Source organism: Ahaetulla prasina, chromosome 1, assembly GCF_028640845.1.
Source record: "Ahaetulla prasina isolate Xishuangbanna chromosome 1, ASM2864084v1, whole genome shotgun sequence".
NCBI lineage: Eukaryota > Metazoa > Chordata > Lepidosauria > Squamata > Colubridae > Ahaetulla > Ahaetulla prasina.
In genome coordinates this window covers 369,064,766-369,208,944 of record NC_080539.1, presented here as the reverse complement: position 1 = coordinate 369,208,944, position 144,179 = coordinate 369,064,766, and positions in this window count along the sequence as shown.

Here is a 144,179-nt window from a genome sequence, read left to right as displayed (position 1 = left end):
GCCCGGCCGCCCTGTTTGGTGACCGCTCCTCCTTCATCAGGAGGTGCGGGATGACCCGTTGCAGGGGCGTGCCGAGGAGTTTAGTGGTTATCTATACGATAAAATCGCTCAGCTCCGGGATGGTCTGGACCGAGTGGGATGATCAAGCGAGGAGAGGAGGCACGTCTTGTTGAGTCTGTTTGGGATGAATTTGACCCTGTGGCTCCGAGGGCGTGGACAGGTTGTTGGGAGGCTCCACGCCACTACATGTTTACTGGACCGTGTCCTTCCTGGCTGGTGCTGGCCACTCAGGAGGTGACACGAGGCTGGCTCAGAGGATTATCAATGCTTCTTTGTTGGAAGGGTTTTCCTGCCGCCTTGAAAGAGGCGGTGGTGAGACCCTCCTCAAGAAGCCCTCCTGGACCCAGCTATTTTGGGAAATTATCGTCCAGTCTCAACCTTCGCTTTGTTGCGAAGGTTGTAGAGAGTGCTGTGGCGCGACAGCTACCCCAATACCTGGATGAATCCGTCTATCTAGACCCGTTCCAGTCCGGCTTCCGACCCGGATACAGCACGGAGACAGCTTTGGTCGCATTGCTGGATGATCTCTGGAGGGGCAGGGACAGGGGTTATTCCTCTGCCCTGGTCCTAGTAGACCTCTCAGCGGCTTTTGATACCATCGACCATGGTATCTTGCTGCGCCGGCTGGGGATTGGGAGTGGGAGGCACCGTTCATCGGTGGTTCTCCTCCTATCTCTCCGACGATGCATGAGCGGTGTTGACAGGGGCAGAGGTCGACCGCGAGGGCCTCACTTGTGGGGTGCCGCGGGGTCGATTCTCTCGCCTTCTGTTCAACATCTACATGAAGCCGTTGGGTGAGATCATCAGTGGCTTGGGGTGAGTACCATCAGTGCGCTGATGACACTCAGCTGTACTTTTCCACCCAGGCCACCCCAATGAAGTTGTTGAAGTGCTGTCCCGGTGTTTGGAAGCCGTCGGGTCTGGATGGGGAGAAACAGGCTCAAGCTCAATCCCTCCAAGGCGGAGTGGCTGTGGATGCGGCATCCGATTCAGTCAGCTGCAGCTGCAGCTGACTGTTGGAGGCGAGTTATTGGCCCCAAAGGATAGGGTGCGCAACTTAGGTGTCCTCCTGGATGAGCGGCTGTCGTTTGAAGACCATTTGATGGCCGTCTCCAGGGGGGCCTTCCACCAGGTTCGCCTGGTTCGGCAGTTGCGCCCCTTCCTTGATCGGGATGCCTTGTGCACAGTCACTCACGCACTCGTTACCTCTCGCTTGGATTATTGTAATGCTCTCTACATGGGGCTCCCCTTGAGGTGCACTCGAGGGCTTCAGTTAGTCCAGAATGCAGCTGCGCGGGTGATAGAGGGAGCGTCACGTAGCTCCCATGTAACACCGCTCCTGCGCAGACTGCACTGGCTACCTGTGGCTTTTCGGGTGCACTTTAAGGTTTTGGTTATGACCTTTAAAGCGCTCCATGGCTTAGGGCCTGGGTACTTACGGGACCGCCTGCGGTTACCACATGCCTCCCACCGACCGTCGCTCTCACAGAGGGACTTCTCAGGGTGCCGTCCGCCAAGCAATGTCGGCTGGCGGCCCCAGGAAGATCCTTCTCTGTGGGGCTCCCACTCTGGAGCGAACTTCCCGGGTTTCGCCAAATACCTGACCTTGGACCTTTCGCATGAACTGAAGACACATCTTTTCATTCGCGCGGGGCTGGCTTAAAATTTTATGGATTTTATAATTTTTTATTATGAATTTTAAATGGGGTTTTAGTTTTTCTATACATTTTAAATTTTTAGGCTAATTATAATAAGTTTTTTAATTTTGTATTTTATACTGTATATTGTCTTGTTTGTTTTTATTCTGCCTGTACACCGCCCTGAGTCCTTCGGGAGAAGGGCGGTATAAAAATCAAATAAATAAATAAATAAATAAATAAACAGAATACAATTAAAATAAACAATTTAAAAAACTTATTATAAAATTGGCTGAAATTTAAAACATATTAAAATCTAAAACCCCATTAAAATACATCCAAAAAATTTAAAATTTAAGCCAACCCTGCGCCAGTAAATAAATACGTCTTCAGCTCGCGGCGAAAGGTCCGAAGGTCAGGCAATTGGCGCAAGCCAGGGGGAAGTTCGTTCCAGAGAGTAGGAGCCCCCACGGAGAAGGCTCTTCCCCTGGGGCCGCCAGCCGGCATTGTCTGGCGGACGGCACCCTGAGAAGTCCCTCTCTGTGGGAGCGTATGGGTCAGTGGGAGGCATGAGGTAACAGCAGGCGGTCCCGTAAGTACCCAGGCCCTAAGCCATGGAGCGCTTTAAAGGTAGTAACCAACACAATTCAACAGTGAAAAAAGTGAGGTTCTACATTTAGGCCAAAAAACCAAAATGCACAGGTACCGTATATGTGGTACCTTGCTCAATAGTAGTAACTGTGAGAGGGATCTTGGAGTCCTAGTGGACAACCATTTAGATGTGAGCCAGCAGTGTGCAGCAGCTTCCAAAAAAGCCAACACAGTTCTGGGCTGCATAAACAGAGGGATAGAATCAAGATCACATGATGTGTTAATATCACTTCATAATCCCTTGGTAAGGCCACACTTGGAATATTGCATTCAGTTTTGGTCTGTTCCTAAAGCACGCATGAAAAGAGCTGCCAGAAGGCAAGATCAGCTAAAGCAGAGGATGACTCGGGAGTAGGGCCAAGAGATGATTGGCCCCTCCCATAAGGCTTAAAAGACCAACAATCGTATTTGGGTTCTTTGCCGGAAAACAACGTTGCTAGCCTTGTCTTGCTGCATTTATTTCTTGTTGGCGTCTTCTGCTTTTGAACTTTTGCCAAGAAAAGCCTTTGGCAGTTTGCCTAATTAGACCAAGGTTGGTGATAAGCCTGAAGAATTGTATTATGAAGAATTTGCTTTGATTTAGTTTGAACTACGATGAGAATGAGTTAATTCTCAGCTGTTCTAACAAAGTCTGTTTGTTTTTGAACTGATTGAGTTTATCGCTATCTACTTGGGCCTGGGCCACAACATTACCGACCTTTATCAGGCTTGGAGAGTGGCCAGGCCGATATCTTTCAGACGCCACAATCAATACTTGGCAAGAATGCAGTAATGAACTAATTGTCTCCTGCAAACTCCCCTCCCCTTTCGCTCCTCTTTTATTCTCTCTGGAGGTGCCATTCATCGTCCATCTGTGGCTTTACTCCCAAGTCGACCCATGTTCTTTAGCTGTTCCCTTCGTCTGGCAAATCTGCCCATGCGCACAGTGGGAACAGGCTGCAGCTATTCGTCTGCCTCACAGATGTCTGACTCCGAAGGCAGCTGATAACTGGCATATGGCCCTGGCCCCCTCTCTGCCTCTGACGCAGAGCCCTCATCAGAGCCTTCCCCAGACTCCAGGACTGGTCCATGTTTCTCCCCAACCTCCTCACTGTCCGAATCTGCTGCCAGCTCCGCTGGCCACTGGCAAGCTACAACACTTTCTAAGGCTACCTGGCCACCTGTTTCTATCAGTTCTGAATTCCAGTGACTTCTCTTTACCTGAAGCCAGGCAACCTTGCTTTAACATGACGCAATGAATTGTCACCTTTGTAAAGGTGGGAGGTGACTGAAACCGGGCACAAGAAAATGGGGGGGGTGGGGGGAAGCAGAGGTGAAATTTACTTACCCTCCTTACTGGTCCAGAAGTGCACACGCCAAGCTCACTCACTTGCTTCGCTCATGTGTGCACGTGAAATGTGCACACAGACCTTCTGCGCATGTGCAGAAGGTAAAAAACATATTACTTCCAGGTTAAAAATAGGAAGTAATGACACCTGGGCAGGTGGCGGGATTGCTACCGAATCGCCGAACTACCGGCCACAATTGCTACCAGATCGCACGATCTAGTCCGATCCGGGAGCATTTCACACCTGGAAAAAGGGAAGGGGAGGAGTGAAATTGTCGTGTCCCACTCCTCTTCTGACGGCCGGGTCGGGGAAGTCCGTATCAAGCGTGCCTCTGCAGCTCTGCCAAAGTTCTATCAGAGTCCTTGGGGCAGGCAGGAATCCAAGGTGTGACTTCAGCAATTCAGATTAGACTTTGCCTGACTCAGAGAATGCCAGAAAGCAGATCCTTTATATAGGCCATGGGGTGTGGCTCCAGGACTCAGCACTTATCCAGGCCTGCCCCTCCCTTCCTTTTGCTGACGTTGCCTCTCCATTCTCCGGAAGCGTGGATCTATCTATTGCATCGTTTCGTCTCCAGCTGTTGGTAATCCCAGCTCGTGGCTGGCTTCAGGCACACATGCTATCGGAGGGAGGTTTGTTTGTTCGGTTTGTCCGGGCATGGTGCCAGGGCTGGGGGCTGGAGGCATGCCAGGACATTCTTCTGTACTATCAGCGTCCGGCAGGAGATAAGAGGGGCCCAGCTGCGGTGGGGGGAGCGAGCGAGGCACAACACTAATTGTGTTTACAACTGAATTTAGAATAACAGAGTTGGAAGGGACCTTGGAGGTTTTCTAGTCCAACCCCCTGCTCAAGCAAGGGACCTTATACCATTCTAGACAAGTGACAGTCCAGTCTCTTTTTGAAAATCTCCAGCGATGGAGCATCCAGAACTTCTGAGGTCAGGACAAGAAGCAATGGATGGAAACTAATCAAGGAGAGAAGCAACCTGGAATTAAGGAGGAATTTCCTAACAATTAGAACAATTAACCGGTGGAACAGCTTGCCTTTGAAAGTTGTGGCTTTTAAGAAGAGGCTGGACCCAGCCACTTGTCTGAAGTGGTGAAATTCAATGTTGTTTAATATCGGTTCTGTGGGCGTGGCTTGGTGGGCGTGGCTTGGTGAGCATGGCAGGGGAAGGACAATTACAATGTCCTTCCTGTCGAAGACTACTTCAGCTTCAACCGCAACAATACACAAGCACACAATAGATTTAAGCTTAATGTGAACCGCTCCAATCTTGATTGCAGAAAATATGACTTCAGTAACAGAATTGTTAATGCCTGGAATAAACTACCTGACTCTGTGGTCTCTTCCCAAAATCCCAAAAGCTTCAACCAAAAACTGTCTACTATTGACCTCACCCCTTTCCTAAGAGGTCTGTAAGGGGCGTGCATAAGAGCACAAGTGTGCCTACCGTTCCTGTCCTATTGTTACCTTTCATTATATCCAATTAATATAGTTAATTCATACTCATGCTTATATATATGCTTATATATTATATAGTTATTTCATGCTTATGTTTGTGTGAAAATAAATAAATAAATAAATAAATAAATAAATAAATAAATAAACAAACAAACAAACAAACTAACTAACTAACTAACTAACTTTGAGCTGGAGAAGACTCACTTTTTTTCCATGCAAATACATAAAATATATTTTTGCTTAAACTACGTTCAGTCTTCTGCGAAGCACAGTCAACGCACAGCCACCGTCCTCGTTCATTCTGGCGACTCCAAATGGCCTTTTCAGGTTTTTTTTGTGTCCAAACTCCCACAATTTCCTCCCAAACTCGTATTGTTTTCCAATTATCACCATTCACTGGAGAGTAACATGAAATTATCACCAACCTAGAGAGACCTAATTTCATATGCACCTGGCTTTGCAACCATCAGGATAATACCAATTACTTTCTGGCACACATTTTATCCCGTTAGACAATTTGTTCATAATTAAACCTACAACTTCATTTCCCTGGATATATTTAGTAGCTCCGTTCCTAAGGTCAGGCGTCTTGCAGCCTTCCCTTTTCTCTTAATTTCACAGGAATAACAACATGCCAGTTTATTTATTTTTATTTTATTTTATTTATTTGTCACAGCAGTATATATAAGCATAAGCATGAAAATAACTATATAATATATAAGCATATATATGAGCATAAGTATGTAATAACTATATTAATTGGATATAACGAAAGGAAACAATAGGACAGGAACGGTAGGCACGCTTGTGCTCTTATGCACGCCCCTTATAGGCCTCTTAGGAATGGGGTGAGGTCAATAGTAGACAGTTTTTGGTTGAAGCTTTGGGGATTTTGGGAAGAGACCACAGAGTCACGTAATGTATTCCAAGCATTAAAAACTCTGTTACTGAAGTTATATTTTCTACAATCAAGATTGAAGCGGTTAACATTAAGTTTGAATCTATTGTTTGCTCTTGTATGGTTGTGATTGAAGCTGAAGTAGTCTTCGACAGGAAGGACATTGTAATAGATGATTTTATGAGTTAAACACAGGTCTTGTCGAAGGCGGTGGAGTTCTAAGTTTTCTAAACCCAAGATTTCAAGTCTGGTGGCATAAGGTATTTTGTTGTATTCAGAGGAGTGGAGAACTCTTCTTGTAAAATATTTCTGGACACGTTCAATTGTATTGATGTCAGAAATGTGGTATGGGTTCCTGACAGGCGAGCTGTACTCAAGAATTGGTCTAGCAAATGTTTTATAAGCTCTGGTTAGTAGTGTAGTGTTTTTGGAAAAGAAGCTACGTAAGATTAGGTTTACAACTCTTAGAGCCTTTTTTGCTATGTTGTTGCAGTGGGCTTTGGCACTTCGATCATTTGATATGAAAACTCCAAGGTCTTTAACGGGATGGGGGTCATCTGTAAGGTAATGTCCATCGAGTTTGTATTTAGTGTTTAGATTCTTTTTTCCAATGTGTAAGACCATTTCTACGGTTTTGAGTGTGTTCAGTTCCAGATTGTTTTGGTTGCACCACAAGGCTAGTCGTTCGACTCTCTCTATATGGATTCGTCATTGTCTCAAATGAGACCAATCACTGTTGTGTCATCTGCGAACTTCAGTAGCTTAACAGATGGATCATTGGAGATGCAGTCATTGGTATACAGAGAAGTGGTGAGAACACACAGCCTTAGCCCCTGTAATTGTACAGGTATTTGATGTGATCTTGCTTAGCTTCACCTGCTGCTTCCTGTTTGTTAGGAAGCTTGTGATCCACTTACAAGTCTGTTCCGGTACCTGTAGCTGGTTTAGCTTAGTTAGAAGAATGTCTGGAATGATGGTATTGAATGCTGAACTAAAGTCTACAAAAAGGACCCTTGCATAGGTCTTTGGAGACTCAAGATGCTGTAGGATGTAGTGCAGAGCCATATTAACAGCATCATCTGTTGATCTGTTTGCTCGGTATGCAAATTGCAAGGGGTCTAACAGCGGATCCGTGATGGTTTTCAAGTAGGAAAGCACTAGCCTTTCAAAGGTTTTCATGACTACAGATGTTAGAGCAACTGGTCTGTAGTCATTCAGTTCCTTGATGGTGGGCTTCTTCAGCACTGGGATGATGGTAGAACAAGCCATTAGAACAAACGTAATCAAAGCCAGAATAGAAAAATCTACTGATGATCCCAAATGCAGACTCTGCAAAGAAGCGGATGAAAACATTGATCGCATACTGAGCTGTTGTAAGACAATAGCTCAGACCAACTACAAACAACGTCACAACACAGTCGCTCAGATGGTCCACTGGAACTTGTGTCACAACTACCATCTGCCTGTAGCAAAGAACTGGTGGGATCATAAGCCTGAAAAAGTGATTGAAAATGAGCATGCAAAACTACTGTGGGATTTCCGAATACAGACTGATAAAGTTTTGGAACACAATACCCGGATATCACGATTGTGGAAAAGAAAAAAGTGTGGATAGTTGACATTGCTATACCTGGTGACAGCAGAATCAATGACAAACAACTTGAAAAAGTCACCAGATATCAAGATTTGAGAACCGAATTGCAGAGACTCTGGCATAAATCAGTGCAGGTGGTTCCAGAGGTACTCGGCACACTGGGAGCTGTGCCTAAAGACCTAGGCAAGCACTTAAAAGCAATTGGTGCTGACAAGATCACCATCGGTCAGCTGCAGAAGGCCACCTTACTGGGATCTGCTCGCATAATTCGCCGATACATCACGCAGTCCTAAACGCTTGGGAAGTGTTTGATCAGTGATCTGTGATACGAAATCCAGCATAGTTATCTCATTTGCTGTGTATATTGTCATTTTGTGTAAATAAAACAACAACAACAACAACAACAACAACAACAGAGTTGGAAGGGAACTTGGAGGCCTTCTAGTCCAACCCCCTGCCCAGGCAGGAAACCATACACCATTTCAGACAGATGGTTATCCAACATCTTCTTAAAAACTTCCAGTGTTGGAGCATTCACAACTTCTGCAGGCAAGTCGTTCCACTTATTAATTGTTCTAACTGTCAGGAAATTTCTCCTTAGTTCTAAGTTGCTTCTTTCCTTGATCAGTTTCCACCCATTGCTTCTTGTTCTACCCTCAGGTGCTTTGGAGAATAGTTTGACTCCCTCTTCTTTGTGGCAACCCCTGAGATATTGGAACACAGCTATCATGTCTCCCCTAGTCCTTCTTTTTATTAAACTAGACATACCGAGTTCTAACCCAATCCTTTTTATTCTGGATGACATTCAGAAAGCACATTGCCCAATTTTTCCCAAACTCATCCCTGGTTCTTTTATAAGTAGTCCTCAACTTACGAACAGTTCACTTAGTGACCATTCGAAGTTACACCACCACTGAAAAAAGTGACTGACAACATGGCAGCATCCTCGTGGTCACGTGATCAAAATTCAGATGCTTGGCCACTGACTCATATTTATGATGGTTGCAGTTGTAGTCCATCAGCAGCCTACAGAGCTGGCAATGGAGTCGGAGAGTGATGAGGCTGAGGTGGGGCCAGGGCCATCGGGAAGTGAGGTGGGGACTCCAGAGCCTCCAGAGACTGATAACAGTGAGGCAGAGGAACAGGAAGAGCCTGTTCCTAATGCACGCATGAGAAGAGCCGCCAGAAGGCAAGAGCAGCTCAAGCAGAGAGGACAACTCAGGAGTAAGGCTAAGAGATGATTGGCTCCGCCCATAAGGCTTAAAACAGACCAGTACCGGTGTTTCAGCTTGCCAGAAAACAATGTTGCAGCTGCATCTTCTGCTTCGTCCTCTGCTTTGTGTACGTCTTTGTTTTTGTGGCTTCTGGACGTTTGCCAAGAAGGGCCTTTGGCAGTTTGCCTAATTGGACTAAGGTTTGTGAGATAACTGAGGAATTTGTGTTGGGAGGCATTTGTTTTACTTTGAGTTGAACGACGTTCGAATGAAGTTTGTTTTTCCACGGACTAAGTTTATTGCTACCTATTTGGGTCTGGGTCACAACAGCAGTATCCTGGGGTCACGTGATCCCATTTTGTGACCATCTGACAAGCCAACTCAATCGGGAAGCCAGATTATGCTACTAACTTCACAAGTGCAGCAATTCACTTAACAACTGTGCAAGAAAGATCATAAAATGAGGCAAAATTCGCTTGACAAATGCCTCACTTAGCAACAGAAATGCCGGGCCCAATTATGTGTCATAAGTCGAGGCCCTATATTTGTCACTAATCCCTGGAATGTATCAGGAAACTCTCATCAATCTATGGATTCTAACGTTCACCCATAACTATCTAAATCTCATCAATTAATGCTTTTTGGCATATATCTTAGCTTTTAAAAAAATTCATCATTTAATCTATACAGGTAGCTCTCGACTTATGACCATAATGGGGAGCGGAGGTTCGATCTCTAAGCAATGCAGTCATTAAGTGAGTTGCTTCTGATTTTACAATCTTTTTTGCAGCGGTCCTTAAGCAGCTCCGGCTTCTCCTTTGACCCTGCTTGTCCGAAGTCCTCTGGGAAAGCTTGCAAATGGCCATTGTGGGACCCTGGGATTTCGCAAAATACGTGCCAGTTGCTAAGGACCTCGATCACCTGACCGCCAGGATGCTATAACAACAGCCTTAAGTGCAAAGACACTTCAGGGAGGACTTGTTCTGTCTCCTCCCCCACTTCAGACCCACGAGCTGGCCTTCAGCCAGTGGATTCACGGCTCTTATCAGTCCTGGCAGAGAAATTGCAGCTGCCTGCCAAAGTTCAAACAAATGACTCACGTAGCAAGACTTTCAGCTCTTTTTGAAACGGTTCAGCTAATTTTTGCTTCCCGTGGAACTGAGAGCAGTCCCAAAGCTCCTTATATATCCTGTGGGGTGGGGCTCCTGCCCCACCCTTCCCTTTGATGATGCCACCTCTCTAATCTTCTGAAGTGCGGGTCAAGCCAAGCTCGATTATTATTATCAGCTGGGTCTGAAGGCGTAGCCTGGGGAAGGGAGGAATCAGGGGATGACGGCCTCATTACGTCCTCCGACTGGTCTGGTTCTGGCTCCTGGAGCCGAGCCAAAGGCATCGGTGCTCCCGAGGTAAGCCTTACCGGCCCTTCTCCCTCACTTTCGGAGTCACTTTCGGGCATGGGGCCAGGTTCGGAGGCTGGAGTCACAACAGGACTTTTACAACCCAAGTCCCTTTTTTCAGCACTATCATTACAGCAAATGGTTGTTAAATGAATGGTCGTAGTCGTAATCTGAGGACTACCCACAGTTGTATTTCCTTGTAGGTGTTCCTCCATTCAACAAGGTCAACCTGCTTTTTTTAGATCTGTTGTGTATCTCCTTTCTCTTTGTTTCACAGACTCACCCAACGTATCTCTTTCTCATTTGTTTCATTCATTCATTCATTCATTCATTCATTCATTCATTCATTCATTCATTCACACTTGTTCTTTGCCATTTACTGTTTTTCCCTCAAAGCCACAATCTACACCTGAGAGGGCTTAGAATCAACATTGCCTCACACTTAGAAGCACTTTGTGTGTTTGCTCTGCCGGGTTTCATTCTCATTCTCTCTCTCTCTCTCTCTCTCTTTCACACACACACACACACACACACACACACACACACTTTCTCTTTCTCTCTCTCTCTCTCTCTCTCTCTCTCCTCTCTTTCCCTTCCTCCCTGTTTTTCTTTCCTTCTTTCTCTCTCGTTCTCTCTCTCTCTTTCTCTCTTTCTCTTTCTCTCTCTCTTCTCTTCCTCCCTTCCTCCCTGTTTTCTTTCTTTCTCTCTCTCTTCTCTCTCTCTTTCTCTTTTCTCTCCTTCTCTCTCCCTCTGTTTTCTCTTTCTCTCTCTCTCTCTTTTTCTCGCTTTCTCTTTCTCTCCTTCTCTCTCTCCTCCCTGTTTTCTTTCTTTTCTCTTTCTTTCTCTCTCTCTCTCCTTCTCTCTCCTCTCTTTCCCTTCCTCCCTGTTTTTCTTTCCTTCTTTCTCTCTCTCTCTCTCTCTCTCTTTCTCTCTCTTTCTCTCTCTTTCTCTTTTTTCTCTCTCTCTCCTTCTCTTCCTCCCTTTCTCCCTGTTTTTCTTTCTTTCTTTCTTTCTCTCTCTCTTTCTTCTTTCTCTCCTTCTCTCTCTCCCTCTGTTTTTCTCTTTCTTTCTCTCTCTCTCCTTCTCTCCCTCCCTCCCTTCCTCCCTGTTTTTCTTTCTTTCTTCCTTTCTTTCTTTCTTTCTTTCTTTCTCTCTTTCTCTCTCTCTCTCTCTCTCCTTCTCTCCCTCCCTCTCCCTCTTGTTTCTCTGTTTCTTTCTCTTTCTTTTGCTCACTCCCTCTCTCTCTCTCTCTCTCTTTCTCTCTCCCGCCCCCCTTCTCTCTCTCACACACACACACACACACCAATGTTAGAAAGGAATTTGAGGTCATTTGGGGAAGAGTCAGTTAAGCCATTTAGCTGGACTCTTGTGAGCAGTTTGTTCCTTCCTTTATTTGATTTAGGAGCCATCTGACTCCCACAAGACTCCTGCTCCGTAGGATTCAAGCAATTAAAAAGACACGTCCCTGGAAGAGGCCAACAACCGCACATAGCCCCAGAACTAACAAGACATTAGCCAAGAGTCTGCATCCACCTTAACTCAGGGTCAGTTTGCAGATTTGCATCTCTGTAGCCCTCCAAGTGTAGCTCTGGGATTGGGAAGGCCTGATTCAACCGTAAACCATCCAAGCATTTTTAGAAGACTTTGGAGGCAATTTCTCTCGGGACAATGAGTGGCGGGGACCTCAGGGTGCCATCAAAATCATGGCAACAACAGCAAAAAGAAAGTTCTGCATTTTTAAAAAAGGAACAAAGCTTCATTCACCTTTCCATAGCCTTTTTGACGACACAATATGGACACCCCTGGTTACAAAGGAGCCTTCACCATCCTCAAATAAGGTCAAAAATCTGCAATTGGATCTAGAAAGACATGATCAGTGGTGGGATTCAGCCAGTTCGCACCTTTTCGGGAGAACCGGTTGTTAACTTTCTACGCAGTTTGGAGAACCGGTTGTTGGAAGAAATCTTATTTTGTTTTTTTCCTACTTTACAGGGCTAATCCTGTAAGGAAGGAAACATTCTGGTGGTGTTTCTAGCCTCATCTTTATTGCCCTGCTTACAGAAACTGCCTTTCTGCTTAACCCTTATTACATTGTAACAGCTAAGGCAAAGCACCCACCGACCTGAGTGATGTTGAGTTGGCCACACCCACACTGTCACATGACCACCGAGCCATGCTTACCCAGCTGGTCATTAGGGTAGATAATCGGTTGTTAAATTATTTGAATCCCACCACTAACCATGATAGTATTTAAGGGGCTGCCACAAAGAGGAGGGAGTCAAGCTATTCTCCAAAACACCTGAGGGTAGAACAAGAAGCAACAGGTAGAAACTAATCAAGGAGAGAAGCAACCTAGAACTAAGGAGAAATTTCCTGACAGTTAGAGCAATTAATCAGTGGAACAGCTTGCCTGCAGAAGTTGTGAATGTTCCAACACTGGAATTTTTTAAGAAAATGTTGGATAACCAATTGTCTGAACTGGTGTAGAGTTTCCTGCCTAAGCAGTGGGTTGGACTAGAAGACTTCCAAGGTCCCTTCCAACTCTGTTGTTGTTGTTGTTGTTGTTGTTGTTGTTGTTGTTGTTGTTGTTGTTGTTATTATTATTATTATTATTATTATTATTATTATTATTATTATTATTATTATTATTATATGACAGAATGAGCAGGGATGGCGAAATTAAAGTTTTTAATTACAGAAAGATAAAAAACTACATTAATCAGTGACTAGGAGTCCCTTATGACTTTTTGCTGAAAAAAAAGAGAGACAAATATGATTTATGGGTTTGAAGATTGGAAAGGGTAGATTATAAAAGGAAGGAAATTATGATATAACTTGAGAGAGAGAGAGAGAAGGCAAAATATAAATGTATTTATAACTGCCGTCAAGAAGATTGGAAGCCACTTATAATCTTTCTTTTATTTTCCTTTCCTTTCCTTTCCTTTCCTTTTTTCTTTTTCTTTTTCTTCTTCTATTTCCCTTTTTCGTCACATTACTTTCCTTTATTTTCTTTTTATGGTTTTTACTGTGTTAACCATTTCTTCAGTAACAATTATAAAAACAAACAATGGGTTTTGAGTTAATTAATATTACATCAGACAAACTAACCAAGGAAACAGACTCGTAGACATACAGGTACGACCACAGTTGGGATCAAATTTGATTTTGCACATTCTAACAGCGGCAAGGATTGCCTTTGCGCAATATTGGAAACTCAGTAACATACCACCAGAGAGTCTGATTATCCAAAAAATATATGATTGCTCAGAAATGGATAGACTTACCATGGAATAGATAGAATGGAATGGATAGACTTACCATGGAATTACAAGAAAAAGAAGATTCAGAATACTATGCGGTCTGGGAAAATTGGTACGCACAGACAACCAATAGAAATAGAAAACAATATATATATATATAAGGCTATTAATGATTAGAATAGAATAGAATAGAATAGAATAGAATAGAATTTTATTGGCCAAGTGTGATTGGACACACAAGGAATTTGTCTTGGTGCATATGCTCTCAGTGTACATAAAAGAAAAGATACCTTCATCAAGGTACAACACTTACAACACAATTGATGGTCAATATATCAATATAAATCATAAGGATTGCCAGCAACAAGTTATAGTCATACAGTCATAAATGGAAAGAGATTGGTGATGGGAACTATGAAACGATTAATAGTAGTGCAGATTCAGTAAATAGTCTGACAGTGTTGAGGGAATTATTTGTTTAGCAGAGTGATGGCATTTCGGGGAAAAAAACTGTTCTTGTGTCTAGTTGTTCTGGTGTGCAGTGCTCTATAGCGTCATTTTGAGGGTAGGAGTTGAAACAGTTTATGTCCAGGATGCGAGGGGTCTGCAAATATTTTCACGGCCCTCTTCTTGATTCGTGCAGTATACAGGTCCTCAATGGAAGGCAAGTTGGTAGCAATTATTTTTTCTGCAGATGTATATAATGTATATAGAAATTATATGGAAGGTAGATCCGAAATAGACAATAATGTCACGGTTCTGTTGAATATGTACACTTGTTATGAAAAAAGAAAATCGTAATAAAAATAAAATTAAAAAAACAAAAAACAAATTTCCATTGCTAAGCGAGGCAGCTGTTAAAAGAGTCGGGCCCTATGTTCTTGCCGTGGTTATGAAGTGAATTTTCTGCAGTTGTTAAGTGAATCATGCAGTCATTAAGCGAATCTAGCTTCCCCCCTCGCTGACTTTGCTTGTCAGAAACTGGCGGGGTAGGTTGAAACTGGCGATCCCATGGCCCCAGGAATATGCAACCATCCTGAATCCTGAGATGCCAAGTGCCTGAATTTTGATCATGTGACCTGGGGTTGCTGCAAGAGTCGTAAGTGTGAAAAATGGTCATAAGTCACTTTTTTCGGTGCCGTTCCAGCTTTGAACAATCACTAAATGAATGGTGGTAGGTCGATTAGGAAAGATAGATAGATAGATAGATAGATAGATAGATAGATAGATAGATAGATAGATAGATAGAGATAGATGGATGGATGATAAATAGCAATAGCACTTATATACTGCTTCACAGTGCTTTACAGCCCTCTCTTAACAGTTTACAGAGTCAGTCTATTGCCCCCAACAATCTGGGTCCTCATTTTACCCACCTTGGAAGGATGGAAGGCTGAGTCAACCTTGAGTCTGGTGAGATTCGAACTGCCAAAATTGCAGGCAGACAGCAGTCAGCAGAAGTAACCTGCAGTACTGCACCACTGTGGATGGATGGATGATAGATAGATGGCCGTGATAACTCAGGCTGTAAGAAGCCTGTTATTAGAACACAGTAGTCCCACCAGGCCCAAGGTTGACTCAGCCTTCCATCCTTTATAAGGTAGGTAAAATGAGGACCCAGATTGTTGGGGGGGCAATAAGTTGACTTTGTAAATATACGAATAGAATGAGACTATTGCCTTATACACTGTAAGCCGCCCTGAGTCTTCGGAGAAGGGCGGGATATAAATGTAAATTAAAAAAAAAAACTGAGGAAAATACCACCTATAAGTGTGAGAAGGGATCGGAAAAGCTCAGGAGGATCTTCAACCAACATAACGGACGTGCACACTTCAAACCCATAATAAGTTGACTTTGTAAAAAAATATACGAATAGAATGAGACTATTGCCTTATACACTGTAAGCCGCCCTGAGTCTTCGGAGAAGGGCGGGGTATAAATGTAAACAAAAACAACAACAACCCAAGAATACACTAAGGCAGAAGCTTGTCCACCCCAAGGATAAAACACCCAGGACAGAAACTGAGCAACATGGTATATGAAGTACAATGTAGTGAGCAGATCTGTAGATTGGGGAAACAAAACAACCACTTCATAAACACATGGCGCAACATAGGAGAACAATGACGATTTGCCAGGGGTCGCCTAAGACCATCGGAAATATGGGAAGTATACTTGCGAGTTGAAGAATCGCGCTGCAATGGTTGACTCCACAAGCCAGCTGCAGGCTCTTCAAATCGCTAGCCGAATTCGGCTTCAGGCGCGATGAATTAAAAAAGAGAGAAATCTTTGCTCTGATGTCTCCCTCTCAAGCCAGCTGCAATCACTCCCAATCGCTAGCCTAATCTGGCTTCAGGCGCGATAAACTTAATAGGGGAGGAGTCTCCGCTTTAATGCCTCCATCCTCAAGGCAATCGCAAGCAGTTCAGATCGCTAGCCAATATGGCTTCAGGCGCGATAAATTCAAAACGAAAATAATTTTATGGTTGGGGTCACCACATCGTGGGGAATTGTATTAAAGGGGTCGCAGCACTATAAAGGTTGAGAACCACTGCACTAGAAGGAGACTCTATGGTGGGGGAACCGGACTTCCAGTCGGCTCCAGAATTGAACTGGGGCCTTTCAGTTAGGACCTTTGTGGCTCTTTGAGTATTTAAGGTTGCCGACTCCTGCTCAAGGCTGCTGGCAACCAAGTACGTAGAAACGGTCATATAAAACATGTAACTATTAATAGACATTCAAATTAAAATGAACAAAGATGGCTAAGGAAGGGATCGAGGTACAAACAGAATGAAGGTAGAATTCAAGCAGTCCTTGACTTATGGCTGCAACGGAGCTCAACATTTTTGTTGCTAAGCGAGACAGTTGTTAAGTGATTTTTGCCCCATTTTCTGATCTTTCTTGCCACAGTAAAGTGAATCTCTATAGTTGTTAAGTTAGTAACACGTTAAATGAATCTGGCTTCCTCATTGACTTTGCTGGTCAGTAGGTTGCCAAAGTTGATCATGTGATCCCAGGACAATCTCTAACCGTCGTAAATATGAGTCAGTTGCCAAGCTGACTTTTCCTCCTCTTGCTTAAGTCTTCCGCCTTTCTTCCTCAAGCAGTTTTCCCATAGGTTCATGTCGTGTCCCACTCCTCCGCTGACGGTCGGGTCAGGGAAATCCGAATCAGGCGTGCCTCTGCAGCTCTGCCAAAGTCCTAGCTAAGTCCTCAGGGCAGGCAGGAGACCAGAAAGTGACTTCAGCAAGATATGTTTAGACTTTGCCTGACTCAGAGAATGCCAGAAAGCAGATCCTTTATATAGGCCATGGGGTGTGGCTCCATGACTCAGCACTTATCCAGGCCTGCCCCTCCCTTCCTTCTGTTGCCTCCGCCTATCAAGTCTTCTGACGCGAGGGTCACTCCAGTCTGCAGCTGTTGGCAATTGACCTCCCTCAGGCTCACATGCTGTGGAGGAAGGGGAGGGGTCTAGTTGCTCTGTTTGCCTAGGCATGGAGCCAGAGCTGGGGGCTGGAGATACTTCCTCCTCTTCAGCCTGTCTGGGCATGGAGCCAGGGCTGGGGCCGGGAGGCATACTAGGACATTCCTCCGTGTTCGGAAGCAGATAAGAAGGCCCGGCTGTGGTGAGATCGGACGAGACACAACAGTTCAGGATGCTAATGCTCCCCCTTTAGACAGTAGAGCCAAAGTTGTGGCTGATAGGCATGGTAGTCCATCCCACTGGAAAGAAAATTCCTATCACTTTTTCTGAAAGTAGCTTTATTTCCCTATCGTTAATCTACCAGTCTTGTGGAATTATTCCAGCCGAGGATTTTTGGTCCCCTCTCATACGTTTAATGAATCTGGTCTCATTTTTCTCCATCGTTGGAGCCACGATAGGTAGGGCTGTATTTGATGAACAAGTACAAGCAATCCAGAATATTTTCTGATGTACCTTCCTGCAACTAAATCAGAGGGCCACTAAAGGGGGTGGAGGGATGGGCAGCTGTCGTCTTTCAATAGACAACTGTGGCTGCGGTATACAGCTGGATCGCCTACCCATCGCAAAACAGCTTGAGCCATGTGTTGGGGAAAAAAAATGTCCGTCTGATTCAGTTCCATGTGGGGAGAAAGACACCAGAAAGATAGAGGCCGACTGGAAAGATGGTTTAATGGAGCAAGAACCATCAATCACATGGTCCCGGTGTAGCTGAACACATGGAGTTGAGAATGAGGGTTATTTATACCTTCTCTTGGGCCTTGCCCTTGAGCTTCCTGTTCCTGTGGCAATGGCATGTATTCTATTGGCTGTTGTAGGGGTCACAGCTAACTTTGTAGGTTGTCTGAGAAGTTTGGCTGAAGCCTGGAGGGTGATGCAATGTCCCCAGGTAATTGTGCCATGTGGCGAGCTCTGCTGCCAGATGGGTTAATCCTATTATGTCCTGGAGGGTCATGTCTTAATCCCATCACCATGGAGCAGAAGGTCTTTTGTCTTGTAGATAGATTGGTCCAGTCTTTCTTAATAGGCACCATGGGTGAAATGCTCCCGTTTCGGACCAGATTGGCCGATCCAGTAGCGATGGTGGTGGGTGGTTCGGAGAACCGGTAGCAAAAACCACTGCCCCCCCCCCAGCCCATGCCCACCCAATGCCCGGTCGCCCACTTGCCGCTTCTTTTTAAAAAATGCTTTTAAAAGATAAAAAAAGAGGGTCTGACGATCACAGCTGAGCCACACGATTGTTAGAGCCTTTTTTTAACTTTTAGAAGCATTTTTTAAGAATAGAATAGAATAGAATTTTTATTGGCCAAATCAGCCGAATAGGTTATAAAAAAATACTTTTAAAAGTAAAAAAAAAGAAGAAGATTGCGTGCCACAGCTGATAACTACTTACCCCATGCCTCCTTTTGCATGCGCAGCCAGCAAACCGGTAGTACACCGGTTCAGATTTCACCACTGATAGGCACCAAATATCTGCTGGGGGCAGGGAGCTGCTTTCTGTCTTTAAAATATGTTTTTTCTTTTATCATCCAGGGAAATATCATATTCTGACTTTTTAATATGTCTCAAACTATTTCATTCTTCTAGGAGAGGAGTGGGCGCTAACTTTCTACACAAGTTTGTCTCCAGCAGCATCAGAATTAAGCACTCCACATCCCATAAGCTGCTCAACTCCCCGGCCTGGTAACCTCATCTGAATTGGAAGCCGGCCGGCTGAAAAAAAAAAAAAAAGCCAGCCACACAAAACGGGCAGCGGAAAAAAGCAAAGGCGCGCGCGCGAGATGAGCAGCGGGCAGGTTAGAAAGAGCAACGCGGGGGACTTCCGGTTTGGCACCGTAGGTGATGGCGGTGATCTTTATGATCACCAACCTCTGGATTATGTGGAATCGCTAGGACAGCTTAAATCTGCTGTCCAGCGGTTCGGAAAACCCCCTCTTCGGGAGAAGGAGAAGGTGGTGAGCTGAGGGCAGAGGTTGAATTTCCCTAAAGCCCCTGAGAAAAAAGGGGTTTGAAGGGTTAAGTTCCCTCCAGTAACCCGAAGTGCTCCAGATCCGAGGATTCTTCTGCTTTGGCGGAACCAATCACCACGACCAAACGCCGAGATTTATTTTGGACAATAAAGGATTATACCGGACAGAACGAAAGTGGGAGAACTTTAAGCAAGTAGCCAAACCGATTCCCCGATACTTTGTAACAAGCTTGAAAACAGTAAAAAAATGGAGCCGAATTGTTAACAAGTTAACGAGTGGAAAGCGAAAGTGATACTTTCAGCGTCTGCAGTTGGTAATTTGCATGTTACTTGCTGCTCTTACTCTTTAACTCTTTGCTGCCTGCTGATAGAATCTAGGGGAGATTTTTAAATACTGCTTTAAAGACTGTGTTTCTCAGAGGTTAAGAAGATTTAAAGTGAATATTAAGTTGGAAATAAATAAATAAATAATTTTATAGAAGATGGCAGCCAAACAATTAAAGTCTACTGTAACAAAGAGCTCTGGAACTTTATCAGCTGGTGCCTCTCCAGCTCATACAGCAGAGACTAGAACATTGAATTTAGAGGCATTACAAGAGAACTTAAAAGGCTTTATAGAAGAAAAATTTAAAGTAATAACTGATGAGATGTCTGAAATGAAAGAGCAGATATCAGAAATTCAAGTGGGAAATAAAGAAGTTAAAGAAGGATTTGTAATGGCAGTACAAAGTTTGGCAACGAATGTGATTTTATTAGAAGAGGAGGTTGAAGAAATTAAGCAACATAATTTAAAATTAGAAAATAAAATGGATGAATTTCAAAGTAAAATGGAAAAACAGAGGATGAAATAGTTTTGATACAATATAGAAATATGGAATTTGCTCTTAGAATCCGAGGTTTGAAAGAAAATAAGAAGAGAATTTAAGGAAATTTTTCTGAAGTATTTGCTGAGATATTAGCAGCTCGTCCAGCAGATGTGGCTTATCAAATTGATAAAATATATTGTGTGAATTCTTGGATAGCAAGGCAAAAAAGTTGCCAAGGGATGTTGTTATTTATTTTACAAATAGAACAGTGAGAAATCAGATTTTGCAAGCTTCATATAAGGGGAGAAGATTCAGATTGCTGGTCAAGATATTTTGATATTAAAGGAAATTCCACCAAAATGTTAAGGGCTAGGAAGGAATTTGCCTTCCTGGTGAATGAACTTAAAAACGTCAGATTGAATATAGATGGGATATTCCAACTGGTATAATAGTATATTATGCAGGAAAGTACATCGTCTCAATACAGTTGGAAAAGCAAGAGAATTTTATGTTGAGGTATTAAAGTTGGAAGTCTTCCCCATTGGAAGCTAGAAGAAGGAGGCTGAAGTGAAGGAAGAGAAGTGAAGCAGGTACAAGAACAGATTGTGATGGAAGAAGATTTATTACAAGTATTGGAAATACCTACGACGGGTCTAGATTCAAAAGAACAAAGGCTGACAAGAGCTGCTGCTAACGCAAGGAACAAGAGATGAAGGCACAACAACAACTGGCAACTACTACAACGGAAACAGTGGGAGGAGCAAGGCCTAAAGTAAAATGTGATCTGCGGCTGGTGTTCCAAAAGTTTCCTTTGGCCGATAATGGCAATTAAACTATAATCTTGGAATGTTAATGGTTTGAATTCACATGAAGAGAAGGAAAGTATTTCATTATTTGAAACAATTTAAAATGACATTACCTGTTTACAAGAAACACATATTAGATCTTTAGACCAGAAATATTTGATAAACTCAAAACTGGGGTACATTTTGTTGCCTCCTCTTTGGAAAAAAAAAAATGGTTTAGTTATATATATAAAAAGGATATATCAGCAAAATTAATTGAGGTGGATAAGCAAGGAAGATACATTGCTATTGAACTTTTGTTGGAGGAAAGAAGGTATTATTAATAGGAGTTTATGCTCCGAATCAACAACAAGAAAATTTTTCAAGTTTTATATAAAAGAATAGTGTTTTGGGATTATAAATCATATATATTAATGGGTGATTGGAATGGTGTGTTGGATACTCAAAAGATAAAAAAGTTTAAGGAAGATGTCAAGTAGGCGAAATTACCAAAGGTTTTTGAAATGATGAAGGACTTGGAATTAAGAGATATTTGGAGAGAACATAATACAGAAGAGAGGGATTTTACCTTCTTTTCTGACAGGCATCAATCATTTTTGAGGATTGATTTTATTTTGATTTCTAATGATTTGTACTCCAGAGTGAAGAAGACGAAGATTTGTTCAAGAACTCTATCTGATCATAGTCCGGTTTGGATTGAATTTGATCGGGAAAAGGAGGCTAGGAGATCATGGAGGTTGAATGAGAATTTGTTTAAATATGAACAAAATGTAAATGAATGTAAAAAGCAAATGAAAGAATTTTTTATTATGAATATGGAAAAAGACATCTATAGAGAATATGGAAAAAGACATCTATAGAGATGATTTGGGACGCTAGTAAGACTTATATGAGAGGAAATCTTATACAAATGAATATTAAAAATAAAAATAAACTGCAGAAAAAGAAAAAGGAATTGGAAGAGGAAATTAAAAAGAAAGAACAGTTATTGATAAATAGCCCAGAAAATAGTAAAATAAAAGAATCAATAAATATATTAAGAGGTCAGTTTAACATGTTGATGGCAGATCAAGTAGCAATTAATTTACAATATGTAAAACATAATACGTTCAATAATGCTAACAAGCCAGGAAGATGGCTTGCCTATTTAATAAGGAAAAACAGAAAATCACGAATGATTGATAAAATAGAATATAGGGTAAGGAAGTTTATCAAAAGAACTTGATTAAAAAGCATTTTAGAGTATTATCGTAAGTTATATACTAGGGATATGATTGATGATACAGAGATAGAAAGATATTTACAACAACAAAATATTTGTGAGCTTACAGAAAATCAAAGAGAAGAACTGAATCAATTAATTACTTCAGAGGAAATTTTGTTAGCAATTAACAACTTAAAATCGGTAAAGCACCAGGTACAGATGGTTTAACAGCTGTTTATTATAAAATTTACAAAATGAGATGGTTGAACCACTTAAAGAGTTATTTAATAAAATTCAAATGGGAGGAGATGTTCCCCCTTCATGGAGGACAGCCTTTATTTCGCTAATACCGAAGGAAGATCGAGATGGTATTAAAGCAGAGAATTATAGGCCTATATCACTTTTAAATACTGATTACAAGATATTTGCCAAGATACTTGCTAATAGATTAATGCCAGTGATGAATCAAATAATTCATAATGATCAGTCAGGATTTATTAAGGGTAGGCAGATGAGATATAATGTGAGGCAAATTGTAAATTTACTTGAATATTTGGAAAGAAACAACCAAATCTCAGCGGCTTTTTTTTTTTTTTGGATGCTGAAAAAGCTTTTGATAGATTGGACTGGCAGTTTCTGTTTAAAGTAATAGAAAAAATGCAATTTGGGGATTATTTTATCCACGCAATTAAGGCAATATATCAGAAGCAAACAGCACAAATAATAGTAAATGGTGGGTTAACAGAAACTTTTAAAATTGGGAAAGGGACGAGACAGGGATGTCCCCTATCTCCATTACTTTTTATTTTAACTTTAGAAATTCTTTTGAATAAAATACGTAGCTCCGATCAAATAAAGGGAATTAGAGTTAAACATCAAGATTACAGATTAAGAGCTTTCGCAGATGACTTGGTTGTTACTGTATCTCAACCAATATACTCAGCTACTGGTTTAAAAGATATAATTGGTCAGTATGGTAAAGTATCTGGATTTAAGGTGAATCAGCAAAAGACAAAGATGATAACTAAAAATATGAATATACAACAAAAAGAAGAGTTAGAAAGAACTACAGGTTTTGAAATCGTTAAAAAGGTTAAATATTTAGGAATATATATTACAGCTTCAAACGTTAAATTATATAAAAATAATTATGAGGTATTGTGGCAGAAGGTATGGAAAGAAATGGAGAGTTGGAAGAAGTTACAACTATCCTTGTTGGGAAGAATAAGCGGCTATAAAATGAATGTTTTGCCCAGGTTTCTATTTTTATTTCAAATGATACCGGTGCTTAAGAATGATATCAAATTACAGGAATGGCAAAGGGGTTAATAACTTTGTATGGATGGGCAAAAACCAAGAATAAAATTAAAAATAATGCAGGATACAAGGAAAGGGGGTCTTAAAATGCCTAACTTGAAATTGTATTATGAAGCAGTTGTTTTATCATTAATTACTGATTGGATTAATTTGACTGAGGAAAGAGTTTTGAATATAGAAGGTTATGGTTTGTTATATGGGTGGCATGCCTATATATTATATGATAAGAAAGTAGATAAAATATTTAAAAATAATATAATTAGAAATGCATTATTGAGGGTTTGGAGGAAATATCAATATAAATTAGATGGAAAGATTCCAATATGGGCAATCCCGAGACACATGATAGAAAATATAAATATATATCAAAAGATGGAGGTAGTTACCTATAAAGAACTTCTTTGTATGGAAAAGGGGGAATTACAATTAAAATCCAGAGAAAAGATGGGGGAAGAAGGGAAAAATTATACATGGTTCCAATATGGACAATTACAAGCTAGATGGAAATTAGATCAAAAAATAGGTGTTAAGCAAACTGAGGATAATTTGTTAAAACAAATGAAAGATCAAGGTCAACAGCATATTAAGAGGTTGTATAATGTATTAGTAGAAATAGACTCAGAGTCCGAACTAGTTAAGGATTGTATGATTAAGTGGGCACAAAATTTTCAGCAACCAATAATGTTGGAAACTTGGGAAAGAATTTGGGTGAGGAATGTTAAATTTACACAAGCGCAAAATATGAGAGAAAATTTTTATAAGATGTTTTATAGATGGCATTTAGACCCCAAAAAGTTGTCATGTATGTATCCTAATGTACAGGCTAAATGTTGGAGATGCGATTGTGAAGATGCCACTTATTACCATATATGGTGGACTTGTAAAAAAGTTAAAGTATTTTGGATTAAAGTATGGTGGATCATGCAGAATATTTTGAAAAAGAAGATTAAGTTTACTCCGCAGTTCTTTCTATTAGGAATTATTATGGACTGTACAGCTATAGAGACTAAATTGATTTTGAACTTAATAACAGCCGCAAGACTTTTGATTGCTCAGTATTGGAAGAAAGAAGAATTACCTACAATTGAAGAATGGACACTCAAAGTATCAAATCTGGCAGAGATGGCAAAATCTCCGCTTACTTGAAAGACTATACACTAGAAAATATATTTTAGAATGGAAAATGTGGATTGATTATATTCAAAATAAGTATCAGATAAAAAATATCGAATAGCATATGAGTAAATTTAGGAAATATTTTGTATTAGATATATTTGTGAAGGAGAGGGGAATTGAGAGTGTGACTAAGTGTGGTGTGACTAGAGATTATAATTTAGGAATTGTTTTGGATTATGATTGTTAGTTTTGATACCCTGCATTTTGTTCTGGGAAGTCGGGGTGGGGGTGGGGGTAAGGGGAGGGAATTGGGGGTTTGGTAGAGATGGAGTGATGGTTAATGTACAGGATTATTGAAGATGTATAAATATAATTAATGCAGGGTCGGGTCTGCCCAGTTACCATTTTAGAACGGTGGGGAGGAGAAAAGAGAGAGTAGGAGGTAGGAAGAGGAGAAGAGGAAGGAAGAGGTAGAAGAGGAGAAGGAAGGTGTAGGGTGGAGGGAGGAGGATGTAGATAAGAGAAGGAGAGGAAGGTCTGGAAAGTAGAAGAAGGTAGAAGAGGGAAGAGTGTTAAAAAGGGGGGTGGTGACTGGGCAAGCCCGACTAATTGTATATAACTGTACATTGGATGAATTATTTGATATGATTGTAAAAATAAAACTTTAAAAAAAAAAAAAAAAAAAGAAAGAGCAACGCGGGCACAGCGCTTAGCAAAGCTGCGAGAAAACATGCCTTTGTCGGAGTCGCAATCTATTTTAAGACACGGAGCCGTGTTGTTGTGTGGCCGGAGGGAACCCAAAGCGACTGATGAGCGCAGGGCCAGAAGGCGGCTCAGGAAAAGGTGTGAAAATGATAATGGCCCTTCGTGCAATTGCGTTGTTTTGGCTCGGAGTTTGTCACCGAGCGGGCCAAGGATCAGGCACCTCAGGAGCTGACATATGATGGCATATCCTCGAATCCATCTAACACCATAATAAAGTTTGCAGACGACACAAGAGTGTTGGGGCTTATAACTGGAGGGAATGAATCCGCATACAGGGAAGAAGTTTAGAAGGTATCCATATGGTGTTCAAAAAACAACTTAGATCTAAATAGAATAGAATAGAATAGAATAGAATAGAATAGAATAGAATAGAATACAATACAATACAATACAATACAATACAATACAATATAGGGAATGGAATGGAATAGAATAGAACAGAACAGAACAGAACAGAATAGAATCGAACAGAACAGAATAGAATAGAATAGAATAGAATAGAAAATAGGGAATGGAATAGAATAGAATAGAATACATGGAATGGAATGGATAGAATAAAATAGAATAGAATAGAATAGAATAGAATAGAATAGAATAGAATATATGGAATGGAATGGAATGGAATGGAATGGAATAGAATAGAATAGAATAGAATAGAATAGAATAGAATAGAATAGAATTCTTTATTGGCCAAGTGTGATTGGACCCACAAGGACTTTGTCTTGGTGCATATGCTCTCAGCGTACATAACAGAAACGATACCTTCATCAAGAATCATAAGGTACAACACTTAATAATAGTCATAGGCTACAAATGAGCAATCAGGAAACAATCAATATCAATATAAATCATAAGGATACAAGCAATAAGGTTACAGTCATACGGTCATAAGTGGAAGGAGTGCAAGACCAAGGAGATGGCGCTAGATTTCCCAAAGCACAGAGGGGAACCTGCCCCACTGTATATCGAGGGGGGCTGTGTGGAGAGGGTCTCCTCTTTTAAATTCTTGGGAGTGCTCATTAGTCAATAAAACCCCTGGAAAAACAACACCTCCTTGGTGGTTAGTAAGGCTCAACAGAGACTTCATTTCCTTAGAGTCCTGCGGAAAAATCAGGTGGAACAACGGCCGATGACTTCTTTCTGTTGGTCCACGATAGAAAATGTCCTCATATACTGCATAACCGTACAGTATGCTGGTCTAACAGCTGCCGACAGGAAGGCACTACCGAGAGTGATCAATTCAGCACAAGAAATCATTGGTTGCCCTCTAACATCGCTAGATGACATCGCCAGGTCTTGCCAGCAGAGTAAGGAAGATACTTCTTCACTGCAAAAACATATGGACTACAAATCTTGATCAGGGCAAAGCAATAGATGCAATTTACATAGACTTCTGTAAAGCTTTTGACTCAGTGGTACATGACAAACTTCTAAAACTAAAATCCTACTGTATCTCCGGACCCCTCCATAATTGGATAACAGAATTCCTGTCAAACAGACAACATATGGTCAAAATAGGCAGTGCGCTATCAAATCCTGCTCCTGTCAATAGCGGTGTCCCCCAAGGCAGCATTCTAGGACCAACACTCTTCATATTATACATTAACGACCTCTGTGACCATATTATAAGTAATTGTGTTCTCTTCGCCGATGATGTTAAACTATTTAACACTACCAACAATGTGGCTACCCTTCAAAAAGACCTTGACTTTGTGTCGGAATGGTCAAAAATTTGGCAACTCCAAATCTCAACCAGCAAATGCTCTGTCTTACACATTGGAAAAAAGAATCAGAACACTAAATACAAGCTTGATGGACATTACCTTGTATACGACCCTCACCCCGTCAAAGACCTTGGAGTTTTCATATCAAACAATCTAAGTGCCAAAGCCCACTGCAACTACATCGCCAAAAAGGCTTTAAGAGTTGTAAACTATACTTAGGGATGATTCACACCCTGGCCAGTGTCGGCCAGGAATTTTGCCCTGGTTGTTCCGCAAATCACTGCAGCCTTTAAGTGACTCGCATGGTTGTTAAGCAAATCCACCTTCTCTTTGCTTGTCAGAAGGTGGCTGGGAAGGTCTCCATGAATGATTTATATACCCCAGGATCAGGGGTGGGTTCTACTTACCTTTACTACTGGTTTTGCAACTGGAGTACGTGCGTGTCGTGTCCCACTCCTCCGCTGACGGCCGGGTCAGGGAAATCCGAATCAGGCGTGCCTCTGCAGCTCTGCCAAAGTCCTAGCAAAGTCCTCAGGGCAGGCAGGAGACCAGAAAGTGACTTCAGCAAGATATGTTTAGACTTTGCCTGACTCAGAGAATGCCAGAAAGCAGGTCCTTTATATAGGCCATGGGGTGTGGCTCCATGACTCAGCACTTATCCAGGCCTGCCCCTCCCTTCCTTCTGTTGCCTCCGCCTATCAAGTCTTCTGACGCGAGGGTCACTCCAGTCTGCAGCTGTTGGCAATTGACCTCCCTCAGGCTCACATGCTGTGGAGGAGGGGGAGGGGTCTAGTTGCTCCGTTTGCCTGCGCATGGAGCCAGAGCTGGGGGCTGGAGGTATTTCCTCCTCTTCAGCCTGTCTGGGCATGGAGCCAGGGCTGGGGCCGGGAGGCATACTAGGACATTCCTCCGTGTTTGGTAGCAGATAAGAAGGTCCCGGCTGTGGTGAGATCGGACGAGACACAACAGCGCGCGCGCACAAGGACGTACTTCTGTGCATGCGCAGATTGTCAATTATGATGTCCGGGCGGGTGGGTGGAGCCTCCCCCCGCTTTTACTTCCGCTTCTAAAGAACCGGACAGAACCAGAAGCAACCCGCCACTGCCCCAGATGCTGCAGCCATTGTAAACACATGCTGGTTGCTAAGCGCCCAAATTTTGATCATGTGACCATGGACATGCTGCAACGGTGGTACATGCGAGGACCGGGGCGCATGTCGCTTTTTTCAGTGCTGTTGTTACTTTGAACAGTCACTAAACGAATGGTTGTGAGGAGTGCTTGTAATGATCAGCTAGAGCAGGGGTCTCCAACCTTGGCAACTTTCAGACTTGTGGACTTCAACTCCCAGAATGCCTCAGCCAGCTTTGCTGGCTGAGGAATTCTGGGAGTTGAAGTCCACAAGTCTGAAAGTTGCCAAGGTTGGAGACCCCTGAGGTAGAGTGCCATTCCTGTTCTGAGAGAAGACATGTCAAATAGGAATTAAGACTCTCAAATTTTCAAGAGGGAACTGGACTTTCTTGGTTTTTTTCTTTGAAGACGTTTCGCTACTCATCCAAGAAGCTTCTTCAGCTCTGACTGGATGGCTGGGAACGGAAGGATTTATGTTCCTTGCAGACAGCTGGTCATTTGCATCCTTTAGAGAGCCGTTGAGGCCACTTGGAGGTTCATCTGTGTCCTCAGGGTCACCTGAGTGGCTCAAATGGGTGTGGAGCCTTCTTGGACCTGCTGAAAGGACCGTGTTGTAGATAGACGGAAAGTTTCATGCTACTAGACCTCATTTTGCATCCTCAGGGAATTGTATCAATGCGGAGAATGGGATGATTCAGCAAGACATGTAGGTATTTGGTGAACATGCAATCAAGTAGTAGCCTCTAAGAGGTGCTCCAGAGGGGGCTGGTATTCTCAAGATGCCTCTGCGGACTTGAACTCATGGCCCTCCATGGGGTTTTCTTGGCAGCAATGCAGACTAGAGTTGGACTTATTTGGGTTTTTTTTCTGGCATATTTCATAGTGGCCTCCTATCCAATTAGAGTTGTAGTTGTAGTTGTAGTTGTAGTTGTAGTTGTAGTTGTAGTTGTAGCTGTAGCTGTAGTTGTACTTCTTCTTCCTCCTCCTCCTCCTCTTCTTCTTCCTCCTCCTTCTCCTCTTCCTCTTCCTCCTTCTATTCCTCCTCCTCCTCCTCCTCCTCCTCCTCCTCCTCCTCCTCCTCCTCCTCCTCCTCCTCCTCCTCCTCCTCTTCTTCTTCTTCTTCTTCTCAGCTCCTCCTCATTCTTCTTCCTCCCCTTCCTCTTCCTTCCTTCTCCTTCTCCTTTCCCTTCCATTCTTCTTCTTCCTCCTCCTCCTCTTCTTCTCCTCCTCCTTTTCCCTTCTCCTCCTCCTCCTCCTCCTCCTCTTCCTCCTCTTCTTCTTCTTCTTCTTCTTCTCCTCCTCCTCTTCTTCCTCCCTTCCTCTTCTTCCTTCTTCCTTCTTCCTCCTCCTTCCTCCTTCTTCTCCTCCTCTCCTCCTCCTCCTCCTCCTCCTCCTCCTCCTCTCCTCCTCCTCCTCCTCCTCCTCCTCTCCTCCTCCTCCTCCTCTTCTTCTTCTTCTTCTTCTTCTTCTTCTTCTTCTTCTTCTTCTTCTTCTTCTTCTTCTTCTTCTTCTTCTTCTTCTTCTTCTTCTTCTTCTCTCTCTCCTCCTCCTCATTCTTCTTCCTCCTCCTCCTCCTTCCTTCCTCTTCCTTCCTTCTCCTTCTCCTTTCCCATCCATTCTTCTTCTTCTCCTTCTTCTTCTTCCTCTTCTTCTTCTTCTTCTTCTTCTTCTTCTTCTCCTCTTCCTCCTCCTCCTCCTCCTCCTCCTCCTCCTCCTCCTCCTCCTCCTCCTCCTCCTCCTCCTCCTCCTCCTCCTCCTCCTCCTCCTCCTCCTCTTCTTCTTCTTCTTCTTCTTCTTCTTCTTCTTCCTCCTCCTCCTCCTCCTCCTCCTCCCTCCTCCTCCCTCTCCTCCTCCTCCCTCTCCTCCTCCTCCTCCTCCTTCCACCACCTCCTCCTCTCTCCTCCTCCTTTCTTCTCTCTCTCTCCTCGCTCTCCTTCCTCCTCCTCCTCCTCCTCCTCTAAGTTATTCCCTGGACTATAAAACTAAACTCTAAAGCGTCCATCAGCAGAGGCCTCCACCGAGGGCCAACCTGTGTTGAAGGGGCCCAATCCGAGGACGTTTGGGTGGGGTGGTGGGGGCGAACTTCTCAGTGGGTTCAGTTCCTTAGGAATTCCGGAGCTGAGGTTCAGCCACATCTGGCAGGCATCCAATTGAGAGAGAGAGAGAGAGAGATGGAGAGAGAGAGAGAGAGAGAGAGAGACTCCTCCCTGTTTTGTTCCTGTTCTTTTTTCTCTCTCACCTCTCCCTTCCCCAGTCAAATCAGTCCATCCTTTTCTCCTTGCAAAAAAGGGCAGAGCATTTAGCTGTGGGGATGGAATGATGGGGGAGGGCATTGTGGGGAAGGAAGAGCCCCATTTGCTCTTGGACGAAGGAAGATAGCCACGTCTTTCTTCAAGAACAAACAGCCGCCGGCTGAGAGAGAGGGAGAGAACTGCCTGCAGCTGCTTCCCCCAGAGGGGGAACATTATGTCAGAAGGAGGCACGATGGCAGAGAGATAAAAGTCATTTTCTCCCCCTTGTAGCGCTAAAGGACGGTTTCCTGGGGCGCCAGCCATCCGCCTGCGTGGTGGTGGTGGTGGAAACAGTTATCACCTGCTTGCAAAAGCTTTGACCGAGGTTGTTGCTTTGTTGTTGTTGTTTTGTTGTTGAGGTTGTTTTGCTTTGAACACGAGGGCCTTTTAGCCACCGTGTGTTTTCCCTTTTTTTCCGAGGAGGACCAACCAAACAGGCTGTGAAATCAGCCCAGAAATGACCGAGTTTCAGTGTTCTGAGGTATTGTTTTTAGAATATAACATACGAAGAGAATGCAAAAGCAAATATCAGGGAAATTAGGGAAGGAAAGGGGGAAATGAATAGTGGGGGGGAGGGGCGGAGGAAAGGGATTTAGGGTACATTTGGAACCCTGGACTGGTTTGTTTACCTTAAAACCAATCCAAAATTGGTTTTGAGCTCAAACTTTCCTCGTCGGGGTTTAGATGTTCCTATTTTTATTTTATTTCTTTCTTTGATTTTTATCCTGCCCTTTTTTAGAAATACCTCAAGGTACCGAACATACCTAATACTCTTTCTGCCTCCTATTTTCCCCACAACAACAACCCTCTGAGGTGAATTGGGTTGAAAGACCAGGATCGGTCCAAAGTCACCCAGCCGGATTTCATGTCTGAGGCAGGACTAGAACTCCCAGTCTCCTGGTGATTGGCCCAAAGTCACCCAGCCGGCTTTCATGCTTAAGGAGGGACTAGAACTCCCAGTCTCCTGGTGATTGGCCCAAAGTCACCCAGCCGGCTATCATGCTTAAGGTGGGACTAGAACTCCCAGTCTCCTGGTGATTGGCCCAAAGTCACCCAGCCGGCTTTCATGCTTAAGGAGGGACTAGAACTCCCAGTCTCCTGGTGATTGGCCCAAAGTCACCCAGCCGGCTTTCATGCTTAAGGAGGGACTAGAACTCCCAGTCTCCTGGTGATTGGTCCAAAGTCACCCAGCCGGCTATCATGCTTAAGGTGGGACTAGAACTCCCAGTCTCCTGGTGATTGGCCCAAAGTCACCCAGCCGGCTTTCATGCTTAAGGAGGGACTAGAACTCCCAGTCTCCTGGTGATTGGCCCAAAGTCACCCAGCCGGCTTTCATGCCTAAGAAGGGACTAGAACTCCCAGTCTCCTGGTGATTGGCCCAAAGTCACCCAGCCGGCTTTCATGCTTAAGGAGGGACTAGAACTCCCAGTCTCCTGGTGATTGGCCCAAAGTCACCCAGCCGGCTTTCATGCTTAAGGAGGGACTAGAACTCCCAGTCTCCTGGTGATTGGTCCAAAGTCACCCAGCCGGCTATCATGCTTAAGGAGGACTAGAACTCCCAGTCTCCTGGTGATTGGCCCAAAGTCACCCAGCCGGCTATCATGCTTAAGGAGGACTAGAACTCCCAGTCTCCTGGTGATTGGCCCAAAGTCACCCAGCCGACTATCATGCTTAAGGTGGGACTAGAACTCCCAGTCTCCTGGTGATTGGCCCAAAGTCACCCAGCCGGCTTTCATGCTTAAGGAGGGACTAGAACTCCCAGTCTCCTGGTGATTGGCCCAAAGTCACCCAGCCGGCTATCATGCTTAAGGTGGGACTAGAACTCCCAGTCTCCTGGTGATTGGCCCAAAGTCACCCAGCCGGCTTTCATGCTTAAGGAGGACTAGAACTCCCAGTCTCCTGGTGATTGGCCCAAAGTCACCCAGCCGGCTATCATGCTTAAGGTGGGACTAGAACTCCCAGTCTCCTGGTGATTGGCCCAAAGTCACCCAGCCGGCTTTCATGCTTAAGGAGGGACTAGAACTCCCAGTCTCCTGGTGATTGGCCCAAAATCACCCAGCCGGCTTTCATGCTTAAGGAGGGACTAGAACTCCCAGTCTCCTGGTGATTGGCCCAAAGTCACCCAGCCGGCTATCATGCTTAAGGTGGGACTAGAACTCCCAGTCTCCTGGTGATTGGCCCAAAGTCACCCAGCCGGCTTTCATGCTTAAGGAGGGACTAGAACTCCCAGTCTCCTGGTGATTGGTCCAAAGTCACCCAGCCGGCTATCATGCTTAAGGTGGGACTAGAACTCCCAGTCTCCTGGCGATTGGCCCAAAGTCACCCAGCTGGCTTTCATGCTTAAGGTGGGAGTAGAATTCACAACTGCTATTCACCACCTATTTCAGTGTTTCTCAGTCTTTAAGATGTATGGACTTCTGGCTGGGGAATTTTGGGAGTTGAAGTCTACACCTCTTAAATGTCCTGAGATTGAGAAACATCGACCTAGATGATCTGTCAATCTAAAGTGCTGCCTTTCTTTCACCTAATGGAAGGACCGGACCGGCTTGTGTTCGTGAAACTTCCTTTCTTAGGAATCACAACTTCGTGTGACGCATAAAAGAATATCTACCTTAACCCACATCTGAGATGGGAAAAAAGGAGCATTTAAAAAAAACAAAAAACATTTCCTTGAAATTGCTGGGCTAGAAAAATGCTGGTGTTTCGTAAGGTCGAGGATATAGAAGGAAATATTATGGTTAATTAATTGATTGATTAATTTGAATTGTCTTCAGTGAACTCTGGGCTGCGTACAAAACTAGAAAAAAAAAACCATAAAAAGCTGCAGCATTAAATCATTTAATTTAAACAGACACCAGTGAAAGGCATACCAAACTAGACAAACTATAAAAACAGCTAAAAACATTAAATCAGACAGACAACCAGACTAAAATGATTGAATAAGCCAGAAAGAAAGTAAGGCACTAAGGAATGTGGTGGCTCAGTGGCTAAGACACTGAGCTTGTTGATCGAAAGGTTGTGTTGTGTCTGCGCTCCCCTGAGCCGGGCCCCCTGCCAGAAAGTGACTCAGAAAGTGAGGGGGAAGGGCCGTCAGGACTTATCTCTGGAGCACCAGCTTCCCTGGCTCAGCTCCAGGAGCCAGAAGCAGGCCAGGTGGAGGAGATAACGAGGCCTCCGTCTCCTGACTCTTTCCTCCCCCAGGCTACGCCTCCAGACCCAGCTGATGGCAGTCAGGCCTGGCTGGACCCTAGATTTCGTAGGCAGGAGAGGCGGGAACAACAGAAGCAGGGGTGGGGCAGGCCTAGGAAGTGCTGAGTCACGGAGCCACACCCCACAGAGTATAAAGGCAGCGCTGGCTGCTCTTCTGCTCCGTGACAAGCAAAAATTGAGCTGAATTATTTGACTCAGGGAGAAGTGAGCTGAACTCTTTGACTCTTGGAGATTCGAGCTGAACATTTGGCCTGGACTGCTGACTTCCTGGTTGCCTGACAACCCCAAGATAAAAGGGAGACTTTGGCAGGCAGCTGCAGATTCCCTGCCAGGACTGATAGCAGCCGTGAACTCAATTACTGGCTCTTTTAGCCAGCTTGCGTGGCTGAGGCCGGGAGGGGACTGAACAGGTCGGCAGTTCAGCGGTTCAAATCCCTAGTGCTGCGTAACAGAGTGTGCTCCTGTTACTTCTCCCAGCTTCTGCCAACCTAGCAGTTTCGAAAGCACGTAAAAAATGCAAGTAGAAAAATAGGGACCAACTTTGGTGGGAAGGTAACAGTGTTCCATGTGCCTTTGGCATTGAGTCATGCCGGCCACAGGACCACGGAGGACCCCGCACGCACCCTGTTGTTCTGTCTCCTTTCCCACTTCAGACCCACGAACTGGCCTTCAGCCAGTGGATTCACGGCTCTTATCAGTCCTGGCAGAGAAATCGCAGCTGCCTGCCAAAGTTCAAACAAATGACTCATTTAGCAAGACTTTCAGCTCTTTTTGAAATGGTTCAGCTAAACTTTGCTTCCCGTGGAGTGAGAGCAGTCCCCAAAGCTCCTTATATATTCCTTTTGATGACGCCGCCTCCCTAATCTTCTGAAGCGCGGGTCAATCCAAGCTTGATTATTATTATCAACTGGGTCTGAAGGCGTAGCCTGGGGAAGGGAGGAATCAGGGGATGACGGCCTCATTACGTCCTCCGACTGGTCTGGTTCTGGCTCCTGGATTCGAGCCAAAGGAATCGGTGCTCCCGAGGTAAGCCTTACTGGCCCTTCCCCCTCACTCTCGGAGTCACTTTCAGGCATGGGGCCAGGTTTGGGGGCTGGAGTCACAACATCTGTGCATATGTGTGTGGCCTCCACACATGTGCCCTGCCCCCACGCATGCCCTTCCTATGCTCCCCACCCCCCGCACATGCGCAGCAGACCCGAAGACCAGCTGATAGGAGGGAGGCGTGCGCACATGCACAGTGGAGCTGAACGGGGGTGGCTGCTCGCATGCCCACAGAGAGGGCGCTATAGATTTGCCATCAGATATGCCATAGATTCGCCATTACGGCTGTAGACCTATCAACATTCGTTCTTGCAATTGCTCGATTTCAAACCCCTCTCTAACTTTGCGGGTGAAGCTCAGTCTTGCCCCCATTTCATATTTCTGCCAAATCAATTTTTTTTAAGCACTGAGACTGCCATTTGTCTGTGGAGATTCTCAGTTATCCAGGTCATGGTTGTCCCCAAAAGGTGCTTTTTCAAAAGACGAGTTTTTTCCTGGTTTTTCTTTGAAAAGGTTTCATTTCTCATCCAAGAAGCTTCTACAGCTCTGACTGGATGCTGGGGCAATGGAAGGATTTATATTCCTTGCAGACAGCTGGTCATTTTCATCCTTTGAGAGGGTCGTTGAGGCCACCTGGAGGTTTATCTGTGTCTTCAGGGTCACCTGAGTAGTGCAAATGGGTGTGGAGCCTCCTTGGTACTGTTGAAAGGACCATGTTGTAGACTGGAGGTAGAGAGAGCTGTTCAATTTTGATATAGATGGCCTATTTGACCCCTCCTTCTACAGAGGAATTGCTGAGTCTGTCATTTGCACCTCTATAACTGGTTTGGTTCTGCAACCCAACAAGACAGACACAGATTTCAGAGGATCATTAGAAGTGCAGAAAAAAACAGTGGCTACCAACCTGCCTTCCATTGAGGACCTGTATACAGCAGGAGTCAAAAAGAGGGCTGTGAAAATATTTACACACCCTTCACATCCAGGACATAAATATGTTTCAACTCCTACCCTCAAAACGACGCTATAGAGCACTGCACACCAGAACAACTAGACACAAGAACAGTTTTTTCTCAATGCCATCACTCTGCTAAACCAATAATTCCCTCAACACTGTCAAACTATTCACTAAGTCTGCACTACTATTAATCTTCCCATCGTTCCCATCATCTATCTCCTTCCACTTATAACTGTATGACTGTGACTTTGTTGCTGGTATCCTTATGATTTATATTGATATTGATTGGTTCCTGATTGCTTATTTGTACCCTATGACTATCATTAAGTGTTGTATCTTAGAATTCTTGATGAACGTATCTTTTCTTTTATGTACACTGAGAGCATGTGCACCAAAGACAAATTCCTTGTGGGTCCAATCACACTTGGCCAATAAAGAATTCTATTCTATTCTATTCTATTCTATTCTATTCTATTCTATTCTATTCTATTCTATTCTATTCTATTCTATTCTATTCTATTCTATTCCATTCCATTCCATTCCATTCCATTCCATTCCATTCCATTCCATTCCATTCCATTCCATATTCTATTCTATTCTATTCCATTCCCAATTCCATATTCTATTCTATTCTATTCTATTCTATTCTATTCTATTCTATTCTATTCTTTCAAACCAGAGGTCCTCTGTCCAAAGTACAGACTTCGTTGTCTTCAAACGAGTGGCCTTTATCTTTTAAATGCAGATGGATTGCTGAATCTAGTCCTGATGTGTTTGTTCTCCTATATTAACTCTGCCATTGTTAACTCCTGCTGGCGTTCAACTAGGAGTTTAGTTTGCAATGTAAGTCCTTATGGGATCAAACCTGCTGCCTTTTCTGCAGGTTTCTGTATCAGGATCAAGGTGTACCTTCCATTTAATGGTGTGTTTCTCAATCTTGGCAGCTCGAAGATGTGTGGACTTCCCAGAATTCCCCAGAAAGCGCATTCACTGGCTGGGGAATTCTGGGAGTTGGAAGTCCACGCAACTTCGAGCTGCCAAAGTTGAGCAACGCCGATTTCATAGAAAATGAAGGAAAGGAGTTGAAAGACCAAATGAGTCAGGGGAAAACTTTTCCCGGATCGAGCGAGGCAGCCTCCGCAAGGAGAGTTTATTTTTAAATCCCCACAATGTAAATTCCAGATTTCTATGACGCCCATTCTTCATTTTGATTTGACAATCGGGCAGTCCCTAGGCTGAATGGCACGTATATTTTCCCCCCTACGCAGGAAAAAAAAAAAAATACAACAACACCTCATTGCCTCCCTTTCAAAACGGGCAAAGTTGTTTCGCGCCAGACGTGCAGCCCTTTGCTGCATTGGGAAGGTGAGAAGCAATGTGGGAGGCGGTGTGAATGAAATTCTTGCATTCCTAAATGCTTTGGGTGGTGGATTTACATTTACACCGAAAGAGTTAAGGGACAAAATTTCACGCAGTGGTGGGATTCAGTCGGTTCAGCCGAACCGGTTGTTAAATTGCTGGCTGGTTTCGCCCCTTCCAGGAGTCCCCATGTGCCCCATTTTATAATAATAATAATAATAATAATAATAATAATAATAATAATAATAATAATAATAATAATAATAATAATAATAATAATATCAGAGTTGGAAGGGACCTTGGAGGTCTTCTAGTCCAACCCCCTGCCCAGGGAGGAAACCCTACTCCATTTCAGACAAATGGCTATCCAACGTTTTCTTAAAAATTTCCAGTGTTGGAGCATTCACAACTTCTGCAGGCAAGTTGTTCCACTGATTAATTGTTCTAACTGTCAGGAAATTTCTCCTTAGTTCTAAGTTGCTTCTCTCCTTGATTAGTTTCCACCCATTGCTTCTTGTTCTACCCTCAGGTGCATTGGAGAATAGTTTGACTCCCTCTTCTTTGTGGCAACCAGGCTTTGGCTCCCAGGTAAGTGCAGGGAGGCCTACTAGACCCAAAACGGGGCGCGGGGTGTGTGTGCCCCCCCTGCAGCCCATTTTCACTCCCAGGAGGCCTACTAGATCCAAAATAGGGCATGGGGGGGGCAGCTTCCCCCCATGGCCCATTTTCGCTCCCAGGAGGCTGCAGAGAGACCTACTAGGCCCAAAATCGGGAGCGGGGGGGGGGCAGTGCGTCCCCCTAGTGGTCCGGTTTTGGTCCCAGGGGGGTGCAGGGAGCCGAGTGCTGCCTGTCACACCCCCTGGCCGCGCCCACCACAGCCACACCCACCCAACCAGTCATTAGGGCAGAGAACCGGTTGTTAAATTATTTGAATCCCACCACTGATTCCACGTATTGCTGTCAAGTCCTGCGAAATGGACCACTCTAGTAAGAAGTTGAGAGTTATTCTTGATCAAAACAGCCACACAGTTATTTAATCAGAATAAGAGAGTCGGAAGGAACTTTGGAGGTCTTCTAGCCCAACCCCCTGCTCAGGCAAGATACCCTACACCACTTCAGACAAATGGTTTTCCAATCTCTCCTTAAAAGATTCCAGTGATGGAGCACCTACCACTTCTGGAGGCAAATCGTTACACCAACTAATTGTTCTCACTGTCAGGAAATTTCTCCTTAGTTCTCGGCTGCTTCTCTCCTTGACTAGTTTCCATCCATTACTTCTTGTCCTGCCTTGGAGAATAGGTCGACCCCCTGTTTTTTCTGGCAGCCCACGGAAGGTGCCACCATAGCAAGTGGTCAATTTCTTGGAAGGAACTTGTCCAAGAAAACAGGGATAGTGTCAGGCCCGGAAGCCATCTTTTGCATTGGGCCTTCAGGCCTGCCATATTTACTGCTGTGGGAAACTGGTAGGGGGGATGGTATGGAGCCAGAGTGATATGTAGTCATAATAACATTCCTTTCTCAGAGAGTCAAGGACATCTCGCCCTGCACCTGGACGGCTGGAACTGGGAGGCATCTCCAGTTGGGAGGGTGCTTTGATTGGACCATAGGATGGACATCTGGGTGCAGGGGAAGGGGCTTGGACTTTCCTTTGGGTGGGGAAAACCTGGAAGCTTTCAGATTTGGGATTTCCCAGATGTGGGAACCTTTACCTTTACCTTTTTAAGAGCGAAAAGTACAAGGTAGTTTTCAAACAAACATATGTTTTTTGCAAATATTAGTGTGATGGTTAAAGACAGAGCCTTTACCTTTATCTTTTTAAGAGCAAAAAGGACAAGGTAGTTTTCAAACAAACATATGATTTTTGCAAATATTAGTATGATGGTTAAAGACAGAGCCTTAGGAATACAGACAAATATCACTGGTGGTTTTCAAGAAGAAAAGCCAACACAGTTCAAGGCTGCAAAAACAGAGGGATAGAATCAAGACCGCGTGAAGTGTTAATACCACTCTATAATGCCTTGGTAAGGCCACACTTGGAATACTGCATCCATTTTGGTCGCCACGATGTAAAAAAGATGTGGAGACTCTAGAAAGAGTGCAGAGAAGAGCAACCAAGAGGATTAGGGGACTGGAAGTTAAAACATACAAAGAACAGTTGTAGGAATTGAGTAGGTCTAGTCCAGGGATGTCAAACTCAATTTCATTGAGGGCCACGTCAGGGCTGTGGTTGACCGGGTGGGTGTGGCCAACTGGGTGGGCGTTGACCATCTTGACGCCACTCCCCAAACTGCTGGCATATTTCCTCTTCACGTGTTTTTTTTTTTTGCATTTATATCCCGCCCTTCTCCGAAGACTCAGGGCGGCTTACACTATGTCAAGCAATAGTCTTCATCCATTTGTATATTATATACAAAGTCAACTTTTATTGCCCCCAACAATCTGGGTCCTCATTTTACCTACCTTATAAAGGATGGAAGGCTGAGTCAACCTTGGGCCTGGTGGGGCTTGAACCTGCAGTAATTGCAGGCAGCTGCTGTTAATAACAGACTGTCTTACCAGTCTGAGCCACCAGAGGCCCCTGTCTCTGTTGGGTAGACTGGGCCGAAGCCAGGCTGACCCAATCTTTCCTCTTGGCATTGGGTAGACCAGGATGGCTCCGCGAGCTGGATCTGTCCATATCACAGGCTGGAATTGAGTTTGACACCCCTGGTATAAGGTTTCCTGTTGGAACAGAGGATTGGAGTAGAAGAGCTCTGAAGTCCCTTACAGCCCTGTTAATTCTGTTATTTGTCCAGAAGGGTATATAGGGCAGAGCAGGCATGAAATAAGGGGTCTGCATAAGAGCACAAAAGTGCCTACCATTCCTGTCCTATTGTTCCCTTTCATTATATCAAATTAATATAGTTGTTGCATACTTTTGCTTATGTATATGTTTATATGACGTGTTGTTGTTTTAAGTTGATGTTTGTGTATATCGTTGAGACAAAATAAAATAAAAAAGATGTAAAATTTGTTACTACTGATTCTGTGGGCGTGGCTTTGTGGTGGTAGGATAATGTGACTGGGTGGGCGTGGCCAACTTTTTTTTTTTAACTTTTAAAAACATTTTTTCTACAACCTACAAAAGCATTTTTTTTTTGCCTTTAAAAGAAAAAAAAAAGCCTCTGATGATCAGGCAACTCAGCTGGGATCATCAGAGGAGCCTTTTAAAAGCATTTTTTTCTACAACCTCTTCGGCTGAAGAGGTTTTTTAAAAAATCCTTTTAAAAGCCTTTAATGATCCCAGCTGAGCCACACGATCATCAGAGGCTTTTTTGTTTTTTACTTTTAAAAGCATTTTCCGCTGAATAAGTTGCAAAAAAAAAAAAAAAGCCTTTAAAAGTAAAAAAAAAAAAAAAAGGCTCTGACGATCGTTCGGCTCAGCTGTGATCGTCAGAGCCTGTCAGCCTCCGCTTTATTTGAAGTGTATATTTACCTACTGGAGTGTTTTACTGTTTTATTACTTCGTTAAAGGTTTTCTTTACTGAATGTCTTACTTGATTTATGGGAAAGAGGGGGAGGTTTGTACTGTTGTCAGCGTTCGGCTGATCATTGCAGGTGGAGGAGGAGATAGTCTTTCAACCAGATGTTTGAACTGATTTGGTGTGTGAATGTAACAGGAGTTGCATGCTTCGCATTCCATCCAGAAGATTGACAGTTGGAGAACATCGGAAGTGAAACAACACGTGGCCAAGGAGGAAGAGGACATTGGATTATGACTGATTGATCCCTGGTGGCAGGAGGGTTCAAGAGAGGAAATACTTTTGAACAGTTGTAATTACTTTCAGTTCTGGCTTAGCTTTCTCTGCAATCTGACGTGTTTAGTAAAAATTACCAATCTCTTCAAACTGATGGAGCTGGGTCTTTATTTTCTTAAAACACTGATTGGAGGCAAGCTGACAGAGCCTTTTTTTAACTTTTTAAAAGCATTTTTTAAAAGAAGTGGCAAGTAGGGAAGTGGGCGACCAGGCATTGGGCGGGCATGAGCGAGGCGGGTGGGGGGGGCAGGGATTTTTGCTACTGGTTCTCCGAACCACCCATCGCAATCACTACCGGATTGGGCGATCCGGTCTGAACCGGGAGGATTTCACCCCTGGGGCAGAGGTCCCTAACCTCTGGGCCATGGCCCAATATTGTGCTGTATCTTATTTGGAATTGGGCCAATTGGAATTGGGCCAATTGGACCAGAGGCTGGTCGGAGTGTGTGGCCCAATTCCCCCTCTCCCCACCCCGCAACTGGGCCACCAAGCCACAAAAGTTGGGGACTGCTGGTATAGAGTCTCCTCCTGCTTAAGCAAGGGGTTGGACTAGACCTCCGATATCTCTTCCAGCCCTGTTATTACATGTCTTACATTTTATAGCCGTCATTAGCAAAGGGCTATATAACGCAGAACCATGTGTGTGGAGGGTGGGGGCGGGAAGGGTCGCTTGGAAAACGAGATCAGAAATAAATGAATTCCATAAACCTTTACCACGTCGTTCTAAATTTATCTGACCCTTGGTCATAAAAAAACACTCAAATGTTAACAGCAACATATATTTTTTTAATCAGCCTTCATTAATGCAACCTGCAGGTCACTCTTTCCGTACTGGAGCCTACTGCTGGGGATTTTGAGTAGTTGACATAGACTTCTACATAGTCTTCTGTAAAGCTTTCGACTCAGTAGTACATGATAAACTTCTCCTAAAACTAAAATCCTACGGCATCTCAGGATCCCTCCACAATTGGATAACAGCTTTTCTATCAAACAGACAACAAGTGGTCAAAATTGGCAGTGCTCCATCAAATCTTGTTAAAATCTTGTTAAAAGGCAGCATTCTTGGATCAACACTCTTCATATTATACATTAATGATCTCTGTGACCATATTACAAGTAATTGTGTTCTCTTTGCTGACGATGTCAAACTATTTAACACCAACAACAACACAGCTATCCTCTAAAAAGACCTTGACTTTTTATCTGAATGGTCTAAAACTTGGCAACTCCAAATCTCAACCAACAAATGCTCAGTCTTACATATTGGAAAAAAAGAACCTAAACACTAAGTACGAGCTTGATGGACATTACCTTACAGATGACGTCCACCCTGTTAAAGATCTTGGAGTTTTCATATCAAATGATCGAAGTGCCAAAGCCCACTGCAACTACATCGCAAAAAAGGCCTTAAAAGTTGTAAACCTAATCTTGCATAGCTTCTTCTCCAAAAACACTACACTACTAACCAGAGCATATAAAACATTTGCTAGAACAATTCTTGAATACAGCTCGACTGTTTGGAACCCATACCATATTTCTGACATCAATACAATTGAACATCTCCTGAAATATTTTACAAAAAGAGTTCTCCACTCCTCCAAAGACAACAAAATACCTTATGCCACCAGACTTGAAATCCTGGGCTTAGAAAATTTAGAACTACACCATCTTCGACACAACTTGAGTTTAACTCATAGAATCATATGTTACAATGTCCTTCCTTTCGAAGACTATTTCAGCTTCATTTGCAACAATACACGAGCACACAATAGACTTAAGCTTAATGTTAACCGCTCCAATTTTGATTGCACAAAATATGACTTCAGTAACAGAGTTGTTAATACTTGGAATACGCTACCAGACTCTGTGGTCTCTTCCCAAAATCCCCAAAGCTTTAACCAAAAACTGTCTACTATTGACCTCACCCCATTCCTAAGAGGTCTATAAGGGGCGTGCATAAGAGCACAAGCGTGCCTACTGTTCCTGTCCTATTGTTTCCTTTCGTTATATCCAATTAATATAGTTATTACGTACTCATATATATGCTTACATATTGTATAATTATTTCATGCTTATGCTTATATATACTGCGTGACAAAATAAATAAATAAAATAAATAAAATAAATGATACAGGAGAAATTGCCTTTTAATTTTCTGTCCTTGACTCTCACAGAAAGGAATGTTATTATGACTACATATCTCCCCAGTTCCATGCAATCCCACCTCCCAGTTTCCCACAGCATTAAGTCCGGGCAAGTGGGCGGAGCCTCTTACAGTCCCAGCTACCGGTTACGCGCGATCCGGAAAGAACCGGCTGAATCCCACCACTGCTCCCGGGCTGACATCAATTCTATTGGCATCTCCTTCTCTATTTCCGCCTCTAGCCGCTTCTTAACGCAGCCCAGTTTGATGGGTCTCTAATTCAGGGGTCTCCAACCTTGGTCCCTTTAAGACTTGTGGATTTCAACTCCCAGAGTCCCTCAGCCAGCAAAGCAAAGAAACTCTCATATTCCTCCTGTGGCCCCTAACATTTTTCCCCAATCCACAATCTGATGCAGCCGAGAGAACGGCTAGTTCTCTCTTGTTCAGTCGGTGGTTTGCAATTTTGCAAAAAAAAATGTGAAAGGAAGCATCAAAGCAGCTTCTGGAGCCTGCACAAGCCCCGTGAAATGAACCAAGATGCCAACTGCCGGCCAAAGAAAGACACCACTTTCTCTCCCCCTAACATTTCACAGAACTTAAACATCAGGCGTTTCAGATAGAAATGAAGATAATACATGTTTTTATTTTTAAAACAGAGGAGTAGTGGCCTTCCAGGAGTTTCATAAATCTACCTTGCACATTGATTGATTTATTAAATTTTTATCCCGCCTACACATTTTTATAAATAGCTCAAAGCAGCAACGTACATAATGCTCCTTTTTTCCTCCTATTTTTCCTCATCACAACAACCTTGTGAGGTGAGTTGGGCTGAGAAAGAGGGATTGGCCCAAAGTCACCCAGCCATCTTTCATGCCTAAGGCAGTACTAGAACTCACTGTCTCCTGGTGATTGGTTCAAAGTCACCCAGCTGGCTTTCATACTAAGGCAGTACTAGAACTCACTGTCTCCTGGTGATTGACTCAAAGTCACCCAGCTGAGTTTCATACTGAGGCAGAACTAGAACTCACTGTCTCCTGGTGATTGGTTCAAAGTCACCCAGCCGTCTCTCACACCTAAGGCAGGACTATAACTCATCGTCTCCTGGTGATTGGCCCAAAGCCACCCACACACCTTTCATAGGGTGGTCTAGAACTCACCATCTCCTGGTTTCTAGGGCAGCACCTTAATAAATCCCCCAAATTGGCTCTCACAATGCTCTACTGGCGCAGGGGTCTGCAAACTTGGCTCTTTTAAGACTTGTGGACTTTAACACCCAAAGCTGGCTGAGGAACTCTGGGAGTTGAAGTCCACAAATCTTAAAAGAGCCAAGTTTGCAGACCCCTGTACTGATGGAACCCCAGGGCCTGCTCCTATCTTCACCAGCCTCTTGAATTCTTCACAATGCCCAACAGTTTTACTTCCACAATCTACTTTCATAAGTTATGAAGTTGATGGGCATCCCTTGGTAACGTTGATTTTCAAAGGGAGGGAGGGGAAGGCAGACTGGTAGAATGTCTGGTCCTGAGGACTAGAGCCTTACTAATGGTTATGGGGAAAAAAACTTGAGGGACATAATAATAGCAACAACAACAACAGGCAGCCATTTGTCTGAAATGGTAAAGGAGCAATGGGTTGGACTATAATAATAATAATAATAATAATAATAATAATAATAATAATAATAATAATAATAATAATAATAATATCAGAGTTAGAAGGGACCTTAGAGGTCTTCTAGTCCAACCCCCTGCCCAGGCAGGAAACCCTACACCATTTCAGACAAATGGCTATCCAACATTTTCTTAAAAATTTCCAGAGTTGGAGCATTTAGAAGACCTCCAAGGTCCCTTCCAGCTCTATTCTGACTGACCCTCCTCTCCCCCCCCCACATTTTTGCTATTTCCCCATTTTTCATCAGATGCATCCAATTGTTTCCCAAATCCCACTTTGGGAGGGGGAGGGGCCCGAGGAAAGTGGGAGAGAGACAAACTGAGGCAGCCTTGTTCCCAGCCTCTTCCGTTCCTCCTGCCTTTCATTCATTTATTTATTTATTTATTTTTTAATATCTCTCCCTCTCCCAGTGATAATTTTCGAAGCGGCTGTAATAAAATTATAATAACACCAAGCCGGCAGCCTCCCCACCACCACCCCTGCTCCGGCTGCACGCTGGAGTCATGGAAACCAGATGAAGGGGACACCTGCTCCTCGTTGCAAACCATCGCTCATTTGTTAGGTTTCCAGAGCAGCCGTAATTAAATCAACCGGCTCGGGGAAAGGGTGGAACGACAAGCCAGCCGTGCGCGAATCGTAAAGTCAAACTCGAGGGAACTCTTTTCATCTTGCCGAAAAGGGCCCAGGAGATGCGCGTGTGTGCACATCCAGCCCTCCTTGCACACCGAACAACAAAAGAGTCTCACAAAAGTCCCAAACTCTCTCTGTTTTGCCTCGAAGACGTTTCGCTTCTCATCCAAGAAGCTTCTTCAGTTCTGACTGAATGACGGAGGTCGGAAAGGTTTATATATTTCCTTGCAGTCACCTGGGTTGTTAGCACTCTTGCTGAGCAGCGGTGGGTTTCACATCACGTTACTACCGGTTCGCCCTGCCGCACGCACGCTCGCTTCCTGTGTGTGTGGACGCCTGGTTTGTTTGCGCGCTTGCCTTCCACACATGCACCCGGCTTCAAAAATGTTGTTGTGTCTGCGGACCCCGAGCCGGGCCTCCTGCCAGAAAGTGACTTGGAAAGTGAGGGGGAAGGGCCGTCAGGACTTACCTCAGGAGCACCGGCTTCCCTGGCTCAGCTCCAGGAGCCAGAGGCAGGCCAGGTGGAAGAGATAACGAGGCCTCTGTCTCCTGACTCTTTCCCCCCCAGGCCACGCCTCCAGACCCAGCTGATGGCAATCAGGCCTGGCTGGACCCTAGGTTTCGTAGGCAGGAGAGGAGGGAACAACAGAAGCAGGGGTGGGGCAGTCCTAGGAAGTGCTAAGTCATGGAGCCACACCCCACAGGATATAAAACCAGCGAGGGCTGCTATGCCTCTTCGTAGCAGGCAAATTAACTGCTTAACTAAGAGCTGAAGTACTGTTTGACTCATAGGCATCGAGGGAGATAACAGAGACACTTGGCAGACGCTCGCTAGTTTGCTGCCAGAGCTGATAGTGCCGGCTAATTAAGCCATCGCTCGGACGGAGGCGAGGGGGGACAGAACAAATGTGCCTACATAGGGTGGCATAGAGCTGGGGCGGGTGAACAGGCCTATCTGTGATTTCTGCTACCGGTTCGGGCAAACCGGTCTGAGCCGGCTGAATACCAGCTCTGTTTGTGAGGGATGTTAAATATCTATGGAGATTCTCAATCATCTTGTTCCCAAAGTTGGTTTTTTCTTTTTTTTTCTTCTGAAGACATTTTGCTTCTCCTCCAAGAAGCTTCTTCAGCTCTGGGGAATGGAAGGATTGCTACTCCTTGCAGACAGCTGGTCATTTGCATCCTTTTAGAGCAGGGGTCTCCAACCTTAACAACTTTAAGACTTGTGGACTCCAACTCCCAGAGTTCCTCAGCCAGCTTTGCTGGCTGAGGAACTCTGGGAGTTGGAGTCCACAAGTCTTAAAGTTGCCAAGGTTGGAGATCCCTGTTTTAAAGAGCCGTTGAGGCCACTTGGAGGTTCATCTGTGTCCTCAGAGTCACCTGAGTGATGCAAATGGGCATGGAGCCTTCTTGCTTCTGCCGAAAGGACTTTGTTGTAGACAGGAGATAGATGATGTCATATCCCTCCTCTTCTGTTGAGGGAGGGCTGTTCAATTTTGACATAGATGGCCTATCCGATCCCTCTTTCAAACCCAGCGGTCCTCTCTGTCCAAAATGTGGACTTTGCTGTCTTCAAAAGCCTGGCCTTTGCCTTTTAATGGATGGAAACTGATCCAGGAGAGATTTAACCTGGAAATAAGGAGGAATTTTTTTGACAGTGAGAACAATCAACGGGTGGAACAGAAGTTGCCTTCGGAAGTTGTGGGAGCTTCATCACTGGAAGCTTTCAAGAAGAGATTGGACTGCCATTTGTCAGAAATGGTTTAAGGTCTCCTGCTTGAGCGGAGGGTTTGGACTAAATGACCTACAAGGTCCCTTCCAACTCTGTTAATCTGTAATCTGTAAAATCTCCAGTGCATAGCACACTCTTTTCAGTACATCCATTCAGCCCCTTTCCATTTTGCTGTCTGGGATTCTACAAACGTGACTAATCAATCAATCAATCAATCAATCCATTGTCCTCGATCTACGGCCATTCCTTTAGCACCTGTTTAAAGTTACGACAGTCTGAAAAAAAGGGACTCACTGATTGGCCCTACCACTTACGACAGTTGCAAAAAGTCAAAAGTGACTTACGACCGTTTTTCACATGAAAAACATTGTAGCGTCCAGATGCTCACATGATCAAAATTCAGAGACTTGGCAACCGATTCATATTTATAACGGTTGCAGGATTCCCCGGGGTCATGTGATCCCCTATTGCAGGGGTTTGCAAACTTGGCTCTTTTAAGACTTGTGGACTTCAACTCTCTGGGAGTTGAAGTCCACAAGTCTTAAAAGTCTTTAAAAAGCCAAGTTTGCAGATCCCTGACCTATTGCAACCTTCTGACAAGCAGAGTAAAATGGGGATGCCAGATTCACTTAATGACCGCAAGTCAGAGTCACTTAATGAGCACATTACTAACTTCACAATTGCAGTGATTCACTTAACAAGGGTGGCCAGCAAGCCTGGCAGACTTCAACTCCCAGAATTCCCCAGCCAGCTTGACAACTATAAGCCTGGCAGACTTCAACTCCCAGAATTCCCCAGCCAGCTTGACAACTATAAGCCTGGTGGACTTCAACTCCCAGAATTCCCCAGCCAGCTTGACAACTATAAGCCTGGTGGACTTCAACTCCCAGAATTCCCCAGCCAGCAAAATTGGCTGGGGAATTCTAGGAGTTGAAGTCCCCCAGGCTTAAAGTTGCCAAGGTTGGAGACCCCAGGCTTAAACAAAGCAAAAAAAAAAAAAAGGTATAAAATTGTGCACAATTCACTTAGCAGCCACTTTCCTTAGCAACAGGAATTCTGGTCCCAACTGTGGTCATAAGTCAAGGACTACCTGCATGTCAGACGCATCGTGGGCAAAGATGGGCTTGTCAGTGCAAAGAATAAAAATGCCCTCTGCCCTTCTGTTATCAAGGCAGTATCCCGGTTAGGATTTCGAAAGAAGATCCGCGTATATTTGCTCCGTCTCCTAACAAACAGATCCTTTGTGTGCAATTGCTTCCACTTACGTCAATTGCTACGTTAACGACCGGTTATATTTTTAATGCAAATTACCGTGCATTCATTCTATGACACATAGATTTTCCCACTTCAAGCTTCTTTCTCTACCACGAGCCTTTTTTTGTTTTTAATGTAATTACTCCTGCTTATATGCAACTTCTCAAATACTTTCCTTTATCAGAGGGGAAAATAAAAGATGCGAGGGGATTTCGTGTGATGCCTTTGTCCAAGCCACTTCACGGTGGGAGACGAAAGGATCCAGCCTGTTGCCGAAAGCTTCTGGGATTTTAAAAAATAAAACCAAATTGGGGAAGGTCCAAATGGCAATCACATGACCCTGGGATGCTGAGAGCATCATAAATACGTGCTGGTTGCCAAGCACCCGAATGGTGACCATGCGATCATAAGGATGCTGAGATGGTTAAAAGTGCGAAGATTGGCCTTAAGTCCCTTTTTTTAGCACCATTGTAACCTATAAGCACCACTTATAAATAAATGATTGTAAATCAAGGACTACTGATATAGTTAGTTGGTTGGTTAGTTACGCACTTAGTTAGTTAGATGATAGACAGATGGTAGATAGATAGACAGATAGAGAGAGAGACAGACTTACAGGCAGGCAGGCAGGCAGACAAAGAGAAATAGATGATAGATAGATAGATAGATAGATAGATAGATGATAGATAGATAGATAGATAGATAGATAGATAGATAGATAGATGATAGATAGATAGATAGATAGATAGATAGATAGATAGATAGATAGATAGATAGATGGATGATAGATAGATTATATTTATTTTTTTTATTTTTTTAAATTTATAATTGGATTTCTATACCGCCCTTCTCCCGAAGGACTAGGGCGGTTTACAGCCATATTAAAATACAAATATAAATAACAATATTTAAAAACAAATTAAAACCAAATATTTAATGGCCAAAACGACTAAAACGGTCAAGACCGATTTAAAACCCATTTAAAATCACAATAAAATATTTCTTAGGCTAGTCCTGCACGATGAAATAGTAAAGTCTTCAGTTCACGTTTGAAGGCCCGGAGGTCGGGGAGTTGTCGTAACCCCGGAGGCAGCTCGTTCCATAGGGCCGGTGCTGCCACAGAGAAGGCTCTCCCCCTGGGGGCCGCCAACCGACATTGTTTGGTCGACAGCACCCTGAGGAGGCCCGCTCTGTGGGAGCGCATAGGTCGTTGGGAGGCTATCGGTGGCAGAAGGCGGTCTCGTAGATAGCCCGGTCCTAAGCCATGGAGCGCTTTAAAGGTGGTAACCAACACCTTGAAGTGCACCCGGAAGGCTACCGGCAGCCAGTGGAGGCCGCGCAGGATAGGTGTTATATGGGAGCAACGTGGTGCTCCCTCTATCACCCGCGCGGCCGCATTCTGGACTAGCTGGAGCCTCCTGGTGCTCTTCAAGGGGAGCCCCATGTAGAGAGCATTGCATAGTCCAGGTGGGAAGTAACGAGGGCGTGAGTGACCGTGCGTAAGGAGTCCCGGTCAAGGAAAGGGCGCAACTGGCGAATCAGGCGAACCTGATAAAATGCTCCCCTGGCGACGACCGTCAGGTGTTCTTCTAAAGACAGCCGATCGTCCAGGAGAACGCCTAAATTGCACACTCTTCCCCTGGGGGTCAATACTTCCCCCCCAACAGCGATGGCCTAAGCTGACTGTACCGGGACGCCGGAACCCCCAGCCAGTCTGTCTTGGAGGGGTTGAGCTGGAGCCTGTTCCTCCCCATCCAGGCCCGCACGGCTTCTAGACACCGGCCCATCACCTCGACGGCTTCGTTGGGGTGGTTCGGGGTGGAAATGTACAGCTGAGTATCATCAGCGTACAGATGGTAATCCACCCCGAAACCACGGATAACCTAGATAGATAGATACATAGATGATAGATAGATAGATAGATGATAAGATAGATAGATAGATGATAGATAGATAGATAGATAGATAGATAGATAGATAGATAGATGATAGATAGATAGATAGATAGATAGATAGATAGATAGATAGATAGATAGATAGATAGATAGATAGATAGATAGGCGGGTGGACATACAGACATACAGACACGATAGCTAGACAGGTGATAGATGGATGGATGGATTGATGGATGGATGGACGGACGGACGGACAAACAGACAGACAGACACGATAGATAGATAGATGATAGATCGATTGATCGATAGATGATCGATAGATAGATAGATAGACAGACAGGCAGACAGGCAGGCAGACAAAGAGATAAATAGATGATAGATAGACAGACAGAGATAACAGATAGAAGGTATAGATAGATAAACAGATAGACAGAAATAGATAGGAAGGTAGGCAGGTAAGATTAGATAGATAGATAGATAGATAGATAGATAGATAGATAGATAGATAGATAGATAGATAGATAGATAGATAGATAGATAGATGGATGGGCAGATGGACAGACAGACATACAGACATGATAGCTAGACAGATGATAGATAGACGAGATAGTTAGATAGATAGATGACAGATGATACATAGACGAGAGAGAGAAATCTTTTACATCAGAAATGATGCAAAGTTTTTTTTAAAAATTCAATGTAGGTGCCACCCGATTCCAACTAATTCTGGCTCTGTGTGATGGGGGTGTAGAAATCCACCCACTACAGATTTTTTATGGCAAAAGGGTTTGATTGCCAAACAGCTCTTACCTCCAAACGTTCTTTCTTGACTCTAAGCACATTTTTATTTTATCTATTATTTATTCATTAAATGTATTTGTCACCCATCTTGCCACAGGTGACACCCAGGCGGCTTAAAGTATGAAAAGCAATAAGACCACGAAAAATTGATATTTCTAATTACAGTTTGCCATCATTCAAGTCAGGGGTGAAATGTAAAATTTGTTACTACCGGTTCCGTGGGCGTGGCTTGGTGGGCGGGGTGTAATGTGACTGGGTGGGTGTGGCCAACTTATTTATTTTTTTACTTTTAGAAACATTTTTTCTACAACCTCTTCAGCCGAAGAGGTTGTAGAAAAATGCTTTTAAAAGCCTGTGATGATCAGGCAACTCAGCTGGAATCACCAGAGGAAAAATTGCCTTATACACTGTAAGCCTTATACACTGTAAGCCGCCCTGAGTCTTTGGAGAAGGGCGGGATATAAATGTAAACAAAAAAAAAAAAAAGCTTTTAAAGGGTTTTGACAATCCCAGCCGAGTTGCCTGATCGCCAGAACCCTTCAAAAGCACTTTTTTGCAACCTCTTCGGCCAAAGAGGTTGTAGAAAATACGTTTTTAAAGGGTTCTGATGATCCTAACTGAGCCGCGCAATCATCAGAGCCTTTTTTTTTTACTTTTAAAAGCATTTTTTTCGGCCGAAGAAAAAATGCTTTTAAAAGTTAAAAAAAAAAACAACTCTCTGATGATCGCACGGCTCAGCTGGGCATGTGGGGGAGGGGGGGGCAGGGAGTTTTGCTACCGGTTCTCTGAACCACCCGCCGCCATCGCTGCTGGATCGGGTGATCCAATCCGAACCAGGAGCATTTCATCCCTGATTCCTTTGGGACTCATCTTGGCCTCCTAGCTGGTAGCAAGCAAGTCTGCTTTACCTTCTGGGTGTCAACCTTTTTGGGGTCTGGAGCAGGGGCCTCCAACCTTGGCAACTTTTAAGACTTGTGGACTTCAATTCCCAGAGTTCCTTAGCCAGCAAAGGTGGTCTGGTGGATGCCCGAACCGTTCCTTCCGGGGTCTGTCCTGTTTAAGCTTCTCTGGTGCAGGATAAGCACATTCAGTTCTCTTTCTACATTTTTATAGCTTGTTTCTTCCATGTACCGGGTTCTGTTTTATGTTCTTCTCTTACACCTTTTAACACGTTGTCTGTTCTATATTTCATAAACTGCTTCATACAGAATTGGAGATTATACTCTGGACATGATCCAACAAGCTTCTCGTGTACGATCAGTGAACTTGCTCTCCCAGAATTCCCTGGGCAGAATGGCCATTGCAAAGAATTCTGGGAGCTAAGGTCTGTCTGTCTGTTTGTCTGTCTCTCTATCCGTCCCTCCCTCCCTCCCTCCTTCCCTATCATCTATCTATCTATCTATCTATCTATCTATCTATCTATCTATCTATCTCTATCTATCTATCGATCTATCGATCTATCGATCTATCATCTATCTCTATCTATCCATCCATCCATCTATCCCTCTCTCTCTCTCTCCATCCATATCTCTATATCTATCTATCTATCTATCTATCTATCTATCTATCTATCTATCTATCTATCTATCTATCTATCTATCTATCTATCTATCTATCTATCTATCTATCTATCTATCTATCTATCATCTATCTATCCCCCTCTCTCTCCATCCATTCATCCATTCCTCTCTCTCTCTCTCTCTCTCCTCCCTCTCTCCATCCATCTCTCCATCTATCTATCTATCTATCTATCTATCTATCTATCTATCTCTATCGATCTATCTATCTATCTATCTATCTATCTATCTATCTATCTATCTATCTATCTATCTATCTATCTATCTATCATCTATCTCTATCTATCCATCCATCTATCCCTCTCTCTCTCTCTCTCCATCCATCCATATCTCTATATCTATCTATCTATCTATCTATCTATCTATCTATCTATCTATCTATCTATCTATCTTCTATCCATCCATCCATCCATCCATCCATCCATCCATCCATCTATCCATCCATCCATCTATCCCTCTCTCTCTCTCTCCATCCATCCATATCTCTATATCTATCTATCTATCTATCTATCTATCTATCTATCTATCTATCTATCTATCTATCTATCTATCTATCTATCTATCTATCTACCATCTATCTAGCTATCCATCCATCCATCTCTATATCTATCTATCTATCTATCTATCTATCTATCTATCTATCTATCTATCTATCTATCTATCTATCTATCTATCTATCATCTATCTATCCCCCTCTCTCTCCATCCATCCATCCATCCATCCATCTTTCTCTAGCTATATCTATCTATCTATCTATCTATCTATCTATCTATCTATCTATCTATCTATCTATCTATCATCTATCTATCCCCCTCTCTCTCCATCCATCCATCCATCCATCCATCCATCCATCCATCCATCCATCCATCCATCTTTCTCTATCTATCTATCTATCTATCTATCTATCTATCTATCTATCTATCTATCTATCTATCTATCTATCATCTATCTATCTATCTATCTATCTATCTATCTATCTATCTATCTACCTACCTACCTACCTACCTACCTACCTACCTACCTATCCATCCATCCATCTATCCTCCCTCTCTCTCCATCCATCCATATCTCTATCTATCTATCTATCATCTATCTATCTATCTATCTATCTATCTATCTATCTATCTATCTATCTATCTATCTATCTATCTATCTATCTAGTTCAAATCACCTGGCTGGCTTCTACACCCAACGAAGGGCTACAGCTCAGTCATCTAGCTTTTAGTTTTGAGTCTTCTGAACTGAACAATGGGCCGAATTCAACAAAATGAATTTTAATGTGGAGAAAACAAAGTTTTACATTTAGGCAGGAAAAAATCTAAGGTATAAGCACAGATTAGGCGAGACCTGACTCAAAAACGGTATTGTGAGAGGAACCTTGGAGTCCTTAGTGGATGATCGCTTGAATAAGAGCCAGCAGTGTGTGGCAGCAGCTAAAAAAAGCTAATACAATCTTTGGTTCTCTATAAACAGAGACATAGAATCAAGATCACGTGAAGTATTAGTGCTGCTTTATAAAACCCTAGTAAGACCACACCTGGAACACTGCAACCAATTTTGCTCACCACACTACAAAAAAAGATGTCAAGACAGCACAGAGAAGAACAACTAAGATGATCAAAGGCCTGGAGATTAAAACATACGAAGAACGGCTGCAGGTTTTGAGTCTGGCTAGTCTAAAGAAAAGAAGAATTAGGGCTGACATGATAGCAGTCTTCCAGTATTTGAGGGACTGCCACAAAGAAGAGGGGTGTGTGTCAAATTATTCTCCAAAGCACCAGAAGGCAGGACAAGAAATAATGTTGGAAACTAATCAAGGAGAGAAGCAACCTGGAATTAGGAGAAACTTTCTAACAGTGAGGACAATTAACCAGTGGAATAGTTTGCCTTCGGAAATCATCGGCGCGCCATCACTGGAAGTTTCTTTCTTTTAAGACGAAAGTAGACAGCCACTTTTCTGAAATAGTATAGGTTCTCCTGCCTGAGCAAGGGGCTGGTCTAGAAGACCTCCAAGGTCCCTTCCAACTCTATTCTATTCAAGAATGGGGACATAAGGATATAAGGAAGAAAGAAAAAAAGGAAGAAGACGGAGGAAAAAAAGGGATAGGGAAGTAGGGGGAAGGAAGGAGACGGAGGAAAGAAGGGAAGAGGGAAGGAAACAAATGAAGGAGAGGCGGAAAGAAAAGACGAGATGGAGGAAGGAAGGAAGGGAGGGAGGAGGGAAGGAAGAAAAGGAAGGAGAGGAGGAAAGGAGAGGAGGGAAGGAAGAAAAAGAAGGAGAGGAGGAAAGGAAAGGAGGAAAGGAAGGAAAATGAAGGAGAGGAGGAAAGGAAGGAAGGAAGAGAAGGAGGAAGGAAGGGAGGGAGGAGGGAAGGAAGAAAAGGAAGGAGAGGAGGAAAGGAGAGGAGGGAAGGAAGAAAAAGAAGGAGAGGAGGAAAGGAAAAGAGGGAAGGAAGGAAAATGAAGGAGAGGAGGAAAGAAAGGAAGAGAGGGAGGAGAGGAGGGAGAAAAGAACTGATCCTTCACTTCTTTGTACAGAAACTGGGATGTGTGTTAACATTCCCCTATTGACACACAACCCACCTTCTTAACCAAAAACACCTGAAAAGATAAGGGTCCATTTCATTCCAGCAACTCAGCTCACCTGCAAGCACAAGATAAGAAAAGAAAGCAGGACCAAGATATACAGGTTGCTTCCCTTCCTGGCTAGCCGAAGACTTGTGGTCCTTATTTAGCCCTTTTGAAAGCCCCTTGTGCCCTGCCTGCCCCCTGTAAAATACGAGGAACAAAAAAAAACCCTTGAGAAGTGACTCCAAAGCAAGGTTGATTTAGCACAACAATCCTCCAGGTGCAAAATACCTCCCAAAGTCAGCCGGCTGACCTCCTGGCCGGCAGCGACAATAAAGGCAGGCCAAGAATAAACCAGGATTAAATCTTTTCCATATCAACCCGCCACCATCGCTGCATGGTTCCCTGCTCGCGAAATGAAAACTGCTGTTTGGAAGGAAGAAATTGCCTTCGGGGGGAAATGATATCCTCTCGGTGCAAGAGGTAAATTATTTTATAAATCCATTAACAGCTGCATGGAGTCCAGCTGGATCCTTCTGTAGCCCAAACACATCCATAAGCGCCAGATACCAGGAAAAACAGAAGAAATTGTCGGCAATTTGGCACATGAGAGATCATTGTAGACTCTGCATGGCAGAACTCGGCCAATTGCAGCTGATTTCAAGAAGATAAACGAGGTGGGTGGTAGCTAGGCCTCAGGATGGGAGACCACCTGGAGATATCCAGGGTGTAGGCCAGACTACAAAAATAAAACAATGCCCTGGTTAAAGGTTAAGGGGAACAGTTTTTATCATACGCCAGAAAAATATCTCTATGCTCAGCCAAAGCTCCTAAAAGGAGAATTCCTCTGATTCAAGGTATATGAAAAATAATAAAGGCGAGATAACAAATCTAAAATAAAATAAAATAAATAAATATTGAATTGAGAAATTTCCTGTCATCAGAAACGGCGGTGACTTATTTTTTTTAAAAAATCATGTTTAAGGTATGCCTTATAATGCTACTATATGCATGTCAATTTAGGAGTACCTTAACTTCAGTGGTGGGGTTCAAGTAATTTAACAACGGGTTCTCTGCCCTAATGATTTCTTCCAACAACCAGTTTGCCAAACTGCTCAGAAAGTTAACAACCGGTTCTCCCGAAGTGCTGCGAACTGGCCGAATCCCACCACTGCTTAACTTAGGAATTATTGAGTCTGTCATTTGCACCTCTATAACTGTCTGGTTCGGTTCTGCAACCCAACAAGAAAAACACAGACTTCAGAGGATAATTAGAACTGCAGAAAAAATAATTGCTACCAACCTGCCTTCCATTGAGGACCTGTATACTGCACGAATCAAGAAGAGGGCTGTGAAAATATTTACAGACCCCTCACATCCTGGACATAAACTGTTTCAACTCCTACCCTCAAAACGACGCTATAGAGCACTGCACACCAGAACAACTAGACACAAGAACAGTTTTTTCCCGAAGGCCATCACTCTGCTAAACAAATAATTCCCTCAACAATGTCAAACTATTTACTGAATCTGCACTACTATTAATCTTCTCATCGTTCCCATCACCCATCTCTTTCCACTTATGACTGTATGACTGTAACTTTGTTGCTGGCAATCCTTATGATTTATATTGATATACTGACCATCAATTGTGTTGTAAATGTAAATGTTGTACCTTGATGAAGGTATCTTTTCTTTTATGTACATTGTGTGTCCTTGTGTGTCCAATCCTTGTGTGTCCTTGTGTGTCCAATCACACTTGGCCAATAAAAAATTCTATTCTATTCTATTCTATTCTTCTCTCATATAGTCAAGGCTCTGGTTTTCCCAGTTGCAATGTATGGCTGTGAAAGTTGGACCATAAGAAAGGTTGAGCGCCAAAGAATGGAGGCCTTTGAACTCTGGTGCTGGAGAAGACTCCTGCGAGTCCCTTGGACTGCAAGGCGATCCAACTGGTCAGTCCTAGAGGAGACCAACCCTGACTGCTCTTTAGAAGGCCAGATCCTGAAGAGGAAACTCAAATACTTTGGCTCCCTAATAAGAAGGAAGGACTTCCTGGAGAAGAGCCGAATGCTGGGAACGATGGAGGGCAAAAGAAAAAGGGGACGGCAAAGAACGAGGTGGCTGGATGGAGTCACAGAAGCAGTCGGCGTGAGCTTAAATGGACTCCAGAGGATGGTAGAGGACAGGAAGGCCTGGAGGAACGTTGTCCATGGGGTCGCGATGGGTCGGACACGACTTCGCAACCAACAACAACCAACTTTTCTCAATGAGTTTTTAAGAAAAATAAGAAAAGACAGGTTAGAAAGAATAAATGAAACGACTATTTCATCGATTCTGCCATGTGATGGTGTGTCCAATTCTGATTTTAATTGCCGTAATGGTTTGTTCAGTTCAATACTTTTATTATTATTTTATTTCAAAGAGGCAGTCCCAGAACCTGTGAAATATGGGGGCTGGGCAGGGGACAGAATGTATCTGCCCTCCATGTGGAAGGGATTGCCATTCTCGAATTGGCCTTTTTAGCCACACTAGATGCTGTTTTAGAATCTCTTTCCAGAGCACGATACCATAGTCTTTTGAGACTGAAGGATGCCAATGCCAATGCTAAATTTTATTTCAAAAGAGGATTTTTAAAATCATTTTCTCAGGCCACTTTCTTTGCCTTTTTTTTTTTTTAACCCGAAGAAGTTATTTTTAGAAATATAATCGGGGCTTCGATCCTACTGTTTTGGCTGCCATTTTTTTTTTTTTAACCAACCCTCCGAGTGAAAGACAACCAGGATTAGGTCAGATCGAGGCTCTAGATTTGCAGCATTTTCCAAAACTTAGCAGCTTGGGCCCGCAGGTTGGGAAACGGCCTTATTTTTCTTGATTTCTCTCTGCTCACTTTCATCCAGAAAAAGTCCCACCCAGCTTTGCCAGGGTTGTCATCTTGGTTTTTTTGTGGTTTTGTTTTTGTTTTTTGTCTTCACAACTCCCCTGAGTGTGCTACATACAGGAAGAAGACCACTGTTGCAAACACGCTGGGAGCTTTGAAGGGAAGAGACGAGACAAGTCACCCACATAATGCAATGGGTTTTTTTTGTGTGTGTGTGTGTTGTTGTTTTTTTGCAAATTCCCCCTGGATCCACCTTCATATCTTGCTCTGCTTCAGTGACAGTTCTCTCCCCTTCCGCCCGAAGAATGAAATATTTTGGGGAATATTAAAAAGGTAAGATAGAATGTTTGCCCTAAGGGAGAAATGGAGAAACATGGTCTTAAAGACAGAAAGCAGGCTCCGTCTTTCTTAATAGCTGCAGCAGATATTTTGTGCCCATTACGAAAGATTTTGGGGCCAGCCTATTCACAAAACGAAAGACCTTCCCCTCCAGGGATGCTATTTAGAACAGGGGTCCCCAACCTTTCGGACCTCGGGGACCACTAAATTCATAATTTTAAATCCCGCGGACCACTAATATGATCTGCCAAATGACCGGCTGGGTGGGCGTGGCTAGGTGGTCATGTGACTGGGTGGGTGTAGCCAACTCGATGTCACTCACATTGAGGGGCACCTTGCCAGCTTCTACTCACCCCTCCCCTCCCAGCCACTCCTCGCTTCCCCATCCAGGCTCCTTAGGGCCCCAACGGGAAGCAGTTGTTGGAGCTAAGCAGCCGCCACGAGAAAGAGTTGGCAAAACAGCTCAGTTCAAATTGGATCTGACCGAGAAGAAGGCTCAGCAGAAGCACCTCACTGAGGACTAGGAGCATAGGCTTTCCAAGCAGACGGAAGACCTGTGGAAGTGCAAGGCCAGGTACTGGCACCTGGAGGCTCAGCAAGCTGAGATGATCAGCGAGTTCCAGGCCATGATGCAATTCCACTGGAACGAGGCCCTCCGGCTCTTCACCACCAGCAGCACTTCCCTCCAGCCTTTGTCCAAAGCTCCGCACCAGGAGGCTAAAGCAGACCCCAAGTCTTGTCCCCCTCCGACCCACACAAAAAGACCCCAAAGGGGGAGACTCTCTGCAGCAACACAAGCATTCATTGCACGTATCCAGCCCAGGGGCCGTAGTTGGAGATTTAGTGCAATATAAAAAAATGCAAATAATTTTTCTGCAGACCATCAAAACTTTCTCGCGGACCACCAGTGGTCCACGGACCACCGGTTGGTGACCGCTGATTTAGAATGTACATTCTCCATCCATTCTAAGAACAGGATATGAGTCGGACCAGGGGTGGGATTCAAAAATTTTAGCGACCGGTTCTCTGCTCGGTTGCTGGGTGGGCGTGGCCATGGTGGGCGTGGCCTACTCCCGCACCATGGCGAGGTGGGGGGAGATTTTGCCCTCCCCAAGTTCCGGAGCCTTTCCTCAAACCTCCGGCAGGGTGAAAACAGCCTCACCTGGGCTCTGGAGGCCCTCCGGAGGCCAGAAATGGGCCCATTTCCAGACTTCCGGGAGGCCCGTTTTTCGCCTTCCCAAAGCCTCCATGCGGGCACTGCACTTACCTGGCATTGCGTGGAGACTCCTGGAAGGGGAGGGGAGGGATGGGCAGTGCCAGCCAGTCCTTGCAATTACCGGTTCGGCAAAACAGATGTAAAATTAGCATCCGGTTCTCTCGAACTGGCTGAATCCCACGCCTGGACATGACCCTTTAGGTTTAGGACATAATAGGATTAACCCACCACCGTTTAGCAAAAGACACAAACCCCTTCATTGCACACACACACACACACACACACACACACACACACACCCAGAACAATTCAAAATTCACAAAAGTCACAGAAACCTATTGAGACCCATCCACTCATTCATCCACTTGGCCAGCTGTCCCAGAATCACATTTATTTTATTTATTTATTTGTCACAACAATATATGTAGGTATCATACAAAAAAAGATTATATAGTATATAAACACATATATGAGTAAATATAAGGAGGTATAAGCATATATATATATATAAATATATAAATATTTATATAAATATAAATATAGGAAGAAGAAAAGAAAAACAATAGGACAGGAACGGTAGGCACGTTTGTGCGCTTATGAACGCCCCTTATGGTCCTCTTAGGAATGGGGTGAGGTCAATAGTAGAAAGTTTTTGGTTAAAGCTTTTAGGATTATGAGAAGAGACCACAGAGTCAGGTAAAGTATTCCAAGCACTAAATATTGATTCTGTTACAGAAGTCATATTTTCTGCAATCTAGATTAAAGCGGTTGACATTAAGTTTAAATCTATTGGTTGCTCTAGTATTATTGCAATTAAAGCTGAAGTAGTCTTTAACAGGAAGGACATTACAATAGATGATTCTGTGAGTTAAACTTAGGTCTTGTCGAAGGCGACGGAGTTCCAAGTTTTCTAAGCCTAGGATTTCGAGTCTGGTGGGATAAGGTATTTTGTTGTTTTCAGAGGAATGGAGAACTCTTCTTGTAAAATATTTCTGGACACGTTCAATTGTATTGATGTCAGAGATGTGGTGAGAGTTCCAAACAGGCGAGCTGTATTCTAGAATTGGTCTAGCAAATGTTTTATATGCTCTGGTTAGTAGTGTGGTGTTTTTGGAAAAGAAGCTATGCAAGATTAGGTTTACAACTCTAAGGTATTTTATTGTTTTCAGAGGAATGGAGAATTGTGGCGGGACCTTCTTTCCAATCAGCCTCCAGCCTCCGTTTTATTTCCAGCCTCTTGGAACGGAACCAACAATGGGTTTTCCTTCCAACTGGAGTTTATTTTCAAACTACCTGGATTTGAGGAGATTTAAGGTTGTTTCAGGCGCCTTTTCTCCTTCGATCCCCCTTTTTGGAGCCGCTGGGCTCATGGGTGGTGCAAAACGGAATACAGAATCACAGAATTGGAAGGGGCCTTAGAGGTCTTCTAGTCTAACCCCCTGATCCAGCAGGAAACCTTCTACAGGTAATCCTCAGCTTTCACCCGTTCGCTTGGTGACCGCCCGAAGTTACAGCGGCGCTGAAAAAAAGCGACTTACGACCATGTTTCACACTTATGGCCATTGCAGCATCCCCGCGGTCACGTGATTTACACTTGGACGCTTGACAACTGATTCGCATTTATGACGGTGGCCGTGTCCCAGGGTCACAGGATCCGCTTTTGCAACCTTCTGACCAGATTCACTAAACCAGGGGTCTCCAACCTTGGCAACTTTAAGCCTGGTGGACTTCAACTCCCAGAATCCCCCAGCCAGCAAAGCTGGCTGGGGAATTCTGGGAATTGAAGTCCTCCAGGCTTAAAGTTGCCAAGGTTGGAGACCACTGCACTAAACAGTCATTTTACTAATGTATCAACTGCAAGTAATAATTCACTTCACAAATGTGGCAAGAAAAGTTGTAAAACACGGCAAAACTCACTTAATAAACTTCTCACTTAGCAACATGCCTAATACTTCTTCCTCCTCCTATTTTCCTCACAACAACACCCCTGTGAGGGCTCAACTTCAGCTCAAATGCTCATCATCCCCCTCCTTGCCCGAGGGTAGAGATTTACGAGCTGTTGACAGCAGATTAACGCTGTCTAAACAGCTCTCACAGAATCACAAAGAACGGGTGGACTGAGATTGCCCGCCATTTAGCGCAGCGGAGCCACCCGGAAGTCCAGACAATCTAGAACACACCGCCTCTTGGTTATTGGCCCAAAGTCACCCAACCAGCTTCCACGCTTAAGGTATTCCATATTTAGAATGCACAACTTCTTTGTGATTGGCCCAAAGCCACCGACCCAGGTTTTTTTGTGTAAGACAGGACTAGAACTCACCGTCTCCTGGCTTCTAGCCCAGACCTTAACCACTACAACTAAGTTTCTCTCAAAAAATTAGTCCCCCAGCATCCCACCAGCATTAACCACCTGTGACATCCTCAGCTTGGGATATCCATCTTGTTTTTGAATAGAATAGAATAACAGAGTTGGAAGGGACCTTGGAGATCTTCTAGTCCAACCCCCCTGCCCAGGCAGGAAACCCTACACCACTTCAGACAAATGGTTATCCAACATCTTAAAAATTTCCAGTGTTGGAGCATTCACAACTTCTGCAGGTAAGTCGTTCCATTGATTAATTGTTCTAACTGTCAGGAAATTTCTCCTTAGTTCTAAGTTGCTTCTCTCCTTGATTAGTTTCCACCCATTGCTTCTTCTCCTGCCTTCTGGTGTTTTGGAGAATAGCTTGACTCCCTCTTCTTTGTGGCAGCCCCTGAGATATTGGAAGACTGCTATCATGTCTCCCCTAGTCCTTCTTTTCATTAAACTAGACATACCCAGTTCCTGCAACCGTTCTTTGTATGTTTTAGTCTCCAGTCCCCTAATCATCTTTGTTGCTCTTCTGTGCACTCTTTCTAGAGTCTCAACATCTTTTTTACATCGTGGCGACCAAAACTGAATGCAGTATTCCAAGTGTGGCCTTACCAAGGCATTATAAAGCGGTATTAACACTTCACGTGATCTTGATTCTATCCCTCTGTTGATGCAACTCTACCAAAGGCACAAGGGTCCCTTCATCGCCGCCCTTGGATGGGTGGGGTGAACCTGAAAGCCACCAGGCCTTGCGTTGTACATAAGTAGACCACTCGCTCTAGAATGCTCCAGGCCTGTTGCTATAGCAACCAGAAGCCATGCTCGCTGGGACTCTAGACCATCCAGGGATGCCGGTTGGCATAGTAACCATGTACCACCAGCAAGCTTTGACTTAGCTAGAAGTCTTTGCTTGTCCTCAAGACTGGACTAAATTAAACCATCCCCTGATTATCTCCGTTTCTTCATCCCGGCGAGCAATGCAAACAGAATATCGAAGAACTAAGAGTAGATTAGGAAGTAAAATATCCGGTTGTTGTGTTTTTTCCCCCCCTTTCCTTTGATAACACCTTCTGATAGCTATGTGCTTTTCAAGATATTGATGAATGATTAACCAGGCAGGAAAAAAGTCATCCATGCGGTATCTAAATCAGGAGCATGGTTATAAAACCGGATAAGTGAAGGCTGCGTTAACCTCCAGGAAAACCTGCGTTCCTCAATTCTACAGATTCCCCCCATCTCTTTAATATTCTCCGCCCCCCTTTCTCCCCCCCCCCCCCAGAATCCAGGCAAAAATAGGAAACTTGACTCAAAGAAGGACCAGCAAGGGCAACTGGGAATGTGTTGGGCGTGAAGGTGTATAAATTATGATTTAGGGACTGTGGTGGCTTATCCAAGAAACCAGAGTTAAGCAAAGTCTTAACTTTAAAGTGATTCCCAGAGTTCAGGCATGGCAAAAAATGAATCCATTTTAATTTAGAATTTAAATCCAATGGGAATTTAAATTTATTTCAGAGTTTAAATTTATTTCAGAATTTACATTTAGAATTTACATTTATATTTAGTTTAGAATTTCAATTTAAAATTGTTCTGTGTTCCAGTTGACTATCCACTCCAATGCTCCAGTAGTGTGTGTTCATTATAAATGTTTGTTTGTTTGCTCAGCTGGGATCAACCCTTAACTAAATTTAGCTATTGCTCTTCTTCTGCAAGACTGAACAATCAGGAGCTAGATTTAGTAACTCGGTCAAGAGTCCCAGTGTAGGAAGGTAGCACCCACCCCTCTCTCCTAGGAAAATGAGATATTTGGGGAAATATTAAAAGGGCAGAATATTTCCCCAAAAAGGGAAGCAGAAACTCAGCGCCCCCCCACCTCACTTCTGTCAATGGGCCATTAAGGCCTGGGCCAATCTATTCTACATAACAAAGATCTACCTCCTTCCAGCAGAGCCATAGTAAGAATTGCCCAAAGCCCTTTCATGACATCATCACCCAGCAAGGCTCAGCCAAGCCTGGGATACAGACAACCTACAAAGTTACCCCTGCATGGCCCCATGGGAGTCTGACAACCAATCAGACTCAAGTTCAAGCTCAATTTGAGCACACAAGCTCAAATTCAAAGCCCAAGAGAGGGTATAAAACCCAGGCACTCTCATCATCTCAGCCCTTTTCTGCCCAGGATCTCCAAGCCATGTAATCCTGTCCATCAATATACCTTCTTTCCTAGCAACTTCCATGCCATTTTTCCCCATTTGGAACTGAACCCAGATGGACATTTCTTCCAAAACCAGAAATAAAAAAACATTCCCTTGAGGTCATCTAGTCCAGACCACTGCTCGGTGCAGGGATGCAAAGGAAGGGATTCCGGCTGATGGGTTTCCGACCTCCACTGGAACATCTCTAGCAAAGGGGAAGAGAAGAGCAGATGACTAGCTGTTTCTGAAAAGTGGGTCTTGGGTGCATTAAGACGGGTGGACTTCAACTCCCAGAATTCCCCAACCTTAAAGGGCCCAAGGGTGGGAAAATGTCTGCTGCATCTGATCAGTCACTCCTCCCGTTGAGCCAAGAGGGGCCGTGGATAGCTCAGGCTGTAAGGAGCCTGTATTAGAACACAGTAGCCTGCAATTACTGCAGGTTCAAGCCCGGCCCAAGGTTGACTCAGCCTTCCATCCTTTATAAGGTAGGTAAAATGAGGACCCAGATTTTTGGGGGGGCAATAAGTTGACTTTGTAAAATATACAAATAGAATGAGACTATTGCCTTATACACTGTAAGCCGCCCTGAGTCTTCGGAAAAGGGCGGGATATAAATGTAAATTAAAAAAAAAAAAAAGAGCAGCTTCAATTTTTCATCAGCACTTTGGAGAAAAGAAAAGGGGGGGGGGAACCCCAAAATTTAAAGGGAGGAACGATGGATATCAAATTAAGATGAATATGCAAAATTCTCAGACGGGAAACAGCAGCAGGTGGCCTGAAGGAGGGAGTGGGAGGAGAAACACACAAGCTGTCTGGGGTGGGGGTGGGGAGGCTTATGGGTGATGGGTTTGATTTGAATCCCGCCGTTGTTCAACTCGAAGTAGCAAAATTAAGCATTGTTTCTGCTCGTTTTTTCCCCTCTCACAACAACTGTCTTGTGAGGTAGACCCTTTCCCACTACGACACCCAGTTCTTGGGCCGAGAGGGAGGGACTTGCCTCAAATCAGCCAATGAGCTTTCGTGCCTCGAGGGGGAATTACAACCGGGTCTCCCAATTCCTAATCCAGCCTCTTCTCCACCACTCCTGATTGGCTCTTGGGCTGAGAGGGAGGGACTGGCCCAAATTCAGCCAATGAGCTGCTGCAGCTGTGGAAGGATTATGATCTGTCCCCCTCCGCAGTCTGGGAGACACGAGTGATGACTTAATTAGCCAGCAACTATCAGCTCTGGCAGCAAACTAGCGAGTGTCTGCCAAGTGTCTCTGTTATCTCTCTTGATGCCGATGAGTCAGCCAGGAAACCAGCTCTAATTCTCCCTCTAAGCAGTTGATTTGCTTGCCATGAAGTGGTATAGCAGCCCTTGCTGCTTTTATATTCTGTGGGGTGTGGCTCCATGTCTCAGCATTTCCTAGGCCTGCCCCACCCCTGCTTCTGTTGTTCCTGACTCTCCTGCCTATGAAACCTAGGGTCCAACCAAGTCTGATTGCCATCAGCCGGGTCTGGAGGCGTGGCCTGGGGGGGGAAGAGTCAGGGGACAGAGGCCTTGTTATCTCCTCTACCTGGTCTGCCTCTGGCTTCTGGAGCTGAGCCAGAGAAGCCGGTGCTCCAGAGGGAAGTCCTGATGGCCCTTCCCCCTCACTTTCCGAGTTACTTTCTGGCAGGGGGCCCTGCTCGTGGGGCGCAGACACAACAGATTAGAACCAGTGGTGGAATTCAGGCAGTTCGGACCGGTTTGGATGAACCGGTAGTGGCGACCTGCGGGTGCCCCCTGCCCTCCTGCCCTGGCGCTATGCCGTCCTATTTAGCCGTGTTTTCTAAGCTGCGTGCATGTGTGCAAGCTGTGTGCGCATGCACAAAAGGCTGGGCACATGCATGGAAGGCCCAGATGCACATTTTCAATGCATGGAGAACCAGTGGTAAAAATTTGTGACTTCTGATTAAAACCCAGATCCCTCTGTTCCTAATCCAGTACCTTCCCTATTACACTACAGATAGTTCTCTAGTCCTCTTCTTGGGGGAACTTAGGGGGTTTGTACTCATTTATACTGATAGTCCTCGATTTACGACCATTCGTTAGTGACTGTTTGAAGTTACAAAGGCTCTGGAAAAAAAGTGACTTAGGACCGTTTTTCACACTTATGACCACTGTAGCATCCACGTGGTCGCATGATCCAAATTCAGACACTTCGCAACCGATTCATATTTATGGCGGTTGCATTGTCCTGGGGTTGTTGTGTACAATTCTATTGGTGGGAAATTTGGCGGGAAAACATTCAAATCTCATTGGCTGGTGCCTCAGCCAGGTGGGTATAAAAGGGGCATCAACTGCCGGTGCCCCTCGCTGAAGTCTCACTCTAGTAAAGAAATTCACTTCATTGTCTTGCTTAGTAGTGGCAGCTTTGGGCTCAGCGGTGGTTGTAAGTTGAAGACTATGTGATCCGCTTCTGCGCCTGTTGTGACTCCAGCCCCTGAACCTAGCCCCATGCCCGAAAGTGACTCCAAATGTGAGGGGGAAGGGCCGGTAAGGCTTACCTCAGGAGCACTGATTTCTTTGGCCTGGCTCCAGGAGCCAGAACCAGGCCAGTTGGAGGATGTAATGAGGCCGACATCCCCTGATTCCTCCCTTCCTCAGGCTACGCCTACAGACGCAGCTGATAACCATACTAATCAAGCCTGGACCGACCTGCGCTTCAGAAGATTAGAGAGGCGGCGTCATCAAAAGGAAGGGTGGGGCTCAGGATATATAAGGAGCTTTGGGACTGCTCTCACTCCATGGGAAGCAAAGTTTAGCTGATCCGTTTCAAAAAGAGCTGAAAGTCTTGCTACGTGAGTCATTTGTTTGAACTTTGGCAGGCAGCTGCAATTTCTCTGCCAGGACTGATAAGAGCCGTGAATCCACTGGCTGAAGGCCAGCTCGTGAGTCTGAAGTGGGGAAGGAGACAGAACATTGCCCTTCTGATATGCAGAGTCAGTGGAGAACCCAGATTCACTTAACAACCGTGTTCCTCACTTAACAACCGCAGTGATTCGCTTAGCAAGAAAGGTCGCAAAAAGGGGGGGCAAAATTCACTTCATTGTCTTGCTTAGTAGTGGCAGCTTTGGGCTCAGCTGTGGTTGTAAGTTGAGGACTACCTGTATTTTAGTTTCTTCGTTCAACCTCATTCGTCTCTTCTCCCACCCATTTAATGAATTTAATGACTACGTTTTATATCAACTGTGTTATTTAGAGTAACCTCGCTTTCAAACATCAAAAGAGGTTACAGGAAACGGGTTACAAAGTCTCTCAATAAATCATTAAACCATAATCAAAATTGTCGGGCCAGGTTCATGCATCAGGTTGCACAACATATACCCCCCAAAATCAATCAGCCACATTAATGCTAACCCGGGGTTGTCATTTTGGATGAATGACAGTTTGCCAGAATCTCTAACTCAGAAGTCCCCAACCTTTGGGGCACCAGGGACCGGTTGTTCTGACTTAGGCTTCCCAAGAGCACGAAGCAGACTCCTGTCCTACAAAAACCCCTTTTTATTAAGTTACTGTGAATTCCTCTCATTCACCTCCAGCAAAGTCTTTCAAGGGAGAATTTACAGTCACAGACCTTATCTGGCTTGGAGAGCTTCAAAACTTGGCAAGGAATCACGAACCAATTAAGCAAACTAATTGTCTCCTGCAAACTCCACTCCCCTTTCACTCCTCTTTTATTCCCTAGGGGAGGGGCCATTCACTGTCCACCTGTGGCTTTACTCCTGAGTCGACCCTTGCTCCTTAGCTATTCCGTTCGTCTGGCAACTCTGCTTATGCACATACTGGGAACAGGCTCCAGCTGTTCATCTGCCTCACTGATGTCTGACTCCGAAGGCAGCTGACAACTGTCTGATGGCCCTGGCTCCATCTCTGCCTCCGATGCAGAGCCCTCATCAGACCCACTCCCAGACTCCAGGACTGGCCCATGTTCCGCCCCAACCTCCTCACTGTCTAAGTCTGCCACCAGCTCCGCTGGCGGGCCACAACACCAATTCCATTGGAGAGAGGTCTCCCCATGGACCGAAGGGGGCGTGGTTTTGCGCGCTGCCTGCATCCCGCGGATGGGGCTTCGCTTGTTTGCGCAACCCGGTTTCTGGCAAGCTGCGGCCCGGTGCCAATCCGCAGCCCGAGGGTTGAGGACTCCTTCTCTAACTGATCTGGAAAAAAGTGTTGTGCGAACACTTCTTCCTTCATATCTTTGCTTGCCGGGAACATGAAACGCCGGTCTTTGATTTGTTCCTCGCTCTGTAATAGAGCATCCGCCAAGGTTATGTTCTACGCCGCCCACAGTCTTCTGCTGAGATGGGCAGCTATAGAAATCAAATAAATAAAGTTTACATGTTTTGGCCATTTTTTAAGAATCATCCTTGTTCTGAGAAAAGATGCTTAAAGCTTTGAAGAGCCCTTGAAGCTTGGCATTCCAACAAATAAGCCACCCACAGATGCATAAAAATAAAAGTCCATCTATATTTATCTACATGCTACTACAGGGGAACTCTTGTGTCTGTAAACCTTTAACTGGGCGAAACGGTGCAGCGTAAGGCAAAAACTTTTTCACCGAAGGGACCTCAGAAGTGGGCTAACTTTCAGAATGTTTCCAAAACCTGAGACATGTGACTCCTGCAGAATTGAAATTTGAGAGTGAGACTCGGCTTGCAAAAAATAACAGCTTTTTATTCTTAGGCCAAAGCAAAAAGACTAGGTGACAAAACTATATCCAAAACACACAGACAAAATGCGTGCAAGGAATAGCCACATACCAATGGCGGGTTTCAATATTTTTTTTTACTACCGGTTCTGTGGGGCGTGGCTTGATGGGCGTGGCAGGGGAAGGATACCGCAAAATCCCCATTCCCTCCTGGTCAGCTGGGACTTGGGAGGCAGAGAATAGATGGGGGCGGGGCCAGTCAAGAGGTGGTATTTACCTCAAGGGAGGGAATGAAAGGGAGAGAGAGGGAGAGAGAGAGAACGAGAGGGAAAGAAACAGGGACAATGAAAGAGAGAGGGGGAGAGCAAGAGAATGAGAACAGTAGAGAAAGAATGAGAGAGGAAAAGAAACAAGAGAGAATAAAACAGAGAGAATGGGAGAGCGAGAGAATGGGGGAGAGAGAGAGAATGAGAGAGGAAAAGAAACAGAGAGAATGAAAGAGAACGAGATGGAGGGAGCGAGAGAAAGAAAGAGGGAGAGTGGGAGAGCGCGAGAATGAATGGAGAGAGAGAGAATGAGAGAGGGAAAGAAACAGAGAGAATGAAAGAGAACGAGATGGAGGAGAGAGAGAAAGAAAGAGGGAGAGAGAGAGAATGAGAGGGAGAGGGAGAATGAGGAAAAGAAAGAATGAAAGCGAGAGAGAAAGAGAGGGAAAGAGAAAGAGAGAGAGAGAGAATGAGGGGGAGAGGGAGAGAGAATGAGAGAGAGAGAATGGGAGAGGAAAAGAAACAGAGAGAACAAAAAAGAGAGAGAAAGAGAGAGAGAGAATGAGAGAGGAAAAGAAACAGGGAGAGAGAGAGGGAGGGAGCAGGAGGGAAGGAGGGGAAGAGGAATCCTTGTACAATGGGAGTCCCCCACGGAGGGCGCAAAGAAACCCAGCTGATTACTCCCTTTTTATTTCCCCTCGTTTTTGGTTTTTGACAGCTCGAGACGCAAGGGGTTCCTCTCAGAGGTGACAGGCCAGAGCTGGCTGCTCTGAACACCAGGCAGTAGTGGGTTGCTACCAGTTCTCCCCAGTTCGCAAGAACTGTTAGTAAACATTTTGAGTAGTTCAGAGAACCAGTAGTAAAAATTCTGCCTGGTCCCACCCCCAATCTCTTGCTGCCTCCTGACTCCCAGCTGATCGGCTCGAAGGAAAAACTCACTTGTCGAAGAAGAGAGAAAAAAAACAAGACACCGTCCCTTTAAATTGAGAAGCCAAGAAGCCTCCCAAATGATCGGCTCGCTTCTCAGCCAGGAGATTGCTTGGCAAAGTAGAAGTGGGGTGGGTGGGAACGCAGTCTTTTTAAATTGACAGAGGGGTTAGAAGCTCCTTTCTGGGTCAGCTGAACAACAAATTGGATAAGAGGAGGAATTCTTATATGGTTCAAAGTTTTTGAAGTTTTGGGGTTTGTGCAACATGGGGCTTTGTGTTTCTAAAAAGATTTGGGCGATTTCCATTGTGAAGTATCCTGTCTTGAATGAGCTTTCTGCCTGCTTGTAAATGGAGCCGAACTTCCGGCTTCCACTTTGTATTATCTGTAAGCACCGGTAGCTGTTTTCTGCTTACAAAGTTTCCTTTATGCAGCTGGCAGGAATGTGGAATTCCACGCAGGTTCCTTGCTAGCAGCTTGATTATTCCTTAATTTATCTGGGATATTTTAATTGGAAAATGAAGAGGGGGGAGTTTGATTCCTTCCCAGAACAGATTAGTGGGGTGGGGAGGAAATGGGGATTTTGAAGTAACCTTCCCTTGGAGTGGGGAGGGAATGGGGATTTTAGGCTTGCTGTCAAACATCAGCCATAGTACTAATGATTGTTTTGAACAATATGCAGTTTGCATTACGTGAATGGCTATTTTATATGTGAAATTATGACTGAAACCGATATAGGTTCACACTGTCAGGAAGTTTGTTCTTAGTTTTAGGTTGCTTCTCTCTTTGTTGAGTTTCCACCCATTGCTTCTTGTTTTGCCTTCTGGTGGTTTGGAAAATACTTCCCCCCCCTTCTTTCTAGCAGCCCCTTAAAAGACTGTTGCCTATCACACTCTTGGGCAAAGCATGTGAGCCATTTCCTCCTTTCAGTGGTCCATGAAAGTGCATCTATAGCAAAGGTCTTTAACCTTGGCCACTTCAAGAATGCAGCTGCGCGGGTGATTGAGGGAGCCACACGCTGCTCCCGGGTAACACCGCTCCTGCGCAGTTTGCACTGGCTACCTGTGGTCTTTCGGGTGCGCTTCAAGGTGTTGGTTACCACCTTTAAAGCGCTCCATGGCTTAGGGCCCGGGTACTTACGTGGCCACCTGCTGTTACCCTATGCCTCCCACCGACCCGTACGCTCTACACAGAGAGGGTCTTCTCAGGGTGCAGTCTGCCAAGCAATGTCGGCTGGCGGCCCCCAGGGGAAGGGCCTTCTCTGTAGGAGCACCTACCCTCTGGAACGAACTTCCCCCTGGTTTGCGTCAACTACCTGACCTTCGGACCTTTCGCCGTGAATTGAAAACGTACTTGTTCATCCAAGCGGGACTGGCTTAATTTTTAACTTTTAATTTTTAAATTCTGAAATTTTTAAGACAGCAAAGCTGGCTGAGGAATTCTGGGGAGTTGAAGTCCATAAGTCTTAAAATGGCCAAGTTTGGAGACCCCTGGTCTATAGTATGTAGATCATAAAGGTGAAGAAAAGGTGAACAACATTTTTGCAGAACTATAGATATGTTGAGGCTGGGTGTGACAAGGAATGGCTGGGAGGGGAGGGGCCAGGCGAGGTACCCCTTGACATGAGAGACATTGAGTTGGCCATGCCTACTTAGTCATATGACCATCAAGCCACACCCACAAAAAAGTCACGCCCACAGAACCAGTAGTAAAAAAAATTAGAACCAACCTCTGACACCAGGCACTCTTTGTCTTTAATCGCTGTTTTTGCGGAGCGCTTTTTTTTTCCTTCTCCCGGCTGCTTAATTTGCCTTCCAGCAACATTAATATAGATAAATAATGCGGCGGTGCTAGAAATTGCTGCTTGGAAGAGCTGGTTTTAGTCAGGCTCGGCCTCCAGCTGACTTTCCTTCTGTAATATTAGCCCTCCTGGAAAGAGCCACCTCCTGCTTCAGCTTCGGGCCTTGGCTTGCCAGTCGCCCTGCCATCCTGGGCTCCTGGGTTGGAATAGCATTGTCTTGTCTTGTCTTGTCTTGTCTCGTCTCATCTCACCTCTTCTCTTCTCTTCTCTTCTCTTCTCTTCTCTTCTCTTCTCTTCTCTTCTCTTCTCTTCTCTTCTCTTCTTTCTCTTCTCCAATCCTCTCCTCTCCTCTTCTTTTGTTTTCTTTTGTTTTCTTTTGTTTTCTCTTCTCTTCTCTTCTCTTCTCTTCTCTTCTCTTCTCCTCTCCTCTCCTCTTATATTCTATTCTTAATTCTATTCTTAATTCTATTCTATTCTATTCTATTCTATTCTATTCTATTCTATTCTATTCTATTCTCTTCTCTCCTCTCCTCTCTTCTCTTCTCTTCTTTTCTCTTCTCTTCCATTCTCTCTTCTCTTCCATTCTAACTTCTCTTCTCTCTCCTCTCTTTCTTCTCTTCAATTCTAACTTCTCTTCCCTTCTTTCTCTTCTCTTCTCCTCTCCTCTCCTCTCCTCTCCTCTCCTCTCCTCTCCTCTCCTCTCCTTTTCTTTTCTTTCTCTTCTCTTCTCTTCTCTTCTCTTCTTTTTTGCCGAACTTCATTGTCTGTTTTGCAAGAGGGGAACATTCTCCTGCCAGGATTTGGGGTGATATTTTATAAGACATTTGCTGCAAGAGGCAGGGAGAGAGTAAATCTTTTCTCTCCGGCTGTTGTTTGCAAGAGGTCAACCCTAACACCGTGGAGCTGGGCAGCCTTAATGTTTAATTTAAAAAAAAAAACACAATAAGAATAAATAAAAAGAGTAAATGTTGAGAAGGAAAAGGATGGGAGGAAAAAGAGAAGGGGGAGGAGGGGAGGAGGAGGAGGATAGGAGGGAGGGAAAGGAGAAGAAGGAGGAGGATGGGAGGGAAAGGAGGAGAAAGAGAAGAAGAAGGAGAAGGACGAGGAGGAGGAGGAGGAGGAGAAGAAGAAGAAGAAGAAGAAGAAGAAGAAGAAGAAGAAGAAGAAGAAGAAGAAGAAGAAGAAGAAGAAGAAGAAGAAGAAGAATGGATGGGAAAGGAGAAGGAGAAGGAAGGAAGAGGAAGGGGAGGAAGAAGAATGAGGAGGAGCTGAGAAGAAGAAGAAGAAGAGGAGGAGGAGGAGGAGGAGGAGGAGAAGGGAAAAGGAGGAGGAGAAGAAGAGGAGGAGGAGGAAGAAGAAGAATGGAAGGGAAAGGAGAAGGAGAAGGAAGGAAGAGGAAAGGGAGGAGGAAGAAGAGGAAGGAGGAGCTGAGAAGAAGAGGAGGAGGAGGAGGAGGTGGTGGTGAAGGAGAAGGAGAAGGAAAGGAGAAAGATGTGAGGGAAAGAAGAAGATGAATACTCGCAGCAGGACAAACATCCTTGGATTGTGTCCCATCAACACAGGCAGGCTTACTACTGTGGAAGTTTTATAGCACAGGGAATAATAACCTTATCTCAAGGCAGGAGGAGGAGGAGAAAGAGAAGGAGGATGGGAGGAGGAGGAGAGGAAGAAGAGAAGGAGAAGAAGAGGTAGAGGAGAAGAGAGGAGGAGTGCCAATATTTTCATTTTATTTTCTCCTCTTCCTTAGCTGAATATCCTTCGATATCCTTCCTTTCCTCCAACGTCACAAATTGGCTCTTTTAACCATCCCGATTGGGATGGATTCAAGAACTCCCCTCCGATGTATTTCTCTGAAAGGGAAGAGCCTGTCGGTCAAGGTCAGGCCGATCCTGCCTCTGGAGAAGGAGCTGTCGGAGTGCCCGTCTGGAGATGGGACGGATGGTGATTGGAGCATATGATTGAGTGAGGAGTGAGGGGATGATTTGGGGGGGTTTGATTTCCTGAGGGAAAACCCGGACCTCTCAGATTCAGGTTTTCCCAGGTGTGCCAGTTTACCTATTCTAGTAAATAGAACTTTGAACAATTTTTTTTTAAAATTTGCATTTATATCCCGCCCTTCTCCAAAGACTCAGGGCGGCTTACACGATGTCAAGCAATAGTCTTCATCCTATTTGTATATTTATATACAAAGTCAACTTATTGCCCCCAACAATCTGGGTCCTCATTTTACCTACCTTATAAAGGATGGAAGGCTGAGTCAACCTTGGGCCTGGTGGGGCTTGAACCTGCAGTAATTGCAAGCAGCTGCTGTTAATAACAGACTGTCTTAGCAGTCTGAGCCACCAGAGGGCCCTATGCTTGCTTCAGAGTTTTTACTTGGAGTTGGGTTTTTTTCTGGAACACTGATACGATGGTGAGCTGCAGCTCATGAAAGCTTCTGTAAATTAATTTAATTTAATTTAATTTAATTTAATTTAATTTAATTTAATTTAATTTAATTTAATTTAATTTAATTTAATTTAATTTAATTTCTGATTACAGGTAGTAATCATAACTTTGAGAATAAAAATTGTAACTTTGAGAATAGGTCATAAGTCATCTTTATAAAACTTCGGGTCAAAACTTTGGCTCATAACTTTGACCCATCGTTAAATGAATGGTCATAAGTCGAGGACCCATCTGTACGATGGGTCAAAGTTACGACTCAAAGTTATGACCCGAAGTTACAATACCTGTACAGGTAGTCCTTGACTTACAACAGTTTGTTTAGTGACCGTTCAATATTAAAACGGCACTGAAAAAAGTGACTTAGGACCGTTTTTCACACTTACGACCGTTGTAGCATCCCCAGGGTCATGAGATCAAAATTCAGACGCTTAGCAACTGACTCACATTTATGACGGTTGCAGTGTCCCGGGTTCCCACAATCACTTTTGCGACATTCTGACAAGAAAAATGTCCATGGGGAAGCCAGATTCACTTAATGACCATGTTAGTAACTGAACAACTGCAGTGGAAATTCACGTAGCAATAGTTGCAAGAAAGCTCGTAAAATGAGACAAAACTCACTTAACAACTGTCTCGCTTAGCAAGAGAAATCTGGGGCTCCGTTGTGGTCGTAAATCGAGGATTACCTGCAGTCAGGAAAGCAGCTGGCATAGTCATTCATTTTTGCCAGCATAAATTCTCTCAGTTGTCGACATATAATTGTTTCCTCTCCCCTCCCCCCAAAAAAATCTCTTGAGAGATTTGGCCACTATCTATCTATCTGTCTATTGATTAATCGACCAATCTATCTTTCTATCTTGCTAATTTTTTATCTGCAGTCCTTTCCCAGAGCTGCATGAAATTGTTGTTGTTAGTTGCGAAGTCGTGTCCAACCCACCGCGACCCCATGGACAACGTTCCTCCAGGCCTTCCTGTCCTCTGCTATCCTCTGGAGTCCATTTAAACTCATGCCTACTGCTTCAGTGACTCCATCCAGCCACCTCGTTCTCTGCCGTCCCTTTCTTCTTTTGCCCTCCATCGTTCCCAGCATCAGGCTCTTCTCCAGGGAGTCCTTCCTTCTCATTAGGTGGCCAAAGGATTTGAGTTTCCTCTTCAGGATCTGGTCTTCTAAAGAGCAGTCAGGGTTGATCTCCTCTAGGACTGACCGGTTGGATCGCCTCCCCCTCCCCTCCCCCTCCTCCCTCTCCTCCTCCTCCCTCCCCTCCTCCTTCTCCCTCTCCTCCTCCCCTTCTCCTCTCCCCTCTCCTCCTCCCCTCCCCCTCCTCCTGGTTGTCCTTGTGATGTCTCTGCAGCTGAAGAAGGCATTGGCCATAGCCTTTCCCTCTTAGCGGAGAGACAAAGCAATAGCCAGCCTCTCTTTATTTCATGGCTTTATTTCAAACCCTCCCGAGGCGCCTTTGAAAACCCCTCTGATTACTTCAACAACTTCTCCGCCTGTTTGTTCTGGCTTTGCAACAGCTTGTTGACATCCTCTCTCTTTCCTTAATGCCGAGTAGCAAAGCAGCTTTCACACTCTTCTCCTTTATCCTCAGCGAGAGATCCCGGAGACTGTCTCCTATCCAGCATCAAAGGGGCGTCATCCGTGTATCTCGGCAGGGCTGATATTTCTTCCAGCCATTTCATCCCAGTTTCAATTTCTTCGGTTCCATCTTAAGCAGGGGAGTCAAACTCGATTCCATCGAGGGCCGCATCAGGATTGTGTTTGACCTCGGGCGGCCGATGTGTGTTTGTGTGTGTGTGTGCGTGTGTGTGCGTGTGCGTGTTCTGTCTCCTTCCCCACTTCAGACCCATGAGCTGGCCTTCAGCCAGTGGATTCACGGCTCTTATCAGTCCTGGCAGAGAAATCGCAGCTGCCTGCTAAAGTTCAAACAAATGACTCACGTAGCAAGACTTTCAGCTCTTTTTGAAACGGTTCAGCTAAACTTTTGCTTCCCGTGGAGTGAGACCAATCCCAAAGCTCCTTATATATCCTGTGGGGTGGGGCTCCTGCCCCACCCTTCCTTTTGATGACGCCGCCTCCCTAATCTTCTGAAGCGCGGGTCAATCCAAGCTTGATTATTATTATCAGCTGGGTCTGAAGGCGTAGCCTGGGGAAGGGAGGAATCAGGGGATGACGGCTTCATTACGTCCTCCGACTGGTCTGGTTCTGGCTCCTGGAGCCAAGCCAAAGGAATCGGTGCTCCCGAGGTAAGCCTTACTGGCCCTTCCCCATCACTCTCGGAGTCACTTTCAGGCATGGGGCCAGGTTCGGGGACTGGAGTCACAACAGTGTGTGTGTGTGGCCAGGGTGGGCATGGCCAGCTCGACATCACTCGTTGAGGCTCCGTTTTTGGCCGCAATGGAAGAGCTGGTATTCAGCCGGTTCAGATCAGTTCGGGCGAACCAGTAGTAGCAACCTGCGGGTGGGGGTTGGGCCCGTCCCGCCCACCTGCCCCGGTGCTATGCTGTCCTATTTAGCCACGTTTTCAAGCTGCACACATGTGTGGAAGCCGCACGTGTGAGCAAAGCGTGCTCACATTTTCAGTGCTGGTAGGTAAATTATGTGAATGTTCTGGCTCCAGCCCCCAAATCTGGCCCCATGCCAGAAAGTGCCTTGGAGCCGGGCCTGCTGCCAGAAAGTGACTTGGACAGTGAGGGGGAAGGGCCGTCAGGACTTACTTCGGAAGCACCGGCCTCCCTGGATCAGCTCCAGGAACCAGAAGCAGGCCAGGTGGAAGAACTAATGAGGCCTCCATCCCCTGACTCTTCCCCCGCCCCCCCCAGGCCATGCCTGCAGACCCAGCTGACAGCAATCAGGCGTGGTTGAATCCTAGGTTTCGTAGACAGGAAAGGGGGGAACAACAGAAGCAGGGGTGGGGCAGGCCTAGGAAGTGCTGAGTCATGGAGCCACACCCCACAGGATATAAAGGCAGCAAAAGCTCTTGTGTCTCTTTGTATCAGGCAAATCAACGGATTGACTAGAGCTGAAGGTTGTGACTCACCAGCATCTTGGCAGCTAACGAGGGCTCTTGGCCATAGCCTTTCCCTCTTAGCAGAGAGACAAAGCAATAGCCAGCCTCTCTTTATTTCATGGCTTTATTTCAAACCCTCCCGAGGCGCCTTTGAAAACCCCTCTGATTACTTCAACAACTTCTCCGCCTGTTTGTTCTGGCTTTGCAACAGCTTGTTGACATCCTCTCTCTTTCTTTAATGCCGAGTAGCAAAGCAGCTTTCACACTCTTCTCCTTTATCCTCAGCGAGAGATCCCGGAGACTGTCTCCTATCCAGCATCAAAGGGGCGTCATCCGTGTATCTCGGCAGGGCTGATATTTCTTCCAGCCATTTCATCCCAGTTTCAATTTCTTCGGTTCCATCTTAAGCAGGGGAGTCAAACTCGATTCCATCGAGGGCCGCATCAGGGTTGTGTTTGACCTCGGGCGGCCGATGTGTGTGTGTGTGTGTGTGTGTGTGCGCGCGCGCGTGTGCGTGTGCGCGTGTGCGCGTGTGCGTGTTCTGTCTCCTTCCCCACTTCTGAGCAATGAGCTGGCCTTCAGCCAGTGGATTCACAGCTCTTATCAGTCCTGGCAGAGAAATCGCAGCTGCCTGCTAAAGTTCAAACAAATGACTCACGTAGCAAGACTTTCAGCTCTTTTTGAAACGGTTCAGCTAAACTTTTGCTTCCCGTGGAGTGAGAGCAATCCCAAAGCTCCTTATATATCCTGTTGATGACGCCGCCTTTTGATGACGCTGCCTCCCTAATCTTCTGAAGCGTGGGTCAATCCAAGCTTGATTATTATTATCAACTGGGTCTGAAGGCGTAGCCTGGGGAAGGGAGGAATCAGGGGATGACGGCCTCATTACGTCCTCCGACTGGTCTGGTTCTGGCTCCTGGAGCCAAGCCAAAGGAATCGGTGCTCCCGAGCTAAGCCTTACCGGCCCTTCCCCATCACTCTCGGAGTCACTTTCGGACATAGGGCCAGGTTCGGGGACTGGAGTCACAACAGTGTGTGTGTGTGGCCAGGGTGGGCATGGCCAGCTCGACATCACTCGTTGAGGCTCCGTTTTTGGCCGCGATGGAAGAGCTGGTATTCAGCCGGTTCAGATCGGTTTGGGCGAACCAGTAGTAGCGACCTGCGGGTGGGGGTTGGGCCCGTCCCGCCCACCTGCCCCGGTGCTATGCTGTCCTATTTAGCCACGTTTTCAAGCTGCACACATGTGTGGAAGCCGCACGTGTGAGCAAAGCGTGCTCACATTTTCAGTGCTGGTGAAACATAATTCAAATTATGTGAATGTTCTGGCTCCAGCCCCCAAACCTGGCCCCATGCCAGAAAGTGCCTTGGAGCTGGGCCTGCTGCCAGAAAGTGACTTGGACAGTGAGGGGGAAAGGCCATCAGGACTTACCTCGGAAGCACCGGCCTCCCTGGATCAGGTCCAGGAGCCAGAAGCAGGCCAGATGGAAGAACTAATGAGGCCTCCATCCCCTGACTCTTCCCCCCCCCCCCAGGCCATGCCTGCAGACCCAGCTGACAGCAATCAGGCGTGGTTGAATCCTAGGTTTCGTAGACAGGAAAGGAGGGAACAACAGAAGCAGGGGTGGGGCAGGCCTAGGAAGTGCTGAGTCATGGAGCCACACCCCACAGGATATAAAGGCAGCAAAAGCTCTTGTGTCTCTTTGTATCAGGCAAATCAACGGATTGACTAGAGCTGAAGGTTGTGACTCACCAGCATCTTGGCAGCTAACGAGGGCTCTTGGCAGACACGGGCTCTTTTGCTGCCAGAGTTGATAAGAGCCGGCTAATTAAGCCATCGTTCAGACAGAGGTGAGGAGGGCAGAACAGTGAATCCCACCCCTGCACGACGGCCTCATGCAGCCTGAGGGCTCCGTTTTCACTGGCCGAGGGCTGCAGAAGGCTGTCGTGGCCAAAAACTGTTTTTGCTGGCAAAGGCACTGCAGGCCAGTCCTTCGCTGTTTCCAGGGTGGCCCCGTGGGCCAGATCTAAGCACCCGGTGGGCCGGATCTGGCCCGTGGGCCTTTAGTTTGACACCCCTGATTCTTGTGACCCAGGCCCAAGGAGGTAGTAGGAAACTCAGTCAGTGTAAAAACAAACAAACTTTATTCAAACAGCTGAGAATTTATTTTATTTATTTATTTATTTTTCAAATTTTTTATACTGCCCTTCTCCGAAGACTCAGGGCGGTGTACAGCATAAATAAAACAAATATCAAAAAAGTTAAAATACAATACAAATTAAAAATCTGATTCAAATATGCTAAACGAATTAAAATAGAAATATAAAGCTCTAAAAATTTTAAAAGCCCCACTAAAAACCCTCAATAAAATCATTAGGCCAACCCTGCTTGGTGAAACATGAAAGTTTTGAGCTCGCGTTTAAAGGTCCGAAGATCAGGGAGAAGATGTAGCCCCGCAGGTAGTGTATTCCAGAGAGCCGGAGCCCCCACAGAGAACGCTCTTTCCCTGGGGGCCGCCAGCCGACACTGTTTGGCCGATGGCACCCCAAGGAGGCCCTCCCTATGAGAGCGCACCGGACGATGGGAGGCTGTTGGTGGCAGCAGGCGGTCCCGTAAATATCCCGGTCCCATGCCATGGAGCGCTTTAAAGGTGATAACCAGAATTAATTCATTCTCAGCGTAGTTCAACTAAATTAAAGCAAATTCCTCCCAACACAAATTCCTCAGTCCTATCACCAACCTTGGTCCAATTAGGCAAACTACCAAAGGCCTTTCTTGGTAAACGTTCAGAAGACACCGATACAAAATAAATGCAACAAGACAAAGCTATCAACGTTGTTTTCCAGCAAAGAGCCCTAACACCGTTGCTGGTCTTTTAAGCCTTATGGGAGGGGCCAATCATCTCTTGGCCCTACTCCCGAGTTGTCCTTTTTGCTTGAGCTGTTCTTGCCTTCTGGCAGCTCTTCTCATGCGTGCATTAGGAACAGGCTCCTCCTGTTCCTCTGCCTCTCTGCTGTCAGTCTCTGGAGGCTCTGGAGTCCACACCTCACTTCCTGATAGCCCTGCCTCACCTCTGCCTCTGATGCAGAGGCCTCATCCGGGCCTTCCCCAGCCTCCAGGACTGGCCCATGTTCTTCCTCAGCCTCATCACTGTCCGACTCCGTTGCCAGCTTCTCAGGCTGCTGGCGGACCACAACACTGATCTTAAACAACACCAGGAAAAAGGGAGGGGGCTTTAATTATGCAGCTGCATCCTTGGCTTTTTTGCAGGTGCCTTCTGGTTTGTGTAGTCAATTGCATAGCACAGGTTGGAGAAAGAAGGATCACAAACGTGAGTTCAGGGGGTCCTCGGCTTACAACGGTTCATTTAGTGACCGTTCGAAGTTACAACAACACTGGAAAAAGCGACTCATTGCCATTTTTTACACTTACGACCACTGTAACATCCCCAGGGCGATCAAAATTCAGACGCTTGGCAACTGACTCGTATTTATGACGGTTGCGGTGTCCCGGAGTCCCGGGATCCCCTTTTGTGACCGTTTGACCAGCAAAGTCAATGTGGAAGCCAGATTCAGTTAACAACCCTGTTACTAACTTAACAACTGCAGCGATTCGCTTAACAACGGTGGCAAGAAAGACGTGAAACAGTAAGAACGGTGGTAAATATGGGGCCAAACTCACTTAGCTGCTGTCTCACTTAGCAACAGAAATTTTGGGCTTAATTGTGGTCATAAGTTGAGGACTACCGGTACAAGTAATCCTTTGACATATGACCATAATGGAGCCTGCCCCTTATGGATATATGTCACGACAGTCATAAATTTATTTATTTATTTATTTATTTATTTATTTTTCAGATTTATATACCGCCCTATCTCCCTAGGGACTCAGGGCGGTTCACAGGCAATTAAAAACAAACATATAAATACAATTTAAAATCAGACATAAAAAACTTATTCGATAGCCAGATTGATAAAAAACAATATAAATACTAAGAACCCCATTAAAACCAATAAATTTAAAAACTAACCCAGCCCCGCGCAAATAAATAGGTGTGTTTTGAGCTCGCGACGGAAGGTTCGGAGGTCCGGAAGTTGACGGAGTCCTGGGGGGAGCTCGTTCCATAGGGTGGGAGCCCCCACAGAGAAGGCCCTTCCCCTGGGTGTCACCAGACGGCACTGCCTAGCCGACGGCACCCTGAGGAGTCCCTCTCTGTGAGAGCGGACGGGTCGGTGAGAGGTACTCGGTAGCAGCAGGCAGTCCTGTAAGTAACCCGGCCCTATGCCATGGAGCGCTTTAAAGATTGTCACCAAAACCTTGAAGCACACCCGGAAGGCCACAGGTAGCCAGTGCAGCCTGCGCAGGATAGGTGTCACACGGGAGCCACGAGGGGCTCCCTCTATCACCCGCGCAGCCGCATTCTGGACTAACTGGAGCCTCCGGATGCCCCTCAAGGGGAGCCCCATGTAGAGAGCATTGCAGTAATCCAGACGAGATGTCACGAGTGCGTGAGTGACTGTGCATAAGGCATCCCGGTCTAGAAAGGGGCGCAACTGGCGCACCAGGCGAACCTGGTGGAAAGCTCTCCTGGAGACGGCCGTCAAGTGATCTTCAAAAGACAGCCGTTCATCCAGGAGGACACCCAAGTTGCGCACCCTCTCCATCGGGGCCAATGACTCGCCCCCAACAGTCAGCCGTGGACTCAGCTGACTGTACCGGGATGCCGGCATCCACAGCCACTCTATCTTGGAGGGATTGAGCTTGAGCCTGTTTCTCCCCATCCAGACCTGTACGGCTTCCAAACACCGGGAGTTTAAATTGGGTTGGTTGCACGATTTTATGACCTTTCTCACACCAATTATGAACCAAACTTCCAGGTTTTGCCAAAACCATCTAAAACACAGTCATGTGACTGGAGGGTGGGCCCTGACCATCAGAACATCAGAACTGGACACTAAACAAACAATTGTAGCTCCAGGACTGCTGTGTTGTGATCGAGGCCCAAGTAGTGATTACCAAACACAATTCAGTCCTGAACAAACTTATTTTATTAAAACAGCTGAGAATTAATTTATTCTCAGTTCAGTCCAAAACAAATTCTTCATAAATAGTCCTTCCACCTTATCACCAACCTTTGTCGTCTTTGGCAACCTGCCAAAGGCTTTTCTTGGCAAAACCCCAACAAAGTTAAAGAGACGCTGACAAGAAGCAATGGAATCAATGTTGCTTTTCTACAAAGAACCCAAGGGCTCGTTGCTGCTCTTTTAAGCCTTTTTTTTTTTAAATTTACATTTATATCCCGCCCTTCTCCAAAGACTCAGGGCGGCTTACAATGTATAAGACAATAGTCTCATTCTATTTGTATATTTACAAAGTCAACTTATTGCCCCCCCAACAATCTGGGTCCTCATTTTACCTACCTTATAAAGGATGGAAGGCTGAGTCAACCTTGGGCCGGGCTTGAACCTGCAGTAATTGCAGGCTGCTGTGTTCTAATAACAGGCTTCTAACAGCCTGAGCTATCACGGCCCGAGGGCTTAAAAGAGCCTTACTCCTCCTGGCCTTACTCCTGAGTCGTCCTTTTTGCTTTAGCTGCTCTTGCCTTCTGGCAGCTTTTTGCATGCGTGCACTAGAAACAGGCTCCTCCTGTTCCTCTGCCTCTCTGCCGTCAGCCCCTGGAGGCTCCGGAGTCCACGCATCGCTCCCAGATGGCCCTCGCCCCATTTTTGCCTCCCATGCAGAGCCCTCGTCCGGGCCTTCCCCAGACTCCTCACTGTCTGACTCCGCTGCTAGGTCCGCAGGCTGCTGGCGGACCGCAACATACTGATATTAGACACTGATTATATTTTGATTGTATTCCTCCAACTGAGAACCATTCTTCAGCCAAAGGAGTGACACAATTGCAGGTGTAGAAGCGCCACACACTAGAAAAAAACATACGGAGAGACACAAACATTTCAGCCCCAAATGTGAACCCCAACTTGGACTCCAGGATTTTGCTAAGTGCTTAGGGAGCAGTTACATAACAAAACAACAGAGTTGGAAGGGTCATCTTGTCGGTCATCTAGTCCAACCCCCTGTTCAAGCAGGAGACCCTACATCACTTTTGACAGATGGCTGTCCAGTCTCTTCTGCAAAGCTTCCAGTGATGAAGCTCCCACAACTTCTGAAGGCAACTTCTGTTCCATGGGTTGATTGTTCTCACTGTCAGAAATTTCCATGTTGAATCACTCCTTGATCAGTTTCCATCCATTATTCCTTGTCTGGCCTTCAGGTGCTTTGGAAAACCGCTTGATCCCCTCCTCTCTGTGGCAGCCCTTCAAATATTGGAAGATTGCTATCATGTCTCCCCTGGTCCTTCTCTTCACTAGACTAGCCACGCCCAGGTCCTGCAACCGTTCTTCTTATGTTTTAGCCTCCGGTCCCCTACTGAGGTTCTGTAAATATCTAATCAGAATTATGATACGGCGGAGCGAACCTCAAAGCATGTATTGAATATTTGATCTGTGCGGGGGAGGCAGGGGATTCCTGTTAAAATCAACCGCCCCCTGAAGTACAGATAGTACAACGCAGAGGAATATTGGAACGATATGTTCTTCTCACCTGTTAATCAACATGGAATAGATTATATATATATATATATATATATATATATATATATATATATATATATATATACATATATATATATATGTATATATGTATATATGTATGTATGTATATATATATATATATATATATTATTTACATTTATATCCCGCCCTTCTCCGAAGACTCAGGGCGGCTTACAGTGTATAAGGCAATAGTCTCATTCTATTTGTATATTTACAAAGTCAACTTATTGCCCCCCCAACAATCTGGGTCCTCATTTTACCTACCTTATAAAGGATGGAAGGCTGAGTCAACCTCGGGCCGGGCTTGAACCTGCAGTAATTGCAGGCTGCTATGTTCTAATAACAGGCTTCTTACAGCCTGAGCTATCACGGCCCTGTATTCCTGTAATCTGTTGTGATGGGTATCTGTTGGCCAATATTCAGCTTCAGGGTTTAGTGACCACGGAAAGATAAGAAGTGTACAGTTAATCCTTGACTTACAGCTGTTCGTTTAGCAGCCATTCAAAGTTACACGGCTCACCGAAGAAAGGGACTTACAAGCGATCCTCACACTTGCGACCGTAGCAACATCCCTACTGTCATGTATCTAAGGGGCTGCCACAAAGAAGAGGGGGTCAAGCTATTCTCCAAAGCACCTGAAGGCAGGACAAGAAGCAATGGGTGGGAGCTAATCATAACATAACATAACAACTGAGTTGGAAGGGACCTTGGAGGCCTTCTAGTCCAACCCCCTGCCCAGGCAGGAAACCCTACACCATCTCAGTCAGATGGCTATCCAACATTTTCTTTAAAATTTCCAGTGTTGGAGCATTCACAACTTCCGGAGGCAAGTCGTTCCACTGATTAATTGTTCTAACTGTCAGGAAATTTCTCCTTAGTTCTAAATTGCTTCTTTCCTTGATCAGTTCCCACCCATTGCTTCTTGTTCTACCCTCAGGTGCTTTGGAGAACAGCCCGACTCCCTCTTCAAGGAGAGAAGCAACCTAGAACTAAGGAGAAATTTCCAGACAGTGAGAACAATTAACTTGTGGAACAACTTGCCACCAGAAGTTGTGGGCGCTCCAACACTGGAGGTTTTCAAGAAGAGGTTGGACAACCATTTGTCTGAAATGGTTTAGGGCAGTGGTGAAATCTAAATTTCTTTCCTACCCGTTCTGTGGGCGTGGCTTGGTGGTGGGGGTCATGTGACTGGGTGGGCGTGGCTATGTGACTGGGGGAATCAAAAGACAGAAACCGCGGTGTGGCTCAGGCTGTAAGAAGCCTGTTATTAAAACACAGCTGCCTGCAATTACTGCAGGTTCTAGTCCCACCAGGTCCAAGGTTGACTCAGCCTTCCATCCTTTATAAGGTAGGTAAAATGAGGACCCAGATTGTTGGGGGGGCAATAAATTGACTTTGTAAATATACAAATAGAATGAGACTATTGCCTTACACACTGTAAGCCGCCCTGAGTCTTCGGAGAAGGGCGGGATATAAATGTAAATAAATAAATAAAAAACTCACTAACAATGTCCTGCTGGAGTAGGGTTGGACTAGATGACTTCCAGGTCCCTTCCAGCCCTGGATTATCCTTTGAAACTGCATCTAGTCCTTTGTAGTCCTTCCTTCCTCTCCTTTTTCCTCCTTCTTTCCCTCCCTCCCTCCCTCCCTCCCTCCCTCCCTCCCTCCCTCCCTCTTTCTTTCTTTCTTTCTTTCTTTCTTTCTTTCTTTCTTTCTTTCTTTCTTTCTTTCTTTCTTTTTCTTCCCTCCCTCCTTCCTTCCTTCCTTCTTTTCTTCCTTTCTCTTTTTCTCTCTCTCTCTCTCTCTCACACACACACACACTAACCTTCCACCCCCATTTTTTGCCTAGCTTCAGCTTTTTTTAAAAAATGCTTTTAAAAGTAAAAAACAAAAAAGCCTCTGACACCTCAGCTGGGATCGTCAGAGCTTTATTTTAACCCTTTAAAAGCATTTTTTTACAACCTCTTGGGCCGAAGAGGTTGTTAAAAAAATGCTTTTAAATGTTTTTTTTTAAAAAGGCTCTGACGATCGCGTGGCTCAGCTGGACATGGGGAAAGGGCAGGGATTTTTGCTACTGGTTCTCTGAACCACCTGCTGCTATTGCTACCGGATCAGGCGATCCGGTCTGAACCGGGAGCGTTTCACCCCAGGTTTAGGGTTTCCTGCCTGAACAGGTTGTTGTTGTGCCTCGTCCGCTTTCCCCACAGCCGGGCCCATCTTATCTGCTTCCGAACGCTGAGGAATGTCCTAGCATGCCTCACGGCCCCAGCCCTGGCTCCATGCCCAGACAGGCCGAGGAGGAAGAAGTGCCCCCAGCCCCCAGCCCTGGCTCCATGCCCAGGCAAACAGAGCAACTAGACCCCTCCCCCTCCCCCACAGCATGTGAGCCTGAGGAAGGTCAATTACCAACAGCTGCAGACTGGAGTGACCCTCGCTTCAGGAGAATTGATAGGTGGCGGCAACAGAAGGAAGGGAGGGGCAGGCCTGGATAAGTGCTGAGTCATGGAGCCACACCCCATGGCCTATATAAAGGATCTGCTTTCTGGCATTCTCTGAGTCAGGCAAAGTCGAACATATCTTGCTGAAGTCACTTTCTGGTCTCCTGCCTGCCCTGAGGACTTTGCTGGGACTTTGGCAGAGCTGCAGAAGCACGCCTGATTCGGATTTCCCTGACCCGGCCGTCAGCGGAGGAGTGGGACACGACAGTTGTTGGACTAGATCTCCAAGGTCCCTTCCATCTCTGTTATTTGATTATTCTGTTAAGAAGCAACGGATGGAAACTAATCAAGGAGAGAAGCAACCTAGAACTACGGAGACATTTCCTGAGAAGGAGAACTAATTAATCAGTGGAACAACTTACCTCCAGAAGTTATGGCTGCTCCAACCCTGGAGGTTTTCAAGAAGAGACTGGACAGCCGTTTGTCTGAAATGGCATAGGGTTTCCTGCTTGAGCAGGGGGCTGGCCTAGAAGACCTCTAAGGTCCCTTCTAACTCTGTTCTTCTGTTACGATCAGAATTCAGGTGCTTGGCAAACGTTGCAGGTCCCAGGGTCCCGAGGTCATATGATCCCCATTTGGGACTTTTCCATCCAGCAATACACTGTCAAACAAGTCTTGAAAACTCAAAGAGTGTACGAATGATCTCAATTTAGAGGAGAGGAGACAGAGCTCATTATAACACATCTATTCCACCTTATCATTTTTTTAAAAAAAATAATACTACAAATCATTACCAGCTTAGTGAAGGCTTCTTTGCTGCAGCCTGTGTGTGTGTGTGTGTGGGTGGGTGTGTGGGTGTGTGGGTGTGTGCGGGCGTGCTCACTCCTTAAAGGCACAATCAGTGGGCAAATGTTCTTTGAATTGCAACCGTCTCTAATTTCGGAACCGCCATATGGCAGATTTAAAAACTCTTCTTGGACATAAGGAACTACTAGGAAATATTGTGACTGACTTTTCAAAAGGAGTAATGAAGGAAAGACAGAGATTAATGCATCAAAAAAAATGGCAAGAGACAAAAGTATTATCCTTGAAACGAGGTTGTTTTGAATTATTAACAGACAAAAATATTAGTGTCCCTGAAAGACAATATGTGAGGAAGATCTGGAAGAAATGGGTTGATTATATGTTTTATATCTATCATAAAAGACTAGATATTTGGCTCTATACTGGATTTTGACGAGGAAGGACTAAAGTTGAATAGATATTGTAATTTTCTGTATTGAAATTTTATAATGTGTTGCACTGAATTTTAAATAGAATATTCTCGAAAGAGCTTATGTAAGAAAGACCTGGGGGGGAAATTATATGGTTATAGAAGCTATAAGGGAGATATTCTCTGAATTGGATTGGATTTTTATGCTTTAGCTGGTTTTAAATACTTTAGGATTAATTTGTTCTATTGATTTATATATTTTATTACTGTTAATTGTTAATTTTTTATTTATTTTTTTTGAAGGATTTTGGTTATGTTAGGAGGAAGTCAGAGCTAGAGGGGAAATTGATATAATAGTTTTGGGGAAAAATTTTCTTAGCATATGTTTGTTTTATTTTTAACTATACCTTGTGCTTGTTCCGGGAAGTCAGGGGAGGGGAGGGGTTTGTGAAGGAGGGGTTGGGGGAAAGGGGGAATTTTTTTGTAAAACTTTTTGAATAAAAAAAAAACAAAAAACTCTTCTTATGGATAATGACTCTCGAATCCATGAGGAGAATGACTGACAGCCACCGAAGATGCTAACGGGTGAAACCATCACAAAAGAGAGCAAAGAACGGCCACGTTCCTTTTGGAGCGAATGATATACCTGCTCCCTTTTTCATACCGAATTTGTGGCCCTTTGGAGAAGCCGGATCGTCAAATACAGGTAGCCCCTGACTTACGACCAGAAAGGAACCCCAAATTTGCATTGCTAAGAATGGTTGCCCTTAAGTGAATTGTGACCCTTTTTACAACCATTTTTGCCATGGTTATTAAGCGAATCACATATATATATAATAGGTGGCTTAGTGGCTAAAACGCTGAGCTTGTTGATCAAAAGGTTGGCAGTTCAGCGGTTCGAATCCCTAGTGCCGCGTAAAGGGGTGAGCTCCTGTGACTTGTCCCAGCTTCTGCCAACCTAGCAGTTCAAAAGCATGTAAAAAATGCAAGTAGAAAAACAGGGACCACCTTTGGTGGGAAGGGAACAGCGTTCCGTGCGCCTTTGGCATTGAGTCATGCCGGCCACATGACCATGGAGACGTCTTTGAACAGCTCTGGCTCTTCGGCCTTGAAATGGAGATGAGCACCACCCCCTAGAGTCAGGAACGACTAGCACATATGTGTGAGGGGAACCTATACCTTTGTGTGTGTGTGTGTGTGTGTGTGTGTGTGTGTGTGTGTGTGTGTTCTTGACTTATGACCGGTCACTTAACGACCGATCAAAGTTACAACAGACCCTCCAATAAGGATTTAGGATTGTTTTGGAAGTTCTGACATCACACACCTCCAGATATCCCACGGTCATGTGACTATATTTGGGGACTTGGCAACCGGCCTGGATTTAAGGTTGTGTCATGTCCCACTCCTCCGCTGACGGCCGGGTCGGGGGAGTCCGTATCAAGCGTGCCTCTGCAGCTCTGCCAAAGTCCTATCAGAGTTCTCAAGGCAGGCAGGAGACCAGGAAGTGACTTCAGCAAGATAAGGTAGACTTTGCCTGACTCAGAGAATGCCAGAAAGCAGATCCTTTATATAGGCCATGGGGTGTGGCTCCATGACTCAGCACTTATCCAGGCCTGCCCCTCCCTTCCTTTTGCTGACGTCGCCTCTCAATTCTCCGGAAGCGAGGATCTCTCCAGCCTCCAGCTGTTGGTAATCTGAGCACATGACTGGCTTCACATTCTTCAGGCTCACATGCTGTGGAGGAGGTGTTTAGTTGCTCCGTTTGCCTGGGCATGGTGCCAGGACTGGGGGCTGGAGACACATCAGGCCCTTCGTCTTGCTCGGCCTGTCCGGGCATGGTGCCAGGGCTGGGGGCTGGAGGCATGCCAGGACATTCTTCCGAACTATCAGCGTCTGGCAGGAGATAAGAGGGGCCTGGCTGCGGTGGGGGGAGCAAACGAGACACAACAAGTCGCTGGCAGTGCCCCATAGCCATGTGACTGTGATTTGTGATGATTTTGCTGGGAAACTGACATTTACTTCCAGTTTCTGGCAAAAAATGGCCTACTGTTGTGGTCCACCAGCAGCTTGTGGAGCTGGCAGTGGAGTCGGACAGTGAGGAGGCTGGGGAGGACAATGGGTCAGTCCTGGAGTCTGGGGAAAGCCTGGACGAGGGCTCTGTGTTTGAGGCAGAGACGGGGCCAGGGCCATCTGGGAGCGATGCACAGTCTCCGGAGCCTCCAGAGGCAGACAGCAGAGAGGCAGAGGAACAGGAGGAGTCTGTTCCTAGTGCACACATGAAAAGAGCTGCCAGAAGGCAAGAGCAGCTAAAGCAAAAAGGGCAACTCAGGAGTAAGGCCAGGAGATAATTGGCCCCTCCCATAAGGCTTAAAAGAGCAGCAACGAGCCCTTGGGTTCTTTGTAGGAAAGCAGTGTTGCTACATTTGTTTCTTGTCTGCGTCTCTTGTTTCTGAACTTTGTGGGCTTCTTGCCAAGAAAAGCCTTTGGCAGGGTGCCAAAGAAGACAAAGGTTTGTGATAAGGCTGAAGGACTTTTTCTAAAGGACTTTGTTTTGGAATTAATTTGGACTAAGCTGAGAATGAAGTAATTCTCAGCTGTTCTAATAAACTATTTTTGTTTAGGACTGATTGTCTCTGGTAATAACTACCTGGGCCTAGGCCACAACACCTACAGAGAACCATGAGTTCATTTAATGACCGTGGCGTTCACTTAACAACATTCACGTTACAACCACCACATTGACTTAACACGGCCACAAAAAAGTTGTAAAAACAGACCTGGTCCCGTAGTGATCCATTATATGACTGTCAAGACTTATGACCATAATTGCCGAACTTAATTATAGTTATAAGATAAGGTCTACCTGTGTTAAAACGTCAACAATATTGAACTGCAAGGGCAGCATCTGGTCAAAGTCAAGACGGCGGAGCCTCAATCACAACCCATTTCTTGACTTTTTAAAAAATTGTCTGCTACAGCAGCTCAAGACAATTACCGTATAGAATGACATAAGAACGTTTTACCACTCCGTTCATCTCTTCAAAATGGCTGAATTGGAACCGGGCATGCTAGTGACTGCACGGATTTTTATGTACCTAGCATTGCAAAAGGTCTTCCAGTTTGTCTTTGGGAAAGTGCAAAGTCATGGAATCTATCATCTATCATCTATCATCAACCAATCCATTACCTCACACTTAGAAACTAACAACCTACTCTCCAACAAACAATTTGGTTTCAGGAAAAAGTTATCATGTAACTTACAACTTCTCCACTGCAAAAACATATGGACTTCAAATCTAGATCAAGGCAAATCAATAGATGCAATCTACATAGACTTCTGCAAAGCTTTTGACTCAGTAGTACACGATAAACTTCTCCTAAAACTAACATCCTATGGCATCTCAGGACCCCTCCACAAATGGATATCTGCTTTTCTGTCTAACAGACAACAAGAGGTCAAAATTGGCAATGCTTTATCAAATCCTGTTCCTGTCAAGAGTGGCGTTCCTCAAGGCAGCGTCCTTGGACCAACACTCTTTATTCTATACATTAATGATCTTTGTGACCATATCTCAAGTAATTGTGTTCTCTTTGCTGACGATGTCAAATTATTTAACACCACAGACAACACTTCTATCATTCAAAACGACCTTGACCATCTAACCGCTTGGTCTAAAAATTGGCAGCTCCAAATCTCAACCAGCAAATGCTCAGTCTTACATATAGGAAAAAAGAACTCTAAAACTAAGTACATACTAGATGGACATTACCTTACAGACGACCCCCATCCCGTTAAAGACCTTGGTGTTTTCATGTCAAATGATCTAAGTGCCAAAGCCCACTGCAACTACATAGCAAAAAAAGCTCTAAGAGTTGTAAACCTAATTTTGCGTAGCTTCTTTTCCAAAAACACCACACTACTAACCAGAGCATATAAAACATTTGCTAGACCAATTCTAGAATACAGCTCACCTGTTTGGAACCCTCACCACATCTCTGACATCAATACAATTGAACGTGTCCAGAAATATTTTACAAGAAGAGTTCTCCATTCCTCTGTAAACAACAAAATACCTTATCCCACCAGACTTGAAATCCTATTAGGCTTAGAAAACTTGGAACTCCGTCACCTTCGACAAGACCTAAGTTTAACTCACAGAATCATCTATTGTAATGTCCTTCCTGTCAAAGACTACTTCAGCTTTAATTGCAATAATACAAGGGCAACCAATAGATTTAAACTTAATGTAAACCGCTTTAATCTAGATTGCAGAAAATATGACTTCTGTAACAGAATCATCAGTGCTTGGAATACTTTACCTGACTCTGTGGTCTCTTCCCATAATCCTAAAAGCTTTAACCAAAAACTTTCTACTATTGACCTCACCCCATTCCTAAGGGGACCATAAGGGGCGTGCATAAGCGCACAAACATGCCTACCGTTCCTGTCCTATTGTTTTTCTTTTCTTCTTCCTATATATGTTTATATGTGTATATACTATATAATCTTTTTGTATGATGTTGTGACAAAATAAATAAATAAATAAATAAAGTGGCTCATTAAATTGTGGGAGTGGCACTTTCGGGTCCAGAATAACTAAAACATAAATTGGATGTAGATTTGGACTTACGCGGAATTGTGCTACACTTCAAATCTGGTGGGTTAACGGAGCCGATAGTTTATCCTGTTATATAATTTACAGCGTTGATAGAATGCACCAATTACCAGCTGTTACTTACTTTTAATGATTTGATCGGTGTCAACCAAGGACTCTTTTAGTTCAAAGCACAGCAGAGATATAATGCATGGGCTGAAACTCAGATTTGAAATCTGTATACAGGGTAGCCTTTGATTTACAATCGCAACAGAGCTCATCACTAAACAAGTTATCAGAGTTTGCAGTTGAAAATCAAATTCAGAAAAGCACACACGGATAACTGATGCAGCAGGAGTCATTAACTTCTTTATATACATATAATACATGAAGATAAATGTACAGTACCAATACAGATTCTTCTTCAACCGAGTAGCAGTTATCAGCAAAACACACAGCAGGAGAGAACAGTTAGTTTCATTTCAGCAGAGCAGACTAGTTTCAGTTTCTCTGCATAGACTCAGAAGCTGCAGGGCTAAGCCACGCCCTAGCTCCAGTCTGTCTCAGTTCCCAAACAGCCCTCATTGGCTGACCCAGTTGCTATACCTATTCATTGGCTGATCTATTCCAGTCTATGATTATTCATTCATATTCTGACACAAGACAATAGTTGGGTGGATTTTTAAAGACTGTTCTTGCCACCCTTGTTTAGTGACAGTGGCAGTTGTTCAGTTAGTAACAGGGTTGTAAAGTGAATCAGGCTTCTCCATTCTCTTTGCTCGTCAGAAGATCACAAAAGGGGATCCCATGACCCCTGGATGCTGCAACCGTCATAAATATGAGACAGTTGTGCCCAAACGGCTGAATTTTGATCATGTGATCATGGGTTTGTGGCAACAACCGTAAGTGTAAAAAAACGGTCACAAGTCACATTTTTTCAGTGCCTTTGTAACTTTGAAGGGTCACTAAATGAATGGTTGTAAGTCAAGCACTACCAGGTATGAATAAACGTCTCCTATCTGTCTGTAGCCTTCAATTGGGCAAAAGGGTGTATTGTAGGGAATGGAATGGAATGGAATGGAATAGAATAGAATAGAATAGAATAGAATAGAATAGAATAGAATAGAATAGAATAGAATAGAATAGAATAGAATAAGAAGCAATAGAGGGAAACTAATTAAGGAGAGAACCAATTTAAAACTAAAGAGACATTTCTTGATAATTAGAACAATTAACCAGTGAAATAATATGCCTCCAGAAGTTGTGAATGCTCCAATACTGGAAGTTTTTGAGAAGAGATTTTTTTATTTATTTATTTTTTATTTATTTATTTGTCAAACACAACAGTATATATAAGTATAAACATGAAATAACCATACGAATTGGATACAATCAAAGGGAACATTAGGACAGGAACGGTAGGCACGCTGGTGCTCTTATGCACGCCCCTTACAGACCTCTTAGGAATGGGGTGAGGTCAATAGTAGATAGTCTTTGGTTAAAGCTTTGGGGATTTTGGGAAGAGACCACAGAGTCAGGTAGTGCATTCCAGGCATTAACAACTCTGTTACTGAAGTCATATTTTCTGCAATCAAGATTGGAGCGGTTCACATTAAGTTTAAATCTATTGTGTGCTTGTGTATTGTTGTGGTTGAAGCTGAAGTAGTCTTCGACAGGAAGGACATTGTAACAGATGATTTTATGAGTTATACTCAGATCATGCCGAAGGCAGTGGAGTTCTAAATTTTCTAAACCCAGGATTTCAAGTCTGGTGGCATAAGGTATTTTGTTGTTTATAAATGATTGGATAACCATTTGTCTGAAGTGGTGTAGGGTTTCCTGCCTAAGCAGGGGGTTGGACTAGAAGACCTCCAAGTCCCTTCCAACTTTGTTTATTCTATTCTATTCTATTCTATTCTATTCTATTCTATTCTATTCTATTCTATTCTATTCTATTCTGTTCTATTCTATTCTATTCTATTCTACTTTTGTTTTGTTTTTAGTTTGTTTTGATAGCCCTTTGCCAGGGAAATGGCCTTGAGTTTGATACCCCTGCTCTACCTAATCATTGTACGATAATCTCTCCAGCCCTTAAATCTAAGGGAGGTTTGAGGACAAAGTCTTCGTATAGACCTTTCCCAGCAAGGAGGAGATGCAACGGGAGGATTCACAGGGATGGGAAATTACAGAGCAGAAAATTCAGCACAAAACCATCACTGAGATTGATTCAAAAGTTCTTAAGCAACACGCAAATAAAGTTTAAAAACAAACAAACCAAGAAATCTCTTTTGCGGGAAAGGAAATATTTGAATAGAATAGAAGAGAAATAGAAATAGAAATAGAACAGAACAGAACAGAACAGAACAGAACAGAACAGAACAGAACAGAATAGAATTCTTTATTGGCCAGGTGTGATTGGACACACAAGGAATTTGTCTTTGGTGCATATGCTCTCAGTGTACATAAAAGAAAAGATACCTTCATCAAGGTACAACACTTACAGCACTTAATGATAGTCATAGGGTACAATTAAGCAATCAGGAAACAATCAATATCAATATAAATCGTAAGGATACCTGCAACAAAGTTACAGTCATACAGTCATAAGTGGAAGGAGATGGGTGATGGGAACGATGAGAAGATTAATAGTAGTGCAGATTTAGTAAATAGTTTGCAGTGTTGAGGGAATTATTTGTTTAGCAGAGTGATGGCCTTCGGGGAAAAACTGTTCTTGTGTGCAGTGCTCTATAGCGTTCTTTTGAGGGTAGGAGTTGAAACAGTTTATGTCCAGGATGCAAGGGGTCTGTAAATATTTTCACAGCCCTCTTTTTGACGTGCAGTATACAGGTCCTCAATGGAAGGCAGGTTGGTAGCCATTGTTTTTCCTGCAGTGCTAATAATCCTCTGAAGTCTGTGTCTGTCTTGTTGGGTTGCAGAACCAAACCAGACAGTTCTAGAGGTGCAAATGACAGACTCAATAGTTCCTCTGTAGAATTGGATCAGCAGCTCCTTGGACAGTTTGAGCTTTCTGAGTTGGCGCAGAAAGAACATTCTTTGTTTGAGAAAGGGCCAGGCCATATTCTTTTTATATATCAGTTTTATATCCCAGCTCTCCGACTGAGCTGGGAAGGATTAGCTCAGAGTTCCTCAAGGAGTTTCTGTGACTGTGGGAAGATTTGAACCTGGGCCTCTTAGGCTCCTAATCCAGCAGTTCAAGTCCTTCAAGAGTCTCCAATGGCTGGGGGCAGGGGGCAGGGAGGACTAGAACCTGCATCTCCTCACTTCCTAGTCTAGCATCTTTTTTTTTTTATTTGCATTTATATCCCGCCCTTCTCCGAAGACTCAGGGTGGCTTACACTATGTTAAGCAATAGTCTTCATCCATTTGTATATTATATACAAAGTCAACTTATTGCCCCCAACAATCTGGGTCCTCATTTTACCTACCTTATAAAGGATGGAAGGCTGAGTCAATCTTGGGCCTGGTGGGACTTGAACCTGCAGTAATTGCAAGCAGCTGTGTTAATAACAGACTGTCTTAGCAGTCTGAGCCACCAGAGGCCCTTCACCGCTATACCGCAATTTATTTAAAACGACGCTGTAAAATGATGGGAATTGACAGCCTCAATTTTCAAATTTTGGCTGCCTATTACGGTGGGAGAAAGCCGGGCCACTCCACTGGTTCCGTGGAAAAATCAGCTCCATTTAATTTCTGATCTCCATCGCCTCAAAATGTTTCTGAGTGGTGCGGTAGCCTAGAGGTGGAGCTCTCGCCTCAGGATCAGGAGACTGTGAGTTCGATCCTAGGTAGAGACAGATCTTTCTCTCTCTGGGGCACAATGAGAATTTATCTGCTGAGTAAAGTTCCACATGAACGACAGGAAGGGCATCCGGCCAGTAAACGCTCTGCTAGCTCCATTCAGTTACCCAGACTCCACCCCGCAAGGGATTATTGGATCATTAAAAGGAGATGATGATGATCTAGAATAGAAGAGAATAACAGAGTTGGAAGGGACCTTGGAGGTCTTCTAGTCCAACCCCCTGCTTAGGCAGGAAACCCTACAGCATTTCAGACAAACGGTTATCCAACATCTTCTTAAAAACTTCCAGTGTTTTTAATCTCCTCAAAATGTTTCCACTCTAGCATCATAATTATAAAAATTGACAACTGGGCTTGTTGTTTTTTTTCTCTCTGTCCTGCCCAGCTCGTTTCCTTTTATGTTGTGACTTTGAAACTCTTTACCCGCATCCAGGGACCTTATTTTATTTTATTAGCAGTCCCCCAAATAAGTATTCCCAGCTAGAGCCCAGGACAAACATCCTCTCAATAAATTTGAATCTTTCCTGGGGCTATTTCCCTCCCAGAATTCCCCAGCCAGCATGTGTGCGTTTCAATTCCCGGAAATATCCTAGCCAGCCATGCTAACTGTGGAATTCTGGGAGTTGAAGTCTACCTATCTTAAAGCTGTTGAGAAATGCTAGTTTACGAATTACGTTGCTGGAAGAAATAGCCGCCTGGTTGAGTTCCAGCTGGAAGAAAGTCCCTGGAAACAACCAATGCAGGTTGATTGGAAAGATGGCTTATTGAACAGAACCACAAAGACAGTATGCAGTTCTGGGTCAGCTGAACAAATGGTTGAATGAGCGGGTGGATCTTTGTAGGTTTCTGTGACTTTGACGTTTGGACTGTTTTGGGGCTGGTGCAATGAAGGGGCTTGTGTTTTTGTGGTCCAAAAGGGTGTTGGAGTACTCATATCAAATGATCTAAGTTTGATATATAAATGTAAAAAAAAATAATAATAATAAGTGCCAAAGCCCACTGTAACAACATCGCCAAAAAGGGTTGTAAACCTAATCTTGCGTAGCTTCTTCTCCGGTAATATTACACTACTAACCAGAGCGTACAAAACCTTTGCTAGACCAATTCTCGAATACAGCTCATCTGTCTGGAACCCACACTGTGTATCGGACATTAATACAATCGAACGTGTCCAGAGATATTTCACAAGAAGAGTCCTCCACTCCTCCGCTCGCAACAACATACCTTATGCCACCAGGCTTGAAATTTTGGGTTTAGAAAATTTAGAACTATGCCGCCTTCAGTCTGACCTGAGCGTAGCTCATAAAATCATCTGCTACAATGTCCTACCTGTCAATGACTACTTTAGCTTCAACCACAACAATACACAAGCACACAATAGATACAAACTTAAGGTAAACCGCACCAAATTGGATTGCAGAAGACTTTAGCAACAGAGTGGTCAATGCTTGGAATGCACTACCTGATTCTGTAGTTTCATCCCCAAATCCCAAAATTTTAACCTTAGACTGGCTACTGTTGACCTCACCCCATTCCTAAGAGGTCTATAAGGGGCGTGCATAAGAGCACCTGCATGCCTACCGTCCCTGTCCTAATGTTCCTTTTAATTGTATTCATTTTATGTATTCAATTCAGTGATGAAATCTACTTACCTTCCTTAACGGTTCAGAAGTTCACACACCGCCCGCGCACGTCACACGCACGCACACACCCCCTGCTCATGCGCAAAACCTTTCTGCACATGCGCAGATGGTACAAAACACATTACTTCCTGGTTAAAACCAGGAGCAGCAGCCTCCCATCGACCTGTGCGCTCCCACAGGGAAGGCCTCCTTGGGGTGCCGTCGGTCAAACAATGTCGACTGGCGACCCCCAGGGGGAGGGCCTTCTCTGTGGGGGCTCCTGACCTCTGGAATGAGCTGCCTCCGGGGTTACGTCAACTCCCCGACCTCCGGACCCTTCGCCGTGAGCTGAAGACCTTTTTGTTCCATCGTGCAGGGCTAGCTTAAAGTAGTTTTAAATGGGTTTTTTTTATGGTATTATTGTTTTAGTTTTTTGGGCCATAATTGAATTAGTTTTTTATAACGTTTTTAACTTTTATGAAGTGTGTTTTATTTGGCTGTGAACTGCCCTGAGTCCTTCGGGAGAAGGGCAGTATTCAAATTGAATAAATAAATAAATAAATAAATAAATAAATAAATAAATAAATAAATAAATAAATAAATAAATAAATAAATAAATAAAGTAACAACAGCCGAGCGGGTGGGCAGAGCATCGCACCGCAATTGCTACCGGTTCTCCGAACCACCAGCCAAGAACGCTACCGGATTGCGCGATCCGGTCCGAACCGGAAGTACTTCACCCCTGATTCAATTCATGCTTATACATTTATATATTATCTAATACGTACTCGACAAGTAAATAAATAAAAACAAAATAAAATAAAATTCCTATGGTGGTGTAGGAATTTAGCACCCAACCCCCCTCCTAGAAAAATGAAATATTTTAGAAAATATTTAAAAGGCAGAATATATTTCCCTGGATGAGAAATGGAGAAACATGTTTTAAAGACAAAGCAGCTTCCTGACTCCCCCCCACCTTTGTAAATGGACCATCATTTGCAACACAATAGAACAGAAACTCACCACATGGCAAGCTTGAGGGACAACCTACAATGTTAACTAAGACCCCTAGACCACCTGGGAGTTTGACAACCAATCAGGATACTCTTCCTGTGCCCCAGAAAGTTCAAAGCTCAGAAAAAGCATAAAGCCAGGGAGCACACAGGATCTCAGCCCTTTTTCTGTTCAGGATCTCAAGCCATGTGATCCTGACCACCATTAAACCATCTTTCCAAGCAGCCTCCATGTTTCCAGTGTCTTTGTCCCCACTTGGAACTGAACCCAGATGGATATTTCTTCCAACAGTGGCTAATGGCCTTTGTCCTGTATTGGAACTTGGGTGAGGGGCTCTTTTCTAATCCTGCCATTCTGCCTTTGTTAGCTGTCAAACTTTGCTGTAAAGGGTTTCTGAAATATCCTGTCTTCGAATGGATTACCAAATCTGCATTTCTAAAAGCTGGCGGCCTCTGTTTCTGTTTGGGGGCAGGGCTGCTTCCTGCCTCTAAAAATACCCATGTTTCTCCATTTCTCATTTAGGGAAATATTAAACCTCTGCCTTTTTTTAAACATTTCCCAAAATATTTCATGCTTCTGGAGTGGAGGGGCGGGGGCTTCCCACAACATTAAAACCATATCGTTTGTTTCAACCAAATGCAAAAAGCCGCTGTCTGATTTTATCTTTCCTCACATTCTGACATCCACTGGATAGATAGGATTTCAGCTCTCTTGATTTCCCACAAAGACTATCGCTGTTGTGAACAAGGTATCAGAGACCACCAACTCCAAATTGTCTCGAAGTTTGAGCGTTTTGAGGGTCAAAAGAGGCCACAGCACTGAATCGAGGCAGAAAACGAGGAGAAGCGTACAAAAATTGGCGTTTGGCAGCCGAATGTTAGCCAACTAATTTGGACCTGCTTTGAAGGGGTTATAGAAATGGTCTTCAAAGGCTGCAGGCTTTTAATTTAATTTATTCCATTATTCTGGAGACAGAATTTCTTGCTGCATTCAAGCCTCCCCTCGTATAAACTTGGCTACTCAGCCGCCATTTAGACAAAGCCGAGAATCGTTTAAAATCCTCTCCGGTAGCTGTCATGCCATTTACTTAAGGGTGCTTGAAATAAACAAGGCAGCTGAACCCGACTTTTGCTGGCAAATCCAGGAAAACAGGCTGCTGCTCAAGTGAGGCAGCCCCGCAGCTTGCAAAATTAAAACAGGATCCTAAAAGCCACTGCCTCATAGGAAACTTGAAGTATTAGTACCGCTTTATAGATCCTTAATAAGGCCAAACCTGGAATATTGCAACTAATTTTAGTCACCACGTTGCAAAAATAACTAAATAACTAAATAACTAAATAACTAAATAACTAAATAACTAAATAACTAAATAACTAAATAACTAAATATCGTATTTTTCAGAGTATAAGATGCACCTTTCCCCCCCAAAAAAGAGGGTGAAAATCTGGGTGCGTCTTATACTCCGAATGTAGCCCTGCCCAGCTTCTCAAATGGAGGTTTCAGAGGCTGAAAAAAGCATCAAAAACAGAGCTTCAGAAAAAAAGCCCCAAACAGAGCTTCAGAAAAAAAGCCTCCAAATAGAGCTTCAGAGACTTTTTTCCTGAAGCTGTTTCGGAGGCTTTCAGAGGCAGAAAAAAGTTTTTTCTGAAACAGAGTTTCAGAGGCAGAAAAACAACAACATAAACTTGTGATTAGAAGAAAGTTAAAGAAACTATTAATTGGTATAAGTGAAAAAAGGAAAGGAAAATAGATGGAGACAAAGGGAAGGCATAGTTTATTTTCCTGGAATTAAAATAGAGACGGTGCTAACTGAGACTGTGATTTAAAAGATTTTTTTTTCCAGTGCTGGAGTATTTACAACTTCTGCAGGCAAGTCGTTCCACTTATTAATTGTTCTAACTGTCAGGAAATTTCTCCTTAGTTCTAAGTTGCTTCTTTCTCTGATCAGTTTCCACCCATTGCTTCTTGTTCTACCCTCAGGTGCTTTGGAGAATAGCTTGACTCCCTCTTCTTTGTGGAAACCCCTGAGATATTGGAACACAGCTATCATGTCTCCCCTAGTCCTTCTTTTTATTAAACTAGGCATACCCAATTCCTGCAACCGTTCTTCATATGTTTTATCCTCCAGTCCCCTAATCATCTTTGTTGCTCTTCTCTGCACTCTTTCTAGAGTCTCAACATCCTTTTTACATCGTGGCGACCAAAACTGAATGCAATATTCCAAGTGTGGCTTTACCAAGGCATTATAAAGTGGTATTAACACTTCACGTGATCTTGATTCTATCCCTCTGTTTATGCAGCCCAGAATTGTGTTGGCTTTTTTGGCAGCTGCTGCACACTGCTGGCTCATATCTAAATGGTTGTCCAGTAGGACTCCAAGATCCCTCTCACAGTTACTACTATTGAGCAAGGCACCACATATCCGGTACCTGTGCATTTTGGTTTTTTGGCCTAAATGGAGAACCTTACTTTTTTCACTGTTGAATTTCATTTTGTTAGATAACGCCCAATGTTCTAGTCTGTCAAGATGTTTCGGTATCTTGAGCCTATCTTCTGGAGTGTTGGCTATTCCTGCCAGCTTGGTGTCATCTGCAATATGATACTCAACGATAGAAGAAAAACAGAAAAGAGAGGTTGAAGGGAACTCTACTTTAGATTTTAATGGAACATTTCAAATTCCTTCATCCCCTGGAAATTGTCCCAGATGTTTGTGAATAGAAGAATTAAAGAAACTACTTAAAATGAATTAAGTGAAAGAGGACAACAAGTGGAGACAAAGAGAAGGCGTGGTTTACTTTTGCAGAAATTAAAATGGATATTGTGTCAACTGCGACCGCAACTTAAAAAGCATTGAAAGACAGAAAATATTGCTTTTTGAGACTTTAAACAACTCTAACAAGCATTTAAGAACAGACTTTGGATTAGAAAATTGATTTTTAAGAAACAAGGGAAAAACTTGACTGCTACTTAAAATGGATATTTAGTTATTTGCAGTTTGCAACTGTATCAAAGAGTGATGTTTAAAGGCAAAGGAAGAAGAGCAAGATTGTAACAACTTTTGTTTTAGGACTACTTCTAGGATTGTTACAAGAATGAATTTTGAACGCCTCCACTTTAAACTTAAATAGAATAATTTTAAGGAGAAAGTTGTTTCTGATAGTTTGAAATTGTAAAGAAATTTTGTTACTTATGTATTTATTTATTTATTTATTTATTTATTTATTTATTTATTTATTTATTTATTTATTTATTTATTTATTTATTTATTTATTTATTTATTTATTTATTTATTTATTTATTTATTTATTTATTTATTTATTTATTTATTTATTTATTTATTTATTTATTTATTTATTTATTTATTTATTTATTTATTTATTTATTTATTTATTTATTTATTTAAATAACTAAATATCGATTTTTCAGAGTATAAGATGCACCTTTCCCCAAAAGAGGGTGAAAATCTGGGTGCGTCTTATACTCGAATGTAGCCCTGCCAGCTTCTCAAATGGAGGTTTCAGAGGCTGAAAAAAGCATCAAAAACAGAGCTTCAGAAAAAAAGCCCCAAACAGAGCTTCAGAAAAAAAGCCTCCAAATAGAGCTTCAGAGACTTTTTTCCTGAAGCTGTTTCGGAGGCTTTCAGAGGCAGAAAAAAGTTTTTTCTGAAACAGAGTTTCAGAGGCAGAAAAACAACAACATAAACTTGTGATTAGAAGAAAGTTAAAGAAACTATTAATTGGTATAAGTGAAAAAAGGAAAGGAAAATAGATGGAGACAAAGGGAAGGCATAGTTTATTTTCCTGGAATTAAAATAGAGACGGTGCTAACTGAGACTGTGATTTAAAAGATTTTTTTTTCCAGTGCTGGAGTATTTACAACTTCTGCAGGCAAGTCGTTCCACTTATTAATTGTTCTAACTGTCAGGAAATTTCTCCTTAGTTCTAAGTTGCTTCTTTCTCTGATCAGTTTCCACCCATTGCTTCTTGTTCTACCCTCAGGTGCTTTGGAGAATAGCTTGACTCCCTCTTCTTTGTGGAAACCCCTGAGATATTGGAACACAGCTATCATGTCTCCCCTAGTCCTTCTTTTTATTAAACTAGGCATACCCAATTCCTGCAACCGTTCTTCATATGTTTTATCCTCCAGTCCCCTAATCATCTTTGTTGCTCTTCTCTGCACTCTTTCTAGAGTCTCAACATCCTTTTTACATCGTGGCGACCAAAACTGAATGCAATATTCCAAGTGTGGCTTTACCAAGGCATTATAAAGTGGTATTAACACTTCACGTGATCTTGATTCTATCCCTCTGTTTATGCAGCCCAGAATTGTGTTGGCTTTTTTGGCAGCTGCTGCACACTGCTGGCTCATATCTAAATGGTTGTCCAGTAGGACTCCAAGATCCCTCTCACAGTTACTACTATTGAGCAAGGCACCACATATCCGGTACCTGTGCATTTTGGTTTTTTGGCCTAAATGGAGAACCTTACTTTTTTCACTGTTGAATTTCATTTTGTTAGATAACGCCCAATGTTCTAGTCTGTCAAGATGTTTCGGTATCTTGAGCCTATCTTCTGGAGTGTTGGCTATTCCTGCCAGCTTGGTGTCATCTGCAATATGATACTCAACGATAGAAGAAAAACAGAAAAGAGAGGTTGAAGGGAACTCTACTTTAGATTTTAATGGAACATTTCAAATTCCTTCATCCCCTGGAAATTGTCCCAGATGTTTGTGAATAGAAGAATTAAAGAAACTACTTAAAATGAATTAAGTGAAAGAGGACAACAAGTGGAGACAAAGAGAAGGCGTGGTTTACTTTTGCAGAAATTAAAATGGATATTGTGTCAACTGCGACCGCAACTTAAAAAGCATTGAAAGACAGAAAATATTGCTTTTTGAGACTTTAAACAACTCTAACAAGCATTTAAGAACAGACTTTGGATTAGAAAATTGATTTTTAAGAAACAAGGGAAAAACTTGACTGCTACTTAAAATGGATATTTAGTTATTTGCAGTTTGCAACTGTATCAAAGAGTGATGTTTAAAGGCAAAGGAAGAAGAGCAAGATTGTAACAACTTTTGTTTTAGGACTACTTCTAGGATTGTTACAAGAATGAATTTTGAACGCCTCCACTTTAAACTTAAATAGAATAATTTTAAGGAGAAAGTTGTTTCTGATAGTTTGAAATTGTAAAGAAATTTTGTTACTTATGTATTTATTTATTTATTTTGTCACAACAATATATATAAGCATCGTACAAAAGGTTATATAATATATAAACATATATATGAGTAAATATTAGGAAGTATAAGCATATATATATAGGAAGAAGAAAAGAAAAACAATAGGACAGGAACGGTAAGCACGTTTGTGCTCTTATGCACGCCCCTTCTATTCACAAACATCTGGGACAATTTCAAAGGTTTTCATGACTACAGATGTTAGAGCAACTGGTCTGTAGTCATTCAGTTCCTTGATGGTGGGCTTCTTCGGCACTGGGATGATGGTAGAGCGTTTGAAGCAAGAAGGAACATAGCACATCTCTAGTGATTTATTGAAAATATGGGTGAAGATGGGGGCCAATTGGTCAGCACAGACTTTTAAGCAAGAAGGAGTTATCTTGTCTGGGCCTGGAGCTTTTCCTGGCTTTTGTCTGTGAAATAGGTCCTGCACTTCCTTTTCTGTGATCACTAGGGGTTGTGAACCCAATGAAATGGGGTCAGTTGTAGGAGGCTTGGCTGTTGTTGGTGTGTCTGAGATGGGGGTTGTGGAGATAGGTGGCTGTAGTTTCCTACATGTTTCCTACATGTAGATGGATAGGTTGATGTGATTGCACGACCGCTCTAAGAAAGGATGTTAAAAGGCTGTCTTCAGATCTATATCAAAGGTTTTAAGAATGCAAAATATAAATGACAATTATAGACTTTTTTTTTGTCACAACAGTATATACAAACAAATGTCATAGATAAAACAGCATATCTTGAAGAAAATATATATATATATAATTAAAATTATGCATCAACTATATTAATTGGATATAATGAAGGGAACAATAGGACAGGAACAGTAGGCACATTTGTGCTCTTATGCACGCCCCTTATAGTCCTCTCAGGAATGGGGTGAGGTCAATAGTAGACAGCTTTTGGTTGAAGATTTTTGGATTTTGAGTAGAGACTATGGAGTCAGGTAATGAGTTCCAAGCATTAACAACTCTGTTGCAGAAGTCATATTTTCTGCAATCAAGTTTGAAGCGGTTGACATTTAGCTTGAATCTATTTTTTGCTCTTGTAATATTGCGATTGAAGCTGAAGTAGTCTTTTATAGGAAGGATATTGCAATAGATGATTTTGTGTGTTAAACACAGGTCATGTCGAAGTCGACGGAGTTGTAAATTTTCTAATCCCAGGATTTCAAGTCTGTCGGTATAAGGTATTTTGTTGTTTTCAGAGGAGTGAAGAACTCTTCTAGTAAAATATTTCTGGACTCGTTCTATTGTGTTTATGTCAAAGATGTGATATGGGTTCCAGACAGATGAGCTGTATTCAAGAATAGGTCTGGCAAATGTTTTGTATGCTCTAGTTAGTAGTGTAGAGTTTTTTGAAAAGAAGCTGCGTAAAATTAGGTTTACAACTCTTAGGGCCTTTTTTGCTATGTAGTTGCAGTGGGCTTTGGCATTAAGGTCATTTGATAGGAGAACTCCAAGATCTTTGACAGGGTGGGTTAATTGTTAAGGATACTTTGGGGAATGAGGGAAAGACTACAGAAAATTATTTTTGATTTGAAATTTTAATAAGAAACATTGCTACTTATGATTTGTTGTGATATTAGACAATGATTTCTAGAGGCAGAGAAGGATATCAGGAACTGAATAGTTCCTGTTTCAGAACTATTTCCATGTAGATGGATAGGTTGATGTGATCACATGACTGCTTTAAGAAAGGATATTAATGGCTGCCTTTAGATTTATATTAAAAGTTTTAAAAAAGCGAATGGTATTTATGTAAAATATAGATGATGATTATAGGAAAATTTTTAGAGATATTTTGGGGAATGAAGGAAAGATTATAGACTAAGAAGGGGAGGAGGGAAATGTGTATTGGATTGGGGAATAGATTTCATTTAAATTTTATTAGCACTGGATAAATTTTTTTTGAGAAAGGTACAAAAATTATTAATTAATATAATATAATATAACAACAGAGTTGGAAGAGACCTGGGAGGCCTTCTAGTCCAACCCATTGCCCAGGCAGGAAACCCTACACCATCTCAGACAGATGGTTATCCAACATTTTCTTAAAAATTGCCAGTGTTGGAGCATTCACAACTTCTACAGGCAAGTCGTTCCACTTATTAATTATTCTAACTGTCAGGAAATTTCTCCTTAGTTCTAAGTTGCTTCTTTCCTTGATCAGTTTCCACCCATTGCTTCTTGTTCTACCCTCAGGTGCTTTGGAGAACAGCCCAACTCCCTCTTCTTTGTGGCAACCCCTGAGATATTGGAACACTGCTATCATGTCTCCCCTAGTCCTTCTTTTTATTAAACTAGACATACCCAGTTCCTGCAACCGTTCTTCATATGTTTTAGCCTCCAGTCCCCTAATCATCTTTGTTGCTCTTTTCTGCACTCTTTCTAGAGTCTCAACATCTTTTTTACATCGTGGTGACCAAAACTGGATGCAATATTCCAAGTGTGGCCTTACCAAGGCCTTATAAAGTGGCACTAACACTTCCCATGATCTTGATTCTATCCCTCTGTTTATGCAGCCCAGAACTGTGTTGGCTTTTTTAGCAGCAACTGCACATTGCTGGCTCATATCTAAATGGTTATCCACTAGGACTCCAAGATCCCTTTCACAGGTACTACTATTGAGCAAAATTAGAATGAAGGAAAAGGAAATATATTGGGGCTTCCAGTGATGTCACCGCTCCTGGAGGGTGTTCTAACAGGGCACTCCGCGTTAGAAGATCATAAAAGTCAGTGAAACAGTATAAATCACTGTTCACTGACCTTAGCATACCCCTTGGGCATAAGGGGGTTATGCAGAGCTGTGGGGGAGTGGTAGATCTATCCAGGGGGTTTGCTCTTAAGAGCGAATTTTTCTGGATTTATGGTCCCACCGAACCTCATTATCTCCATCTTCAAACGTGCTCCTGTTTTTTCTATCCCTGTTTATGCAGCCCAGAACTGTGTTGGCTTTTTTAGCAGCAACTGCACACTGCTGGCTCATATCTAAATGGTTATCCACTAGGACTCCAAGATCCCTTTCACAGGTACTACTATTGAGCAAAATTAGAATGAAGGAAAAGGAAATATATTGTATAGATGAAATTTGAAATGTGTTTAAGGATGTACCCGACTGACAATGTGTTCACAAAGATGTTATATATATATATATGTTTATAAAAAAAAATGGATAAAAAAAAAGGAGAGAAGCGACCTAGAAATAAAGGGAAATTTCATGACAGAACAAGTAATCAGTGGAACGACTTGTCTCTAGAAGTTGTGAGTGCTCCAACACTGGAAGTTTTAAAGAAGAGATTGGACAACCATTTGTCTGAAATGGTATTGGGTTTCCTGCCTGAGCAGGGGGTTGGACTAGAAGACCTCTAAGGTCCCTGCCAACTCTGATATTCTATTCTGTTCTGTTCTGTTCTGTTCTGTTCTTTCACCTCTTCATCATCCACTTCCAGGTTGAGTAGACTCAATTCTTCTCACCTCTACCCACAGAACCTCCTCTTGTCCATCCATTCTTGGAAGCACATTCTAGTCTGCAATCACAGATTGAAATGGTTTTTACACCTTTTGGAGACATTTAGGGGGGGGGGGACCCTTTAGCTGAAGATGTCTCATCTCAGCACCATCCTATGATTTGGTGGAAACCGTTTTTTCCCCCTCTTTTTCTTTTCTCCACGTTTTGGAGGTTGGTAAAAAATTGAAGGCTTCAATTAATTCGTATTTTCTGCTATGGCACAGTGGGAATCTTTTGTCGGTTTCTCAAGAGCAGATGCTCAACTGCGGGACAAGAAAACAAAACAAAGGTAATTTAAAAGAGGGGGGACAGAATGAGAGAATAAAGATGGAGAGAGAAAGAGAAAGAAAGAGAATGAGAGAGGGAGAGAGAATGAAAGCGAGACAGAGGGAGAGAGAAAGAGAGAATGAGAGAGGGAGAGAGAATGAAAGTGATTGAACGAAAGACAGAGAGGGAGAGAGAAAGAGAATGAGAGAGGGAGAGAGAATGAAAATGAGATGGAGGGAGAGAGGGGGAGAGAGAATGAGAGCGGGAAAGAGAATGAAAGAGAGACAGGGAGAGAGAAAGAGAGAGAGAATGAGAGACCGAGAGAGAGGGGAGAGAGAATGAGAAAGAGAAAGAGAATGAAAGAGAGACAGGGAGAGAGAAAGAGAGAATGGGAGACAGAGAGAGAGGGGAGAGAGAATGAGAAAGGGAAAGAGAAAGAGAATGAAAGAGAGACAGGAAGAGAGAAAGAGGGAGAATGAGAGAGGGAGAGAGAGAATGAGAGAGGGAAAGAGAATGAAAGAGAGACAGGGAGAGAGAAAGAGAGAATGGGAGACAGAGAGAGAGGGGAGAGAGAGTAGAAAGGGAAAGAGAAAGAGAATGAAAGAGAGACAGGAAGAGAGAAAGAGGGAGAATGAGAGAGGGAGAGAGGGAGAGAGAGAATGAGAGAGGGAAAGAGAATGAAAGAGAGACAGGGAGAGAGAAAGAGAGAATGGGAGACAGAGAGAGAGGGGAGAGAGAATGAGAAAGGGAAAGAGAAAGAGAATGAAAGAGAGACAGGGAGAGAGAAAGAGAGAGAGAATGAGAGACGGAGAGAGAGGGGAGAGAGAATGAGAAAGGGAAAGAGAAAGAGAATGAAGGAGAGACAGGGAGAAAGAGAGAATGAGAGAGGGAAAGAGAATGAAAGAGAGAAAGAGAGAGAATGAGAGAGGGAGAGAGGGAGAGGGAGAATGAGAGAGGGAAAGAGAATGAAAGAGAGAAAGAGAGAGAATGAGAGAGGGAGACAGGGAGAGAGAGAATGAGAGAGGGAAAGAGAATGAGAGACAGGGAGAGAGAAAGAGAGAGAGAATGAGAGACCGAGAGAGAGGGGAGAGAGAATGAGAAAGGGAAAGAGAAAGAGAATGAAGGAGAGACAGGGAGAGAGAAAGAGAGAATGAGAGAGGGAAAGAGAATGAAAGAGAGACAGGAAGAGACAAAGAGAGAGAATAAGAGAGGGAGAGAGGGAGAGAGAGAATGAGAGAGAAAATGAGAGAGGGAGAGAGAGGGAGAAAGAGAATGAGAAAGGGGGAGAGAATGAGAATGAGAGGGAGGGCGAGAGAAAGAGGGAGAGAGAGAATTAGAGATGGAGAAAGAGAGGGAGAGAGAGAATGAGAGAGGGAGGGAGGGAGAGAGAGAATGAAAAGGTAGAAAGCATCTATTTGGAAACAGCAAACAAGGGACTATTCTTCTATTCCCAAAATCTATTCCCAAAACTAGATTTCACCTCTCACTTTGCTGCATTACAAGAAAGCTGAAAAATCTGGAGGCCTGTCATTCGAAGAAAATTGCAATTTGTAGGGCTTTTTTTAATTGACAGATTATGTGACTTTCAAAAAAGTACATACTCATTATGGTTTCCTAGAATGGAACAAATCCACAAACTAAGCTACACCTGCTTCAGCTCTCAGTCTCCTCCGATGCCTGGTGCCATTACGTAGTGTGCGCCTACTCAGAAGTAACAACCCACCGGTTTTCGCCACCTTTATTTCTGTGCGCTGATTATTGCCTGTAAATGCTTCTGCTGTGTTTTAAGATCAAATGTTTGGCCATCTGAGATTGTTATTTAGTATTATAAAAAAAAAATTGGCAGAGGCAATGCGCTTATCTTTTTTCAGGTGGGGGGGAAAGGTTAGGGTTAGAAATAGACTTGATGCAGCCTTTGGCATTTGAAAAATGAGCAAACAAACCGGTCGGCGGCAACAACTGCACCATCTTTAAATCAAACACATCCATCATTAAAACCTAACCAAGCAATTTTTATTTTTTATTTTTTTTTTAAAAAACCCTGCTTATCAGGCAACAGAGAAACAAGCAACTCCTAAATCAGTGTTTCTCAACCTTGGTAATTTTAAGACTTCAACTCCCAGAATTCCTTAGGCCAGCATTGCTTTAAGATGTGTGGACTTCGACTCCCAGAATTCCCCAGCCCCAGCATTGCTTTGAAAGAGAATTTCACCAGTCAGGTGTAATCAGAGCAGCTGTGGGTTTCATATTTTGTTACTACCGGTTTGCCCTTCCATGCATGGACCTGGCCTCAAAAATGTGCCTAAATAGTCCGACGTAGTGCCTGGGTGAGCGGGCCCAGGGGTGGGCCCCTGGGTGGTTCGGCAGGATTCGGGCAATCCTCTAGCCAAGGATCGCCAGGGTTCGGCGAATGCCCAAATGCCACCCCTGGCTGGCCACGCCCACCCAGTCCCACCCCTCCCAGGAGTCTCCATGTGGCCCGTTCATAATTCCAGGTGAGTGCAGGGGCTGCGGGGACGGTCTGCAAGGGTAAAAAAATGGGCCTACTGGAGGTTCTGGAAGTCTGGAAACGGGCCTGTTTCCAGCCTCCGGAGGGCCTTCGGACCTGGGGGAAGCAGTTTTTGCCCTCCCGGAGGTTTGATGAAAACCTCCAGAGCCTGGGGAGGGCAAAAAATGCCCCCCCCCACCATGGTCCAGGCAGCTGACTAGGCCACGCCCACCATGGCCACGCCCACCCAGCAATGGGGCAGTGAACTCGTTGCTAAAGGATCTGAAGCCCATCCCTGGGTGGGTGGGCCCTGGGTGGTTCGGCAGGATTCGGGCAATCCTCTAGCCAAGGATCGCCAGGGTTCGCGAATGCCCAAATGCCACCCCTGGCTGGCCACGCCCACCCAGTCCCACCCCTCCCAGGAGTCTCCATGTGGCCCGTTCATAATTCCAGGTGAGTGCAGGGGCTGCGGGGACGGTCTGCAAGGGTAAAAAAATGGGCCTACTGGAGGTTCTGGAAGTCTGGAAACGGGCCTGTTTCCAGCCTCCGGAGGGCCTTCGGACCTGGGGGAAGCAGTTTTTGCCCTCCCGGAGGTTTGATGAAAACCTCCAGAGCCTGGGGAGGGCAAAAAATGCCCCCCCCCACCATGGTCCAGGCAGCTGACTAGGCCACGCCCACCATGGCCACGCCCACCCAGCAATGGGGCAGTGAACTCGTTGCTAAAGGATCTGAAGCCCATCCCTGGGTGGGTGGGCCCGCCTGCAAGCAATCTCTGCTACCGGTTCGCCCGAATTGGTGCGAACCGGCTGAATACCGTCTCTGAGTCAGAGGTATTTTTTAATTCTTTCTTTGTGTGTAGCTTTAAGGTATGCAACTCTGATATTTCCGGTGTGAATTATTACTTTTTCTTTCACTTTTGGCCTTTTTTTTTTTAAGAAATTTTTTTATTTTTTTCACAACAACGCATCAAACAATTGCAATGTGCTGAAAGGGTGTTTACATATCTTCTTGTGCAATCTCAAAATAAACATCTCTTTCATACATATATCTTACACTGTCTTTTCTAACGTATCTTTCCTTCTAGCCAATGATAAAATAAATCCCATATTTTATAATATTGCTTATCTTCTTGGTCTCTAATTTCAAATGTCAATTTACTCATCTCTGCACATTCCATCATCTTCCTAATTATTTCATCTTGCAAAGGTAATTTCTCATTTTTCCAATTTTTAGCAAACACAATCCTAGCTGCTGTAATAATATTCACAATCAGATATTTTACGTCTCTAGTATATATCTCAGGTATAATTCCCAACAGAAAGACTTCTGGCTTAATATCTATGTGTTTTTTAATCATTTTCTCCAACCACGTGTATATTTCAGTCCAATATCTTTTCACTTCAACACATGTCCACCACATATGGTAATATGATCCAGGTATCTGATGACACTTCCAGCATTTTTCAGATTTCAGGTAGACAAACGTGCCTACCATTCCTGTCCTATTGTTTTTCTTTTCTTCTTCCTATATATGTTTATATGTATATATACTATATAATCTTTTTGTATGATGTTGTGACAAAATAAATAAATAAATAAATAAATAAATTTATCCTTGAACATTCTGGCGATTCTTGTTCGGGGTAGATGCCACCTGTATTACATCTTATACAACTTTTCTTTATATGTTGTAGACATTGTCATTTTATAATTATACAACTGTTGGCCTTCCCCCCCCCCCCCAGCCTGGACTTTTAAAATAAAAGCCACAGGGATGCTGATATTTTGAGTCCAATATATCTTTGGCTGGAGGACTTCCCACCGTATTTAACAGCCTCCATATGGGATCGGAGAGCCCCTATGCTGGGAGGTTGATAGAAGGATGAATAGAATAGAATAGAATAGAATAGAATAGAATTTTTATTGGCCAAGTGTGATTGGACACACAAGGAATTTGTCTTGGTGCATATGCTCTCAGTGTACATAAAAGAAAAGATACCTTCATCAAGGTACAACATTTACAACACAATTGATGGTCAATATATCAATATAAATCATAAGGGTTGCCAGCAACAAGTTATAGTCATACAGTCATAAATGGAAAGAGATTGGTGATGGGAACTATGAGAAGATTAATAGCAGTGCAGATTCAGTAAATAGTTTGACAGTGTTGATGGAATTATTTGTTTAGCAGAGTGATGGCCTTCGGGGGGAAAACTGTCATTTGTCTAGTTGTTCCGGTGTGCAGTGCTCTATAGCGTCGTTTTGAGGGTAGGAGTTGAAAAAGTTTATGTCCTGGATGTGAGGGATCTGTAAATATTTTCACAGCCCTCTTCTTGATTCGTGCAGTATACAGGTCCTCAATGGAAGGCAGGTTGGTAGCAATTATTTTTTCTGCAGTTCTAATGATCCTCTGAAGTCTGTGTTTTTCTTGTTGGGTTGCAGAACTGAAACAGACAGTTATAGAGGTGCAAATGACAGACTCAATAATTCCTCTGCTCCAGTTGGAAACAGCTCCTGAGACTGAACTGCTCCAATCAGAAACAGCAAGATGGAGAGACGTCATCGCTAGAAAAGAGCGGAGCTGCTCAATTTGCGGAGGAACCAAACTTGTATTGGGCCTCATCTTCAACACTTCTGCTTAAGACAAGAGGCATAGCGTTCTGTCCCCCTTCGCCTCCGTCCGAGCAATGGTTTAATTAGCCGGCACTATCAGCTCTGGCAGCAAACTAGCGAGCGTTTGCCAAGTTATCTCCCTCAACACCGATGAGTCAAACAGTACTTCAGCTCTTAGTTAAGCAGTTAATTTGCCTGCTATGAAGAGGCACAGCAGCCCTCGCTGCTTTTATTTCCTGTGGGGTGTGGCTCCATGACTCAGCACTTCCTAGGCCTGCCCTACCCCTGCTTCTGTTGTTCCCTCCTCTCCTGCCTACGAAACCTAGGGTCCAGCCAGGCCTGATTGCCATCAGCTGGGTCTGGAGGCATGGCCTGGGGTGGGGGAAAGAGTCAGGAGACGGAGGCCTCGTTATCTCTTCCACCTGGCCTGCCTCTGGCTCCTGGAGCTGAGCCAGGGAAGCCGGTGCTCCCGAGGTAAGTCCTGACGGCCCTTCCCCCTCACTTTCCAAGTCACGTTCTAGCAGGAGGCCTGGCTCGGGGAGTGCAGACACAACACATAGGGTGTACTGTTGTTGATTTTAGACTAAGAGATTAATATATTTGTATTTGTGCGGAAGAAAAGGAGTAGCTATTCTTTTTCTATGCCTTCCTCCCTCCTCCATTTCTTCTTCTTTCCTTCCTCTCACTTTCTTCCTTTCTTCCTTTCTCCCTCCTCCATTTCTTCTTTCTTGCTTCCTCCATCCTTCTTCGTATTCTCCGTCTTTCCTCCCTCCCTCCTTTTTTCCTTCTTTCTTTCCTCTCACTCTTCCTTTCTCCCTCCTCCGTTTCTTCTTTCTTGCTTCCTCCATCCCTCTTCGTATTCTCCTTCTTTCCTCCCTCCCTCCTCCTTTTTTTCCTTCTTTCCTTCCTCCATCCCTCACTTCTTTCCTTTCTTCCACTCTCTCCGTTCCTTTCACCCTCACCCTCCATTTCCCCTTCCTGCCTGCCTGTCTGCCTTCCTCCTCCCTGTACATTTTCTCCTTCCTTCCTTCCTTCCTCCCTCCCTCCCTCCCTCCCTCCCTCTTTTCTTTTTGTTTATATTGTATTTTTTTGTTGAAACTTAATAACATTTTGCGTTTCAAAAGGGGCTTTTTATCTAGCTAGCAGGAAACTACCGCGGCAGACAGCGCTGTTATTTCGCAGCCCTGGCACACGGTTATCTGCAGGTGAGTCAGAAAAGTCAAAATGGAAGCCAGAGTCATGCAACTGAAGTCCCACCCTGCACGTAGAAAGGAGTGGGGCTTTTTAGCCATGTTTTCTAAGCCGCGCACACGCGTGCAAGACTCACGCAGGAGCAAAGCTGGTGCATGGAAGGCCGCATGCATGTCAAGAAGGCACCCTCGCACTCACATTTTTGGTGCTGGGCGAACCAGTTGTTAAATTATGTTGTAACCCACTTCTGCTTTGCTCACATAGTTGGGGTGGGTGCCGTTTTGCTCTGTTTAACCCCTTCCCTCCCTGGGCACAACCTCCCTCTGAGAAGTTCTGTTCTGGGCTGCATAAACAGAGGGATAGAATCAAGATCACATGAAGTGTTAGTACCACTTTATAATGCCTTGGTAAGGCCACACTTGGAATATTGCATCCAGTTTTGGTCGCCACAATGTAAAAAAGATGTTGAGACTCTAGAAAGAGTGCAGAGAAGACCAACAAAGATGATTAGGGGACTGGAGGCTGAAACATATGAAGAACGGTTGCAAGAACTAGGTATGTCTAGTTTAATAAAAAGAAGGACTAGGGGAGACATGATAGCTGTGTTCCAATATCTCAGGGGTTTCCACAAAGAAGAGGGAGTCGGGCTGTTCTCCAAAGCACCTGAGGGTAGAACAAGAAGCAATGGGTGGAAACTGATCAAAAAAAGAAGCAACTTAGAACTAAGGAGAAATTTCCTGACAGTTAGAACAATTAATAAGTGGAACGACTTGCCTTCAGAAGTTGTGAATGCTCCAACACTGGAAATTTTTAAGAAAATATTGGATAACCATCTGACTGAGATGGTGTAGGGTTTCCTGCCTGGGCAGGGGGTTGGACTAGAAGGCCTCCAAGGTCTCTTCCAACTCTGATGTTATGTTATGTTAAATCAGAATAGAATAGAATTTTATTGGCCAAGTGTGATTGGACACACAAGGAATTTGTCTTGGTGCATATGCTCTCAGTGTACATAAAAGAAAAGATACGTTCATCAAGGTACAACATTTACAACACAATTGATGGTCAATATATCAATATAAATCATAAGGATTGCCAGCAACAAGTTATAGTCATACAGTCATAAGTGGAAAGAGATTGGTGATGGGAACTATGAAACGATTAATAGTAGTGCAGATTCAGTAAATAGTCTGACAGTGTTGATGGAATTATTTGTTTAGCAGAGTGATGGCCTTCGGGAAAAAACTGTTCTTGTGTCTAGTTGTTCTGGTGTGCAGTGCTCTATAGCATCGTTTTGAGGGTAGGAGTTGAAACAGTTTATGTCCAGGATGCGAGGGATCTGCAAATATTTTCATGGCCCTCTTCTTGATTCGTGCAGTATACAGGTCCTCAATGGAAGGCAGGTTTGAGGGGCTGCCACAAAGAAGAGGAAGTCGAGCTATTCTCCAAACCACCAGAGGGCAGGATGAGAAGCAATGGGTGGAAACTAATCAAGGAGAGAAGCAACCTAGAATTAAGGAGAAATTTCCTGACAGTGAGAACAATTAATCAGTGGACTGACTTGCCTCCAGAAGTTGTGGGTGTGCCAACAGAGGAGGTTTTGAAGATTGAACAACCGTTTGTCTGAAATGGTGCAGGGTCTCCTGCTGGAGCAGGGGGTTGGACTAGAAGACCTCCAAGGTCCCTTCCAACTCAGTTATTCTGTATTGTATTCTGTACCTTTCCCCCGCACACCAGTTAATTCTTGACTTACAACTAGTCCCTTAGTGACTGTTCAAAGTTTTGATGGACCATCCCAAAACCTACTTATGACTCAGTTCAATCTCTGGGGCCACTTGATCACATTTCAGATACTTGGCCATCAACCCATACTTATGGCGGTTTGCAGTGTCCCACAGCTTAATGACCATGGATTCACTTAACGACCATAACGATTTGTTTAACCACTACCACAAAAAAAGATTGTAAAATCGAGTCAGTCATGCATTGACCTTCTTTATGACCACCAAGCATAATGGGCCATTACAGTTGTAAACTGAGGACTATCTCTATTTCCCATCCCTGTGAAATTTCATAGCTCTTCCATGGAGAACGCGGTATTCTGTTTGATTCTCTCCATCTGTTTTATCCTTAATTACTCCATTTTTAAGATATACCTCTTTTTTTTTTTAATGTACCTATTTTTTTTTAAAAAAAATTATCTGGATGACAGATACCTAGTCCGGAGTGGTGCGGTGGCCTAGAGGTGGAGTTTTCGCCTCACAATCAGGAGGTTGTGAGTTCGATCCTAGGTAAAGGCAGATATTTCTCTCTCTGGGGCACAATGTGAATGTATCTGCTGAACAAAACTCCGCATTGGCGGCAAGAAAGGCATCCGGCCATTAAAACACTCTGCTAGCTCCATTCAGTTGCCCAGACTCCACCCTGCAAAGGATTATGGGGTCGTTAAAAGAAGATGACAGATACCCAGTCTGGGCAAGTCAGCCATCTTTGACCCAAGTGTTGGGCACATTTGTAGCATTGAGTTTGCTTTATTCGGCTATCAACCTCTAATATAAGAATATCCAACCTTGGCAACTTTAAGACCTGTGGACTTCAGTTCCCAGAATTCCCCAGCCAATTGGCTGGGGAATTCTGGGAGTTGAAGCCCACAGGTCTTAAAGTTGCTTACAGTTACTAAGGAGTCTAATATAAATTCAGAAAGTGGAACAAACACCCCCTGCCCACTTGTATTATGCAGAAGCAAAGCAATTAAAAATAAAGACATATTTCCCAGCTGAGATCTCTCTCACAACATTACCTGACAATTTGCACTTTCCCCCCCTTTTTCTTAGCCAAGGCTGATTGGTTGGAAATTTGCATTGCGGTGCATTGACACCCCCAAAAGCAGGGGTGAAATGCTCCCGGTTCGCACCGGCTTGCGCGATCCGGTAGCGATGGTGGCTGCTGGTTTGGAGGACCGGTAGCAAAAATCCCTGGCCCCGCCCCCTGCCTCTGCTGAGCCGCACCATCAGCAGAGGGTTTTTTTTTACTTTTAAAAGAAGGTTTTGCTTCAGCATGCCTTTAAAAGTAAAAAAAAGCCTTTGAGGATCCCACCCCTCAGCTGAGATCGGCAGAGCCTTTAAACTTAAAAAAAAATTAAAGGCTACTCTGGGGATCTCACCTGAGTTCCTCATCAGCAGAACTTTAAAAAACATGTTTTCTGTAGAAAACATGTAGAAAAACTCCTTTTAAAAGAGTCTAAGACACTTACCTGATTACTGATTGACTTCATGGCTTTTTTCCCAGCCAGAAAGCCCCAGTTTCATTTTATTTATTTATTTATTTATTTATTATTTAAATTTATATACCGCCCTATCTCCCAAAGGACTCAGGGCGGTTCACAGGCATATAAAACATCGATACACAAAATTAAAATAATCTTTAAAAAACTTATTCCAATGCCCTATCATTAAAAATAGAAATATAAATATTAAAATCAATTTAAAACCCCTATAAAATTTAAAATCTAAGCCAGTCCTGCACAGATGAATAAATGTGTCTTGAGCTCGCGACGGAAGGTACGAAGGTCCGGAAGTTGACGGATTTTCAGCATCAGACAGAACTAATCTAACTTAGCTAATTTATTTCATCACTGAGTGATTAATGCTGGCTGGCTTTCCTGGCTGAGGAACTCTGGGAATTGAAGTCCACAAACCTTAATAATAAAATAAAATATTTGTGCAGCTTTCTGAGATTTGGTGTGTTTCTGTAGTGTTTCACTCTTACTATACAAACACACAAAATCTCAGAAAGCTGTATGTGGTATTTTGTGTGTGTGTGTGTGTGTGTGTTGTGTTGTGTTGTGTTGTGTTGTGTGTGTGTAAAGTGTGAAAGTTAGTTTTTGAGCTTTTTGTGGCTGTGTGAAGTGTGAAGTGCAGCTGCTTTTACATTGTGTGTGAGTCAGTTGTGTTGTGTTGTGTTGTGTGTGTGTAAAGTGTGAAAGTAGGTTTTTGGTACCTCTTATTGTTTTTTTATACTTTGTTTATTATTTTTATTATTTATTGTTATTGGCCACACCCACCCAGCCATCTGACCACCAAGCCACGCCCACCAATTAAGCCACGCCCACAGAACCGGTAGGGGAAATTTTTAGATTTCACCCCTGCCCAAAAGCCTTGTTATCATGAGGCTTAAAGTGGAATTTGCTACCAGGCATGCCATGTTATGATTCTTGGGCACACAAAGGAGAAAAAGAACTTTTCTGGACTTAGCATAACATAACATAACAACAGAGTTGGAAGGGACCTTGGAGGTCTTCTAGTCCAACCCCCTGCCCAGGCAGGAAACCCTACACCATCTCAGTCAGATGGTTATCCAACATTTTCTTAAAAATTTCCAGTGTTGGAGCATTTACAACTTCTGCAGGCAAGTCGTTCCACTTATTAATTGTTCTAACTGTCAGGAAATTTCTCCTTAGTTCTAAGTTGCTTCTTTCTTTGATCAGTTTCCACCCATTGCTTCTTGTTCTACCTTCAGGTGCTTTGGAGAACAGCCCGACTCCCTCTTCTTTGTGGCAGCCCCTGAGATATTGGAACACAGCTATCATGTCTCCCCTAGTCCTTCTTTTTGTTAAACTAGACATACCCAGTTCCTGCAATTCTATTCTATTCTATTCTATTCTATTCTATTCTATTCTATTCTATTCTATTCTATTCTATTCTATTCTATTCTATTCTATTCTATTCTATTCTATCATGTCTCCCCTGGTCCTTCTTTTCATTAAACTAGACATACCCAATTGCTGCAACCATTCCTCATATGTTTTAGCTTTAGCCCCTTGATCATTTTTGTTGCTCTTCTCTGCACTCTTTCCAGTGTCTCAACATCTTTTCTGCAATCGAAGCCCCCCCCACCCCACCACCCCGGTTTCCTTATACACCGTCACACATGGAAAAAAGGGGAAGGAATGAAGTTGTGCACGTTGCAGCCATCATCTGTACTACCTTAACTTCCATCCTTCCACCAGGATGAGTCAAGGTCCAGGCCTACTTATTGATGGTCAGAGTGACAACGTGCTCGTCCATTTCTGTACATTCAGAGTCTTATCATCTGCAGGTCACAACATCAAAACGTCACTCCTATTTGCGGGATGAAAAATCATCAGCGATGCTTTTCTTAAAGTGGCATTTGATGGGCTGGTACCTGGACAGCTCATTTGTGGTTATCTCCTGATGTCCTTTTTACGTTGGACTAGGGAGGGTAGATGGCTCACGGAGAGAAGAAACATTGATATTTTGAGCGATGAGTCTTTTTGACTGCTTCGCAACCTTGACAACTTCAGGATATGTGGACTTCAACCCCCCAGAAATCCCCATCCAGTATTTAGAATTTAGACTAGAATAGAGCTGGAAGGGACCTTGGAGGTCTTCTAGTCCAACCCCCTGCTCAAGCAGGAGACCCTATACGATTTCAGAAAAGTGGCTGTCTAGGCTCTTCATAAAAACCTCCAGTGATGATTTCTGGAGGCAAGCTGTTCCACTGGTTAATTGTCGTCACTGTTAGGAAGTTTCTCCTTAATTAATCATCTGGGATGAGTTTGATTCTGTGGCTCCCGAGGACATGGACAGGTTGCTGGGGAGATTACATGCAACTACATGTTTACTGGACCCGTGCCCTTCCTGGTTAGTGCTGGCTGCTCAGGAAGTGACACGAGGCTGGCTCCAGGGGATTATAAATGCTTCTTTGATGGAAGGGGTTTTCCCCGCCGCCTTGAAGGAGGCGGTGGTGAGACCTCTCCTCAAGAAGCCTTCCCTGGACCCAGCTATTTTGGGTAATTATCGTCCAGTCTCCAACCTTCGCTTTGTGGCGAAGGTTGTAGAGAGTGTGGTTGCATGGCAGCTCCCCCGGCACCTGGAGGAAACTGTCTATCTGGACCCGTTCCAGTCCGCTTCCGACCGGTTATAGCACGGAGACGGCTTTGGTCGCGTTGGTGGATGACCTCTGGAGGGCCAGGGACAGGGGTTGCTCCTCTGCCTTGGTCCTATTAGATCTCTCAGCGGCTTTCGATACCATCGACCATGGTATCCTGCTGCGCCGGTTGGAGGGATTGGGAGTGGGGGGCACCGTTTATCGGTGGTTCTCCTCCTATCTCTCTGACCGGTCGCAGACAGTGTTGACAGGGGGGCAGAGGTCGTCCTCGAGGCGCCTCACTTGTGGGGTGCCTCAGGGGTCGATTCTCTCGCCTACCCTGTTCAACATCTATATGAAGCCTCTGGGTGAGGTCATCAGTGGTTTCGGGGTGAGTTATCATCTGTACGCTGATGATACTCAGCTGTACTTCTCCACCCCGGACCACCCCAACGAAGCGGTCGAAGTGCTGTCCCGGTGCCTGGAAGCTGTACGGGTCTGGATGGGGAGAAACAGACTCAAGCTCAATCCCTCCAAGACGGAGTGGCTGTGGATGCCGGCATCCCGGTACAGTCAGCTGCATCCACAGCTGACTGTTGGGGGCGAGTTAGTGGCCCCAAAAGAGGTGGTTCGCAACTTGGGCGTCCTCCTAGATGGACGGCTGTCTTTTGATGAACACCTGGCGGCCGTCGCCAGGAGGGCCTTTTACCAGGTTCACCTGGTTCGCCAGTTGCGTCCCTTCCTTGATCGGGATGCCTTATGCACGGTCACTCACGCTCTGGTTACGTCTGGGCTGGATTATTGCAATGCTCTCTACATGGGGCTGCCCTTGAGGTGCACCTGGAGGCTGCAGTTAGTCCAGAATGCGGCTGCGCGAGTAGTAACGGGAGCCACTCGTGGCTCCCACGTGACATCGCTGCTCCGTAGCTTGCACTGGCTTCCTGTGGTCTTTTGGGTGCGCTTCAAGATTTTGGTAACTATCTTTAAAGCGCTCCATGGCTTAGGACCCGGGTACTTACGAGACCGCCTGCTGTTACCCTTTGCCTCCCACCGACCCGTACGCTCGCACAGAGAGGGTCTCCTCAGGGTGCCGTCCGCCAAACAGTGTCGGCTGGCGGCCCCCAGGAGTAGGGCCTTCTCTGTGGGGGCAGTGACGCTCTGGAACGAACTTCCCCCCGGCCTGCGTCAAGTGCCTGATCTTCGGACCTTTCGTCGTGAGCTCAAAACATATTTATTCATTAAAGCGGGACTGGCATAATTAGTGATGTATTTTAATTGGGTTTTTTAATATTTTTTAACTTCTTAATTTAAATTTTAATAATCAGCCTTTAAAATTTGCTCTTTTTAATTGTTGTTTTAAATTGTATACATTTTTGTTTTACTTTGGCTGTACACCGCCCTGAGTCCTTCGGGAGAAGGGCGGTATAAAAATTTAATAAATAAATAAATAAATAAATAAATAAATAATTCCAGGTTACTTCTCTCTTTGGTTAGTTTCCAACCATTGTTTCTTGTCCTGCCCTCTGGTGCTTTGGAGAATAATTTGACCCCCTTGTTAGATTCGGGCAATAACGAGGCAGGAGACCAGGATAGTGACAACAGCTCTTTACTATATGGTGAACCCAGCAGCCAGTGCTGGGAAAAACCTCTTTATATACAGTTTAGCCGGAGGCTTCAACCAATCAGCAACGTGCTATTTTCCCGCCAAAACTTTTAAAGATACATTACACTCCTTCCCTCCCAGAAAACACTTTACCACTATTTGCATAAAATTAGCATCTTATTTTTCTACGTAATCACGCAGGTAGACTGGGCGTCTCCTGACTCTTTCGGACCTGCGCAATTCACTTTCTGGGAGTGAGTCGAGCTGACCGGAGGGACTGCTTGTTCCCCTCAGCTCCTCCTCTAGGCCATCCGGCCCTGGATTATTTGTAGAGTCGTCCCCGCTGTCTTCAGGATGGGCCGGTTGGTGTCGCTGGACCTTCTGGAACTCAGATAAATCTCGCGTTTGCCCCGGGTTTGAGTCAGTTGTGGATTCATTCGTTGGGTAGTCAGGGCCTGTTTCTGATTTACCGGTTATGCGTTTCCTTATCTGGTCTATGTGGCGCTTCCATACCCGGCCATCCTCTATCTCTACTAGATATGATTTTGGTCCTGTTATCTCTAGGATTTTTCCTGTTACCCAGGTCGGACCCTCGCTGTAGTTGTGTGCCCACACTAGGTCGCCTACTGCCATCCCTCTTGTTTTACCCTGTACCCCTTTGTAACCGTCTGGTGTGTAGTTTGGGTTTAAACGGTCTAGTGGGCACCTGAGCTTCCGACCCATTAATAGTTCTGCCGGGCTTCTGCCAGTTGTGACACAGGGGGTTCTGTGTTGGACGGCCAGGAAGGTATCGATTTTTGTTTGCCAGTCGCCTGGCCTGATTCTGGACAATGCTTCTTTTGCGCTCCGAACGGAACGTTCTGCAAGGCCATTCGTCGCAGGGTGGAAAGGCGCCGAGAGGACATGCCGGATGCCCTCTTCTGCCAAATATCCTTCAAACTGGGTTGCCGTGAATTGTGGGCCATTATCAGAGACTAACGTGTCGGGCAGCCCGTGCGTTACGAATAGGTGCCGTAGGACTGAAATCACGGCCTCGGCTGTCATGGATCTCATGAGAATGATTTCCAGCCATTTGGAGTAGGCATCGACTACTACCAGAAAGGTTTGGCCGTGAAAGGGGCCGGCAAAATCGATATGGATCCTAGACCAAGGGCCCTGGGGTCTCTCCCACTCCCGAATCGGGGCCGTTGGGGGTAGTGGTCTGGATTCCTGGCAGGCCTGGCATTTCCCTACCCTTTCAGCAATTTCTGTGTCCATTAAGGGCCACCACACATAGCTTCTCGCTAAACCCTTCATTCTGATGATCCCTGGGTGGCCTTCGTGAAGGAGTTCCAATACCTTTTCCCTCAACTTCTCCGGGATCACCACTCGATCCCCCCATAGCAGGCACCCCCCTTGGGCTGAGAGTTCCCCACGTTTTTTTACAAATTCCTTGAAACGTTCGCCCGGCGCAGCGGGCAACCTCGTTGTACCCAACCAATTACAGTCCTTATTGTAATGTCCTTGTACGAAGCCCGAGCCACCTCCTTGGATGTGACTGGGCCAGAGTCCAAAGAGTCAATTAGCAGAACTGGTATCCCCAGAGTGGGGTCTTCGATAGTCTCTGGTAACGGGCATCTGCTCAGGGCGTCTGCATGCCCTAATTCCTTTCCGGGCCGGTGTAGCAATTTGTAGGAATATGCCGCTAGGAAGATAGTCCATCGGGTCAGTCTGGGCGAGAGTGCCACGGGCGTTGGGCGGTCGCCTGCCAACAACCCTAGCAAGGGTCTATGGTCCGTGATGATTTCAAAATCACGACCAAATACATATTCATGGAATTTCTTTACTCCGGAGACTATAGCCAAGGCTTCCCTATCAAGCTGGCTATAATTCCTTTCAGCTGATGACATGGTTCGGGAGTAGTATGCAATAGGGGCTTCTGTGCCATTTGGCAACCGGTGGCTGAGCACAGCCCCCACCCCGTAGGGAGATGCATCGCAGCTTAATACTAATGGCAGCGTGCCATTGTATTGGATAAGGAGGCTATCACTCGATAGGAGATTCTTTACCCCTTCGAATGCCCTAGCTTCCGCCTTTCCCCAAGACCATGCAGTCGTCTTTGCTAGTAACTTATGCAGCGGCTCGGCTACTGTTGCCTTATTCCTTAAGAATACCGCGTAGAAGTTGACCAGACCTAAGAATGCCTGTAACTCCGTTTTGTTCTTTGGAGCCGGGGCCTTCCTGATGGCCCGTACCTTGCTCTCAGTGGGGTGAATCCCTTCCCTGTCTATCCGGTAGCCCAGGAATTCCACAGACTCAACCCCGATCTGGCATTTGTTCAGTTTAACTGTGAGACCGGCAGACCGGAAAATGCCCAAAACTTTTCGCAGCCTTACCCCTAATTCCTCTAGATTCTCAGCGGATACCAGTACATCGTCAAAGTATGGTACCACCCCTGGTAGGCCTTGTAATAGCCGCTCCATTAGGTTCTGAAATAGCCCTGGAGCCACACTAACCCCAAACTGTAACCGGGTACACTTAAAAGCCCCTCTGTGAGTCACAATTGTCTGCGCTTCGGCTGTGTTGCTATCTACGGGCAGCTGTTGATAGGCTTGGGCCAAGTCTAGCTTGGCAAAAACTTGCCCTTGCCCCAATGAGTGCAGTAAGTGCTGTACCACTGGGACAGGGTAAGCACTCTTTTGCAACGCTTTGTTAAGCGTTGCCTTGTAGTCAGCGCAAATCCGGACCGACCCGTCCGGTTTGACTGGGGTGACTATAGGGGTCTCCCACTTAGCATGGTCAACTGGCACTAGAATTCCTTGGTTTACTAGCTTGTCCAGTTCCCGGTCAATCCTGGGCTTTAGGGCGAACGGGACCCTCCTAGCCTTTAGACGGATTGGGGCAACTTGGGGGTCTAAGTTAAAAGAGATAGGGGTCCCCGTGTACTTGCCCAGGCAGTCTCTGAAAACGTCCCCAAATTCTTTCACGAGTGCGTCTTTGAGGTTGACTTCGTTTCTGAAGATTCCAGTCACTCCCATGCCCAATGCTCGGAACCAGTCCAGACCCAATAAGCTTGGCAGGGTCCCATCGACGATGGTGATGGGCAGAGTTTTCTTGTATTGTCCATACTCGACGTGGACGGACGTTACCCCTCGAACAGGGATGCGATTCCCTTGGTAGTCTTGTACCTTTAATTTCTGTGGTTGCAGCTTGCGCTTTGCGATGGCGGGTAAGGCTCTCACGAGATTGTCCCAGGACATGATCGTGATCGATGAGCCGGTGTCCACCTCCAATCGGCACGGCACCCCCTCAATCTTTGCCTTTGTAAAGATTTTTTTCTCTAGGCGTGTTGATGCGTGACCCACTCTCACGACAGTCTGATTCAACTTCGCGCCTTTTTTAAACTGACCACTCGCGGGCCGCTTCGCCGTTCCCGCGCTCTGATTGGCCGGTTTGAATTTTTGGCGGGAAGGTTGGGGTGCTCGACAGGCCTGTGCTATGTGCCCCTTCCTTTCGCACCGCCGACACACCGCATCCTTAAATTTGCATTGTTGTCGTTGGTGTTGCCCTCCGCAACTTGCGCAGTCACCCCGGTCTTCTTTCTCCGGCCTCCCGGTGTGGAAGACTCCTTCCTCTTCCTCACCGTCCGACTCAGCCTGGATCTCCTCGTTGTGGACCGGGGTTGATTTCGCACCAGCCGTTGGTGCGAGCGGCTTTTGTAGGGTTTCCGCCGCTTGGGTAGACATCTCGTGAGCCCTGGCTTCGTCCAAGGTGTTTGCCAGAGTTAGGTTGCTTTTAGACAGTAGCCGCCTCCGCAAACGGATGTCCCTGACCCCGCGGATGAGTTGCTCCAGCAATGCCTCATCCAGGTCTCGGTACTCGCAATGTTTTGAGGCTTTCCTCAGGGCGGCCATGTATGCGCTGATGGACTCGCCCTCTTGCTGTCTGCGCTCCCCGAATTCGAACCGTTGCACATACTTGGACGGCGTTGGTGCGTAATGGGCTTTCAATAAAGTCTGCAGAGTTTGCCACGGTACCGACTGTACCGGCGTTGGCTCCGCCAGGGATTCTACGGTGTCGAAAACTTCTGGACCACAGTGGCTCAGGAAATACGCTCGTTTCCTGTTGTCTGCAACTCCTTGAAGTTCGTTCGCCTCGAGGAAACACTCGAAACGAGCCATGTATGACCCCCATTTTTCCTTAGCTGGGTCGAATGGCGCTGGCGGTGTGTAGCCGGACATCGCTGCTTTCCGCCCCTTGTTTGCTGGGTTCGCGTCTTCCTGGTGAGTTCAGCTCTTTTCCTGGCGCTCTTAGCCTCGAGATCCCACCTTCGTCGCCAGTGTTAGATTCGGGCAATAACGAGGCAGGAGACCAGGATAGTGACAACAGCTCTTTACTATATGGTGAACCCAGCAGCCAGTGCTGGGAAAAACCTCTCTTTATATACAGTTTAGCCGGAGGCTTCAACCAATCAGCAACGTGCTATTTTCCCGCCAAATCTTTTAAAGATACATTACACCCCTCTTCTTCGTGGCAGCCCCTCAAATACTGAAAGACTGCTATCATGTCACCCCTAGTTCTTCTTTTCTTTAGACTAACGAAACCCAAAACCTGCAGCTGTTCTTCATATGATTTTGTCCACCAGCAACCTGCGGAGCTGGCAACGGAGTCGGACAGCAATGAGGCTGAGGAAGAGCATGGGCCAGTCCTGGAGGCTGGGGAAGGCCCGGATGAGGGCTCTGCATCGGAGGCTGAGATGGGGCCAGGGCCATCGGGGAGTGATGTGCGGACTCCAGAGCCTCCAGAGACTGATAGTAGTGAGGCAGAGGAACAGGAGGAGCCTGTTCCTAATGCACGCATGAGAAGAGCTGCCAGAAGGCAAGAGCAGCTCAAGCAAAGAGGACAACTCGGGAGTAGGGCCAAGAGATGATTGGCCCCTCCCATAAGGCTTAAAAGACCAGCAATGGCATTTGGGCTCTTTACCGGAAAACAATGTTGATAGCTTTGTCCTGTTGCATTTGTTTCGTATCGGTATCTTCTGACCGTTTGCCAAGAAAGGCCTTTGGCAGTTTGCCTAATTGGACCAAGGTTGGTGATTGGACTGAGGAATTTGTGTTGGGAGGAATTTGCTTTAATTTAGTTGGACTATGCTGAGAATGAGTTAATTCTCAGCCGTTCGAATGAAGTTTGTTTGTTTTTACCCTGACTGAGTTTCCTACTACCTCCTTGGGCCTGGGTCACAACAGGTTTAGTCTCCAGGCCTTTGATCATCTTAGTTGCTCTGTGGACTTCAACTCCCAAAAATCCCCAGCCAGCATTTGTGGACTTTATCTCCTAGAATTCCCCAGTCAAATACGTAGACTTCAACTCCCAGAATTCTCCAGCCAGTATTGCCAGCTGAGGAATCCTGGGAGTTGAAGTCCAAAGGCATGCTTGTGGCCGCCATCTTGACTTGTCTGACGCTTGCCTGCAGATATATTTGATTATCACCAAATCCTGACCTTGCCCGGATAATCCATTAAGCTTTTTCCCCATCATCCATCCTTAATGACAGAATTTTAACCTTTATGCCATTTCTATTGAGCCCAGGAAAATAAAATCTGTCACTACCTCCATTTCTTCACCATCTATCTGCCAGGAATTGAGAGGGCCGGATGCCATGATTTTAGTTTTCTTAATGTTGAGTTTCAAGCCAACTTTTGCACTCTCCTCCTTCACCCGCATCAAGAGACAACTGTATAGATTCCGAGTAAACCTAAACAGGTTCCATTCAGAAATATCAATGCTATATATTCCTTCCAGGGGGTGTGTGGGGATATGTGCACAAACATCCCTGTGTGCTAAGCTCAACCTGTCAGCTTTGTGTTGGTTGTTTGTGGGTGTTTCCCCCCCACTCCCCATTCTCTTGGGAGCCACAGGCACCAAACTCTTCATTTTCTATTTTCCTTTCCCTAAATTGATTGGTATCCGATTTCAGTGGCAAAACTGTGCTTGAATCTTCTTGGGAGAGTAGCAAACACACACACACACGGAAGGAAGGAAGGAAGGAAGGAAGGAAGGAAGGAAGGAAGGAAGGAAGGAAGGAAGGAAGGAAGGGAGAGAGGGAGGGAGGGAGGGAGAAAGAGGAGGAACGGAGTGGAGAGAGAGAGAGAGAGAGAGAGAGAGAGAGAGAGAGAGGGAGAGAGAGAGAGAGAGAGAGAGAACAACCTATAATAATGTTAGCACAATATTGGCACAGACCAAAAAAACAAAAGAAAAAGGTATATATCACATTCAGATAGGATTTTGTTTCTTCTTCTTGACTGAACCAACAAAACATCAGGTAAGGTTAACACGTGCAGGAAAAGGAAACAAGAATATCAACAGAGAGCAAACACACCGAGACGTGTGCATCTAAGAAAATTCAGTGAGGAGAAAAGTAAGGTGGTCTTACACTTAGGCAAGAAAAACCAAATGAAAAAGTATAGTATAGCGCAGGGGTCTCCAACTTTGGCCATTTTGAGCCTGGCGGACTTCAACTCCCAGAATTCCCCAGCCAGCTTTGCTGGCTGGGGGATTCTGGGAGTTGAAGTCCGCCAGGCTCAAAGTTGCCAAGGTTGGCGACCCCTGGTATAGTGGATACCTGGCTTAATAGTAGTAACTGTGAGAGGGATCTTGGAGTCCTAGTAGACAACCACTTAAATATGAACTAGCCGTGTGGTGCAGCTGCCAAAAAAGCCAACACAGTTCTAGGCTGCATCAACAGAGGGATGGAATGTTTTACACAATATTTTTTACAACATCCTTATAACTAAAAATCTATCATGACCTTCCGTCAACTTTTCTCATGTTAGAATCCACCCTCATTACTTAAGTGTTGTCTTTTTTCCCCCCCTCCTTCTCCTCTTTTTCTACTTCTTCCTCTTAAAAATTCCTCCATTCTAAATTGACTTTTTTGCGTGTTCTCTTCTCTCTTTTCTTTCCTCTGGAATGATGCAAAACAATTCACAAACTGTTATCGAAATATAAAGATAGGATTGATGATGAGGGTAGAACAAGAAGCAACGGGTGGAAACTAATCAAGGAGAGAAGCAACTTTAGAACTAAGGAGAAATTTCCTGATAGTGAGAACAATTAACCAGTGGAACGACTTGCCTGCAGAAGTTGTGAATGCTCCAACATTGGAAATTTTTAAGAAAATGTTGCATAACCATTTGTCTGAAATGGTGTAGGGTTTCCTGCCTGGGCAAGGGATTGGACTAGAAGACCTCCAGGGTCCCTTCCAACTCTGTTATTATGAAATTATGATGTTAAGCAGAAGATGTAATATAATATATATCAAGGGGGAATAAAAGGATTTGATAAAAATGGGAATAGAGAAAAGGGGAAAAGAAGTATAACTAGACATAAAGATCAAAGATGGGGGTGAAAGGCAAGATTAGACTTTTAAGAAGATGGTAAATAAGGAAAGAAAAATTGAGAGAAAATATATTGATGAAAGCATGGAAGGAGGGTTGGAAAATAACAAATTGGGTATGAAGATGTACCTGGCAGATATTTTGTTCAGAAAAGATTTTTCATCTTGTCTACGTCTAAAAAAATAAAAAAAACTTTACTAGAAACAAACAAAAACAGAGGGGTAGAATGAAGCTCGCGCAAAGTTTTAATACCACTTTATAATTCCTTGGTGAATCCGACATCTAGTTTGGGTCGCCAGGGTGTAAAAAAGATTTGGAGACTCTAGAAAGAGTGCAGAGAAGAGCAACAAAGAGGATTAGGGGACTGGAGCAGTGGTAGTCAACCTGCTCCCTACCGCCCACTAGTGGGCGTTCCAGCTTTCATGGTGGGCGGCAGGGGTTTTGTCCGATACTGAAGCATTTTGTCCGATACTGAAGCACTTTCCTTTTTTTAAAATTTAATTGGCTTTTAAAAAAAAAATCATAGCATTATTTAAAAACATTTTCATTAGGTTTTCATAAAATTCCCCGTGACAATTTAAATTTCTGAAAATATATTATTTGTATCGCCCGCGTGTAAGTTTAGTTCACGTTACGTAAGTGAAACTAAATGGCGCTATAGTGTGACCGCAAACAAAAGAGCCTCGTCCCAGAATAACTCGTGCATCTCCCCCCCCACACACCACCCAGCTGCAACAGACAAGCAGAGCGGGTAGCCGGTGCTCTCCCCAAAACCACAATGCGCGAGAGGCATGCGCAGACGACGATACACGGCGCGTTACTGTGGAACTGGTGGGCGGTTAGAAAATTTTACTACTAACAGAGATACAAAAGTGGGCGGTAGGTATAAAAAGGTTGACTACCCCTAGACTGGAGGATGAAGAATGATGGTGTCAACTTTTTTTTATTTATTTGCATTTATATCCCGCCCTTCTCCGAAGACTCAGGGTGGCTTACACTATGTTAGCAATAGTCTTCATCCTATTTGTATATTTATATACAAAGTCAACTTATTGCCCCCCCAACAATCTGGGTCCTCATTTTACCTACCTTATAAAGGATGGAAGGCTGAGTCAACCTCGGGCCTGGTGGGACTAGAACCTGTAGTAATTGCAAGCAGCTGCTGTTAATAACAGACTGCATTAGCAGTCTGAGCCACAGAGGCCCTTGCAAAGTTTTCAAGTTGCCATAAGCAAGGTGCGGGGAGAGAAATGACGGAGCTGCTTGTCCTAAATCAGGGGTCGGCAACCTTGAACACTCAAAGAGCCACAAACGTCCTAACCCGAAGCCCCCGTTCAATTCTGGAGCTGACCGGAAGTCCAGTTCCCCCACCATAGAGTCTCCTCCTAGCGCAGTCCTTTTTCCTCTACCAGTCCTAACCGGAAGCCTTATCAACTGTTGAGCCGACCAGCAACAGGGAGCCGTAGCAGAGGGATGAAAGAGCCACATGCGGCTCCAGAGCCACCGGTTGCTGACCCTTTCCCTAACTGCAACTACATTCCACAAATGCCTTTCTATAGATTGTGTCCTAGGTTACCAGAATCAGCAGGAGGGATGGGGGTTTCACAGCCCACCAGCTTGGTCAATTGGAGAATGTGATTTATGACATGCCCAGGCAGGAGTGGGGGGGGGAGACAGGGTCATGGGGCCCCATAAATTTACATGATGTCATGTTGTGGCTCCGGTACCTGGGCCGGGCCCCCTGGAGCCGGATGACTCGGAGAGTGAGGAGGAGGAGCTGGCAAGGCCTCTTTATATTTATTTATTTATTTATTTATTTATTTATTTATTTATTTATTTATTTATTTATTTATTTATTTATTTATTTATTTATTTATTTATTTATTTATTTATTTATTTATTTATTTAAACTTTTATACCACCCTTCTCCCGAAGGACTCAGGGCAGTGCACAGCCTACATTAAAACAGTTAAATATACAAACTTAAAATAACAATTAAAAAACTTATTCAATAAAGGCCGAAATTAAAACCGTCAAATTGACCATATTAAAATACCCAATAAAATTATTAAAATTGAAAAAATTTAAAAATTTAAAAATTTAAAATTCAGGCCAGTCCCGCTTGGATAAATAGATAGGTTTTCAATTCCCGGCGAAAGGTCCGAAGGTTAGGTAATTGGCGTAAACCGGGGGGGGAGTTCGTTCCAGAGAGTAGGTGCTCCCACAGAGAAGGCCCTTCCCCTGGGGGCCACCAGCCGACATTGCTTGGCGGACGGCACCCTGAGAAGACCCTCTCTGTGAGAGCGCACGGGTCGGTGGGAGGCATGAGGTAACAGCAGGCGGTCCCGTAAGTACCCGGGCCCTAAGCCATGGAGCGCTTTAAAGGTGGTAACCAGCACCTTGAAGCGCACCCGAAAGACCACAGGTAGCCAGTGCAGACTGCGCAGGAGTGGTGTTACCCGGGAGCAACGTGATGCTCCCTCAATCACCCGCACAGCTGCATTCTGGACTAACTGGAGTCTCCGAGTGCACTTCAGGGGTAGCCCCATGTAGACAGCATTGCAATAATCCAGACGAGAAGTGACGAGAGCATGAGTGACCGTGCATAAGGCATCCCGGTCAAGAAAGGGGCGCAACTGGCAGACCAGGCGAACCTGGTAAAAAGCTCTCCTGGAGACGGCCGCCAAATGATCTTCAAACGACAGCCGTCCATCCAGGAGAACGCCCAAGTTGCGTACCCTTTCTGTTGGGGCCAATGACTCGCCCCCAACAGTCAGCCGCGGTTGCAGCTGACTGTACCGGGGTACCGGCATCCACAGCCACTCCGTCTTGGATGGATTGAGTCTTTCTCTTTCTCTTTCCCCCGACCCCTCCTTTTCCCTAGCAACGACCCAAGAACCAGCTTACGGACTACTGGCTCTTTGACTGCTTTGGACTGAAGGCTGGGATTACTTGTGAGTGCTTTAAGATCATCCTGCAGACTCCTGGTTGCCCTGGCAACGATCTGTCAGCATGCTGCTAAGTGATAAGGACTTGGCTGGCACGTGAAGGAACGTTGCCAGAACTTTTGTTGCCAGAAGGAACCCAGCCAAGTGTAAATAAATTGCTGGCAGACCGCCTCAGCTGGTGTATTGTTTTGGGAAGGAAGAGAGGGGACAGAACAGGTCAGTTCTGACTCGACTGGAGTATTACCCAGAAGGGTGCTGCTAATAAATGACTGCATTTCTTTTGAAGTTTGGCTCGTGGCTCATGAATTAATTAGGGCATCTTTCGGAAACTTCACAGATGGTTTTAGGAATTGGGTATGTCTAAGGTAAAGGTAAAGGTTCCCCTCGCACATACGTGCTAGTCGTTCCCGACTCTAGGGGGCGGTGCTCATCTCCATTTCAAAGCCGAAGACCCAGCGCTGTCCGAAGACGTCTCCGTGGTCATGTGGCCGGCATGACTCAATGCCAAAGGCGCACAGAACGCTGTTCCCTTCCCACCAAAGGTGGTCCCTATTTTTCTACTTGCATTCTTTACCTGCTTTTGAACTGCTAGGTTGGCAGAAGCTGGGACAAGTAACAGGAGCTCACCCCGTTAGGCGGTGCTAGGGATTCGAACCGCTGAACTGCCGACCTTTCGATCAACAACCTCAGCGTCTTAGCCACTGAGCTAAGATATGGGTATGTCTAGTTTAATGAAAAGAAGGACTAGGGGAGACATGATAGCAGTGGTCCAATATCTCAGGGGTTGCCACAAAGAAGAGGGAGTCAAGCTGTTCTCCAAAGCACCTGAGGGCAGAACAAGAAGCAATGGGTGGAAACTACTCAAGGAGAGAAGCAACCTAGAACTAAGGAGAAATTTCCTAAGAGTGGGAAAAGGTTGTCTTTAGTGCTCTAGCACTGGAGGTTTTAAAGAAAAGACTGGATAACCAGTCATCCTGAAATGATATAGAGCAGGGTTGGTGAACCTTTGTGGCACTGAGTGTTCCGTCCCCCCTTGCCTCCGTCCGAGTGATGGCTTAATTAGCCGGCAACTATCAGCTCTCGCAGAAACTAGCGAGCGTCTGCCAAGTGTTTCTGTTATCTCCCTTGATGCGGATGAGTCAATAAACAGTACTTCAGCTCTTAGTTAAGCAGTTGATTTGCCTGCTACGAAGAGGCACAGCAGCTCTTGCTGCCTTTATATCCTGTGGGGTGTGGCTCCATGACTCAGCACTTCCTAGGCCTGTCCCACCCCTGCTTCTGTTGTTCCCGCCTCTCCTGCCTACGAAACCTAGGGTCCAGCCAGGCCTGATTGCCATCAGCCGGGTCTGGAGACATGGCCTGGGGTGGGGGAAGAGTCAGGGGACGGAGGCCTCGTTATCTCCTCCACCTGGCCTGTCTCTGGCTCCTGGAGCATAGCCAGGGAAGTAGTTGCTCCCGAGGTAAGTCCTGATGGCCCTTCCCCCTCACTTTCCAAGTCATTTTCTGGCAGGGGGGCGCAGACACAACACCGAGTGGCAAAATGGGAGTGCGTGTGCGTGTGTGTGCATGGAGGGGGGGGGGAAGCATTTGCGAACTGGTAACAAAGGTAAGTGAATTCCACCCCTGACTAGAACTCACCTGCTTTCTATCCTGACACTAGGCCTTAACCCCTAGACCAAACTATCCCGCTTTTAGGATAGCGTCTCTTTTCTTCTTCCCCAAAACCCCAATTCGTGTCCCTTTCCCCTTCCTTACAACTCGTCTAACTCTTAGAGCACAAAGGGGCACATGGTATTTGGATTATTATTTCAAGCAGGCAGAGGAGAAAAAAGCATTTAAAAAGAAAAAGGCCAGCATAGTTTCATCCTGTTGCTTAGCAACCCATGGGTGAGTGTGTGTGGGGGGGGCAAAGCCTCTGAAGACTTCTGATGGTTGTTGTTGGGATTTGTGTGTGTGTGTGTGTGTGTGTGTGTGTGTGTGTGAGTTTGAGAGGGGGGGCTGATGAGGCCCCAAGGCTGTCTAAATCCCTGGGGTCCCCACCAGACTTCGTCTTCCTGCAAAATAAAATCGACCTTAAGTCTCTAGTCCCTTGGCTTTTCCAGACATAATAGCCAAAGAGCCCCCCCCCCCATCCAATGCATTTCCTCTTCCCCTTTCTTCGGCATTATACAGGTTGACTGCATGCAACCATGCCATTTCTTGGGGCAGGGGAATTAAATGATTAAAATACAGTGTTTATTTCTTTGGGAGATTGATATGGCCGTCCATTTATTCACAGCGACTCTTGGTAGTTTAAAGGTAAAGGTTCCCCTCGCACATATGTGCTAGTCGTTCCTGACTCTAGGGGGTGGTGCTCATCTCCGTTTCAAAGCTGAAGAGCCAGCGCTGTCCAAAGACGTCTCCGTGGTCATGTGGCCGGCATGACTCAACGCCAAAGGCACACGGAACGCTGTTACCTTCCCACCAAAGGTGGTCTCTATTTTTCTACTTGCATTTTTTACATGCTTTCGAACTGCTAGGTTGGCAGAAGCTGGGACAAGGAACGGGAGCTCACCCCATTATGCAGCAGCACTAGGGATTCGAACCACCGAGCTGCCAACCTTTCGATTGACAGGCTCAACGTCCTAGCCCCTGAGCTTACAAACAGTAAAAACCCAGTGTGTATGTGTGTGTGTATGAATGTATGTATGTATCTATATGTACTTATATGTATACACATATACACTTACATACATACATACATACATACATGTCCAGGCACATAAACCATTTCAACTCCTACCCTCAAAACGACGCTATAGAGCACTGCACACCAGAACAACTAGACACAAGGACAGTTTTTCCCCGAATGCCATCACTCTGCTAAACAAATAATTCCCTCCACACTGTCAAACTATTTACTAAATCTGCACTACTATTAATCTTCTCATTGTTCCCATCACCCATCTCCTTCCACTTATGGCTGTATGACTGTAACTTTGTTGCTGGTATCCTTACGATTTAGATTGATATTGTTTCCTAGTATGATTTGATTGCTTATTTATACACATTAAGTATTGTACCTTAGAAATGTTGATGAAGGTATCTTTTCTTTTATGTACACTGAGAGCCTATGCACCAGGAAAAATTCCTTGTGTGTCCAATCACACTTGGCCAATGAAAAATTCTAGCCTATCCTATCTTATCCTACCCTACCCTATCCTACCCTACCCTACCCTACCCTACCCTACCCTATCCTATTCTATTCACACACATACTTGGCAGAACCAAGTCTTCATGGCCTTCAGAGCACAGAGAAGAGCAACCAAGATGATTAGGGGACTGGAGGCTAAAACATATCAAGAATGGTTGCAGGAACTGGGTATGTCTAGACAAGAAGGACTAGGGGAGACATGATAGCAGTCTTCCACTATTTGAGGGGCTGTCCCAAAGAAGAGAGAGTCAACCTATTCTCCAAAGCACCAAAAGGCAGGACAAGAAGCAGCAGTTGGAAACTAATCAAGGAGAGAAGCAACCTAGAACTTCTTCTCCTTCTCCTTCTCCTTCTCCTTCTCCTTCTCCTTCTCCTTCTCCTTCTCCTTCTCCTTCTCCTTCTCCTTCTCCTTCTCCTTCTCCTTCTCCTTCTCCTTCTCCTTCTCCTTCTCCTTCTCCTTCTCCTTCTCCTTCCCTTTCCATTCCATTCTTCTTCTTCCTCTCCTCCTCCTCCTCCTCCTCCTCCTCTCCCCTTCTTCTTCTCCATTTAGGTCTATCCCTATCTCAATCCAGCTTCCTGATCTTCAACTAAAGTGTTCTTGGTCACGCAAGAAGCCTGAAAAATCTACTCATTCTGCTCTTCCTAGTATTTCATTCCCTCACCAATGCTGCGGAGTTGCTCAACTGAACCATTTGTTTTTGGAAAGCCTTTTACCCGGAGACGGGCAAAGTGAAGTCCGTAGCACCGGGCCTTCCTGTTTCAGCTGGCTGCGACTTTCTGAAATTGAATTAATTCCCTCTTCCGCCACTGTCACAGCCTTGTCTGACCGCTGACTGTACCCCACTCTAGGTGAACAATTTTTAGCCACCAACAATGCTGCTACCCTTCAAAAAGATCTTGACTTTGTGTCAGAATGGTCAAAAAATTGGCAACTCCAAATCTCAACCAACAAATGTTCTTTCTTATACATTGGCAAATAGAATCAGAACACAACATACAAACTGAGTGGACATGACCTTATAGATGACCCTCACTCTGTCAAGGACCTTGGAGTACTCATATCAAATGATCAAAGTGCCAAAGCCCACTGTAACAACATCGCCAAAAAGGCATTAAGGGTTGTAAACCTAATCTTGCGTAGCTTCTTCTCCGGTAATATTGCACTACTAACCAGAATGTACAAAACCTTTGCTAGACCAATTCTCGAATACAGCTCGTCTGTCTGGAACCCGCACTGCATATTGGAGATTAATACAATTGAGCGTGTCCAGAAATATTTCACAAGAAGAGTCCTCCACTCCTCTGCTCTCAACAAAACACCTTATGCCACCAAACTTGAAATTTTAGGCTTAGAAAATTTAGATCTACGCCGCCTTCAGTAGGACCTAAGCATAGCTCATAAAATCATCTGCTACAATGTCCTACCTGTCAATGACTACTTCAGCTTCAACCACAACAATACACGAGCACACAATAGATACAAACTTAAAGTGAACCACTCCAAACTCAATTGCAGAAAATACGATTTCAGCAACAGAGTGGTCAATGCCTGGAATGCATTCTCCAAAGCACCTGAAGGCAGGAGAAGAAGCAATGGATGGAAACGAATCAGTTCTACTCATGTCTTAGGCACGAAAGGCAGCTGACTGGCTGACCTTGGGCCTCTGGTGGCTTAGCAGACTAAGTCTGTCTGTTATTAACACAGCTGCTTGCAATTACTGCAGGTTCAAGTCCCACCAGGCCCAAGGTTGACTCAGCCTTCCATCCTTTATAAGGTAGGTAAAATGAGGACCCAGATTGTTGGGGGCAATAAAAAGTTGACTTTGTATATAATATACAAATGGATGAAGACTATTGCTTGACACAGTGTAAGCCGCCCTGAGTCTTCGGAGAAGGGTGGGATATAAATTCAAATTAAAAAAAAATGCACTACCTGACTCTGTGGTTTCATCCCCAAACCACCAAAATTTTAATCTTAGATTGGCTACTGTTGACCTCACCCCATTCCTAAGAGGTCTGTAAGGGGCGTGCATAAGAGCACCTGCATGCCTACCGTCCTTGTCCTAATGTTCCCTTTAATTGTTGATCCTGGGACTGCACTCAGTCTCCAAACCTCTTTCTCGGAGTCAAAACACAGCACGGCTAAATTTCCTGGAGTACAATTTCAGTTCTGTCTGCAATTGTCCACCTGTTTTCAAGAGGAAACTAAATAAGCCTGAAATATTTGAGGGGCTGCCACAAAGAAGAGGGGTGTGTGTGTTTTCCTCTATTCTCCAAAGCACCTGAAGGCAGGAGAAGAAGGAATGGATGGAAATGAATCACTTCTAGTCATGTCTTAGGCACAAAAGGCAGCTGACTGGCTGACCTTGAGCCAGTCATTCTCATTCAGCCCAACCCACCTCCCAGGGTTGTTGTGGTGGGGAAAATTGGGGGAGGAAAGTGCATTAGATATAACATAACAACAGAGTTGGAAGGGACCTTGGAGGCCTTCTAGTCCAACCCCCTGCCCAGGCAGGAAACCCTACACCATCTCAGTCAGATGGTTATCCAATGTTATATGTTTGCCACTTTGAGTTATTTGTAAAAAAAAAAAAAAAGACAGGATACGAATAAATAAGAAAGGAAAGAGAGAGAGAGAGAGAGAGAGAGAGAGAAAAGAAAGAAAAACATTGCCACGATGTAAAAAAAATGTGGAGACTCTAGAAAGAGTGCAGAGAAGAGCAACAAAGATGATTAGGGGAGCTGGAGGCTAGAAAACATATGGAGAACGGTTGCAGGAACTGGGTATGTCTTGTTTAATGAAAAGAAGGACTAGGGGAGACATGATAGCAGGGTTCCCATATCTAAGGGGTTGCCAGAAAGGAGAGGGGATCAAGCTATCCTCCAAAGCACCAGAAGGCAAGACAAGAAACAATGGACGGACACTAATCAAGGACGGAATCAACCTAGAGCGAAGGAGAAATTTCCTGACAGTAAAAGCAGTTGATCAGTGGAACAACTTGCTTCCAGAAGTTGAATGCTCCAACACTGGAAGTTTTTAAGAAGATGCTGGAGAACCATTTGTCTGAAGTGCTGTAGGGTTTCCTGCCTAAGCAGGGGGTTGGACTAGAAGACCTCCAAGGTCCCTTCCAACTCTGTTATTCTATTCTATTCTATTCTAAAAAGAAAGAAAAAGAAAGAAGGAGGGAGGGAGGGAGGGAGGAAAAAAGAAAAAAGAAAGAAAGGAAGGAAGGAAGAAAGGAAGGAAGAAAAAAGAAAGGGAGGGAGGAAAGAAGGAAGGAAGGTAAAAAGAAAGAAAGAAAGAAAGAAAGAAAGAAAGAAAGAAAGAAAGAAAGAAAGAAAGAAAGAAAGAAAGAAAGAAAGAAAGAAAGAAAGAAAGTGTCGTGTCCCACTCCTCCGCTGACGGCCGGGTCAGGGAAATCCGAATCAGGCGTGCCTCTGCAGTTCTGCCAAAGTCCTAGCAAAGTTCTCAAGGCAGGCAGGAGACCAGAAAGTGACTTCAGCAAGATAAGGTAGACTTTGCCTGACTCAGAGAATGCCAGAAAGCAGATCCTTTATATAGGCCATGGGGTGTGGCTCCATGACTCAGCACTTATCCAGGCCTGCCCCTCCCTTCCTTCTGTTGCCGCCGCCTATCAATTCTTCTGAAGCGAGGGTCACTCCAGTCTGCAGCTGTTGGTAATTGACCTTCCTCAGGCTCACATGCTGTGGGGGAGGGGGAGGGGTCTAGTTGCTCCGTTTGCCTGGGCATGGAGCCAGAGCTGGGGGCTGGAGGCGCTTCTTCCTCCTCGGCCTGTCTGGGCATGGAGCCAGGGCTGGGGCCGGGAGGCATGCTAAGACATTCCTCAGCGTTCGGAAGCAGATAAGATGGGCCCGGCTGCGGGGAAAGCGGACGAGGCACAACAGAAAGAAAGAAAGAAAGAAAGAAAGATAGATAGATAGATAGATAGATAGATAGATAGATAGATAGATAGATAGATAGATAGATAGATAGATAGATGAGGGAAATAAATGAGCAAGAGAGAGAAGAAAAAAGAGAGAGAAAGAAAAAAGGAAGGGAGGGAGAGAGGAAAGAAAGAAAGAAAAATAAAGAAAGAAACAGAAAGAAGAAGAAGAAAGAAAGACATTTCTGCAAATCCCCTGCTTATCCCTTATAAGGGATCCCAAATGAGCATCAAAACATGTTCTGCCCAGTGTTCTCCTTTATTCTTTTCCATCAAACTGAATAAATTCCAAGGCACAGCTTGGTTTCCTGGGATTTCCATCCGTCTTTTGGCCACTTCCTTTGATTCAATGCTGCGCTGAACCACAATCCCCCCCACTTGACTATCCAGCTTTGATTTCAAAACGAAATGCCAAAACGTAATACTTTGAAAGTCGTAGGGCATTTTCAGTGGGCACCCAGGGGGCCCCACCTGCGTCGGCAGGGAGGCAGCCACAAAACTTACATATTGGAAAAAAGAACCCAAACACTAAGTACATACTTGATGGACATTACCTTACAGATGACCCCCACCCCGTTAAAGACCTTGGAGTTTTCATGTCAAATGATCTAAGTGCCAAAGCCCACTGTAACTACATAGCAAAAAAAGCTCTAAGAGTTGTAAACCTAATCTTGCGTAGCTTCTTTTCCAAAAACACCACACTACTAACTAGAGCATAAAAAACATTTGCTAGACCAATTCTAGAATACAGCTCGCCAGTTTGGAACCCTCACCACATCTCTGACATCAATACAATTGAATGTGTCCAGAAATATTTCACAAGAAGAGTTCTCCATTCCTCTGAAATCAACAAAATACCTTATCCCACCAGACTTGAAATCCTAGGCTTAGAAAACTTGGAACTCCGTCGCCTTCGACAAGACCTAAGTTTAACTCATAGAATTATCTATTGTAATGTCCTTCCTGTTAAAGACTACTTCAGCTTTAACTGCAATAATACAAGAGCAACCAATAGATTTAAACTTAATGTTAACCGCTTTAATCTAGATTGCAGAAAATATGACTTCTGTAACAGAATCATCAGTGCTTGGAATACTTTACCTGACTCTGTGGTCTCTTCCCATAATCCTAAAAGCTTTAACCAAAAACTTTCCACTATTGACCTCACCCCATTCCTAGGAGGACAACAAATGTGCCTACCGTTCCTGTCCTATTGTTTTTCTTTTCTTCTTCCTATATATATATAGATGCTTATACCTCCCAATATTTACTCATATATATGTTTATATACTATAAAATCGTTTTATATGATGTGACAAAATAAATAAATAAATAAAAAACCCGTGAGAAATTCCGGTTTATTTTCCTTTATTTGTGGGGAACAGAGCAATGGCGCCCGTCCCCTTGGATCTATCTGTGCATCTCCACAAGCCGGTGAATTTACTGGGTGAAAATTGAAAAATAAAATAAAAAAGAATAGCATTCCGGACAGAACGCAAAAGGAAGTCAAGAGGAGATCTTTTTTTTTGTTTTTGTTTTAAAAAACTTCATTTTTTTGTCGCTTTTTTGGGGGGGGTTGTTATTTTTTAATGCAAATTTGTCTGTGTGATTAAGGATAGAAGGTGAGAATGGGGGTTCTGGGAAAAAGAAAGAGAGAGAGAAAGAAAGAAAGAAAGAGGGAAGGAGAGAGGAAAGGGAGAGAGGGAGAGAGAGATAAAGAAAGAAAAGAAAGGGGGTGGGTGGGTCTGAAATAGGAAATCAGCAAGAGAAAAGGCACTCTGATTTGGAACCCAGCGTGAAAACTGAAAAACCGATTCTTGAAAAAGGAAAATGAAAGGAACAAAGGCCCAAGAATAGCCTTTTGGAGGCTGGGAGGGCTTTTTGCCTTCGCAATTTACGAAGTGGCTACCGTCTCCATTCTGGGCAGGCCAAGCCGGAAAGTCTGCAGGATTTGAAGAATACCGCGTTTCCCTGAAAAAATAAAAATAATTGCTACCAACCTGCCTCCCATTGAGGACCTGTATACTGCACAAATCAAGAAGAGGGCCGTGAAAATATTTACAGATCCCTCGCATCCTGGACATAAACTGTTTCAACTCCTACCCTCAAAACGATGCTATAGAGCACTGCACACCAGAACAACTAGACACAAGAACAGTTTTTTCCCGAAGGCCATCACTCTGCTAAACAAATAATTCCCTCCACACTGTCAAACTATTTACTAAATCTGCACTACTATTAATCTTCTCATCGTTCCCATCACCAATCTCCTTCCACTTATGACTGTATGACTGTAACTTTGTTGCTGGTAATCCTTATGATTTATACTGATATTGATTGTTCCTGATTGTTTATTTGTACCCTATGATTATCATTAAGTGTTGCATCATTAAGTGTTAAATTTGTACCCTATGACCATCATTTGTGTTGTAAATGTTGTACCTTGATGAAGGTATCTTTTCTTTTATGTACACTGAGAGCATCTGCACCAAGACAAATTCCTTGTGTTTCCAATCACACTTGGCCAATAAAAAATTCTATTCTATTCTATTCTATTCTATTCTATTCTATTCTATTCTATTCTATTCTATTCTATTCTATTCTAAATAAGACACTGTCTTATATATATTTTTTGAACCTCGAAATAAGTGCTTAGCCTTATTTTCGGGGAGGTTGTATTATTTTGTGGGGTATGGAGCAAGATTTTTTTTTTTAATTTGAATTTATATCCCGCCCTTCTCCGAAGACTCAGGGCGGCTTACATTGTGTAAGGCAATAGTCTCACCCTATTTGTATATTTATATACAAAGTCAACTTATTGCCCCCCCAACAATCTGGGTCCTCATTTTACCTACCTTATAAAGGATGGAAGGCTGAGTCAACCTTGGGCCTGGTGGGACTCGAGCCTGCAGTAATTGTAATTGCAGGCAGCTGTGTGTTAATAACAGGCTGCATTAGCAGCCTGAGCCACTTCCCAAGATGGGACTCCTCTTGCCATCTTACCTGATTTCCAGCTCTGTGTTTAAATATTTTCAGAAAGGCTTATTAAAGCGCATGCGTTCAAAAGCCCGATTGGGCTTATTATCAGGGGCTGCCTTATTTTGGGGAAAACAGGGTAGTAATAGCAATAGCACTTATATACCACTTCACAGCCCTCTCTAAATGGAACAAAAATAGCTGGATAGCTCTAGCAGGATCTGCTTTGGGTGGAGATGGCATTTCAGCCAGATGGACCCCTGCCAAGGAAACCGTAACCCACTGAACAGCTGATAGGACCTGATCAGGACTCTCCAAGCTTGGCAATTTTTAGACTTGTGGACTTCGATTACCAAAATTCCTCAGTCAGCTGAGGAAGATCCCTGGACTAGATGATCTCTGGGATCCCTTCCATCACTCCAACTGTATGAAAATTAAAGGCTTTGAGCACCTACCAAATTCCAGCCACTAGCAAAAGCCTTCCTTCCTTCCTTCCTTCCTTCCTTCCTTCCTTCCTTCCTTCCTTCCTTCCTCTCTCCCTTTCCTTCCTCCCTCCCTCTTTCTTTCTTCCTTTCTTTCTTCCTTTCTTTCCTTCCTTTCTTCCTTCCTTCCTTCCTTCTTTCTCAAACATTAGTCCTTTTTTTCCTTCCTCCCTTCCTCCCTCCCTTTACTTCTCTCTCTCTCTCTCTCTCTCCCTTTCCTTCCTTCCTCCCTCCCTCCCTCCCTCCCCTCTTTCTTTCTTTCTTTCTTTCTTTCTTCTTTCTCTCCTCCTTCCCTCTTGTTGCTTCCTCCCTCCCCCCTCTTTCTTTCTTTCTTTCCTCCCTTCTTTCTCAAACATTAGTCCTTCTTTTTCTTCCTCCCTTCCTCCCTCCCTTTACTTCTTTCTTTCTCTCTCTCTTTCCTTCCTTCCTTCCTCCCTCCCTCCCTCTCTCTTTCTCTCTCTCTCTCTCCCTCCCTCCCTTTCCTCCCTTTCCTCCCTCCCTTCTTCCCTCTTTCTTTCTTTCTTTCTTTCTTTCTTTCTTTCTTTTCTTTCTTTATCTCTCTCTCCCTTTCCTCTCTCCTTCCCTCTTTCTCTCTCTCTCTCTCTCTCTCTCTATTTCCCAGAACACCCATTCTCACTTCTATCCTTAATCACACAGACAAATTTGCCTTAAAAGCAACACAGGATGGCTATCGATGGCGTGGGAGCCATTAATCACCCTGTTTTCCCGGCCCACTTTAAATAACGCCAGGCTCCTCAAGTGGGTTTATATTTAGGCTCTTTGTGTGGGTTTCAAATGGAGGGCCTCCAAAGCCAGGAGAGCCCACCCACCCGCCAATTCTCCGTTTTTCTGGATCGGGGCCCACCGCTCGCAGGAGGCGGACAGCTGCGAGGCCATCTCAGCCCCAGAATAGCTCTCAGTCCTGCTCGCTGCATTCCTCCATATGGCCTAGCATCTTGCCCATCTGCCCATCCACATGTTCCCTGGCTCTCTGCTTTCAGTCCGTCCCCCCCCAAAAAAACCTCCTGCTTGGCAGGGCTTCCCCCGAGCACAGTGAAAAAGAGAAGCTTGCCATGACTTTGTGTTGGCGAAAGGAACCCAAGACACCAGCTGCTGTTGCTTGGATAAGAGAAGAGGGCAGAGCTTCTAGCAGGATTCTAGGATCTCCAGACAGGAGACATGGCAGCTAAGAGAGCACAGAGGATTCAGCCGGTTCAGACCGGTTCGGGCGAACCGATTGTAGCAACCTGCGGGTGTGGTGGGTTTCAAATTTTTTTTACTACCAGTTCTGTGGGTGTGGCTTGGTGGGCGTGGCTTGGTGAGTGTGGCAGGGGAAGGATGCTGTAAAATCTCCATTTCCATCCCACTCCAGGGGAAGGATACTGCAAAATCCCCTTTTCCTCCCGATCAGCTGGAACTCGGGAGGCAGAGAATAGATGGGGGTGGGGCCAGTCAGAATCTTTACTACCGGTTCTCCGAACTACTCAAAATTTCCGCTACCGGTTCTCCAGAACTGGTCAGAACCTGCTGAAACCCACCTCTGGTATGGTGGGCCTGCCACCTGCACTGGTGAAATGTAAAATTTGTTACTACCGGTTCTGTGGGTGTGGCTTGGTGGGGGGTAATGTGACTGTGTGGGCGTGGCCAACTTTTGTTTTTTTAACTTTTAAAAGCATTTTTTCTACAACCTCTTTGGCCGAAGAGATTGTAAAAAAATGCTTTTAAAAGCCTCTGACGATCCCAGCTGAGCCGCGCGATCATCAGAGGGTTTTTTTAATTTTAATTTTAAAAGCATTTTTCAGCCGAAAAAAAAATGCTTTTAAAAGTAAAAAAAAAATGCTTTTAAAAGTAAAAAAAAAACAAAAACCTCTGATGATCACGGGGCTTAGCTGGGCATGGGGGGGTGGGGCAGGGATTTTTGTTACCTGTTCTCCGAACCACCCGCCTCCATCGCTACCGGATTGGGCGATCTGGTCCGAACAGGGAGCATTTCACCCCTGCCCTGGTGCTATGCCGTCTTATTTAGCCACGTTTTCTAAGCCACACTCATGAGTGCAAGCTGCACGCACTCACATTTTCGGTGCTGGGCGAACTGGTTGTTAAATTATGCGAAGCCCATCTTTTGCAGAGGAAGTTAGCAAGGTGGGCAGAAGAGGGATGAAGCACCAAGAGGAATAGAAACATACTGCCCTGATTGATTGATTGATTGATTGATTGATTGATGGCTAAAAACCACCCCTGAAGGCTCATGATGGTTTCCTGATGGATTAGATAAAACCTGGCTCAATAGCAG